General features: G+C 42.6%; 1 protein-coding gene across 3 annotated transcripts; it reads right to left on the bottom strand.

Moving 5' to 3' along the window:
- Window positions 1-44,146: 44,146 nt before the first annotated feature.
- On the bottom strand, window positions 44,147-98,449 carry LOC121303623 (zinc finger protein 618-like). Of its 3 annotated transcripts, XM_041234416.1 has the most exons (13): window positions 98,146-98,449; window positions 61,167-61,403; window positions 60,993-61,070; window positions 57,668-57,712; window positions 57,493-57,582; window positions 56,684-56,764; window positions 56,497-56,586; window positions 54,836-54,928; window positions 54,217-54,294; window positions 53,587-53,631; window positions 52,773-52,850; window positions 51,419-51,562; window positions 44,147-48,064 (listed from the first exon to the last, which is right to left on the bottom strand). In XM_041234416.1, the coding sequence occupies exons 2-13, from the start codon at window positions 61,396-61,398 to the stop codon at window positions 46,569-46,571; spliced, it is 2,550 nt and encodes an 849-aa protein (XP_041090350.1). In that variant the 5' UTR covers window positions 61,399-61,403; window positions 98,146-98,449; the 3' UTR covers window positions 44,147-46,568. The 3 variants fall into 3 exon arrangements, with proteins under 3 accessions (XP_041090350.1, XP_041090352.1, XP_041090351.1); XM_041234418.1 differs by lacking the exon at window positions 54,836-54,928; XM_041234417.1 differs by lacking the exon at window positions 57,493-57,582.
- Window positions 98,450-144,179: the final 45,730 nt, after the last annotated feature.

The raw sequence follows: 144,179 nt of genomic DNA, 5'->3' as shown, positions 1-144,179 counted from the left end.
CACATCTTAGGAACAAAAATGGATTACATTCCGGCCAATTAGTATGACCTGAAAACCCTAAATACTGCACACTGTCTTTGTTATTGTGTCTTACTTATTAGGCTGAAGTGTGTACAGAATCAGACAGTATTATAATTTTCAAACTGACAGATGCATTCCAGAGTCAGAGGGGTTAAGCACCGTGTGTGAGAGATACAGAGCGAGAAGATAACCAGAAAATACAGACCTAACTGAAAAGAAAATCAGTTTAAAAAGCCTGAACCAGGCAACAAGCTTCAGTTTGATGAAGCCCAAAGCATAAACCCTTTCCCTGTGTTGGGCTTGCACAATGCTGCTTCCATTGGGGAAAGAGTCTGTGTTCTTTAAGGATAGCTAGAGCTGACCAATAGGAGAAACCGGATCTAAATACGGACAGCATTCAATAATGAAATAATCAGCTGCCACAGTGGCACACAGGTATACTTGCGGTGTGTTTTTTGCTGGTATGATCATGCTCCATTGTCCATGTGCTGACTGTCAAGCAGCAGGGAGAAGGGGTTTGTGAAACTTCAAGAGTTTCTTTTTATTGTGTGAACTTTCACAAAGGCACAGCCCTCTAAGGGCATGTGTGTTGTTTCAATTAACTGATGGCAATTACCTTATAATCCAGACCTGTTGCATAAACATCCCCACTGCAAAGCTGCAGTAGACTGTTTCTGCTTTACGTTGGTACAGCGTGGAACTGTTAAGCCATGAATCAGTAACACCTGGGCCTGCCGTGAGATGCTGTTCACAGATTCCTTTTTAATGATTGATTTGATGTGACAGACAATTATAATGCCATGGAGTGCAGTCTCTATACATTCACGCTATGTGTCCCATATCTACAAAGTTTCAGAGAAATGTCACATATGCTTGGGGTATACAATGCAAGCAATACCTGCATTGCTGACACCTTACAATTCCTTTAGGGGCTGCTACTAATGGGTCATAAATTACATCTAGTAAATGTTAATGAATATAGAAAACAGTGTGCGTGCGCGTGGTGAGGGGCTTTTAAAAGAATAATACAATTTTTCCCACAACTCTTTCCAATGCTAATGTAAAACCAGTTTTTGTCAGCACCACTCACACCAAAATAAGTTGTTTCAGGATCAGTGTGGTTGACCTACAGCACAGGAAGTTGCAAGCTACCAGGAAGCAGCAATAAACTAAAAAGGGAAAAACAAAAACCAGCATATTAGTGATAATGCTGCTGACGCTCCCAAGAGCAATACAAATGTATTTCAGACTCCTGCCTCCAAGAGCCAATGGGAATGTATTTCAGATTTCTGGCTACCAAGAGCCAATGGGAATGTATTTTAGACTCCTGGCTACCAAGCCTGAGGCTCAGCAATAGTTAACTTCATATCCTTTCTGCTTTTTAAATGGAGAAAGGTTGAACCCCATGTAAAGATGTGGTAGTGATTATACTTGAAAAGGTTGGGAAATTACATTTTTTACAGATGATTCATGTCAAATATGGGGGCTTTCCTGCTCACCACAAAAAGAGGGAAAAGAAAATGAACGCAATGTGACAGCATTAGAGCTGTCCGGTGGGATTTGTAATCAAGACAGTTCATTCAGTGCGTTTAACCCAGATCCTGCAATTATTTGCTCTCTGTTTTCATTCCACCACATTTCCTCGATTTCACATATTCTAATACAGTTCAAACAACCTTCTGTCAAAGAAAGCTTTATGACCCTCAACTTCAAGCCTCTCACTTCTGGTAAGAAAATATTTTAAAACAACTCTTCAAAAAAAAAAAAAAAGTTATCCAAAGCTGAACTTCTGTGAAACAGTAAAGTTTTTTATTTTGTTTGTTTTTTTGAAAAACAAGAGTGTAACGCATACGTAGAAAGCAAAGATACAAAATAAGTATCTAAATCAATAATGAACAGGCGCTGGAAACTGCTGAACTGGTGACCTGGCTGCTGCTACTCTGAGCTACCAGTATCAGTACCAGACAAATGGAAAAATGAACAAAGTACTTATTTTAAAATCGCAAAAATAGAAACTTCAACTACAGCACAGCAATATGGCCACCCCTGTGTGCTGTACATTAACAGCCATCTTTTTGTAGATAGCCACAATACTGTATGTATAGTGGAAGTACTGCCCATTTCCACTGTATCTTTGCAAATTTCCCATGCCTTTCCCATGGTTATACTAGCCATCGACCATACATACCTCTTTATTATACCTCTCTGGACTTTGTTTGCCTATGCCTTAATTGCATTTACAATTTTGAGATAGATAGATAAATAAAACACTTTTTACTTAACCAAATAAAGAATGTGTTAAAAGCCAAGTAAACTGTCTAAAATAATTTAAAACACAAGAAAACAAATCATACATTACTCAGGTGAACCGAAACAAGCAGTCTCCTTCCTGACTCGTTCACCCAACTGAATACCAAATAAAACAACAGAAAAGATAAAAGCATTTAGAAATAGGGCAGATCAGCACACAAATAAACAAAGCGGGAGAGAGATATCTTTATCTTTCCATTCACAGTAGCAGCAGGGAGACCAGAAGCAAACCAACAGCAAACAGCAGTCTTGATTCACTAAATGAAACTGCCGTGTATTATATAGAGGTGCGCAAACTGATACGAACGCCTGGCAATAATTAGATTATTGGTAGTGATTACTAAAATGGTCTCACCGGCTACATATAAATAGAATATATGGACTTGACTAAATTAGCACACAGTAATGTGTCTCAAGTTGGTTTTGAGCCGTAATGCATGAGTGGTGCTGCCACAACTCCGCTGCTAGCTCAAAACCAACCAGAGACATATTATTGTGTGCTAATATATTCTGACCCATAGTGTTAATTTATATATTCTATGTTTCTTTCCTTCGTTCTTAATCTGTTTCTGTTTGGCTGAGATAGATTTTTTGTTTGTTTCTGTAAACTGTGAAGTGCTTCTGTAGAAAATGCTGCATTCACAGTTGTGTCTTTGCAACGCTGTTAAGAACGGTTCAAAGCTTCCCCACATTGTCTAGATGAAGACATTTCTGAGTCAACAAAAACTCCTAGGTCTTTTTCATAGAGTCCTTCTTTAATTTCTGCATCTCCCATATGATATTTATAATGCACATTTTTATTTCCTGCGTGCAGTACCTTATCTCCCAATTTCAGTCGTCTCCAATTTTTTTACACCGGTTTTTTCCCCAATTTAGTTTGTCCAATTCTTACCTGTATCCTCGGCCCACCGCTGGTGTCAGGATTATTGCCCACATTGTCAAACAGGTAACACAGCAGTAACAATCCGTGATGTGGTAATGAACAGAAAAGCCAGAGCACTTGCTGAGTTTGTTAGAGCACTTGTTTTTTGTTTTTGTTTTTTTTTTAATTGCTGTTCCTGCTGTGATTTACAGATCTCAACCTCGCCTGGCCAGAGTGGTTAGTTATGGCCAACCCCCCCCCATGATGAAAGCACAGTCAAAAACATGGCCTTCATTTCCTGGAGGCTGGATTGACGCCAGCCAAGGCAACGGCTGATTAGGCATGAAGGTGAAGGGTGCTTAGAATCACCTTATTACAATTTTAGGGAGCCACAAAACACTGACCCTGGCCACGTACAACTGCAGGTCTCTTTCGGGTGAAGCAAGACTTCAAGAGTTGGAAGAAGAACTTGGAAGATCAAGTGGGACATTGTTGGACTAAGTGAAATGGCAAATAGACAAAGGACTACTAGAACTTAAGAGTTCTTCTCTTCTACTGAGGCACTACAGATGGACAAACAAGAGGCACTGGATTCAATGTCCATAAGAGATTCAACAATTTTGTATGTATAAATGTTATTGTGTGTGTATATATATATATGGACTGGGATTATAATGTCCGTAGCTGCAGGCAGCCCTTTGACCCTATTTGCCCATTATGCTATTCTACTAGCAATTTCACTCTTGTTATAAGGAGGAACACAAATAACAAGACTACTATGGCTCCCAAACACAGCGTTATAATGGAGGAACATGGAAATACAAAGTGCAGTATAAATATTCCTTTAAGACAATTTATGAAACAGTTTGCATTGTCTTAAACTGACAAATAAATACAAAGGGCGTATGTTAATGTATTACTAAAAACAAGAGCAGTTTATGCTGTTATTTTGAGTGATGTTATACAGATCTCATACACAAATAGCAGTTTGCAGGTGTTTTGAAAAGCAAACACACACACACACATCACCCCAATAAAGATTTGCTGTAAAACTTTTAAAGCCTGGTACTTCTTGGTGTAGATTATTACTTAGCCAAAAAATATGTTGAAAACATAAGGCATTTGTTTAACTTGAGCGCCATCTCATGGACAAAGAAACCATTGCGTCCTCGTAGATGCAAAGGCAAAGGCCACACAAGTACAGATAGCAGTAACACAAGGTCTCTTTCCATTTCATTGTATTTCACTGAAACCCTTGAACCCAACACTAGCACTTTTGTATCTGGGGAATGCAATGCTGCATGTCGTAGAATATAAGGTAGCTTCATTACATACTGTAAAAGAAACTTAAATACAATTACACACTTTTTGACGAGACTCTGTTCAAAACTGTAATATCAGCACTGGAATATTGCCTACCAGGGCCTGGCTGTGAACTGGCAATGCTGCTACTGTTAAAACAACATGAATAATATTAATCACTCAACACACAGCTATCCATTGAGTCACTGAAAACAGAAAGCAATGCAACTATTGTAACAGACAGTGTGTGTGTCTGCCGTTATGGATTCAAGAGGCCCTGGCTCTTTTACATAGTGGCTTCCACACTTGCTGGCAGGTTTGCACTCAGTCTCAGTCCTGTTAAACTCGAAACTGCTTATAATGCTTGTGCCCTCCCCAACTGCTAGTAATGTCCACAGCATTGTCATGTAGCTCTTTGTACTCTACGGTGGCAGGGGGCTTAGTAAATTCCACTGGATAGCATCTCAATGTATTTAACTGTAATTTATTGCAACAGTAGACTACACCAAACGTGCTTCAATACTCTGGAACACTTTAAATTAATTCATTAAAATGAGAGCTTTCCCTCATCTCCTGAGGGTGTGATTAATCATCTTCAGCTTTCCTTTTATATTTATCACTCTTGCTCACTTTAATGTTACTTTGCATTCTAGACGCATTTTGCATTTTCTGGCAGCTGGCTTGGAATCTGAAGGAATTCCTTCAGACAATATTGTTTTCTTTGGCATCACAAATGAATATTTAATGCAACACATTTCCATTGTGCAGTCATTACAAAGGCAAATCAGTACCGAGGGGCTTGTGTGGCTTCGATAATAAATAAAAAGCCCAAACATTGTTTTATTTTACAAAATGTTTAAAGATGTCCTGTTTGCTTTGGCATTACAATTTAATACAATGTGTTAAAAAAAACAATGTAAATGAGAAATAAACACTTATGAAAAAATACTATATCAATGGTTTAAAGTCTGGATACCAAACATAATGTTCGGTTCATCTGTATGTCAGTGGTGTAGAAAAATTATTGGAGGTTGTCAAGCAGCACAACAGGAAAATGAAAGGAGATGTCAGGAGTAAGTATAACTAGTATGTCATTTCTACACATTCCCCAGTGATAGGGAAAACAAGATCCCTATCACCTAATCCGATGTATTTAAAATTCAGACAGGCACCCTGATCTAACACCCTTAGCATTTTTGAATAAAGGTTATCAGATAGTTTTTCCTAAAGGATTTGGGGGTGCTGAATCCATTTCTGCTGTCTTAAGCTGTATCTGTCAAGCAAACAAAATGGTCACCAGAAAACAGGACGAGAGCTAATTTTGCATAATACTGTTATGGTAAAACTTTTCAAACACTGTTTTCCCCATGATCTGGGGGCGCTGAATTCATGTTTCATGTCTATTAAATCCTAGGGCAAAGTTTTGACCTTCAAACTGCACCCAGACTAAATGGCCACCAAAAAGGAGGAGCAGCACCATTATTCCAAGATGACAATGCTATGTAATTTGTTGAGAGCTACTTTATTATACGGTACCTTTGATGATTAATCCTTAATAAAGATGCAGTTATACAGGCTTATCTAGAATTTGTTTTTCAAACTTAATGAAGTTATGAAAAGTTAAAGGTTAGCTACAAGGCATTAACAGAAATGACAAAACTTTAGAAGATATATCTAGTTACAGTATCATACTCTTTAATCGACATTAAGAAATTAGACCTTGCTCATAAAAAGAAAAATCCAACTGTTCTCTTCAATACTGCGTTGTCACGAAATATTCTTAACCCTATATGGAGAAAATAAAGTACACATGTCAAGTGGAGGTAACAAGACAGTGAGATCATTTAAGACATTTAACTTCTGTTCAGTCAACATCCAGTACACAGTTCCTCAATCATTGCTGCAAGTGCCACTGGTGGCTCTGCATTTGTAACTGCTGTACATAGGGATTGGAGGTAGAGACATGAGGATGGGCAAAAGTGAGGTCTCTTCCAGTCTCCACCCCATGGTCTCAGGACACGGCAGCTCTGGGTCTTGCATGTGTGCTTGTCCAGCACAGCTTGTTCAAATGGTAGTTGCTCCACCAATGGCATGAATTGAGACATGCTTCCTCTTTTTGGCTGTCCCAGCCTTGAGACAAAGTTTGGAACATGACATCTTGTGAAAATTAGTCAAAAGCAACACCAGGACATCAGTATCCTGTGCAGCTACTACAGTGCTTGTTGCCTGACTCTCTATACAGTGGACAATAATCCTTGCATCAGCCTCCTCATGCCAGGCGTCTAATTTCTCAGTGTCTACAGGTCAGATGATTCCACCCTCTCTTCATTACTGAAACCACCAGCAGCTACAACTGTCTTGTTGTTTGGTGCTTGCAACATCAATTGCTGCGAAAGGAATCTGGCCAAGTCTGTTTTATTTTCTGTATGTGCCAGAAAGTTCCCCCACTTAGATGTCAGAGGAACATCCCTACTCTCAATCAACCTTCTGATTGCCCCTGAGCCCTTACCATGCATTTTAATGGTTCTGCTATTGATTGAAGCCTCATAGTATCTGTAAAATAATACATCAGTATTCCACATTGTAGAACATTCCAACAAACACATCAGCAAGGTCCCCAAACGTAGTAGCTCTCTGGGGCTTCCTAATGGCAAACACTAGTGCCTGCCTATCAATGAAAAGTGATGCTTCCTGAAACAGAATTGCTTTTGACCCTGAGCATGGCTACTTTCTACCTGAGTCTGTGGGACTGGCGAGAGTTCATGTGTCAGTATATCAGAGAGGTTGACATCTCGTCCAGCTTTGCAGGCAGTGATAAGACGCTGCAGGACTTTTCTGTCTGCTTTGATAGACCTCTCAATGTCAGTGCATGGATTTTTATGTCCCTCCTCAAACAATGAAGATAATGTCAGAGGCTTGTTCTTGGGCAGGGGATCTCTAAAGTTGGCCTTTCTCTCAACACAAAGCAGAAGGCTCTTCTCGATGAAAGTGTTCAGCTGCTCCTGACCTTTCTGTTGAGCTTCTAACAGATCCTATTCAATCTGCTTTGTGGCAAGGTCTTTGGTTCCAATGTTTTACAAGTCTTGGGGCACTTCATTGGAGTACAGGTTGTCAGAAGGTTGTCTTCATCTGGCTGTCTTCTTTCTGTCTGCCTTTGGTAGATTCTTTGTGCAGGAAGGCATCATCTGACCCTAGGCCATACACATCATGTTTCATTGGTGAGATGAGACCTAAGATTGTAGGAAAGTGCCCATCCTCTCAGAGCTGAGGATGTCTTTGTAATGGTAATAATGACACCTCCCTACTTTCTAGTACCATTCAACCATTCCTGACTCTGGCCAGGATCTTCACTTCTGGAGGAAGCCTGTGCATCTCATTCACGTAAAGTGTTTCACAACGGGCATGGTTTGTGTGATTGTACCGCATGAAGAAGGGAAGCATGGACTGGAACACGTAAATGGAGTTCCCAAATACCATCTCTCTGATCATGAGTGAACAGGAGAAGAATCTCTACCATTTGCATGTAGTTCCACAGAATTTGAAACTAGCATTGTCATTGGATGCTACAAAAGCTTCCATGACATCTCTGAACTCTTTGGTAGCAAGCAGGCAGAGCATGTCTTCAAGATCATTGCTGTCTGATTTGTCCTCTATCTCTTTCTTCAGGTTGTGGTTCTCATTCTCAATGTGGTTGAGCAGCTGTGGAATAACAATTCTCCACATGAACTGTAGGGGCAGTTTGTGTGCTCCCATTCCTCTGGCATAGAGCTTGGCAGCCATCACCTGTTCTGCTGTTCCAAGCCTAAGACTATTTGAGTAGTTACAAACATCTTTAATAAAATACTTACTTTCCTAACTCACAAACCACAAAAAACACATGTTAAGAATGGTGATGTTTGCTCTATTTATTTATAAAATAATGCAGCCACACATATTCCCCCTGCACATATCCTTTGGTCCATTTATGTCTTTGTTTTATTATATTTATTTACATTATGTAGGGTTTCAATATTAATGTTGTATATATAATATTATGTTTCGCAAAAGTTCTTAGGGTGTATATTTCAATTATACTAAAACAATTTGTGTTATTTATTAAATTATTGATATTAAAGGAACATTGGGTTGTTTTATAAGAGGAACTTAAAATAATGTACTTCAAAACATGAATGAAAACGAAAGTTAAATTAAATTGCCAATTAATATACAGTCTCTTTATTGATTTTGCACTTTTTTTGGCTTGTTTTGATTTTTTTTAATCACTGCTCTTGCAAGAAGTACTTGTTATTTTTTTACAGACTAGCCCCAGGCAGGTTCCCATTCACCAATAGAGAAAAGTGAAGCTCTACTTTATGTAGTGGCCTGAGGCCCATACTGGCCGTGGGTCGGTTTCAGTCATGGTTCAATAGACTACATCACCCAGGAGCGCTGGACCCGACACTCGTGACTCAGTCATGACATTGTTTTTTTTTTTTTTTTTTTTTTTACCTCATTCAGCTGAGACATAATAGCAATACAGTGGAAAGAGAAGATGTAATTATAAAAATCACTCAGAAGCAGGGAAATACAAACATATGGGGAAAGGGAAACCAGAGAGGAAGAAACTAACATTAATAGACAAAGGTTATGACATACAGCATTAAATCAGCATTTACACATGTCTGGGAGTCATGAGAATGGGTTATGTAGTAAACAAAAAGCAGTGGAACATATATTCAGGAAATGCAACACATATAATCAACAAAGAAACAGATTCAACAGGACGTTAGGGATATAGAAGTCAAAGTAGCATCAGTAAATTATATTCTGAAGGTAGAAAGAGAGAAAAACAGAGAAAGAGAAATGTATATTACAATTCATAAAAAGCAAGCGAAATGGGAGAAGCTATAAGGAAAGAACTATAGTAGATACACATATATACAGTTAGAGGATGCGCATCATCTCCATCTCCTTAAACGGAAGAAGACATCTCGTGAGATCGCAGATAAAACTCAAATGTAAAGTTGTTGCTGCTGAAATGATCAGGGGAAAACATTGCTTCGAGAGCCCTGTAGTAATATCAGCTGCTTATTACAACAGAACTCTGCATGCAAATAAGTCGTTTGAACGCAGAGCTATTGCTTGCTGTGTTGTTTGGAGCATAAAAACCATAACAAAGTCAGTACAGTCGGGTGCATATAAATGGCTGCTTTAATCAAGCTTTGCAGAATAAAGCGAAATTTGTTCATGTTAGCAAACGTAAGTTATGATTTGTGTAAAAGCACGTTTGACTGAAAACTGAAGAGCAGCATGTAAAAAGGACTAGATTGTATACATCTAGAACACATATATAAAAAAAAAAAGTTTCCTCTGAGTTCAGTAACTACCACCAGCTCGGAAAGGAACACACGTGCATATTCTAGCAGGTGCTTTCCACATAACTGCACCCTGCACACACCAGTGATGTGTAATGGAATCACAATAACAATCAGCTGGAAACACCACAATTACTACAATTTAACAACCATGAGTAATAGGAACACTTCCAAGGGTTTCTTCACAGGCGTTACAGTGTAAACCCTCCCCGACAACGGACAGGGGTACTAAACTTGCGAGTGTAATGCAACCAGTGTCTGTGTCAACTGCTGTGGTGTAGAACGAGCAGACCTGCACATGTCATAAGAACATAAGAACATAAGAAAGTTTACAAACGAGAGGAGGCCATTCGGCCCATCTTGCTCGATTGGTTGTTAGTAGCTTATTGATCCCAGAATCTCATCAAGCAGCTTCTTGAAGGATCCCAGGGTGTCAGCTTCAACAACATTACTGGGGAGTTGATTCCAGACCCTCACAATTCTCTGTGTAAAAAAGTGCCTCCTATTTTCTGTTCTGAATGCCCCTTTGTCTAATCTCCATTTGTGACCCCTGGTCCTTGTTTCTTTTTTCAGGCTGAAAAAGTCCTTTGGGTCGACACTGTCAATACCTATTAGAAATTTGAATGCTTGAATTAGGTTGCCACGTAGTCTTCTTTGTTCAAGACTGAACAGATGCAATTCTTTTAGCCTGTCTGCATATGACATGCCTTTTAAGACCTGGAATAATTCTGGTCGCTCTTCTTTGCACTCATTCTAGAGCAGCAATATCTTTTTTATAGCGAGGTGACCAGAACTGCACACAATATTCAAGATGAGGTCTTACTAGTGCATTGTACAGTTTTAACATTACTTCCCTTGATTTAAATTCAACACTTTTCACAATGTATCCAAGCATCTTGTTAGCCTTTTTTATACTTCCCCACATTGTCTAGATGAAGACATTTAGACAATGTGGGGAAGCTATAAAAAAGGCTAACAAGATGCTAGGATACATTGTGAAAAGTGCATGTCATATGCAGACAGGCTAAAAGAATTGAATCTGTTCAGTCTTGAACAAAGAAGACTACGTGGCAACCTAATTCAAGCATTCAAATTTCTAATAGGTATTGACAGTGTCGACCCAAAGGACTTTTTCAGCCTGAAAAAAGAAACAAGGACCAGGGGTCACAAATGGAGATTAGACAAAGGGGCATTCAGAACAGAAAATAGGAGGCACTTTTTTACACAGAGAATTGTGAGGGTCTGGAATCAACTCCCCAGTAATGTTGTTGAAGCTGACACCCTGGGATCCTTCAAGAAGCTGCTTGATGAGATTCTGGGATCAATAAGCTACTAACAACCAATCGAGCAAGATGGGCCGAATGGCCTCCTCTCGTTTGTAAACTTTCTTATGTTCTTATGTTCTTATGACATGTGCAGGTCTGCTCGTTCTACATCACAGCAGCTGACACAGACGCTGGTTGCATTACACACGCAAGTTTATTAGCCCTGTGCGTTGTCGGGGAGGGTTTACACTGTAACGCCTGTGAAGAAACCCTTGGAAGTGTTCCTATTACTCATGGTTGTTAAATTGTAGTAATTGTGGTGTTTCCAGCTGATTGTTATTGTGATTCCATTACACATCACTGGTGTGTGCAGGGTGCAGTTATGTGGAAAGCACCCCGAGGAGGTTATAATGGTGTACTGTGCACTTCTTTTGAGGGTGCAGAAAGAGAAGTGGAGTCAGTGGGATGAAAGTCACAGTAGTGTTTGTAGGTTATATAAGACCTCGTTTTATACTAGTCAGAGACGATGCTAGCACAATACACATGATTTACAGATATGTACATGTTATTTATAGATATCTGGAAATGTGTTTACAGCTATCTTAAGATATTTAGAGATATCTCGAAATGTTTTGCTTTCTATTGCTTTCCATGCTCTCTATATCTGCTATTAGCTGCTGTGTTGCTGCTACTATCATATATTATGCACTTCCACTGTATTTAATGTATTCTGCTTTTTCTTTTTAACTGTATATCATGTATTATGCCTTTCTCTGTATTTAAAGTATTATGGATTTTCTTGTTACTGCACCTTGTAAAGCACTTTGTGATGGTGATCCACTATGAAAAGCATTATATAAAATAAAGATTAATTGATTTTTATATATATATATATATATATATATATATATATATATATATATATATATATATATATATATATATATATATATATATGCACACAGCTCTGGAAAAAATTAAGAGACCACTGCAAAATTATCAGTTTCTCTGGTTTTACTATTTATAGGTATGTGTTTGGGTAAAATGAACATTTTTGTTTTATTCTATAAACTACTGACAACATTTCTCCCAAATTCCAAATAAAAATATTGTCATTTAGAGCATTTATTTGCAGAAAATGACAACTGGTCAAAATAACAAAAAGATGCAGTGTTGTCAGACCTCGAATAATGCAAAGAAAATAAGTTCATATTCATTTTTAAACAACACAATATTAATGTTTTAACTTAGGAAGAGTTCAGAAATCAATATTTGGTGGAGTAACCCTGATTTTCAATCACAGCTTTCATGCATCTTGGCATGCTCTCCACCAGTCTTTCACATTGATGATGGGTGACTTTATACCACTCCTGGAGCAAAAATTCAAGCAACTCGGCTTTGTTTGATGGCTTGTGACCACCCATCCTCCTCTTGATCACATTCCAGAGGTTTTCAATGGGGTTCAAGTCTAGAGATTGGGCTGGAAAAACCAATCCTCAGAGTTGGGGAACATTGTCAGAGCAGAAGGAAGCAAGTTTTCTTCCAGGACAACCTTGTACTTGGCTTGATACATGTACCCTTCACAAAGACAAATCTGCCCTATTCCAGCCTTGCTGAAGCACCCCCAGATGAGTCCAATTTTCAGCTTTGCCCAACACCTGGTCGTCTAATGGTTAGACGGAGACCTGGAGAGGCCTACAAGCCACAGTGTCTCGCACCCACTTTGAAATGTGGTGGAGGATCGGTGATGATCTGGGGGTGCTTCAGCAAGGCTGGAATCGAGCAGATTTGGCATGAATCAAGCCAAGTACAAGGTTTCCTAGAAGAAAAAGCATATATATATATATATATATATATATATATATATATATATATATATATATATATATATATATATATATATGTGTCGTCACTGGGTCATGCATGACGATTATTATATTAATATAGATTTCATTGTATAGCTTTGGAGGATTAATTCCCTCTTTGGAGGACAGGAGGGGTATTTCACAGCCACTCTATGACAATAAGATTCAAATAAAATATATTATAATATTAAGACCATAGACATCAGAAATGGTATCAAGGTTTAAAAATTTCACAATAAAAAATAAATAATTAATTACTGCTGGGCTGCGCTTTCTCCTCTCTGCTTGAGATCACCCATAATGCATTGCACACCAACGTTGCCTCAGTTGATTGGCATTTCTGCTGTGTCCTGGTGGAGGGTGCTGTGCTAACTTGTACTGATTATACGAATATATTATTGAGAAATACAACTTTTAGCACTGCTGCAATAGGAGGATGTGTCCACTGAGTCAATTATACCTGTTATTAATGGTAACGGCGTGCTGTTTACTGTAAATGTTTCATAATGCCAGCTTATGTTTGTTTATGTTTACTTGTATGTAATTGACAGTTTGGAAATGTTAGCTTGCATGAAATTGGAAGGTAGTCAAAGTGAGTCATTAAAAATATTAACATCCAATATTGCTTTTTTTGGTATACTGACAGCAGTTTCCCAAATTGGGCCAGTAAATCTCAGGTGTGTCGCAAAGTGTCTCACCACATATTGAATTGGTTGTGATTTTTTGTTTTTTGTTCAGAGTCATTGTTAATTTATGTGAAAATGCAGCCAATTAGAGTTAGTGGATGATGTCATTAACAATCGGTTTTAAACACAACCATTTTAATATGCAGTAAGACACTTTCGCGACACATCTGAGATTGATTGTTGCAGCGGATTTGTTAGTGCAGTGGATCGGAATAGCTTTATGAAGTTCTATTAAGATGCATGCCTCTGTTATGTGGAAGAGGAAACACAAGCATGATCTTAAGTTGTTGAGCAGATGACAAAAATGTGACCCAGATTACATTTTTCTTAGCTTTACTGTTAATGTTTAAAACGGAGAAGAAAGGCCATAATGTGTCATCTGTTTTGTTTTAGCTGCGCAAAGTTTGTTGCCAAACCAATTAAACATTTCAACAAATCAGAAAGACCCTGCAGATAAACCCGGTGATGAACTTGCGTGCGATCACACTGAGTTTTGGCAATCGGTCAAGAGAGAGAGAGAGATAGAGAATATGCACTGCTCATGAAAGTGCTGCTTTCATTTTCAACCACTTATCTTTGTGAGTCTATTTGGCTTTGTAAAACAAAGGGGATAAAAACTGTTTTGGTTCTCGTTTATTACATTCCACATATCCACATATATATGGCTATCTCCGTGTGGAAGGGTGGTTGGTAATTCACTGACACAGGAGACAGACAGGTGGATTTGGCAACACCGCACAGGTGCCCAGTTTTATTTTGGGGTGCTCTTCTTCTTTTAGCCCGCAGATGACGCTGTTGGTCCGTGGTCTGCTTACCAACGATGGTAAACAGAACCACGGGAATACCAAGCGATGGTACACAATACCAACGCACTTGCAGGTGCTTCGAAACAATAATTCAAAACAGAAGATACAAAGAAACTGGGAAAATAAAACAGTAACAAAACTACAAAGAAAAGGTGCTGCACTTGACAGCTATATCCCAGTCGCCACTACCCAAGCGACCCGGATCACCGACCTACACTGCCAGCTAACTAGCCTGCTCCATTACAATACTCTGGGGTCTGCCCAAGGGTTCCCCTCTCTCACTGTCTCGCTGTGAAACTCTGTTTATTTTTCTCTCGGCTGATTCTCGGTCCTGGACCAGAGCTTCTGCACTCTCGGCGCGTCTAAGTGGGCAGACCTGAGGAAACAACAGAGCGTTAACTTATAGTGCTAACAATCTCCCCAAGACCCGCCTCTCAGCCATTCAGAGATTTCCCACCTCCCCGTGTCACTGCCATGACTCACAGGCAGTTGTTGGACAACTGCCGCCCTCTTCCTGCAGCAACCGTGAACACAACAGCAGAGTGAGCACAGATCTCCCCCTGCTACATATCCTTCCCCTCAGAATGACACCACTGGTTCATTCAAAAATCCTACACCCCCATGCCTTCCTGAGAGAAAAAGTCAGCGTTTTGATGCAGCTTTCCTGCTTGGTGGACTACCCTGAAGGCATAGGGCTGCAAGGCCAAGTACCACCGTGTGATTCTGGCGTTGCTATCTTTCATCCGGTGAAGCCATGCTAAGGGGGCATGATCTGTAACCATGGTGAAGTGTCGCCCCAGGAAGTAGTACCGGAGTGACTCGACTGCCCATTTTACTGCGAGACACTCCTTCTCGATGGTGCTATAATTTTTCTCGCGGGGAAGGAGCTTCCTGCTGATGTACAGGACTGGGTGCTCGCTTCCCCGAACCTCCTGAGACAACATTGCCCCAAGACTTGTCTCTGACTCATCCGTCTGCAGGGTGAACCTCTTACCAAAATCCGGGCTGCATAGTACTGGCTTACTACACAGCCTCCGTTTCAAGGCGAGAAAGGCCCTCTGGCACGACTCCTTCCACTGAACTGTATTTGGGGCAGCCTTCCAGGTGAGGTCTGTCAAGGGAGCAGCGAGCGTAGCAAAGTTCGGGATGAACTTTCTATAATAGCCCATTAGTCCCAAGAAAGAGCGCACCTGGGTTTTGGTTGTAGGAACCCGCCAGTCAGCCAAGGCTTTCACCTTAGCTACCAGCGGTCTGATCTGGCCGCCCCCTACTCGATAGCCCAAGTACTCCAACTCACTCTTCCCAATGGCACACTTCCTTGGGTTAGCAGTGAGCCTCGCCTCCCGCAAGGATTGCAGCACCGCTGCCACCTTACACAGATGACTCGGCCAATCCTCATCTATGTAAGCAGCGGCGTACTGCTGATGGGGCCGCAAGATGCGATCCATCATCCGCTGGAAAGTGGCGGTGCTCCGTGCAACCCAAAGGGCATGGTCCTAAATTGGTACAACCCGAAGGGAGTCGAAAACGCTGTCCTCTCTCTAGATTCCGGGGTCAGGGGTATCTGCCAGTACCCCTTCGTTAAATCCAGTGTCGTCATAAAATGAGAAGTGCCTAAATGCTCCAGCAACTCGTCTACCCGGGGCATCGGATAAGCGTCAAATTTCAATTTCTCATTGATTCGTCTGAAATCAATGCAAAATCGAGTTGACCCATCTGGCTTATCAACTAAAACGATTGGACTGTTCCAGTCACTTTGGGACTCTTCTATTACCCCCAGTCTCAGCATATCGTTAATTTCCGCTTTTATTACCTGTCTTTTACGCTCAGGTATATGGTACGGCCTCTGGCGAACTAGCGCCCCCGGCTCAATATCAATGTGATGATGGGCTACTCAAGTCTGCCCCGGGACGGAAGAGAACACGTCAGGAAACTCTACCACCAGACCGTGAGCCTGACATTTCTGCGTTGGTGTCAGAGTCTCAGCAATCTGTACCGATCCTTTTCTTGCCAACACAGAAAGATCAGGTCCCAAGTCTGTGACGTCATAGCAGTGCCTCTGGTTGCAACCAAGGCTTTAAGAGGTTGATATGATAAATATGTTTCTCTCTCCATCGCTCTGGCTGGCAGATCTCATAGGCCACCTTCCCAACCTGGCGTGTAACCTCAAAGGGTCCTTGCCACTTAGTCAGGAGTTTCGACTTGGAACTGGGTAATAAGAGAAGTACCTTATCCCCTGGCTGAAATGTGCGCAACTGGACTCCTCGGTTATACTGTGTCTCCTGTCTGTGCTGTGCCTGCTACAAATTGTCATGCGCCCATTTCCTAACGGACTCAAGACGCTTGCGCAGGTCCAACACATACCGGACGGTATTGGTCGAATTGTCCTGCTGCTCCTCCCACATCTCTCTGACCAGATCGAGCACGTCCCAGGGTCTCCGCCCATACAACAGCTCGAATGGTGAAAACCCCGTGGAAGCCTGGGGTACCTCTCTGATCTCAAAGAGAAGGGGAGGAATCAGCTGGTCCCAGTAACGCACATCACTACAAATAAACCTGCACAACATGCTCTTAAGGGTCTTATTAAAGTGCTCCACCAGACCGTTGGTCTGAGGATGAAACACCAAGGTCCTGATGGTCTTAATTCCCAAAAGCTTACATGTTCCGCAGATTAGCTGGGACATAAAATTGGTGCCTTGGCAACAAACTTAGCGGACATAGATTGGAGGGGAATTGCCTCTGGATAACGCGTAGCGTAATCCAAAATGACAAGTAAGTGGGTGTATCTTGCCGCGCTCCTCTCCAGTGGCCCAACTATGTCCATCCCAATACGCTCAAACGGAGCTTCCACTAGGGGCAAAGGCACCAGTGGGGCTCGCGGAACAGCTCTAGGGCTGGCCTTTTGACATTCCCCACAACGCTCACAAAACTGCTTGACATCGCCATCCAGCCCCAGCCAGAAGAACCGTGACACAAGCCTTGCTTTAGTTTTATCCCTTCCCAAATGACCAGACAGAGGAATAGCATGAGCCAGCTGCAACACATCCTCCTTAAAGGGCTGAGGAATGAACAACTGATGATGCACTTCACCAGTCTGGGGTAATTTATCAACACGGTACAGCAGGTCTCGATCAATTTCAAAGTGGGGGTACGTGGCAGCACGTCTGGGCATGACCACCCGACCATTAACCACCGCTGCTTAGTAAAAGAGCACGTCGTCACGCCCTTCCTCGAGTCGGAAGTCACGGGAGCGAGCTAAGAAATCAGCTCCCATGACTTCCAACTCGGGGGTCAGGTCATTCCCGAGCAGAGGCAGCCGGGCCAGACCTCTCTCCAATTACTTCCTCTTTCTTAGCCAATAAAGAGGACAGGGCTGTCAGGGCAGCCAACCAATCTTTAAACTGCTCACAGTCCCATCCCAGAACTACTGGTACCGGCAATCGAGGACATAATCCTACCTGCACCAATCGTCATACACACATTGATCTTGGGATAGGAGCGGACATCCCCATGAATACATTTAATATGCTCCCGTCCCAATATACGTTTATGCCTCGATGAGATTAGGCTCTCCTGTACTAGAGACTGACCACAGCCTGAATCCAGGAGAGCCTGGGATTTTGTACCATCCACTGTCACAGGAATAACAAAACCTGTGTGCTGAAGTGACTGAGGTAATTGAACGTGCCTACCTGGTCGGCTGAGGTCACACTCCATCACGAGGCAGTCCCAGGCGAGGTGGCCCACCTCCCTGCACGTCCAACACCTCGGTGGGCTGGTTTCTCTCGCCGATAAGGTGTCCGCACGAGACCCCGGTCCGACACTGCAGCAGCCCGTGGGTATCCCCACCCTGCCCCAGTTCCCGGGCCGGGAGCTCCAGCCGACACCCCCCCAACCAAATCCTGGACTACTCCTTCCCCCCAGTCCCTTCGCCCTCTCTGGGGCCAGTTGAGGGGATGATCCAGTAACCGCACTCCTCCCCGGCAGTTTCGCGGGCGTTGGCTCCGCTGCCTGGTACTGCTTGGCCAGTTCAACCCCCCGATCCAGAGTATCTGGTGCCTGTCGCTAGACCCATAGCCGAGGTCCCGGGGACAGACACGCCAGAAACCGTTCCACCACGATCAGCTCCACCAACCTGGCTTTGGTGACCATGTCCGGGTTCAGCCAGCCCATGGCATAATCTTTTAGCCTGTGGGCAATAGCTTGGGGGTGCTCCCCCGCAGCAAACTGCTTCTCCAGGAATTTCTTCCAGTATCCCTCCGGTGTGGTCCCCACGCGATTTAGGATGGCTGCCTTCAGCAGGGTGTAATCCAGCATGTGCTCCGGGGACAGCGTCCTCGCAGCTGCTTGAGCCTCCCCGGTGAGTTGTAGCAACAAACAGTTAGCCCACTGGGCTTGGGGCCACCCGGCCGAGATCGCCATAGCCTCGAACACCTCCAAGTAGGCGTCAGGTCGATCCTTGGTCGTCATTTTGGTGGGTCCCTGCATGGAGTGGTCTGGAGCTGTGGGTCTAGCCGCCCCCTGCACTGCCGCAGTGAGCGTCTGGCGCAGGAGGTCCATCATCGCAGCAAACTGGGTAGCATCCATTGCTAGTCTGCTCCTTCTGTGAATGCACCGCTTGGGGCAATGCCAATGAATCCCACTCTGACATCACGTGTGGAAGGGTGGAGGGTAATTCACTGACACAGGAGACGACAGGTGGATTTGGCAACACCACACAGGTGCCCAGTTTTATTTTAGGGTGCTCTTCTTCTTTTAGCCCACAGATGGCGCTGTTGGTCCGTGGTCTGCTTACCAACGATGGTAAACAAAACCACAGGAATACCAAGCAATGGTACACAATACCAATGCACTTGCAGGTGCTTCAAAACAATAATTCAAAACAGAAGGCACAAAGAAACAGGGAAAATAAAACAGTAACAAAACTACAAAGAAAAGGTGCTGCACTTGACAGCTATATCCCAGTCGCTGCTACCCGTGCAACCCGGATCACCGTCCTACACTGCCAGCTAACTAGCCTGCTCCGTTACAATACTCCGGGGTCTGCCCAAGGGTTCCCCGCTCTCACTGTCAAACTCTGTTTTTCTCCCAGCTGATTCCACCGTGTAACAATTTTTTTTTTGTTTTTGGTTCCTGGGTAGTAAGTGTTATTTCCTAATTGCTTATGCCTCAAAAGTATAGAAAATGGTTATTATTCCCCACAAACTTTACTTTTGTGACCAGGTGTGACGGAAAGATGAGTTCTGGTGATGAATCTTCCTCCCGACCTGTGAGGGCGCTAAAGAACGGGAGGAGAAGTATCTGGAAGGGCTGGCCTGACAGTTCGTTTCCGGGTCAGGGAAGTGGGTCAGCCTGGAAGGAAGCGCGACTCTGTTGTAAGACCGTATTGATTTGAAAGGTAAACGAGAGGCAGCTGCAAGTAATAAGGCAGTTGCAACTAATAGACAGTTAACGCACATCTCCGGAGCTGTCGAAAGGAGAGCACTATCCGGAGCACCACTGCACTGAGCACCTGCACGTTTTCGATCACCCAGGACTGGTGACCGTACCGTTGTTTTTGTTCGGGACTGTGCCCTTGTTTTCATTATCCCCGTGCTTTACACATTGGATTTATTATTTTTGACGGTCGCCAGACCTGGAAAAGAGCAATAAAGCACTTATTCACTGAATCACTGTTGTCTGTTCATCACTCCTGCACCGCATCACCGCGACATCTGTTCCCCTTACCAACCACTTTGTCACACCAGGACAGTGATATTTTGAAATTTACCTATTTTCCAGAACATTCCAGATAGATTCAGCGCTGAGTAAACTTGGAGTAACTTCTAGAACTTGGATTTAGTAAAAGTTTTTAATGTTTTACAATTTAATGAAAAAATATATCATATATGAAAAATGTTGTGAGAATCTCTTACAAATTAGTCATGGGTGAAATAAATGTATTTTTTTAGGATGGTACAGAGGGGAAAAGAGAGCCATGAAGTTCGCTATCCCAAGAATTTGGCGGGAACCCACTGACCACTCAAGCAACTGCTACTTCTGCATGGTGGACCCTTCCAAACGTCGGACTGGCAAGAATGCACCTGCTATCATGTATCCAGACCTTCCTTCATCCATCGTCCCGGTGCCACACTGCCATGAGCTCCCCGTACCCACTCCTCCGGAGAGAGAGCAGCCATCTTTAGAAGAGAGCAGCAAGTCAGAGAGCGAGGAAGACGTTGTAGACCCAGATGACAATTTCAGAGGTGGAGCTGAGGAGAGAAACCCATACTACCCCAACCAAAAAGACCTCAACGACTTGATTAGAGATCTTGGTCTCACCAAGTCCAATGCCGAGCTTTTGACGTCTAGGCTCAAGCAATGGAACTTGTTGGATGTAAGTGTTCAAGTCGCAGATCAGAGGAAGCGTCACCAACCTTTTTCCAGCTTCTTCACCCGTCAAGATGGGCTCTGCTTCTGCCACAATGTGACCAGTCTGTTCGAGGCAATCGGAATCGCTTGTAACCAGAATGAGTTGCGCCTCTTCATTGACACCTCATCCAGGAGCCTCAAAGCTGTGCTGCTCCATAATGGTAACAAGTACCCGTCTCTTCCCCTGGCTCACTCGGTGCACCTCAAAGAGGATTACAACAGCCTCAAGACCTTGCTGAATGCCTTGAAGTATGATGAGTACGGCTGGGAGGTCATAGGAGACTTAAAAATGGTGGCATTCCTGATGGGTCTCCAAGATGGTTTTACCAAGTTTCCCTGCTATCTTTGCCTTTGGGACAGCAGGGACACCAAGGCGCACTACCACAGGCGGGACTGGCCACAGCGGACCGAGTTCACTGTGGGTCAACGTCAAGTGGGAGCCACTGGTGGACCCCCAGAAGGTGCTGATGCCACCACCGCACATCAAATTGGGCCTTATGAAACAATTTGTCAGAGCCGTAGATAAGGAGTCAGCAGCCTTCAAGTACCTTCAAGACTTCTTCCCTAAGCTGTCTGAGGCAAAGGTCAAAGCCGATGTCTTCGTCGGACCACAGATAAAGAAGATCCTGGAGTGCAATGAATTCCCCAAGAAGCTCACTAGTAAGGAGAAAGCGGCTTGGAACAGCTTTGTCGTGGTGGTTCTGGGCTTCCTGTGCAATCACAAGACCGAAAACTATGTGGAGCTGGTTGAGACTCTGGTGAAGAACTATGGCACAATGGGCTGTAGGATGTCCCTCAAAGTTGATATCCTTGATGCTCATCTTGATAAACCGCTACCAAGGACAATATAACGAGAACATAATGGGACACTACATTTGGGGGCTGATTCGTGAAAGTGATTTACAGTATAATTGTAAATCTCTAAAAACTACTCACTTCTAAATCATTTGTAGTCATTTCTGTATTACTTTAGTATAAATACATGTTAATTTGGATTCATATGTTGTTTTTCTGACTTTATGTGAACGAAAAGACACAAATTCGCCTGTTTTCTCATTGGAAATAGGTAAATTTCAAAATATCACTGTCCTGGTCACAAAAACAAAAAAATAGCAATTTTCTATACTTTTGAGGCATAAGCAATTAGGAAATAACAGTTACTACCCAGGAACAAAAATTGTATTACAGAGTGTTCTCGGTCCTGGACCAGAGCTTCCGCACTCTCGGTGCGTCTAAGTGGGCAGACCTGAGGAAACAACAGAGCTTTAACTTATAGTGCTAACAATCTCCCCAAGACCCTCCTCTCAGCAATTCAGAGAGGGGTAAAGTCCACACACCCACTTTCCCACCTCCCCGTGTCACTGCCATGACTCACAGGCAGTTGTTGGACGACTGCCGCCCTCTTCCTGAAGCACCGTGAACATGCCAGCAGAGTCAACGCAGATGACACAGTTTGTTATGTTGCAACCTGAAATCTTGATGCATTTAAATGGGATTTTTTTCCTTTGATTACACAACCTACTCAACACTTTCAATGTGTGAAAAAATTTGGGGCGGGGGGGATAGGTTGAGAAAACAAATCAATTAAAAATAAAAACCTGAAAAGTCTTCATTAGATAATGTCACAAAGACGGCTTGAGTGGGGGATGTCAGACCAGAAACAGGAACCAGGAAATAAATGACAGAGAGGTGGAGTTGAGGGGAACATGCCTTTTAAGACCCAGAATAATGCTGGTCACTCTTCTTTGCACTCTTTCTAGAGCAGCAATATCTTTTTTATAGCGAGGTGACCAGAACTGCACACAATATTCAAGATGAGGTCTTACTAGTGCATTGTTAAATTTGCAGACAACACAAAAATAGGAGGAGTGGTAAACACTGTTGCAGCAGCAAAGGTCATTAAAAATGATCTAGACAAGATTCAGAACTGGGCAGACACATGGTAAATGACATTTAATAGAGAAAAGTGTAAGGTACTGCACGCAGGAAATAAAAATGTGCATTATAAATATCATATGGGAGATATTGAAATTGGAGAAGGAATCTATGAAAAAGAAATGTCTTCATCTAGACAATGTGGGGAAGCTATAAAAAAGGCTAACAAGATGCTCGGATACATTGTGAAAAGTGTTGAATTTAAATCAAGGGAAGTAATGTTAAAACTGTACAATGCACTAGTAAGACTTCATCTTGAATATTGTGTTTAGTTCTGGTCACCTCGCTATAAAAAAGATATTGCTGCTCTAGAAAGAGTGCAAAGAAGATTGACCAGAATTATTCCGGGCTTAAAAGGCATGTCATATGCAGACAGGCTAAAAGAATTGAATCTATTTAGTCTTGAACAAAGAAGACTACTCGGCAACCTAATAAGCTACTAACAACCAAATGAGCAAGATGGGCCGAATGGCCTCCTTCTCGATTCGCAGGAGTCCCTCTCCTCCTCAACCTTTTGTAGCAACTGACGTTCTCTAATTTCAACTCTTACTACTGCAGCTGCAAAGTCGCTCTAGTTTACTGTTTAAATCTGCAGTTGCACTTCTCCAGAGCCTACAATGTTCCAGCCTTCCTCCAATATGCAGATCGTGGCAGCATTCCCACAATCAAGGCTAACGCTAATCCCCATCTAATCAAAATACGGGGCACTTCTTCAGCAATCCTATTCATATCTCCACTCATCCTCCCAAATGTTACAGCATTAATATTTGGTTTGAGATGTGGAACGAGACTGGAAATCTGTCTTGATTATGAGCTAAGGATTTCCACTATTAAGAGAATAACTGGTGTTGCGAAACCCAAATCTCTGAATGTGAGTTTACCTTTTCCATTTCAAGCAGACATGATAGTAGCAAACCGCTGATCAATCCGTATTAACTAACACATAGAAAGGCGACATCTCATCTCTGCCCTCATTTCTAGAATATGGGAAGCAAAGGCGCCGAGCTTCCCCAGTAGCCGATTCATGTTCGTTCAGTCCAGCTGCCACCTCAGCCCTCAGTTCCAGCTCTCCTTCTGCCTCTACTTTCGGTATCCAAGTTCAGTCAGTTGGTTCCATTTACTTCCACAACCCCCATCCAGAATCCTCAGCTTCTCCAGATGCTATTTGACTGAATCCTACTCTCAGTAACCTCCTTCAATCTGTTCAGCATTACATGTCTGCAGCCCTCCACCTTGTTCAAGAGCTCCTATTCTACAGCCTGCTCAGTGTCTTCAATCCTCTGCGCCCAGATTCAAATAATCATAGCCCTTCAATCAAAACCTGGCTCTCATGGTCCGTGCTAGGGATTCTCTCCAACTCTCTCCAGTCTCTCCATATCAGCATTCCGCCTGACCCTCTGTGGGATTCTTAAGAGCTATCCCCTGCCTCACCTTCCTGTCTGTCTATATCAACATATATTCTCCATTTGCTAATTTCCACTCTTCAGAAAAGCCGCTTCTCCCCTTACAATGATTTACCAATGGAGATCAGCTGCCTCTCCGCCACCTTCCATGCCTACTCCATCACTTGGCTGCATACATCAAGACGGATCAATTCAGCGTGGTCGGTCCACTCAACCGGCAAGTATCAAGTCCCCTATCCCCCTTTTCAAGGTATCTCCCCAGCAGGAACCCCCCCGCACCCCCTCCTCAGACCATCTGTTCATTGATTCCTCTCACTCCTATCATCACTCGCCTCACCTTCGAGCAGATCTCCCTCCATTCCTCCACCCTTGCCTCCGAGCAAGCCTCCTGCCTCGACCCCTCCCTCTCCTCCAGAGCAGGCCTCCGTAATCTCCTCCAGCCCCGCCTCCAAACAGATCTCCCTCCTCTCCACCCTCACCTCTGAACAGGCCTCCCTCCTCGACTCCACCCTCACCTCCGAGCAGACCATTTCCTCTCCACCCTCACCTCTGAGCAGGTCTCCCTCCTCTCTTCCAGAGCAGGCCTCCCTCCTCGCCCCCTCGCATGGCTCCCTCCTCTCCACCCTCGCCTCCGAGCAGGTCTCACTCCTCGACTCCCCCCTCCCTCCGAGCAGACCTCCCTCCTCTCCACCCTCGCCTCCAGAGCAGGCCTCCCTCCTCGACTCTCCCCTTCCCCCCAGCCTGATCACGAATGTGGGGGAGCTGGTCCTCCTCTGCAGTGGATTCCTACATTCATTCATCCTTCCCTGATATAGTTGCTGCTCCTCCTAAAAATGCTAGCATGCCCGAAGTGGGGGCTATCTGTCTGCCGGGGCCACTAGAGGTTTTCCACTAATCAGCCTCAAGGGTTTTTTTCCTCTCCACTGAGCAGCAGGTATACACATAGTCATATCCCACTAAATTACTAACCATCCTTCTGTTTGTCCCATTTGTCCTTCTGGTCTTTTGTTTGTTATCCGCTGGCATGTGCTGTCTTTTGTTTGTCTCACAGTGTGGGAGATTTTTTGAGGAGTTGGGGCTCCATCCTTTTGGGGGGTAAGTGATCATCACTTCCCCGACCTCAGGGCAGGCTTCAGCCTCCCTTGACCTTCAGGGGGGTTCTCACCATGTGAGTCAGAGCGGACCCCCGGCCACACTTTGTTCTTTCACAGCTCCTGCGCTTATCTTGCCTCACTCAAGGCTGTTCTATACTCTGTCTCAGTTCGGGACGTGGCTACTCATGCTCGAGTCCCATACTAACCTCTATGCCTTGTTCTTATCTCAGGTCCCAGGCAGCGTGTAGTCTCGGCCAATTGGGGGTCTAACGAGCGCCCCTTTACAGAAGTCTCAGACGCTGGGTACCTCTCCGTCTCTAGCTCCTTTCGTGTCCCAGTCTTCCGGGACCGTCTTCCTCTGAGGGGCGGCTCCGCGTGTCATAACCTTCATATATGTTTTTGGTTGCTAGGTCCTTTGGCCCTGGGCTTGTGTTGGCATCGCCACCCTCAGTCAGTGACCACTTTCTGTATCCTGTCTTCGGTTGCTGGGTCCTTCACCCCTGGGCTTGTGTTGGCATCGCCACCCTCAGTCAATGACCACTTTCTGTATCCTGCCTTCGGTTGCTGGGTCCTTCACCCCTGGGCTCGTGTCGGCATCGCCATCCTCAGTCAGTGACCATCTTCTATCCTAGCTTCCATGTCCGCTTCACTGGTCTGCTACTAGAGTGGGCCTCGCCTGCTCTTCTATCCTAAGTCCGGTCCTTTCTAGCCGGCACACTGTCCTACTTACTGCTCCCTTCTGCTTCTTCTGCCCTATCTCTACCCCCCAGCTCACGCCTCGTGAATTGCATTGAATGTTGGGGGCGAGGGGGGGGGGGGGAGTAGGAGCAGGATTACTAGATATTTTTGTGAATTTTGTCCTGTGTCACAACTTCCAGCTCTGTACGGAAGCGGGATTATTAGATATTCTTATGAATTTTGTTCCAAGTCACACCTAGCTCTGTACTGCAACAGGATTACTAGATATTCTTGTGAATTTTGTCCTGTGTCACCCCTTCTGACTCTGTGCTGAACTGTTTCTTTGTTTTCTGACAGGTTCTTTACTCTGCCCGCAGTGTGGAGCTGATTTTTCCCACAAAGGACATTTGGTACAACCACATTCTGTTTGTCACGAGAAGAACTGACCACATTGTTGTGACATGTGTGATCAACAGTATACCTGACCCTCAGAACTGCAGGGACATACTGAGAAACACCACGCAGGTACAGTGACTTTGTGTTAATTAGTGCAGAGCTAGAAAGTGTATGTGTTTGTTGCACAGCAAGCGCTAGATTACACTATGTAACACAATTTTTGTTCCTGGGTAGTAAGTGTTATTTCCTAATTGCTTATGCCTCAAAAGTATAGAAAATGGCTATTATTCCCCACAAACTTTGCTTTTGTGACCAGGACAGTGATATTTCAAAATATCACTATTTCCAATGGGAAAACTGGCAAATGTGTGTCTTTTCGTTCACATAAAGTCAGAAAAAAACAACATATGAATCCAAATTAACATGTATTTATACTAAAGTAATAAAAAATGACTACAAAAGATTTAGAAGTGAGTAGTTTTTCAAGATTTACGATTATACTGTATACTGACTTCATGTGAATGAAAAGACACACATTTGCCCGTTTTCTCATTGGAAATAGTGATATTTCGAAATATCACTGTCCTGGTCACAAAAGCAAAGTTTGTGGGGAATAATAGCCATGTTCTATACTTTTGAGGCATAAGCAATTAGGAAATAACACTTACTACCCAGAAACAAAAAAAAAAAAATTGTTACACGGTGTTATCTACATGTAACAGAGCCCAATGGTCCTACATATGCCAGTGTTTTACTATGTCCAGTAATCCCTGGACCATATATTTCTTCCACCTGAACCAAACCTAGTAGCCCTGTCTGTGTGTCTGACTATCTATCTGTCTGTCTGTCACTGTGTGTGTGTGTGGCTATCTATCTGTCTGTCTGTCACTGTGTGTATGTGTGTGTGTGTGTGTGACTTTCTGCCTGTCTGTCATTGTGTGAGCTGTGTGAGGTGAACTGTGTGAGGTGAGCCGTGTGTGAGTGAGCTGTGTGAGGTGAGGTGTGTGTGAGGTGAGCTGTGTGTGAGTGAGCTGTGTGAGAGTGAGCAGTGCGTGTGAGCTGTGTGTGAGTGAGCTGTGTGAGAGTGAGCAGTGCATGTGAACTGTGTGAGAGTGAGCTGTGTGAGAGTGAGCTGTGCGAGTGAGCTGTGTGAGAGAGAGCTGTGTGAGGTGAGCTGTGCGAGCGAGCTGTGTGCGAGTGAGCTGTGCGTGTGAGCTGTGTGCAAGTGAGCTGTGCGAGGTGAGATGTGTGTGAGTGAGCTGTGTGAGGTGAGCTGTGCAAGGTGAGCTGTGCGCGTGTGCGCTGTGTGAATGAGCTGTGTGTGAGTGAGCTGTGTGTGTGTGTGAGCTGTGTGTGTGAGCTGTGCACGAGTGAGCTGTGTGTGTGAACTGTGTATGTGAGCTAGCTGTGTGCGAGTGAGCTGTGCATGTGAACTGTGTGTGTGAGCTAGCTGTGTGTGAGGTGAGCTGTTCAAGGTGAGCTGTGTGAGAGTGAGCTGTGTGTGTGTGAACCGTGTGAGAGTGAGCTGTGTGGGTGAGCTGTGTGAGAGTGAGCTGTGTGTGTGAGCTGTGTGAGAGTGAGTTATGTGAGGTGAGCTGTGCGGGTGAGCTGTGTGAGAGTGAGCTGTGTAAGTGAGCTGTGTGAGAGTGAGCTGTGCGAGTGAGCTGTGTGAGAATGAGCTGTGTGAGAGTGAGCTGTGTGTGTGAGCTGTGAGAGTGGGCTGTGCGAGGTGAGCTGTGCAAGTGAGCTGTGTGTAAGTGAGCTGTGCGTGAGTGAGCTGTGCGCGAGTGCTGTGTGAGCTGTGCGCAAGTGCTGTGCGAGGTGAGCTGTGCGTGTGAGCTGTGTGTGAGTGAGCTGTGCGCGAGTGCTGTGTGAGAGTGAGCTGTGTGCGAGTGAGCTATGTGAGGTGAGCTGTGCATGAATGAGCTGTGCCTGTGTTTGAGCTGTGTGTGAGTGAGCTGTGTGAGGTGAGCTGTGTGTGAGAGCTAGCTGTCGCTGTGTGTGTGTGTGAGCTGTGTGAGGTGAGCTGTGTGTGTGTGAGCTCTGTGCGTGAACTAGCTGTGTGTGCGTGAGCTGTGTGTGAGCTGTGTGAGGTGAGCTGTGTGTGAGAGCTAGCTATCTGTGTGAGCTGTGTGTGTGAGCTGTGTGAGTGTGAGCTGTGTGTGTGTGAGTTGTGTGAGGTGAGCTGTGTGCGTGAGCTCTGTGCATGTGAACTCTGTGTTTGAGCTCTGTGTGTGAGCTAGCTGTGTGTGAGGTGAGCTGTGTGCGAGTGAGCTGTGCTGTGCGTGTGTGAGCTGTTTGAGAGTGAGCTGTGTGTGTGTGAGCTGTGTGTGTGTGTGTGTTTTTTAGTCGCTCTTTCTGCAATGGAGGGCGGGGTCTGTTCTGTTGTAGATGGGAATTGGTGATGTGTCTGGTGATGTGTCTTTGCACTTATTTCTTAACATTTTTGGTAATGAATTTTTTCTGTGAACTGTATTTCTAAGTAGTTTGTGTTACAATAAACGTCTTTTGCATAGTAAAATCTAAATATCTATAGCTATCGATCAATCGATAGATAAGGTAATCTATCCATATTTGACTCTAAATATCCCAATAAAATACAACATGTTTAGTAAACCGTGCAGTTGACAGACTGGTGAAAAATTTGCACACATATAAACATGTTGTGTTGAATTCTTCCTTTTAACACAGCTGTTACTGTTTTTAGAGGTGGGGTTGGGAACCAAAGGACGAAGGAAGGTGAGAAAGTCAAACAAGGAAGCAGTAAGTAGATGATGTAGAGCATGGCAGACTGACTGTTAGGACTGCAGGGAAGTACATCTCACTACAGATCTGGTACTGAGCCTACCTCCTGTGTCAATTTGGGAATGAAACGCCGCTAGAAAAATAATGTTGCGAAGCACAGAACTCCAGCTGTGGCTCAAACATTTGCACCTCCTATATAATGAACACATTCTGCTTCACAAAGTCGAATGAACTGCTGAATAATGTTATGTTAGCATATTGAATTACACACTGCTTTGTACTTTTCCATAAACTGACTCAAAATCTAACAAAATACTTGCTACTATTCTGGCGTCTGGTAGACTTTTGCGGTTTCATTTTGTAGTTTCTTTGATTACATGCTATTAAATAAAAGATCTACATTTCATGTTCATATCATTTGTTATTTATCAATCCTAAAATTCTAGGTGATGCAAAACTTGGCCAGAGCTGTATATAAATCACTCCATCCTAAAAAAGAGAAAAAGAACATTTCTAATACAGCCTTGGATGTCTGTCAAAAGTAGCCTGTATGTGACTTTTCTAAGTGTTTTATTGATTCCCTGTGATTAATACGATTAGAACAGCAGACAATCCTATTTGCAATAATAGCCTGATGAAAAGAAGTTAATCTATTAAAAACAATGTCCAATATTTAACTGTTAATATTGCTGTTCCACAGGTATGCCCTGTACAATCTTTGTATTCCGTAAATGTTCCAGCATGTTTTTTTTAATCTCTCATTGAATTTTCATTTTAAACACAAGCCCTTGTGTTCTTACAGACGAGGTTGGAAACCAAAGAAAAACTATGTATGTTTAGAAATAATCTAAAAAATGGCGTGATTAGAAACGGCAGATTTATAAAATGACTAAACTAAAAGTAATAATAATAATCTTTATTTTATATAGCACCTTTCATGTACCTCTCAAAGTGCTGAACAATAATAATTGTTCATATAATAAAAGCCATTGAATAAAAATGTGTTTTCAACATTAATTTAAAAGTGGTTCCAGAGTCGCTGTCCCTTATGATCTTCGGGAGGTCATTCCACAGCCTTGGGGCTAGACATAAAAAGGCTCTGCCCCCATAAAGATCGCCACTTAATTCCTGGTACCTTGAGTAGACCGGAATCAAAGGATCACAGAAGCGCATTGGGGTATATGGAACCAGAAGCTGACAAATATAGTTTGGCGCTAACCCATGCAGAGTCTTGAAAGTCAGCAATAGGTTTTAAATTTTACTCTGAACTCCACTGGGAGCCAATGCAGTAATCTGATCAATGAATTTGGTTTTAGTTAAAATTCTGGCACTGAATTTTGAACATTTTGTAATATTTTTAAATAATTTTAAGAAACCAGCAAGCAAAGCAATACAATAGTCTATACGAGAAAAAACAAAGACATGAATCAGCTTTTCTGCAAAAACGAACAATATTACATAGATGGTAAAAATAAACTTTAGTAATATTATGAATATGCTGATCAAAAGTTGAGTTTTGGTCAAAAATAATACCAAGATTCTTTAGTCTAGTGCTAGGCTGGGTCTGAAGTCCATCTTGAATTGCATCTTGAATTGCTTTAATCAGAAAACACAGGACATTGGGGAAGCACAGCAGCAGCTCAAAGTCAAACAGCCGCGAGTGTTTTTCTGATAACAAACAAGCTGAAACTCAGAGCAGCTGATTCAAATTCAGCGCCGTTCTGAGACACAGGTGAGGGGAGGAGCCAACAGCACAGCAGAACAACGCAGTTAAACGAGGCAGTCTTCCCAGCGACAGCGAGTGGGAGAAGTACAGGCGTGGAAAAGTACAGAGCAGTTTAGAAGCAGTTTGAAAGCAGGTTGACGGCTGCAGAAGAAACTAAACTTCAAAAAAAAAAAACCTCAACATGGTCTTCAAGCCAGTAATCTGTGACACCTGCTTGATGTGGGAAATCCGAGAAAACCCAGCAGAGCCAAGTGTGCGTAAAGTGCCGCGCGATCCAGGATTTGCATAAACTAGTAAGTATGCTAGAAATGGAGCTGGAAGAAGTGAGACAGCAACAGGATCTCGAGGAACTGGCACACCCACAATTCATGGAAGTCTGCATCACCCCTAACAGACTGAAAGCCACCAGGGAGATAGAAGGTCAGAACAGCTGGGTTCAGGTAGGCAGAAGCAGGGAAAAAAAGAAACTTCGTCAAACACAACCACCAGAAATCAAAACAACCAACAAATTTGAGTCACTTCAGAATTTTAATGAACAGAACCAACAAGAGAATGAAAGGAACAACATCCAGGACCCCATTGACAGTGGTGACCAGACAGCAAAAAGAAGGGAGGTCATGATTGTTGGGGACTCCATATTGAGAAACACAGCAAGTTCAATTCGCAGTTTGGACCCCCTTACTACAACAGTGTGCTGCCTTCCGGGAGCCTCGGTCAAGCACATCACTGAGAACATGGACAGGCTCCTAGAACGAATAGGAGACGACCCGGTAGTAGTCGTCCACATCGGTACAAACAACATTGGAAGAGACAGACCAAAATCCCTGCAAAACAAATTCAGAGAGCTAGGAAGGAAATTAAAAGAGAAAAACAAAACTGTGGTATTTTCTGGTATACTACCGGCACCTTGCAAAGGACCATATGGACAGCTGGAAATAATTAATCAAAACGCATGGCTGAAGATGTGATGCACACAGGAAGGCTTCACCTATCTTGATCATTGGACCACATTCTACAATGAGGACTATCTGTATAGACGGGATGGACTGCACTTAAATAACAAGGGAACCAGTCTACTTGGAGAAAAGATCCTCGAGCAGGTTCGGAAGCATTTAAACTAGAAAGGAAGGGGGGAGAAATCAACAAAAAAACAGAAGGGAGACCGCATCAAAACAAGAACAACAACTCAGGTAAGACAACCATTAAATGTATTTATCTAAATGCTAGAAGTATCAGAAACAAAATTCTAGAACTTGAAGCTACTGCACTAACAGCGACCAGAATTATTCTGGGCTTAAAAGGCATGTCATATGCAGACAGGCTAAAAGAATTGAATCTGTTCAGTCTTGAACAAAGACGACTATGTGGCAACCTGATTCAAGCATTCAAAATTCTAAAAGGTATTGACAGTGTCGACCCAAGGGACTTTTTCAGCCTGAAAAAAGAAACAAGGACCAGGGGTCACAAATGGAGATTAGACAAAGGGGCATTCAGAACAGAAAATAGGAGGCACTTTTTTACGCAGAGAATTGTGAGGGGCTGGAATCAACTCCCCAGTAATGTTGTTGAAGCCGACACCCTGGGATCCTTGAAGAAGCTGCTTGATGAGATTCTGGGATCAATAAGCTACTAACAACCAAACAAGCAAGATGGGCCGAATGGCCTCCTCTCGTTTGTAAACTTTCTTATGTTCTTACAACCAGTTTAAAATTTCCACATTTATTTAATTGATGTGAGGAGCTGACCAGCATTACCTCAGTCTTGTCAGGATTCAATTTTAAACAATGTAGTTGCATCCAGTTCTTAATGTCACTTAGACAAAGCGTGAGACACGAGATTGATAACTTCAAGTCTGGAGAAGTGTGCATGTAAACCTGTATGTCGTCTGCAGAACAGTGAAATGTTATGTACAAAGGTCATTGCTATGCACTGAATTTGCAAGGCTTCTTTCTTAGAGCTCCTGTATTGCTCTGCAGTGTTTGACAGTGCCTTTACTACGTGCTTTATTCTTTTGTGCTGTTTTTATTTTACTTTGCTATTGACAGAGAAGAAAATCCAAATCATGCTGCCTAGGAAAAAACCCAACCCCACTGCACCTTCCAGTGAGATTAGGAATGAGAACGCGATGAGCCTGATGAAACCCCATGGAGTTTTACAGAGGAATTTGATGCTCATTGCATGTTTTGATGAAATCTCCAATGAAAATTCAGAGCACATGCTGTCGTCTAATGAAGATTACGATGGCTATTCTGAGCACCTGCAATATTCAAGTGATGCTTGCAATGGGAGTTCTGTGCACAAGCCCTGCAACAATGACATTCTCAATGGAAGTTCTGTGCTCACGTCCTGCAACAATGACATTCTCAATGGAAGTTCTGTGCACACGTCCTGCAACAATGACATTCTCAATGGAAGTTCTGTGCTCACACCCTGCAACAATGACATTCTCAATGGAAGTTCTGTGCACATGTCCTGCAACAATGACATTCTCAATGGAAGTTCTGTGCACATGTCCTGCAACAATGACATTCTCAATGGAAGTTCTGTGCACACGTCCTGCAACAATGACATTCTCAATGGAAGTTCTGTGCTCACACCCTGCAACAATGACATTCTCAATGGAAGTTCTGTGCACACATCCTGCAACAATGACATTCTCAATGGAAGTTCTGTGCACACATCCTGCAACAATGACATTCTCAATGGAAGTTCTGTGCACACGTCCTGCAACAATGACATTCTCAATGGAAGTTCTGTGCACACGTCCTGCAACAATGACATTCTCAATGGGAGTTCTGTGCACACGTCCTGCAACAATGACATTCTCAATGGAAGTTCTGTGCTCACACCCTGCAACAATGACATTCTCAATGGGAGTTCTGTGCTCACGTCCTGCAACAATGACATTCTCAATGGAAGTTCTGTGCACACGTCCTGCAACAATGACATTCTCAATGGGAGTTCTGTGCACACGTCCTGCAACAATGACATTCTCAATGGGAGTTCTGTGCTCACACCCTGCAACAATGACATTCTCAATGGGAGTTCTGTGCACACGTCCTGCAACAATGACATTCTCAATGGGAGTTCTGTGCTCACACCCTGCAACAATGACATTCTCAATGGGAGTTCTGTGCACACGTCCTGCAACAATGACATTCTCAATGGGAGTTCTGTGCTCACACCCTGCAACAATGACATTCTCAATGGGGGCTCAGTGTACACGTCTTATTCCAATGACATTGTGATTGAGAATTCTATCTACATGAATCAACACTCCCAACTTGACGATTCAGGTCAATCTTTCTTTTCTTTTCTTTTTTAATTAGCAGTAGTATGCATGTAGAATGGCCCAATTTCGACAGGATGCATTACGTGCTGTTATTTTCAGATGGTTTGTCAATGATCCAGATCAGTAATGTGACCTGCCTGGTGACTTCTCCAGCGGATTTCCTTCAGACCCCAGGTAAGGGTGTGCTACATTTACTGATGCAGGAGGAACATGATTATCTGAGCATGTTGTTAAACATAATCCTCATAAAAAGGTCCCACCCCTTGTGTTCTCATTTTTAATAGCTCTGTTGGGAGCAGTGCAATTGGATTGTGTGGAATCCTGTGCAAGAGCTGCAAAGCTGGCCTTTACCCTAGTGGCATTCTTACTGTCTGTATATTTGGTCACCAGTCAAATTCCTGAATGCATGCACACACATGCTCCCAAGTAACTTTAGTAACTGTAAAGTATAGGAAACCTCTTTAATCTTCTCTATGAAGCCCAGCTAAACATAGATAACTGTGCAGAAGCCCTGTCTAAAATGAACTGGCACCTCCACAGATACTGATGAAGTCGTTGAAGTGGTCAGCAAGATCTCTGCAGACAAAGCCACATGCAAGTATGCCTTCATTTTCTTGGGTTAGTTAGTGTTTAACACCAGCTTTTAGGACACCTACAAGTTCTGTGCTCATGAAGTACTGTATGCAGCAACCACTTTCACACCCTCATTGCAGCCTTCCCTTCTGACGGCGGTTCTCCTGGGGACTCATGTTATTTCAGAGTAGCAGGTTACAGTTGTGCACGACAGTGGTGTTGTGTGCAATCTATGCATGTTATTGGATATTTGAGCCAGGTAAACTTGTGGTTAAAGGGCTTTGTGCTTTTCATGTAACTGTTTCTTATCCACTTTCTTTCCTCTAGGAAAGTATATCTGTGGCGTATGCGGACAGGAACACAGATTATATTTCAGTCACCTAAAACACAAACGGCAGCACTCAGGTAAGTGTTGAGGTGATCTCTGCACACACAGAGAGTCTCTGGGTGTTTCAGGGTCTCCTCAGACCCAAGCACAATGATCTGCTTTCTCTAGAAGGCCTGAGGAAAGCTGTGCCGAGTTTTAGCACTTGGGGTTCTTCCAGTTACTGCTTGAAGGTTTTCAGTCTTTAGATTTACTAATCCTTCCTCATTCATCTAATCAAGTCTGACAACAGAAATGGCTGAGCATGTAATAAGCCAATAATAGTGACTTTAACACATGGACTGGAAATGGCATCCTTCACCATATTTAAGCATGGTTGACTGGCTTTATTGTTGGCACACAGCTGTTTTCTTGATTCTTGCAGCCAGGTCCCATTCCCGGTGTTTTCCAGTACAACGATATGTTTCATTGGCTCGTTGTTGTGTCCTCTGGCAGTGTCAGTGAGGCGCATGTCCATGTTTCCAAGCTGTTTCATCAGAGGTGCCTTTCTTCTTGCATTGTGTCCTTAGAGATGCTTGGAAGTGTCTGCTCCAACATCAGCGAGCGTGAATCATCTTTATTGTTTTAACTTCATTTAGGAAGAAGGCAAGTTCTTTGTTTACTCTGCAGGAGAAGCTTCTTTCAGCCAAAGGACCTCGACAGGCACATTGCCTGTGTTCACTCTCAAGGCTTCAGGTTTAAATGCACACACTGCGAGATGGGCTTCAAGTGGCATGTGTTGTTTTATAAGCACGTTCTTCTGGCACATTGTGGTGAGTACAGTCTTGTTTTCAGTGTACAGCAGCTGGAATTCACCACATATCTGTTTAGTAAAATGAAGGTTCACACCCATTCAGGGTAAAGAGGCTTTCTCATACAGTTCTATCATGAAGTATCCCAATTATTTTAGTTTTTCTTCCCTTTTTTTGAGGCAGTGGATGGCATTGTGATTGGATCAGGAAAGTGATCAGAAATTAGCAATGTGATGCACATACAGAACAGTATGTATTTAATCAATAAAACAACCCTTTTTAAATAATGTTTGGATTCAAATAGTCAACTCTCATTTAAGGGGATTTCAAGGGACCAGCAAAAAAATGTCAGATCAGTAATTCTTTTTACTAGGAGTTTAAGCCAAATGCATACTTTCAGTTTTTATTGAAATCACAGTAACACTGAAATCAAATTCAATGGAAAGTAATACATATGTAAAGGTACTGTGCATTTTATTGAACACACAGTTGTAAGTGAACTTATAAAAAGTACAGATTGCAAATGAACTGAGCTTGAAACCTGCATGTCCCATTCTGATCACAAGCATTTTTAAACCATGAAAGCAAGGCGACCTCAACATCAGGGTATTGAGCAAATTAGAAACACTTACGACCTGCACCTGCAGTTTTCTGTATTATTGACAAAGTGTTCACAGGAATGTTGAAATCTGCAGATAAACTTTTTTTCTTGTGCTGCTTCATTGATTCGTGAGCACTGTGGCATAGGATCCGTAGTAGATTACAGTACAGAGGTACTGATGGATGCAAGTTAATGCATTATCCAATTTCTTTTGCACTCCGATGTTTTGAACTGGGGCAATTCGTTCAGTTCAAATTTCTTTCTGGGGAGGGGTTCCAAAACAGTAATAGATGACAGACTGTTCCATTTAAGCTTGGTATTCCAACCATGCCCTGATCAAGTACTATGCAGTGGAAGAGCTGAACACAGATCCAGTGTTTCCATCCCTGTGGTTTTACACACAATGCAGTAGAAGCCACTGAAAATAATTAGTTGATAATTATTTACTATGCTTACTAACTAATCCAGCAAGATTTCCCTTTAACTTCTTAGAAAGCAGACTTTTGGAAGTGAGGTGTTGTTTTTTTTGGTTTTTTTTTTTTTTGTCTAACCACTAGGGGGTGTGCAACTAATTTCTGAACCTTCTGAAACTGATTTTCCAATAGCTGCCATAGTTGCTGCTAAAGTGTTCAGTAAATGATTTTAAATAATCATTATCCCACAATTAATCTACCTTTTTTTGTTGTTTTTATTTGCAGATTTAGAAAGCCTGAAGTGTCACATATGCAAAAAGAAATACAGAACTGCATAACACCTTCAGGGTCATATCCAAAAGCATCACAGCGTCTAAGCAACTCTGATTGCATTCTTCTTCAAGGGTCTTGTCACTACCACGTACCCAGCGTCTTCACATTGTTAATGCAATCATTGCACAGGCAGAAGAGACTGGACTGATGTTACCCATGCAAATGTTTGTTTACATTTACATCTATGCAAAACCTACACATGCAAGTATCAGCAGCACAAACTAGGACGATGCTCGAGTCAGGTTTGGAAGTGTAGTATCAGCAGCACAAACTAAGACTATGCTCGAGCTTGGAAGTATAACCTGCGCGTTTTGTAGCGTAGCTCTTTTTTAACCCACAGTGCACACCTGGTGATGTCACATCCACATTCAATCAGTTGGGTCTGTGGCTTTGCCTGTATCACCCCGACACACACTTAGCAATGTATCAAACTCCCAGTCTGCTTTCGTTTGCTCACACCTCACACAGCTGAGCTTCAAACCCTCAGTAAGAATGTGCTGAGTTAACGATTGTTCAGCTGAAAGAGCAGTGTGTAAACAAAGAGGCCTTTGTTGAACTTAGTTGGTTAGCAAAAGGTTTGGATCAGAGTTTATTTCAGAGTTTTGTGTACACCAGTTTTATTTTTAATTACGTACTTTAATTCATGTACTTGAATGTCTTTAAAATATACAAAATAGAAGAAAAGTAACTTCTACACATCTAAACAATAACAGTCTTCCCAGCGACAGCGAGTGGAAGCGACAGCAAGTGGGAGAAGTACAGGCATGGAAAAGTACAGAGCAGTTTCGAAGCAGTTTGAAAGCAGGTTGACGGCTGCAGAAGAAACTAAACTTAAAAAAAAAAAACCTCAACATGGTCTTCAAGCCAGTAATCTGTGACACCTGCTTGATGTGGGAAATCCGAGAAAACCCAGCGGAGCTAAACCAAGTGTACGTAAAGTGCCGCGCGATCCAGGGTTTGCATAAACTAGTAAGTATGCTAGAAATGGAGCGGGAAGAAGTGAGACAGCAACAGGATCTTGAGGAACTGGCACACCCACAATTCATGGAAGTCTGCATCACCCCTAACAGACTGAAAGCCACCAGGGAGATAGAAGGTCAGAACAGCTGGGTTCAGGTAGGCAGAAGCAGGGAAAAAAAGAAACCTCGTCAAACACAACCACCAGAAATCAAAACAACCAACAGATTTGAGTCACTTCAGAATTTTGATGAGCAGAACCAACAACAAGAGAATGAAAGGAATAACATCCAGGACCCTATTGACAGTGGTGACCAGACAGCAAAAAGAAGGGAGGTCATGATTGTTGGGGACTCCATATTGAGAAACACAGCAAGTTCAATTCGCAGTTTGGACCCCCTTACTACAACAGTGTGCTGCCTTCCGGGAGCCTCGGTCAAGCACATCACTGAAAACGTGGACAGGCTCCTAGAACGAACAGGAGACGACCCGGTAGTAGTCGTCCACATCGGTACAAACAACATTGGAAGAGACAGACCAAAATCCCTGCAAAACAAATTCAGAGAGCTAGGAAGGAAATTAAAAGAGAAAACCAAAACTGTGGTATTTTCTGGTATACTACCCGCACCTTGCAAAGGACCATATGGACAGCTGGAAATAATTAATCAAAACGCATGGCTGAAGACGTGGTGCACACGGGAAGGCTTCACCTATCTTGATCATTGGACCACATTCTACAACGAGGACTATCTGTATAGACGGGATGGACTGCATTTAAATAACAAGGGAACTAGTCTACTCGGAGAAAAGATCCTCGAGCAGGTTCGGAAGCATTTAAACTAGAAAGGAAGGGGGGAGAAATCAACAAAAAAACAGAAGGGAGACCGCATCAAAACAAGAACAACAACTCAGGTAAGACAACCATTAAATGTATTTATCTAAATGCTAGAAGTATCAGAAACAAAATTCTAGAACTTGAAGCTACTGCACTAACAGGTAACTATGATGTGATAGGTGTTACAGAAACGTGGTTATCTGAGAGTGATGGGGACGAATATAATATTTGTGGGTATACACTGTATAGGAAAGACAGGCAGGACAGAAGAGGAGGAGGGGTAGCGCTATACATAAGAAACAGTCTTGAAGCCCAGGTGTTAAACCTGGACAAAGAAAATAAAACCGAATCAATATGGGTCAGAATAACAGACAAAAATTCAAAAGGCATAATAATAGGAGCATGCTATAGACCGCCAGATTCAGACGGTGAGCACAATAATCTGTTATACAATGACATTAGAAATGTGTGTAGCAAAGGAGAAGCCATACTAATGGGGGATTTCAACTTCCCCCAAATAAAATGGGAAAACCCGGTGGGTAGCGCGAAGGATGAAATAGAAATGGTGGAAATGACAAATGACTGCTTCCTAACACAATTTGTGAAGGCACCCACTAGAGGGGAGGCATGCCTTGATTTAGTCTTTTCAAATAACGAAGATAGAATAACTAAAACAGAGGTCAGAGAACCACTGGCAAACTCAGACCACAACATGGTCTCATTTGAAGTGTTTTTTAAATCCCCAAAAGTAAAGACTAAAGCTAAGGTTTACAATTTTAGAAAAGCAAACTATGAAGGTATGAAACAGAGACTAACAGAAGTAGATTGGAGTAAAATAGAGAAAACACCCACAGAAGAAGGATGGTTGTTCTTCAAAAATGTAGTACTAGAGGCGCAAAACAATTATATCCCTAAAGTAGACAAATCTAAATGTAAAACTAAATTGCCAAAATGGTTTAATAGATCAATTAAAAAAAATATTCAGCGAAAAAAGGCACTTTACAGAGCATTAAAAAAGGACCAAAAAGAAAGTACGCAGAAAGAGTACACAGAACTGCAAACGCAAGTCAAAAAGGAAGTTAGAAAGGCCAAGAGAGAAATAGAAATAAACATTGCTAAGGGAGCTAAAACCAATTCCAAAATGTTTTTCCAATATTACAACAGCAAGAGAACATTCAAAGAGGAGATTAAATGTTTAAGAGATACAAATGGCAAAATCGTAGAGGAAGAAAAAAAAATAGCAAATATATTAAATGATTACTTTTCACAAGTTTTTACAAAGGAAGATACTGACAACATGCCCCACATGTCATCCAGTTCCTATCCAGTTTTAAATAACTTTAGCATAACTGAGGCAGAAGTGTTAAAGGGACTAGGAGCTCTTAAAATAAACAAATCCCCTGGGCTGGATGAGATCCTCCCAGTAGTACTCAAAGAAATGAAAGAAGTAATTTACAAACTGCTAACCAAGATCATGCAGCAGTCTCTTGACACAGGGGTGGTACCGACAGACTGGAAAATTGCAAACGTAATACCAATCCACAAAAAGGGAAACAAAACTGAACCAGGTAACTACAGACCAGTAAGCCTGACTTCTATTATATGCAAACTTATGGAAACTATAATAAGATCCAAAATGGAAAATTACCTATATGGTAACAGGGTACTGGGAGACAGTCAACATGGTTTTAGGAAAGGGAGATCGTGCCTAACTAACTTGCTTGATTTTTTTGAGGATGCAACATCCATAATGGATAATTGCAAAGCATATGACATGGTTTATTTAGATTTCCAGAAAGCTTTTGACAAAGTCCCGCACAAAAGATTAATTCTCAAACTGAACGCAGTTGGGATTCAAGGAAACACATGTACATGGATTAGGGAGTGGTTAACATGTAGAAAACAGAAAGTACTGATTAGAGGAAAAACCTCAGAATGGAGTGTGGTAACCAGCGGTGTACCACAGGGATCAGTATTAGGTCCTCTGCTATTCCTAATCTACATTAATGATTTAGATTCTGGTATAGTAAGCAAACTTGTTAAATTTGCAGACGACACAAAAGTAGGAGGAGTGGCAAACACTGTTGCAGCAGCAAAGGTCATTCAAAATGATCAAAAAAAGTCAAAAGAATCCATCAAAGAGAAAAAAAGTCTAGGGGACATATCCTAGGCCTCCCGCAATCCTATTAAATCATCAATGCCGCTTCTCAATTAACATCCTATCAAATAATAAACAAATCCTTCACGGCCCCTCCTACTATGCCTCCCCCCCCCCCCTATCTAGTTGGCCCAAAAAAATCTATGGACAACAAGAGCAAGGAAAAAAAGAGGAAGACATAGGATCCTTATTGTATAAAATAAGTATAGAAGAAGACACAATTTTGTTTTTAAAAACCACAAGATTCAGAACTGGGCAGACACATGGCAAATGACATTTAATAGAGAAAAGTGTAAGGTACTGCACACAGGAAATAAAAATGTACATTATAAATATCATATGGGAGATATTGAAATTGGAGAAGGAATCTATGAAAAAGACCTAGGAGTTTTTGTTGACTCAGAAATGTCTTCATCTAGACAATGTGGGGAAGCTATAAAAAAGGCTAACAAGATGCTCGGATACATTGTGAAAAGTGTTGAATTTAAATCAAGGGAAGTAATGTTAAAACTGCACAATGCACTAGTAAGACTTCATCTTGAATATTGTGTTCAGTTCTGGTCACCTCGCTATAAAAAAGATATTGCTGCTCTAGAAAGAGTGCAAAGAAGAGCGACCAGAATTATTCCGGGCTTAAAAGGCATGTCATATGCAGACAGGCTAAAAGAATTGAATCTGTTCAGTCTTGAACAAAGAAGACTACGTGGCGACCTAATTCAAGCATTCAAAATTCTAAAAGGTATTGACAGTGTCGACCCAAGGGACTTTTTCAGCCTGAAAAAAGAAACAAGGACCAGGGGTCACAAATGGAGTTTAGAAAAAGGGGCATTCAGAACAGAAAATAGGAGACACTTTTTTACACAGAGAATTGTGAGGGTCTGGAATCAACTCCCCAGTAATGTTGTTGAAGCTGACACCCTGGGATCCTTCAATAAGCTGCTTGATGAGATTTGGGGATCAATAAGCTACTAACAACCAAACGAGCAAGATGGGCCGAATGGCCTCCTCTCGTTTGTAAACTTTTTTATGTTCTTATGTTCTTAATAGTTTGGATTTGATCAGGTGACAGCGTTTAAGTGGATACGTTTTGAATAATTCTGTTCCTTGTAATCGTTTTATCAGGAGAGTAGAAGACGAATATGCCCAGTTGAAGAATGCTGGTGTGACGGCAGTGGAAATACTATTGCAGTTATTTAGCATCCCTTTGAGGGGATGCTTATGTCTTTGGAAACAAACCACAGCTAATATCTCAAACCATGTGTCCAAATGAGCGTGTTCAGTGTACTCTTCACTTTGACCTGCGATGTAAGACCTGGCTGCCATATTGGGCAATGTAACTTTTTGCTTTCCATTATTCCCATGCGCTGCGAGATCTTTTCTTCATACTCTGTTCACAGTTTGATTGTGGGGATCATACAAGTAGAAGTAAGACTCATTAACCCTATATGACATTTATGACGTGTAGTTGCTGGGATGCAGATGCAGTTTACTTTGAGTTAAGATGGCTGCATTATTTTAACCACTGGCCCAATGATACAGAACACACGCCATGACTGTTCATATCAATGATATAGAACACAAGCCTTGACAGTGTCCATGTCAATGATACAGAACACACACCATGAGTGTCCATCTCAATGATACAGAACACAGACCATGACAGTGTCTGTATCAATGATACAGAACAGACGCTGTGACCGTAAAGACAGCTGTTTTATGTGATGCTTTCCAACACTACACAAGACAATAAGCAAAACTGTTCAGTGACACTGTTTATTATTAGCACAGCACATACAATGCTAGGTAATGTTTATTAAATACACAATACAGCGCTGTGAGGTCCAAGCATTCTGAAACATGACTTTGCTATCATTGGTAATTTAGAAAAATAGTGTGTTGCTACAAAAGTATAAATTAAAACTACTACTGGTAGTTAAGAAATATTAAATACATAAACACATATGAGGAATAAGAAATATCTGGCAAGCCCTGTAGAAAACACTGTCCTAAAGTGTAGCATTTGTTTAGAGATGAACACATGCTAAAGTTTAATCAGGGTTAGATTTGTATTGCCTGTATCTAATATGACAGAATGCAAAAAAAATAGATTGTTCTAAACATAACATGTTAATTGAGTTTCTATTTATTCAGGACAAGAGAGCATATTTCTATAAAACCCACAGCATGTGCGATGGCAGTAGCAAGTGAAGAGCTTGGTTTGCTACAGATAACACTATATACACACTTTTTTTCAAAAAAATGACTATTTGGTTTCTTTTCATCTTAAAATGTTTTTACTACAAAGCAACACCACAGAACATTTAAAACCATGTTTTCTTTGTTTTTGACTTCTCACAGAAACACACACCGTGCTTGAAGTGTCTGCCTTGCAAGTTTACCAAGTGTATAGTATAAAGGTACAGTACTATGCAGAATAGTTCTGAGGAGCCAGTTTGTTTCACAGTAGCGCCCTCTACTGGGAGGAAAATAGAACTGCAGCTTATAGGTACATGACAGTTCAATAGTCAGCACTTGGATATCCATTACCCAAATACACATCAGTGGCGTTTTACCTTCCTTGTATTAAGAATAAAGTCAACCCCCATTATATATACTGTATGTAAAAAATTAATGCAGTCACCCATCACACGCGATTTCCGCCTCAGTCACCAGTTTTCTGATATGAAGCCCATCTCTCCAATTTCACAATTGTTTTAACCGTCACAGCCTGCATTTTTTTGTTTGTTTTCTGTGATGGCAAATCAGTCTGTCTTTATTGTGCACTGCAGCTACACAGCGCTTCCTCCAAAAACAAAGCAAACGAGACATGCTACTGTAAGGTAAAAATTAATCAGTTTTAGATACTGTGATGTATTTTTTTTTTTGTTTGTTTTTAAATCTGTGATCTTTAGTTGTTTTTGTGCATTTTCATTTGCAAGTGAACTGTGACATTAGGGCCCTATCGAGCACTATATTCTGCAATTTTCAATACCGACTTTGGATACTGTTTTAATTCTGGAAACGTTTATTTTTTTTTAATCTTTTGCAAAATTGCATTGTACAGTTCTGTGCATGGGTAACACTTTGATTAAATTTTGCTGTAGGGTCATTAACGGGGAATTTTACATACTGCTACAATACATACTGGATTTAAACGTATACAGTCCACATGTCCAGTCGTCTTTTGGCATGTGATATTTTCAGAATCATATTGTTCTGAATTAAAATATTACTTGTGTTGAAAATACAGTACTGTGCCAACACAACCAACTATAGTACATCCAAATGGAAGCCTACTTTTTTTTAAAACAGTCCTTTCAGCTTTGTATTTTTTTTGTGTTCCTTGAAAAAACATGTTTTTGTCTTTTACTGCCGTGTTATTCCCACTCGTGTGCTAACAAATTTCAATTAAAGAATGTCATATTTGTTCTTTGTACGAAGTGTGTGTGCAGGGCAGGGGGTTGTTTGGGTGGTAGGGGGCAGGTTACACTTCAAATCAGATGAAATAATCAGATATTCGTCACAGTCGTTTAACTGTTGCTGAAGTCAAAATTGTAGTCAGATATGCGATATGCGAGTGCTGACTGTACTGCAATCCTTTCCACATGTCAAATATTGAGACATCCAAGATGTAACAGTGTCAGATATAACTACGTTACGCTTCTGCTTCACTGCAAGGTAAAATACATGCATTTTAATACAAACACTGCTATAATCGTGTCCCCCCCACCCCCCCACAAAGGCTTTGTCTGGCTAATTATTTCTAGATGAACTTGAATCATATTGTCTGCTGTTAGTTTCCCTTTGCAGTTGCCCAGAAGAACAGGCAGAGAAAGTGAACACCTATCCTCCTCTTGGTTTCTTAGGACCTGAGCTTGAAACAGTGACACAAAATATTAAAACTGCTACCCCCCCCCCCCCCCCCCCCGTGAATGCATTGAGGGGTGTCTGTCAACACAGAGCCATGCAGCACACACAAGAGAGTATGTCCAAAAAACAACCCTTTCAACAGGTTTCATTGGAACAGGATTTTTACTGCAATCATGGCACAGTGATTTTGTTCTCTTCAAATGGAAACACTGTCATGAAAATCAATTTCACCATTGCCAGCACAGTGCCAGTCTGGGTGTCCGGGGTGGGTCTACACAGTATATAATCCCCTTCACTCCGATTTTCAGCCTCCTTGTGAATTAGAAGGGAAAAAAATGGTGTTGAAATTTCCTTTGTTTTTGAAATTGTAATCCTCTGGGAGATAAAACATCCACCACCCCTTTAAGAATAAAAATTTAAAAAATGTATTTGCGTCAAAATAAATGTGACCCTCCAGCAGCACTGCAAGGGAGCAGCTGTAATGAGTGTTCTCTGGTAGTTTAGGGATACAGTACTCTACACAGCATGGAGATGCTTACCCTCCTATACATTCAGTGTCTGACATCCAATATGTTCCGTTTCCCTCACAAAAATAGTTCTATATACAATGCATTACAAACCAACGCTGCTTTCCTGCTTACTCTGGGCAGAGCTGCTATCAATACTGATACAGCACTCACAGCAACACCCAAACATACAATGATATTTAAAACAAAACAAACTTACACAAGGGCAAGTTTGAATGCTGCTGTGACATGTGATGCCTGTATGTGCAAATGTTTCAACAATAGGCAACTTATTTTGATTTGAATACTGCTTACGGATTAATGCAATCTGTATTTAAACTCTACCCTGAAGCGAATTTGCCTTTGTTAGATAGATAGCTACTGTGAGCGTTAAACAGGTATTTGGCTGATTTATTATCTATATACAAGTGGCAGATCTCATGACTCAAGCAGGTTTTGTTAGTAAAGCTAGTTTAGGTTGAATTTACACTTCTCGGTTTGCATCTAAACCCATTTTTTTTATTAAAATGCTATGAGCTTGAATGAGCTGGTTAAATATATGTGGCTTTACACATAAACCATTATAACATGCTTTGTTCTCAAAAATAGTGTTGAATGACATTCTACACAATACTGTTCTAAAATACGATGAAATATTAAAATAAAATAAACACATAAGCAAACTGTTTGGGAGAAGATAAAACACACACCAGGGGAACGCTGATCAACTTAATCTAAATAAATCAAAGCATTTCAAATGTTTCAGATGTGTGTAGGATTTCTGATGCTGTTTTCTTGTGATTTATAAAATAGGACAGCAGCCGTGACCCTACCAAGCTTGAAGTGTTTGATCAGTACAATACAGAACTCTGTCCATATGGCCATTTCCTCTAGAAGATATCCACACGTTTGCACTAGTGGTTGCAGGCTGTTCTCACAATGTCCAGCACGAGGCAAGTCGAACATTTCTATTGGAGTGTCTGTCCTTGGCCTTTAGTTAAGATTTAGCACCTCTTAATATTATTTTGAAAACTTCACTTTTCCTAGTGACCTGTTCAAGGCATGTTTGACTTCAAGAAAATAAGTTTATTCATTTCCTCTGGTGTCACCTGTCTCCTCCTCTTCATTGACAGCGCCTGCTCGCACATGCTGACAGACTCGCTCCTCGCACCCACCGCCGGCACGGACAGCAGCCAGAAAGCCAGCCTGGCTAGTCTGGGATACTTCTGGGTGACTGATGACCAGTACTGGAACAGATCTGGAGTTGCTTGGAACAGAGGTTCCGCCAAATAGTCGTAAACTTCTTTTTTGACCTGCTTCTCATCACTTCCCTGAGCTTTACTGTTGCTGCTGGCCAGCCGAGCTTTCTTGGTGCTAGGCTCCATATCAGTGACCTCTCCGCTCATCTCTCGGATCTCTGTAATCATCTCGCACACCTTGCTGATTATCTCCTCATGTTGGTATGCAGGAACCGGCCTCAGCTTCTGCTGGGGGTCCAGAATCATAGCTACTTTGTGTGCTCGCTCCACTTTAAAGTTCTCCTTAAGAGCCTCCAGGAAGAAGTGGCAGAGCTTGCTTACAGCACCAACGTCGTTGGCTTTGGCCGTGAAGAGTTTTTCCAGTCTGACGTAGGTGGGAAGCACCAGCTGCAGCGTGGGCTTCTGTTCGCAGCTCAGCTCCACCACTGCCTGCTTTACTGGGGCCAGGATAGCCACCAGGTTGCTGAGCAGCTGCTTGTTCAGGTTCTGGATGTGGCTCATCTTCTTGGCCCGGCTGTAAAACTCACAGATCTGCTCGTAGCGTTCGTTCACCAGCAGCAGAGACTCGTTGACAGAGTCCCAGCAAGGTGGTGGCGATGCTTCTTCCAGGGAGCCAAAGGTCTCTCTAGAGAAGCCAGCAGATCCAGCCATGTCCTCGCACACGTTCAGAAGGTCTATCACCTCGTGCATGCTGCGGGCCTGCAGAGTTCTCTTGTTCAGCGCGCTTTGCACCACACAGTTTAAGGCACAGGCTGAGCAGCCCAGGCACATCCCAGACTTGAAGAAGGCGGTCAAGCTCACTTTGCAGTCCGTCACGTAAATGGTCCGGATCTCGGACATCACAAACTCCGAGAGGACGTTCTGCACCCAGTGATGGACCTGCTCGCCACACTCCTTTACGTCCACTTCCTTGACCCCCAGGACATAGCGCTTCCTCTGGGTTCCTTCCACCTGATACGCGGTGAGCACATAGCAGGAGTCGGCACCCACCACCTGGGAGTGGCACGTGACGCCGATCCCCAGGCAGGTGCTGCTGCCCAGGGCACAGGTCACCTTTACCTTCACCTGGTTATACATTCTGGGTAAGTGCTTCAAGGCTAGCTTGTTCATGTCACCCAGAACATCTGTGATGGAGAATGCACCATACTGTGCTCCACTGTCAACCAGCGTCTGTGCTAACTTCATGAAGTCTTTTGTGTTCAGGACACTCACTGCTCCCAGATCAGCGTACATCACTTTCAGTAGTCTCTCAGCAATCTGTTGCCGTTCTTTCTCTGGTACAGTGCCGTTGGCTGCAGAGAGAGAATACACAATGATTAGACTATTGCTATGTGAAAACAAAACAGTACAGAGACCCCATAAGGAGATATATAAGAACATAAGGTTTACAAAAGGGAGGAGGCCATTTGGCCCATCTTGCTCGTTTGGTTGTTAGTAGCTTAATGATCCCAGAATCTCATCAAGCAGCTTCTTTAAAGATCCCAAGGTGTCAGCTTCAACAACATTACTGGAGAGTTGGTTCCAAACCCTCACGATTGTATAAAAAGGTGCCTCCTATTTTCTGTTCTGAATGTCCCTTTGTCTAATCTCCATTTGTGACCCCTGGTCCTTGTTTCTTTTTTCAGGTCGAACAAGTCCCTTGAGTCGACATTGTCAATACCTTGAAGAATTTTGAATGCTTGAATTAGGTCGCCGCGTAGTCTTCTTTGTTCAAGACTTAATAGGTTCAATTCTTTTAGCCTGTCTGTATATGACATGCTTTTTAAAACTGGAATAATTCTGGTCGCTCTTCTTTGCACTCTTTCTAGAGCAGTAATATCCTTTTTGTAGTGAAGTGACCAGAACTGAACACAATATTCAAGATGAGGTCTTACTAATGCATTGTACAGTTTTAACATTACTTCCCTAGATTTAAATTCAACACTTTTCACAATGTATCCGAGCATCCTGTTGGCCTTTTTTATAGCTTCCGCACATTGTCTAGATGAAGACATTTGAGTCAACAAAAACTCCTAGGTCTTTTTCATAGATTCCTTCTCCAATTTCAGTATCTCTCATATGATATTTATAATGCACATTTTTATTTCCTGCGTGCAGTAGCTTACACGTTTCTCTATTAAAATGTCATTTGCCATGTGTCTGCCCAGTTCTGAATCTTGTCTAGATCATTTTGAATGACCTTTGCTGCTGCAACAGTGTTTGCCACTCCTCCTATTTTTGTGTCGTCTGCAAATTTAACAAGTTTGCTTACTATACCAGAATCTAAATCATTAATGTAGATTAGGAATAGCAGAGGACCTAATACTGATCCCTGTGGTACTCCACTGGTTACCACACTCCATTCTGAGGTTTCTCCTCTAATCAGTACTTTGCTTTCTACATGTTAATCCATGTACATGAGTTTCCTTGAATCCCAACTGCGTTCAATTTGAGAATTAATCTTTTGTGCGGGACTTTGTCAAAAGCTTTCTGGAAATCTAAATAAACCACGTCATATGCTTCGCAATTATCCATTATCGATGTTGCATCCTCAAAAAAATCAAGCAGGTTAGTCAGACACGATCTCCCTTTCCTAAAACCATGTTGACTGCTTCCCAGGATACTGTTACCATATAGGTAATTTTCCATTTTGGATCTTATTATAGTTTCCATAAGTTTGCATATAATAGAAGTCAGGCTTATTGGTCTGTAGTTACCTGGTTCAGTTTTGTTTACCTTTTTGTGGATCGGTATTACGTTTGCAATTTTCCAGTCTGTCGGTACAACCCCTGTGTCAAGAGACTGTTGCATGATCTTGGTTAGTTGTTAGCAAATAACTTATTTGATTTCTTTGAGTACTATTGGGAGGATCTCATCCAGCCCAGGGGATTTATTTATTTTAAGAGCTCCTAGTCCCTTTAACACTTCTGCCTCAGTAATGCTAAAGTTATTTAAAACTGGATAGGAACTGGATGACATGTGGGGAATGTTCTCCGCATCCTTGTTTGGAAAAAATTGTGAAAAGTAATCATTTAATATAGTTACTTCTTTTTTCTTCTTCGTCTATGATTTTGCCATTTGTACCTCTTAGACATTTAATCTCCTCTTTGAATGTTCTATTGCTGTTGTAATATTAGGAAAACATTTTTGAATTGGTTTTAGCCCCCTTAGCAATGTTCATTTCTATTTCTCTCTTGGCCTTTCTAACTTCCTTTTTGACTTGTGTTTGCAGTTCTGCGTACTTTCTTTTTGGTCCTTTTTTAATGCTCTGTAAAGTGCCTTTTATCGCTGAATATTTTTTTTAATTGATCTATTAAACCATTTTGGCAATTTAGTTGTACATTTAGATTTGTCTACTTTAGGGATGTAATTGTTTTGCGCCTCTAGTACTACATTTTTGAAGAACAGCCATCCTTCTTCTGTGGGTGTTTTCTCTATTTTACTCCAATCTACTTCTGTTAGTCTCTGTTTCATACCTTCATAGTTTGCTTTTCTAAAATTGTAAACTTTAGCTTTTACCATTACTTTTGGGGTTTAAAAAGCACTTCAAATGAGACCATGTTGTGGTCTGAGTTTGCCAGTGGTTCTCTGACCTCTGTTTTAGCTATTCTGTCCGTTATTTGAAAAGACTAAATCAAGCCATGCCTCCCCGCTAGTTGGTGCTTTGACAAATTGCATTAGGAAGCAGTCATTTTTCATTTCCACCATTTCAATTTTGTCCGTCGTGCTACCCACCGGGTTTTCCCATTTTATATGGGGGAAGTTGAAATCCCCCATTAGTATGGCTTCTCCTTTGCTACACGCATTTCTAATGTCATTGTATAACAGATTATTTTGCTCGCCATCTGAATCTGGCGGTCTATAGCATGCACCTATTATTATGTCCGTTATTTTTGTCCGTTATTCTGGTCCATATTGATTCAGCTTTATTTTCTTTGTCCAGGTTTAACACCAGGGCTTCAAGACTGTTTCTTATGTATAGCACCACCCCCCTCCACCTCTTCTGTCCTGCCTATCTTTCCTATACAGTCTATACCCACAAATATTGTATTCATCCCCATCACTTTCAGACAAACAAGTTTCTGTAACACCTATCACATCATAGTTACTTGTAAAAGGGAGCGTAATTTAGAACATTTAAAACGGGACACTTACGAGTGAGAATAATAGACAAACAATGTATAAGGAAGGCATAATGAAGAACAGATTTATTTTTTCATGTGCGATTAATATATAAACCTGTAGTAACACGTTTCCGGTGTAATCATTTTCTGTGAAGTAACTGTGACTCAGTGAGATAAAATGCTGCCTTTGGCTGCTATGTCAATCGGCTCCCAGTTCTTTGATAATAAACTGTGTGCATCTTGTACACAACCCCCCCCCCCCAAAAAAAAAAAAAAAAAAACAACTAAAACAAAAACCTAATATAGTCCAGGGTTTGCCATGTGATAAATTAACCAAATGTACAAGGACCACACTCACATGAAGCACTATCTGCTTTTACAAAGTATGTTCAAGTCCATAGTTTTTAGCATTAACATTTCTCATTTTAAAATACTTTAATGTAAGCAGTTCTGATGCCCTTTCCTTAAATGGAATATTTTCTGAGGTTTGTCAGTCATTCCCCGCTCCTACCTGTAACATGCAAGATAAAGATAATAGCTTACACTTGATGGTGTGGTTTCTTTGGGGTGGGGATTTCCATAGCTGTTCGCTGGTAGCTGGAGCTGGAGCAGGGGCAGGGGCTGGAGCAGGGGCTGGGGCAGGAGATGTTTTGAGCTGCTCAACAACCACACTGTTTTCATTGTCCGCTGTATCGAGAGAGTAAAGAAAAGAGTCCAGTCAGTGGTGATGCGTTTACCAGTCTGCTATGTTAGGATATGCTGGATCTTGCAACATTAATAAATAAATATATGAATAAATAAATAAAAATAGGAATTCCCCAGTCCAATATTTGGGTGGTATATAGAATGGTTAAACAAGAGATACTGTGATGACAACCATTATGTACTAACTGGTTCCTTATTCAACAAGGTTTCTTTTAAAGTGCTTAAAGAGTTTTCTGGCAGCATCATTCAAAAATGAATGCACTGTGTACATGATTTACAAAAAAACAAAAACAGGTTTAACCCTTTGCAGTCCTTTTATTCAGTGCTTGTCAGGTGCGTCAGGTCCAATTTATTTTCACACGCGCTGTTAATTTTACACAAGAAATATATTTTTTTCAGTGAAACAGGTTTAAAATTAATTGAATCGCAAAAGGACACTCAGTACTGTATCTACAGCCAAGCCCCACCCCGGGTGGGTGGGGTGGGCAAGCCGTTCGTAAATACCTCTTTATAGATGTACAAACTGATAAATCCTCTCCTGATCACTCGTTTTATCACCAAACTCCTCAATAATGCGATCCAAGTCATTATTTTATTACATCTCCAAAAAGCTCTGCAAATGTCCATGATATTCTTTGACCATTGGATGCAGAAGCAGCTACTGACTTTGTTATTTCCATATTATCTCTGTAGTGCATAGGCCTATGAGATACGCCCTTTTTTCGGTTTCACTCGGCTCCTATCGGTCTCACTCGACTAGAAAAACGACTAGAAGCCTGTGCTTTACGTCTTTTTGATGATGTTGGACAGGGTCCAACATTGGACGTGAAAGGGAAAATTGTAATGTTGGACCTGGTCTGACATAGGACTGCAAAGGGTTAAGAGGTTTTGAGTTTGTATGCATTCTCTTACCTCATTCTCTTTTTTTTTTTTTTTTAAGTTTAAGTTCTACTTAAACTTCATCTTTTAACATCAGACTTTTAAACGTTATCATTGTATTACAATGCCTGCCACAGGTTTTACTGATCTTCCCGAGGCATCAAAAGGCAGATGCAGACTCCCAGTAACACACGATTAGAGCCCGGCACGGGCCAGCCCAGCCCAGTACAACCCAGCCCGGGCCGGCACAGCACAGCCCAGAGCAGCCCAGTACGACATGGCCCAGCCCAGCGCAGACCCTGCCCAGCCTCACCTGCATGGGACTGCATGTGTTCCAGCAGGTTGTTGTAAAACTGGAACTGAATCCCACAAGCACCACATGTGTATGGCTCTACAAGGCAAAGAGGAGTTTTTTCTTTAATTAAAAGGAGAACATGATTATTTATTTTTCCACACCGACTGCGTTTGAAGCTCCTCAGTAGTCAATGGCTGCTTTTTCAATGATTAACGTGTTTTCAATGTGTCTGGGTTCCTTTGTGATCCCTCCTGAAGCAGAGCGCAGCATTGGAATATCTGCATGGAACTGGTTCATTAGTAGCTTTAAAATAAATACCATTACAAAAATAAAATAAACATTTACCATAATGAGATTGTCTTTTACACTGTATAGGGAAATGAGAGACGTGTGCAATGATGCTATTGCAGTGGTAAGATTTACTGGAATGTATTTGTTAGCTCTATGAAAAGCAGATAGTGAGTAAAGCGTTTCTAACGCTTCTAACACCCTTCTAAATCCAGGACACTGTCCTCAACACACTGAAAGAACATTTCCACAGAAGGTGATCTGGCAGCAGTTGGATGCATTGTGAATAAGAAAGGAATTGAGGGGCTGCTGCTGGTACACCACCTGCTACTGTTTAGAAGTCAACCTGCCATATTTAACTTTCTTACCTCATTACGTAATTTTCTTTCTATTGTCTGAGCAGTTTGTCTAATATGATCTATATAAATTGAGCTTTAAGTGGATGCTCTATGTTGTCTTTACAAAGTATAGTCCTGATGCATTTCTTCGGGTAACTTGCTGTACACAACTGTTTTGTTTTTTTTGTGTAGATGAGATGACTTACTTTGTAGAAGAGGAAAGGGGTTGGAAATCAAGGGGCTAGTTCCTCCTGTGGAAGACAAGAGCAAATAAACAGGCTGGATTCTGCATTGAGCCGGCTGGCATTCTGCATTTAAACACACAGGCTGGATTCTGCATCGGGCCATCTGGCATTCTGCATTTAAACACACAGGCTGGATTCTACATCAAGGTGGCTGGCATTCTGCATTTAAACACACAGGCTGGATTCTGCATCGAGCCATCTACCATTCTGCATTTAAACTGCACAATGGGAGCCGCTGCCTTCATTAGATAATGGGTTTTAATGTACTCTGCGTGGCTGGGAATCATTCCACTAATACCAACATCTGAATCTTTCTCTATCCTTACAATTTAAGAGTATTACTACATTTTACAACAACTGAAGGAAAAAATATATTTTTTATATGTATTTTGAGATCAAGTTGCATGAATTTTAAAAAGGTTAGACCCCAGACATTTATTTGCTTGTCAACCTTGAATGATGACCATGCTAAACAGATTTGACATGCTATTTCAAACCTGATAGTTCAATGCAAGCTGGCAGCGAGGCAGCCGTTGCACTGCAGTGCGGCAGCAATACACAACATACAAAGGCGTGCAGGCTCGCACTCACCACTGGAATTCTGGGAGCTGTTCGTTTCCTCCACGCTGTTTTGTGTTTTGCTTTCGGCTTTCCTGCAAAAAGCACTTTCTGCAAAATAGTTAAGAGAACCAACGGCACAATTAGTTCTCTTTCTTTGGACACAACGTGGGCTGTGAAAAAAGCAGAGGTCCATGTAGAGACATGTCCAGCAGCAAATCTGGATGTGATAAGAGCCCCATTACATGAGGGCTACATGGTAATCACTGCCGATGGCACTTTCACTACCTGCTTTGGAAAACACTATCATCTCAGTAAAGATTACTGGATATACTGAAGTCTTTGTTCAATGAAGATTATTGGATATACTGAAGTCTTAGTTCAATAGGTGAAGATGACAACAGCGGAGAATGTGATGAAATAAAATTTACATGGAGATGGTATACGATTGAGACCTATGTACTCAGACAATGAATTGTGCTGTGCTGCACACTCAATTGGGTTATTATTCCATGCGTTCTGTTGGGTTGTCCTCCTGTGCTGTGCTAATGCTGCCATGTCTGAACAAGCCCAAGCCCAATCAAACCCGTTCAGGTAATATCCATGTGCTGAAGGATTACTGGCCCGTCTCCACATGGCCATGTTGTTTTACCTATTTGGCTGTGTTCTGTTTGTGGGGGGCCACGTTTGCTGCTGCTGGCAGGGCGCAGCCGTGAACGAGGTGCTTGCATCTCAATGGACCAACCTGTTCAAATAACTTCTTGTAAATCAATCATGGCATTGCTTCCCTGAGACACACATGTATACAGTAAGCAGCTGCTAGCAGCCCAGACCAAAAAACACATCAATATTAAATCAAGGCAAATGCCTGTTTGGCTCGTTTCCCAATAATACGCATAATAGTGACTGAGAAATCAAACGAATACAACACATGGTTAACCTGTTTAATTCAAAAATCCTTTGTCAATTACTGCTTGGTTGACACTGACTCCACAAGTCTTTATACGGAGATATAGCATCTCTCTTACATCAAGAAGTTCAAAGACACTCATTTGTGCATATAACAAAAGAGAACCGTAAACTATGAAGACACTGACAGCTGTTGCTAAAGCAAGCCCTCACACATTCAGTATCAGAGTTAACCCTTCCTAAACACACAATGCAGCACACTCATCTCCAAGTCAGACAAGATCATGTTTGATGTAGTGTGGATTAATATGCCTCTAGGTTTGGTATCCAGCTATGCTTTTTAAACAGTCACTGCTTTCCAGAGCACACACAAGGCAGCAGTAAAGATGCTGTTTTTAGGTTACAATACCCATATAAATAATAAGGTGGTCAGCTCTGTTAATGGCCATTGAGGACTAGAGTGGAAAACTGCATTAGTGAGGTCCAAAGAGTAATACAGAAAAACATAATTTAATATAATTTGTATTAATATAAAAATGCAAATCATATGCAAAACTAGTTGGAACCCATACAAGCAGTATAATAATGTGAAAGTACTCCTCCGCATGTCTGTTCAGCTCCTCTCAGCTTCACTCTGCATACCACTGGACTGGACCTCCACAGCACAGGAGGGGCCCACCATAACTAACAGCATGAGCTCCACTGCAGCACAACAGGAATGTAGCACGCAGCTCCGGAGCCATGTACAATAATACAGAATAGAAAGTGGATGAACTCCGAGAAGCAGGTATGCTTGTTACTGATGTTACCATCTGGACAACCTGCAGGTTAAGTGTGAGCAACTTACTTAGCAAGTGAAAAGACGTGCAACGCACGGTGTCCTTGTTCTAATATTGATCACTGTGCATGCAGCAATGAGACAAGTATGATCACCGTTAATGACGAAGGGGAATTCCTGGGTTTCTTCCTCAATGAGGTCAGTTTTTTTCCCCCAGTTTCTTTTTAAAATATGCAGTTAGATGTTAAAGTTCTGACATCATTCCCTTATTAAACCCCAGCTAAACGTACTCAGGCATTTCCAGTTGCAGCATTGTACCAGGTTTATTAATTCAGTCAAACCGTGCAGCTAAAACAGCACGTGTCGTCAACACACCGACAGATACAAGTTTAGTTTAAATAACTCGCACTAGGACCCAATGGAATGAATACCTAAAGCACTAACTTTAAATGTGTGAGAGTCACCTATCCCTAAGCAGGTTTGAAATCAAACCCTTCCATTAAAAAGGGTTACTCCGTAATTAAAACATTAGGTCTTGTATTTTATCAGATGCTCTCAATTGATCTTTGAATCTTCAAAACCAACTAGAGGACATTCCTCTCCAATTAAAACAAGTGTTCACCTACTTATGGGTGCGTGCAAAGCCACATGCTCCTGGTAAGGGTTAAAGTACTTGTACTGTTTTCCACAGAATTCACAAATGTAGTTCCCGGTTTCTGTAACGAGAAAACAGAAGGGGTGAAAGATGTCATAGTCCGAAATTGATCATCTCAGGATTAAAACACAAAATAAAGTGGACGGTAGAATTCCTACTTGGTCCGATTTTTTGGAAAGGTTCAGTCGATTCCTCCTCTTTGGGATCGTCCACTGGAATGACAGCCTGGTCGTAGGGATCTGAAAGAGGAAGGGCAGGATGTCAGGGGTTGACTCTTCAACATGACCAGTCACCAGCCCATAGTATAGTTTAGACACCTTTGAAAAATACACGTGATGCTATCAATTTTATTAATTCTCTTTTAAAAATAGAATGTCTTTGCTTTCCTTCCAAAAATAAAAAATAAAAAAATAAAATTTAAAATAAATGGCAAACAGATATTCTTGTAGTAGTTTTCCCAAGAGTCCTTGATGTTTTGCATAATGTGTACAAACAAGCACTGTACTTCATATGAAGATTTTCATCTGCAAAACCTGCACACAATTCAGCGGTTCTGCGAGTCTCTGCTTGACTGAGGCCAGGACTGAAGAGCAGTTACTGATGTGCTGTGCTGATCCAGAGCAACAGCCCAAAAGTCACAAGCACCACAAATAAATGACATGGTCTCCCTAATATGAAAGGGTTTCCCCATCCACTGCGTGCAGGTCTCTGTGCTCCTGGAAGAACCAGAACACTACATTCACAATTAAAATGACATTGTCTTCACAATGAAAGGCTTTACCATCCACTGCATGCAGGTCCCTGTGCTCCTGGAAGAACCAGAACACTACATTCACAATTAAAATGACATTGTCTTCACAATGAAAGGCTTTACCATCCACTGCGTGCAGGTCCCTGTGCTCCTGGAAGAACCAGAACACTATATTCACAATTAAAATGACATTGTCGTCACAACGAAAGGCTTTACCATCCACTGCATGCAGGTCCCTGTGCTCCTGGAAGCAGCTGTAGTATTTATACTTCTTCCCACAGATGTCGCAGGCATACCGGAAGTTATCTACGAAACAGGAAAGCAAAGAGAGAGACACTTTGTGTTTCTTGGTGTATTTGTTCCTCTGGTAAATTTGAAAGAATGCACTCACTGGTTGCTCCTTGGGAACTCCCCTCTCCTGCTCCCGTTTCTGTTTCTGTAGAAAGAGACAACAAGCAGTTAATACGATATTATTACTATAAATAAGAGTGCTGCTCAGCACGAATGACATGATTTCCTGTCTAAAAATCCATGCATTAATACAATATCAACAAAGTAGTATAAATAAGACTGCTGCTCTGTACATTAGACATGATTTCCTGTCTAAACCCCCATGCGTTTACAGAATCAAACCGTCTAATGCCCCTACTTCTGGCTCAACAGTAGTATCTTGTCCTCTGACTGTGCTGCCAATGTTAATGAACAGAGTCTGGTTAAAAACTGTTGGAAGGCGATTCTACATGATGTTCTATTCTGGAAGTCAGGCATCATGTATATATATATACATTGATTTGAATGCTCTGTTAACCATCAGAACACTAACAACCATATTGCCTATCTGCATCACACATCAAAATAATCCTGACTGTTACTCTTTGCTTAAAGACTTAAATTTGATTGATTACCTGAAAGAAACAGAGGAGAACCCAGTATTAACAATTCATCCCTTACAAGCAAATAGGGCCAAACTGCATTTTAGGCTATTTTCAGATTAAGTGAAAAAATAAATTGCCCAAAGAAAAATCCATAACGTGTTAAAAGGGTGAACCTGACTCTCCGATAATCAAAAGATATGAAGAGGCTAATGGGCACTGAATCTGATAAATCAGGGAGATATTAAGAGGCTAATGGCACTTTGCCTTTCTTGTATTAACAGCTCCGAGAAGTTGCACCCCCCTACAAACAGCACAAACATTGAATTATATACCATCCGTTTGTGCCGTTGAAACAAATGTTTTTGCTATTATTGTTTGAGATATTAACAATATTACGTTTGGAGAGTGATGTCACTCAGCCCCCCTACAGTACCGGAATTGAACCAAACTTGTCTCATTCGTTTGTGCCGTTCAAACGAACGTTTGTGCTATTATTGTTTCTGAGATCAACAATATTATTTTAGGGGAGTGACGTCACTTAGCCCCTTTACTGTAACAGAATTGAAGCAAACTTGTCTCATTCGTTTGTGTTATTTTTATTATGGAATTATTATGGCGTGGAATTTATTGAGTCTTTATTGGCAGTTTGGATTTGATAGTCAGTAATACTTCTACCAATCACAGTGTGGCATACAGTGTGTGATCCCGCCCTCTGATCGACAGGTGGTATGCAGTACAGAAGCGTGTGCTGGGCATGGGAAAAAATGTGTCAGAAACTGAGGCTGTGTATACTGCGCCTGCTACTGTGGTACCTGTAGCTTAAGCAGTTTGGTGTGTTTTGTTGTTTTTTTAATAATTTTTTTATTATTATTTATTTATCACAAAGTCCCTAAACAATGTTAAAATAAATTAGTTCTGCACCATATAAACAAGTAAACTTTGCCAGTGCCTGCTAGTCTATTAACCAGCTTTAAATTTAAAGCGTTTTAGTTTCTGCTTTATTGTTTAAAGTATTCATACATGCAGTACTGTCCTACAATTACTACATGATGCTGTGTTCATTCCACTGTTATACTAATGAAACAAAGCTACGTTTTAAAACTGAGAGTTAGCAAATGCCTATCGTTAGTGTACTGAGTTAGTAATCCTTTCCAATTACTGATATCTTAAAATTGAAGGGCCATATAACACACATTGTAACTCATTTTTAGAAGGCCTTTATTGTTCTCCAAGTTGCTACAGCGACATTGCAGATGGTATAACTAGTTACTGTAAATTAGATACTGTTTTAGCAGACTCATTTCATTAAATAAATATGTTTAAATTAAAAGTAGAAATACAAAACTCGTGTTTGAAAAAGTAACACATGTAAAGTGGTATTTCCTGTTTACAAAACCCTTTGAGCAGCATGGCAGCCTCTATCAGGGTCATTCTCAATAAGATATTATGCTACTTCAGTTTATTTTTTATATTACCATTACAAAAGATATCCTAAGCAGAGGAATGCTGCAGCAAGGTTGTTTTCTGTTTAATAAACAATCCTTTACAGACCAGGAAACTCCATTGTGATCATTAACCTCAAGCAAAAGTTTCTTTAAAAATAATAACATTGCCGCTTCGCCCTTCTGGCAGCACAAAGTAAAAGAAAATAAAATTGACCACAAATACACAAAATGCAATACTGACATTTAAAACAAATGCAGACAGAGTGTGGATTGTTAAATTGCTTTTTTTATGCAAGTTAAATGAATGTATTTATTTTCATTTATGCAAAGTAGTATTTTAGCAGTTTCACTCTATTAGCAAGAAGGGGTGAATTATGCCTAAAATGCCTTATGGGAGACTCTGTTGTACAGCCCCCATCAACTCATATCGCAAAACAGAAACTGCACATGTTTAAAGCCCATTGCAGACCGCGGGACAGCCGCTCAGCTGACCTGGAGTTCATTTTGTTATTTAAACAGGTCAGCTCTTACAATACAATATTAAGATAAGTAACACAAGCAAAGTATCCCCTAGTACAGTGTAATGTGCATTAACTTGCTGTGCCCCCTTGCAATGGGATTTAGAAAGGTGCAAGCTGTGGTTGTTCTGCAGGGATGGTGAATGGTGTGCCCCCTTGCAATGGGATTTAGAAAGGTGCAAGCTGTGGTTGTTCTGCAGGGATGGTGAATGGTGTGCCCCCTTGCAATGGGATTTAGAAAGGTGCAAGCTGTGGTTGTTCTGCAGGGATGGTGAATGGTGTGCCCCCTTGCAATGGGATTTAGAAAGGTGCAAGCTGTGGTTGTTCTGCAGGGATGGTGAATGGTGTGCCCCCTTGCAATGGGATTTAGAAAGGTGCAAGCTGTGGTTGTTCTGCAGGGATGGTGAATGGTGTGCCCCCTTGCAATGGGATTTAGAAAGGTGCAAGCTGTGGTTGTCCTGCAGGGATGGTGAATGGTGTGCCCCCTTGCAATGGGATTTAGAAAGGTGCAAGCTGTGGTTGTTCTGCAGGGATGGTGAATGGTGTGCCCCCTTGCAATGGAATTTAGAAAGGTGCAAGCTGTGGTTGTTCTGCAGGGATGGTGAATGGTGTGCCCCCTTGCAATGGGATTTAGAAAGGTGCAAGCTGTGGTGGTTCTGCAGGGATGGTGAATGGTGTGCCCCCTTGCAATGGGATTTAGAAAGGTGCAAGCTGTGGTTGTTCTGCAGGGATGGTGAATGGTGTGCCCCCTTGCAATGGGATTTAGAAAGGTGCAAGCTGTGGTTGTCCTGCAGGGATGGTGAATGGTGTGCCCCCTTGCAATGGGATTTAGAAAGGTGCAAGCTGTGGTTGTCCTGCAGGGAAGGTGAATGCATTACCTCGGTGAGCCCGCACATGAGTCTGAAAGCAGTTGTAGTACTTGTATTTCTTTCCACAGATTCCACACACGTAGGACCCTGAAAGGAATAGGAAAAGCAAATGCAGAGACATCATTGAGACATACAGCATGACCAGCATTTAGTGGCAGCTCCACCGAGAACCAGATTCCTTACCAAGGGTCTGCGGGCTCCGCGGCCCCCCAATCACCACACAGATCTCAGCTGGCAACTTCCCGTCGCTGTCTTTGTCGTTGTTCTTTCTGTCTTTGTTATCATCTTGCCAGACCACTTCCTGAAGGTCACAGTCCTCGTTGAGCTCAGACTTGAGAGTCATCGGCGAAGACATGGTGCCAGCAGGGCGCTGAGAGGCTGGGCCCCTGGATTTGGGAGTGTTCCTGTTGTCCATTCAGACTGCAACACAGGAGGGCAGCAGGTTATTACTGTGATATACACACTCACTTCGTTGGAATAGCTCAGACAGACTACCCTGGCCAAAGCTTTATGAAAAGGGTAGGTTATGCATGCATCATTTAGGATTAATTGCCACTAACTCTGGCAGTCATTTACTGGCAATAGAGAGTTTCCAGGCCTCCCCTTTGTTATAAAATCAGACTGCTTATTAACTACCGTATTACAATGACATCCTAATGCCAATGCTAAGTATGGTAACAGGTACAGTATGCAGTACCAAATTAAATTGAGGGTTCAAGTAAATACAGGATTAGAAATGTAACACTGCCTCTACTTTATTAACACCTATTACTTCGAAACGTGCATACCAGTGCCTTATGCAAGATTGATAAATCAGGATTTAATAGCGTGCGACAACGCTAACAAATCAAGTCATTTATTTCACATGCCAATGATAAACATCTTAAGAGGGTTTATGTGTTGAAATTGAACTTCTTTACTAAAGCTTTCTAATACAATTAAAATATATTCCATTTGTATTCCTATTGGATGTTCCAGTTTTTTAAACTTTGATTTTAAATGAGATAATAAATATATATGGAGTGGCGTGTCTTTTCACAGCTGCAGCGCAGCTCAGTTTAACGTTGTTTTCATGAACATGCATTGATCTTTTATATCCATTAAAACTGTGAAACAATAAGCAAGGGATCCACCATCATTGTTTGTTTCACGTTACACATTTAAAACAAAGATCTGAAAACTACAGCCAGTGATATTTTACCAAGAAAAAAAAAAAACACACAAGCTTGGCTCTACAGTACATGCATCCTCCTCTATGTCAATGTGCTGCTCTCCTCACCGGTCAAATGAATATTTCACAAGCTGCATTACTGGGCATCTTCAGTGTTACAATGAAACATGTACACCCTATTCCTGCAGAAAACCTTGGTCTGTTTATTTTTTTAAAGGGGCGGTGCTTTAGCCTACTCTGTGCTCAGTTTTCAAAATAAAAATGATTACTATTGGTGTATATTGTATGTTTCATACTTATTCTACCATAAAACTTCTCTTACGTCTTGTACAATAAGTATTCAGCACATCTTTTATTGAAGTGATACTGCCGCTACAGGTACTCCCCCCGTGCTTTGGTATTATACCCTGCTCCAATGCACAGCAGTGGCATTGTTTATAAAGAGGTGCTACGTATAAGATCTGGTAGTGGATTTTAATACAACTTTTAATAGGCCTTATAGAAAATCAATAAGATGACATTTTGCAGTGACATTTCATGTGCAATGTATAGTATTCAAACACTGTCAAACGGTTCGTGCTAGTACGATAGATTAGCATGTTGCTACTATACACACACTTCAGGCCTCTACATTCACGTTGGACAAGCCAAATCAGAAATAGGACTACTGTATTCACGTTTTCTTGATTTAAAAATTAAGGCAATATGTTTGCGTTTGTTTTTTAAACTATTAAATCTACCGATTACCTTCTTTTGTTTCAAAGCATGTGGCGTTTGGATTATATGGCACATTATATAAAAATAAGCAGAATTTAGTACAATAGCGAAATTAGTCAGGATTTGTGAGACTAATTCAAATGCTTTGCTTTTGGACAATGTTAACAGTAATGAACAGACAGAAATGACTTCTACTAAAGCACAGTATTTTTATTATTATTACAATGTTAAAGGGACCTCTGATGCAGACGCACGCATACTCTTCAGTTGTCAAAGTCCTTTGTATTTCTTTTTTATATATATTGGATGTGTTCTAATCCGAATGCAAGTTGTGCCTTTGTTTAACTATTATTAAAGATACGATTTTGTCACAAATCATGAATTTGAACAAAAGTCAGTGAAATCTTGGAAATGGATGTAGAAACACATAAGGTTTGGCACTGCCTTTACTTCCTTTAAAATGCAGTATGCCATGCACTGAAAATACAAATACTGAAGTATCTGTAAATTGTCTGGTTGTGTAGCACACTGCATTTACATGTAGCTATGTAGCTCAGCCAATGAGATTTGTATTTTGTAGTTGTACGAGCATGTATATGAAGAGATTGGATGTTACTGTAAACTCGGTTGAGATCTTCACAAATACAGCGCTTAGGAATTTTTTGAAACAAAGTGCACTTGCTTCTTAAAAAATATTAATATATTTTATTTATTGAACAAGTAGTCTATTCAAAATAAACACTCACTTTCTCTAAAACTAAACATTGCTAAACAGAATACTTCAGACTGCTGCTGAACAACTTTTTTTTTATTATTTCCTGCAAATTGTATATAAAACGAGTTTTACCCGTTTTGCAGTTTGTGTTTTTTTACACTTTTTGGACACGGTGCTGCTGCCTGTGTGATTTGACTAATAGTTTTTTTGATTGTTTTTATTTTTAAAAAGGTACAGTGCTCTACAGGCTACTCAGAAACAACCAATTTAAACGTGTCATTCTTATTATTGAACATGTAAGAAAAACTTATTTGACATGCTGATTTTGTGTGTGTACATATATTATAATACGACTGTTTCCTTACGTCGGTTTCACTACGTGGCCAGTGTGGAAGCCTGCATCGCACACTACTGTTCTAAAGAAAATAAATGCTACGTTGGTGTTCTAAAGTAACATTTAAACTTGTCAGCAGTCAAAAGAAAAAAACAACATCTGCCAGTATGTGAATGTCACCTGACAAACCTTTGAATTCCTGGCTAGAGAACGAACTTTTGAACACAGCACAAACTATTATACAATGCCCTACCTAGACCCCACCTAGAACACTGTGTGCAATTCTGGTCACCTCACTACAAAAAAGACATAATTGCACTGGACAAGTATAGAGAAGGGCAATGAGGCTGACCCCAGGACTGAATGACTTGAACTGTGAGGACAGGTTAAAATAATGGAAGCTCTTCAGCCAAGAACAAAAGAAGGGAAAGAGGGGACGATTAACATCTTGAAATTCACAAATTGTGTAGATAAAGTGAACCCAGGACACGACTTCAAATATAACACAGAGAACAAGAGGAGTAGAAATGGAAGCCGAGAAAGTAAGTTTAAAACGGAAAGTAGGAAGCACTTTTTTCTTTTTTTTTTTTTTTTACTCTGCGAGTTATAAATGCACGGGATAGCCTACCAAGTGAAGCAGTAGCATCTAAAACACAGGGAACATTTACAAAAATACTACCTTTTGTGTTTTTACAGCAGTGGAGAATGGTGTGCTGACAAGGGACAGGCCCTGATTGGCCCAAATGGCCTGTTGTCATTCCCACACGTCTTATGTTCTATCTTGCTAAAATCACTCAGATGAAAGAATGTCTTATTTTGCCCTTTTGCCCCTTTTTTTTTTTTTTTTTTTTTTTTTTTTTTACTTACTGCAATGGAAAAAAAAATCAGAAAGTATTTTTTACAGTTTCTAAACAAATATTGGATAATATTCTCTAGTGTCCTGAACCAGAAAATACCATTTCAAGTCTCTACTATTAAAACAGATTTTTTAATGAATTTTAGAAGATCGAAAGGCAAAAAGTCAGCTAAAAATGTGTACAAATAAATACACAAATAAAATCACTCTAGTGAGACAATGTCTTGTAATTTGAAACTCACATCAGTGTTGAATTTGAAATCCACTCTTAAGACACACAGCTTCTTAGTGATCCTGTCAACTTGTTCTTAAAACTTGTAATGCTTTTGTAATTCTTGTTTTTATGATCTTAGGATTTGTTTTTATTTGTATTGTACCAGTTTTGAATGTACTGCTGAACCGACTGTATTTTGTTTTATTATTATTACTACTATGTTCCTGATGTTTTTTCCATATTGGTGTGAAGGGTGCTATATCAATTTAAAATTATTATTATTATTTTGTCCAAAAAAAAAATATTTTTCAACACCACCTTTCAGGAGGTATTGTGTGGCCCCCCAAGTCGTAGAAAAACAAGTTTGTACACATCCAACTCTTAAAGTACACCAAGTGGAATACATAATATAAAATGCTTAAAAAAAAAAAGTAGAGAAGTTTTTATGGTTTCTGAAGCACTTTGTAATGTTCCCCAGAGTGGTCCAAGATGCTACTGTTTGATTTCTAATGAATTTTTATAGGAAGAGGGTCAAATACAGCCAAAAAAAAACCTGGTCCCAGGGGAGCAGCCCACTGAAAAACCCTGGTCCCGGGGGAGCAGCCCACTGACAACCACTGGTCCCAGGTGGAGCAGCCCACTGAAAAACCCTGGTCCCGGGGGAGCAGCCCACTGAAAAACCCTGGTCCCAGGTGGAGCAGCCCACTGAAAAACACTGATCCCGGGGGAGCAGCCCACTGAAAAACACTTGGTCCTTCAAGGGTTAAAAGAACAGGCCGCAACTGGCACAATTCATGGTGTTACTTTATTGCAAACAAAAAGGAATAATTGAGCAAGGCACTGCGATTAAGATCAGGGCTGTGAAAACCTGTCTAAGCAAATTGTAGTCAATGTGCCGATCCTGTATGTGAGCCTGCACTGACATACAAAAAAAAACACTTCAAAGCCGTGAACTTTCTTGTTTACTGTTCACAACAACATTTTAAATCAGCCTATCAGTGCGTCTGTACTGGCTTTTCTGTGACCTGTACTGTACTGTACAGTAGGAGGCGGGACAAAGTCAGTGTTGCACTGTTATAAGAAAGTAAGAAAGTTTACAAACGAGAGAAGGTTCAAGACCTATGTTAATTTAGGTTACTAAAATCTAGTTTTTAGCATTGATGGTAAAAATGGATGACAAAACACAAAAAAGCAAAGTGTATTTTGAGGAACATGTCAAGAAATTTCCCAAAGAAACTTTTCATGCAGGTGGAAGTAATTGTTTTGCACATCTTGTAATGTGACTTTGAAGAAAATACGATCGATTGCTATTTAGCTTCAGAATCACACATTAAAATGAAAGGCTACTACAGAGGCTGCTGAATGGAACGTAAAACAAACAGCAACTTTCAGAAAACAAACTTGAAAGTCAGCGCAGACAAAAGGTATTCCACTCGGTTGTAGCCAAGTTAAATCAGTACTACAGGTACAATCCAGCACAGCCACCTCGCTTCAAACAAACTGCTGCTTACTTTTTAAACACAGTTAGAATTTTAAACTGGAATAGTTTTGGGAATGTTTCCACATCTGTTTAAAAAGCATTGCTTTACACTTCCAAGCAATTCTGTGGATGCAGAATGTGCAGTCTCAATGTATGGGCAAGACTTTACAATACAAAGACAGAGAATGCAGAAACGGCTGGGGGATGTTGCATGCTTGCCTTCAGCAAATGACAGCACTCTGTTTTAGTGAGGAAGCACAATTATCTTAAGGTTTTTATAGTCCTCTGAAATATTATCTACTTAGGTTTATTTAATGTTAAAACAGGTCTGCAAAATCCTAATTTTATTCCATAACCTCCCTGGAAAATATGTAAATTCTCTGTGATTTAAGTAGACCCTTACTTGTGATATATATGTAGATATAGATATACATACACGCTGATATAGCAAACCACATTGCATCAGAAAGGAACTTGATAGTCCCAAGAAAAGTTAAAAAAAAAATACACTGACAAAAACAACTTGAGCTGCTGGCGCTCCATTGCCTTCTACACTCTGGTACAGCTGGAAACAAAAAACGCACATTAGAGGATAGTTTTCCTCAACCAGAAGTCAAATATCATGAGCTGTGCCAAAAATTACATATATGGTGTCTATACAGTAGACTCTGGCTAAGAGACCCCTCGGGAAGCAAGCAAAGTTCTTTAAAGACCACCACACACAATATGAATGTCATGATGCACATCCAATCCTGCTGCCAGCACAGTTTTGAAAATGCTTTGTAAGCGACCGCCCTCTGTGTATTCGTCGTTGTCAGTAAGGTACAGGTGGGCATTATCTGAAGTGGTTCATTTCAACTCCAATGTGGTGGATAGGCTGAAGTTTCCAGTTCTCCAGGTAACAAAAGTATCTACAGCCGTTATTTTGGATTTTGGATGATCGGCGGCAAGACTGAAAATAAATGTGTGATTTGTAAAATATGCAAATGTAAATCCTACTACCATTGAAATACCACAAACATGAAGGGCCCTCTGGAAAAATACCACCTGGTGGAGTGCAGTGAAATGAGCGGTACAGACGGATCAGGGCTTGCAAAATTTTGGTAATGGTACTTGCACTTCGGGCAGTCCATTGTCGACAGTTGGTTGTCCAAATAAATGTCAAGTTGCCCATAATTGACCTATGGACTGTGATCTGTACAAAGTACACTGTACTCAATATAGGTACAGTATCTCAGGGTATCTCACACCAAGGAAATGCATGTATATGGATTAGGGAGTGGTTAACATGTAGAAAACAGAAAGTACTGAAATTAGAGGAGAAACCTCAGAATGGAGTGAGGTAACCAGTGGAGTACCACAGGATCAGTGTTTGGTCCTCTGCTATTCCTAATCTACATTAATGATTTAGATTCTGGTACAGTAAGCAAACTTGTTAAATTTGCAGATGACACAAAAATAGGAGGAGAAGCAAAGGTCATTCAAAATGATCTAGACAAGATTCAGAACTGGGCAGACACATGGCAAATGACATTTAATAGAGAAAAGTGTAAGGTACTGCACGCAGGAAGTAAAAATGTGCATTATAAAATATCATATGGGATATACTGAAATTGAAGGAATCTATGAAAAAAGCCTGGGAGTTTTTGTTGACTCAAATGTCTTCATCTAGACAATGTGGGGAAGTTTTAAAAAAAAAAGGCTAACAAGATGCTCGGATATATTGTGAAAAGTTGAATTTAAATCAAGGGAAGTAATGTTAAAACTGTACCATGCATTAGTAAGTCTTCATCTTGAATATTGTGTTCAGTTCTGGTCACCTCGCTACAAAAAGGATATTGCTGTTCTAGAAAGAGTGCAAAGAAGAGCAACCAGAATTATTCCGGGTTTAAAAGGCATATGCAGACAGGCTAAAATAATTGAGTCTATAAAGTCTTGAACAAAGATGACTACGCGGCGACCTGATTCAAGCATTCAAAATTCTAAAAGGTATTGACAATGTCGACCCAAGGGACATTTTCGACCTGAAAAAAGAAACAAGGACCAGGGGTCACAAATGGAGATAAGACAAAGGGGCATTCAGAACAGAAAATAGGAGACGCTTTTTTACACACAGAATTGTTAAGGTCTGGAACCAACTCCCCAGTAATGTTGTTGAAGCTGAAACCCTGGGATCCTTCAAGAAGCTGCTTGATGAGATTCTGGGATCAAGAAGCTACTAACAATCAAACGAGCAAGATAGGCCGAATGGCCTCCTCTCATTTGTAAACTTTATGTTCTTATATGCTTTTTCAACATCAAAATTCCATACTTTTTCCAATTTCCATTTTTTTTTTTACCAGACTTGTGTTTTATTTATTTTCTACTAGTTTTTTGATAGTTATCTACATAGGCGGGCAGTCGCAGAGCATTATAGCTTTTTGATCCAGAGCAGAAGTTGCTCCTGGTTTTCTAAAAATATTTGTCAGAATCTGGAGTTGCATATCTCGCAAGAGACAATGCAGACATACAAAAGAGAAGTAAGATACAATCTAATAAATCCAACATTTTAGAACTACGTTGCATTATTTACAAAAAGAATATACAGAGTTGTATACTGCAAGTATACTTGTGCCAAAATAGGACAGTGTAATGGTACCAATAGTATACTAAAACCAGACAATTTTGGCTCAAGTATACTTGCAGTATGTTACTTTTTTGAAAGGGATGATATTGGATTCTGATCCAAACTTCTTTACACCGTCTGTTAAATGCTGAACACAATGGGTGGTGAAAAATAACAGAAATGAAACACATGTGCATGCATTACATATTACAATGTGCAAGTGCTGCCTATTAAACACATAAGTCAAATACTTAATACAGTACACCCTCGCTATAACAACCCTGTTCGGGTCCAAAGCCTTTTGTTCGCTGTAGTAAAAGGACAATCCAAAACGAACAATATAAGCTGCTGGAGTAAGTTAAGGAGGTCACCTTGGATAAAGGCATTCGCTAAACTATTAATTACTAGCACTAAATAATAATAATAATAATAAGATTGTGACTAAAAGTAGAATTACAAGTACAGTATTTATTTGTGGCTGCATCCAGTATTCTGACCATCCTATTCATTGATGAACAGTACACACAACCCCCACCCCCCCAAAAAAGTGCATCAGTAAAGTTTGTATTGTTTCATTGCAAATGTTAATTGAAATCATGGTTCCTTTTTTTTTTTTAAATGTTGCTTTGCCATGCTGGCTACATATTGTTGTACGAGCCAACATCAGCAGCAGATTTTTATTTTTATGATTTTTATTTTTTTTTTAAATCAGTATTTAGTTGCATAATTAAGGCCATATAGCAAGGATGTAAATAGTGTGTGTGTGTGTATACACACAAACACACACTCGAGATGGCAACACGTGCTGACACGACTCTGCGCTGTGACCACCCCTTTTATTGAATTATATACCGCTTTGTAGTTTTACACACAAAAAATGACAAACTGAAAAATGTGACATTTTGAAATCCAAGATGAAATACTGTACTACTATTACGGCTTCCAGTCATCTCGTGCTATTTCATTTTGGAGTTTCTTTGATTAGGCTACATGATGTTAAATAAAATATCTAAATTATGTTTGTATACTTGTTGTTTTTTGTCTCAATCCTAGGTGATGCAATATGTTTGGCCAGAGCTGTACACCTCCCAAAGCAAGCTGGAAATTGGAGTCAATGCCGTCATAAACGGTCTAAGGAAATAAAGGTAGCGAAGGAAGTCAAGCCTGCAGTTGTATCTAGAGAAGGCTGTGTGGTCTGGTGATTAAAGAAAAGGGCTTGTAACCAGCAGGTCCCGGGTTCAAATCCCAGCTCACTCACTGACTCACTGTGTGTGACCTTCAGCAAGTCACTTAACCTGCTTTTGCTCCATCTTTCTGGTGAGACGTTGTTGTAAGTGACTCTGCAGCTGATGCATAGTTCACACACCCGTAAATCGCCCATCATCATAATAATAATAATAATAATAACAACAACAACAACAACAACAACAACAACAACAACAACAACAACAACAACAATGATCTAAGCTTGATGCAAGACAATGCACAGTATACTGCTGTACAAAATGGCATTCTCTTAACACACTACAGGGACAGCTACTGCATCTGGAACATTAAACTGTATCTATCATTTCATCTCGATTCATGCTTGTGTGCCGTGCACTGCATCACTGTCATTATCTGTGTCACTTACTGCTCCTATATTACAGCAGGGCTTTATTGTGGAGCAATAGACGAGTGAAGCAGGTCGTGTAGAAAAGAAAAACATTGCTTAGCAGCCTGCAGAGCAATGAGCTTCATCAACTGCACGTACTCCCACGCTTATGTGCACACACTGAATGGCTCATTAAATTTGACACCCGAACCTACTGTACAAATCAAGACTTTATTGATGCCCTCAAAATGACTGCAGTACAAAATTCAGCACATTGAAAATGTAATTCTGCTTTTGCATTTTCACTTTGAAAATAGAGCCCTTCAAACCCAGAAACATCTGCAGTAAAATAATAAAACTCACACAGAGCCCCAACAAGCAGCACATGAAATCCTTCGCTTTTAATACATAAAGGAAATCAACCTGATATTGAACAGTACAGACTTGAATATTTCTCTGCCAACTGAAGAATTCCATTAAAAAAAAAAAAAAATCAAAGTGTTAATGCACCACATTAAAATGTAATAACTGCGGATATTGAAAAGCAGGTTTGAATTATACGAATATAAATCCTATCAGAAGCCTCTAAAATTAGAAATTCAGGGCAGCCTGAAGGCTGCAGCTAAGCTCTTGTCGCTGCAAGATTAAATTCTCGATAAAATTAACACTGCACACAGATACAAGTCAGTAAATCTTCTAAACTAGGATTAATGGATTCATTAAAACAAAAGGAACAGACTTCCCTTCATAGCACATAAATGTTTCATAAATGTACCTCTTATTTCTGGGCTGCCAGTCCAGGGTCTCAGTGATACTGCAGTGCAAATCAAAATCTTTTTTTAGTGGGGATTTTAAATCTAAGTATTAAATATGTAATGTAGAATTTCTAAAAGGCTCATCAATTCGTTTTCAGAAACACAAATCCTGAGACTGCATGAAACACACAGCGCATGGTTTAATGTGACAGAGACGCTCTGATGCAGACTTTCAAACCCTGCAACTGATTCTTTAACTCGTTTTAGTGACTGGGACATTTTTGAAGACCTCAGGTGGATGAATCTTTAACTCTAAACTGTTGACCTTTTTGTGAAATGATTTCTAGTTGTTTGAATGTTTTTCTGTTATTTGGGACTCAAACCCACACCTTCAGGAAAGACTGCGACAGAATTTAAGACCTCCCGGCCATCTTAACCCACTTCGAGCCAGAACTGTATTCATAGTTTGTGTCGCCCAATGACTATATTGTAGGCCTACAATGAAGGGCACATTCTGACCTTCGGAACACATTACCGAAAGAACCTTCCATGGGACTAATTTGCATAATTTAACTTACTGGTGACGTCACCACAGCTACTTGTTTATATTTGATTGAAATATCCTATTGTTTTACAGGTAATCCAAATAAAATGGAATAAAATATTCACATGTGGCTTAAAAAATGTTACACAGAACAGTAATCATATTTTTATAATTTAAATAAAAACAGACATGGTTTGTGACTGATGCTGCTTGCGATGTATACAGTAAGCATGTCCCAAATCCCAAACAGCAGAGGGTTTATTATTCGTAAGAAAATAGTATTAACCAGGCAAATTATTGTTCAAATGCAGCATCCATGCGCGGTTTGTTACAGAACTGCCTCTGCCTCAGCTCCGTCTCTCTCTCTCTTTTGGCAGCTTGACAAGAAGGGAGGTCATGATTGTTGGGGACTCCATATTGAGAAACACAGCAAGTTCAGTTCGCAGTTTGGACCCCCTTACTACAACAGTGTGCTGCCTTCCGGGAGCCTCGGTCAAGCACATCACTGAAAACGTGGACAGGCTCCTAGAACGAACAGGAGACGACCCGGTAGTAGTCGTCCACATCGGTACAAACAACATTGGAAGAGACAGACCAAAATCCCTGCAAAACAAATTCAGAGAGCTAGGAAGGAAATTAAAAGAGAAAACCAAAACTGTGGTATTTTCTGGTATACTACCCGCACCTTGCAAAGGACCATATGGACAGCTGGAAATAATAAATCAAAACCAATGGTTGAAGACGTGGTGCACACGGGAAGGCTTCACCTATCTTGATCATTGGACCACTTTCTACAACGAGGACTATCTGTATAGACGGGATGGACTGCATTTAAATAACAAGGGAACTAGTCTACTTGGAGAAAAGATCCTCGAGCAGGTTCGGAAGCATTTAAACTAGAAAGGAAGGGGGGAGAAATCAACAAAAAAACAGAAGGGAGACCGCATCAAAACAAGAACAACAACTCAGGTAAGACAACCATTAAATGTATTTATCTAAATGCTAGAAGTATCAGAAACAAAATTCTAGAACTTGAAGCTACTGCACTAACAGGTAACTATGATGTGATAGGTGTTACAGAAACGTGGTTATCTGAGAGTGATGGGGACGAATATAATATTTGTGGGTATACACTGTATAGGAAAGACAGGCAGGACAGAAGAGGAGGAGGGGTAGCGCTATACATAAGAAACAGTCTTGAAGCCCAGGTGTTAAACCTGGACAAAGAAAATAAAACCGAATCAATATGGGTCAGAATAACAGACAAAAATTCAAAAGGCATAATAATAGGAGCATGCTATAGACCGCCAGATTCAGACGGTGAGCAAAATAATCTGTTATACAATGACATTAGAAATGTGTGTAGCAAAGGAGAAGCCATACTAATGGGGGATTTCAACTTCCCCCAAATAAAATGGGAAAACCCGGTGGGTAGCGCGAAGGATGAAATAGAAATGGTGGAAATGACAAATGACTGCTTCCTAACACAATTTGTGAAGGCACCCACTAGAGGGGAGGCATGCCTTGATTTAGTCTTTTCAAATAACGAAGATAGAATAACTAAAACAGAGGTCAGAGAACCACTGGCAAACTCAGACCACAACATGGTCTCATTTGAAGTGTTTTTTAAAACCCCAAAAGTAAAGACTAAAGCTAAGGTTTACAATTTTAGAAAAGCAAACTATGAAGGCATGAAACAGAGACTAACAGAAGTAGATTGGAGTAAAATAGAGAAAACACCCACAGAAGAAGGATGGTTGTTCTTCAAAAATGTAGTACTAGAGGCGCAAAACAATTATATCCCTAAAGTAGACAAATCTAAATGTAAAACTAAATTGCCAAAATGGTTTAATAGATCAATTAAAAAAAAAATATTCAGCGAAAAAAGGCACTTTACAGAGCATTAAAAAAGGACCAAAAAGAAAGTACACAGAAAGAGTACACAGAACTGCAAATGCAAGTCAAAAAGGAAGTTAGAAAGGCCAAGAGAGAAATAGAAATGAACATTGCTAAGGGAGCTAAAACCAATTCCAAAATGTTTTTCCAATATTACAACAGCAAGAGAACATTCAAAGAGGAGATTAAATGTTTAAGAGATACAAATGGCAAAATCGTAGAGGAAGAAAAAAAAATAGCAAATATGTTAAATGATTACTTTTCACAAGTTTTTACAAAGGAAGATACTGACAACATGCCCCACATGTCATCCAGTTCCTATCCAGTTTTAAATAACTTTAGCATAACTGAGGCAGAAGTGTTAAAGGGACTAGGAGCTCTTAAAATAAACAAATCCCCTGGGCCGGATGAGATCCTCCCAGTAGTACTCAAAGAAATGAAAGAAGTAATTTACAAACCGCTAACCAAGATCATGCAGCAGTCTCTTGACACAGGGGTGGTACCGACAGACTGGAAAATTGCAAACGTAATACCGATCCACAAAAAGGGAAACAAAACTGAACCAGGTAACTACAGACCAGTAAGCCTGACTTCTATTATATGCAAACTTATGGAAACTATAATAAGATCCAAAATGGAAAATTACCTATATGGTAACAGGGTACTGGGAGACAGTCAACATGGTTTTAGGAAAGGGAGATCGTGCCTAACTAACTTGCTTGATTTTTTTGAGGATGCAACATCGATAATGGATAATTGCAAAGCATATGACATGGTTTATTTAGATTTCCAGAAAGCTTTTGACAAAGTCCCGCACAAAAGATTAATTCTCAAACTGAACGCAGTTGGGATTCAAGGAAACACATGTACATGGATTAGGGAGTGGTTAACATGTAGAAAACAGAAAGTACTGATTAGAGGAAAAACCTCAGAATGGAGTGTGGTAACCAGCGGTGTACCACAGGGATCAGTATTAGGTCCTCTGCTATTCCTAATCTACATTAATGATTTAGATTCTGGTATAGTAAGCAAACTTGTTAAATTTGCAGACGACACAAAAGTAGGAGGAGTGGCAAACACTGTTGCAGCAGCAAAGGTCATTCAAAATGATCTAGACAAGATTCAGAACTGGGCAGACACATGGCAAATGACATTTAATAGAGAAAAGTGTAAGGTACTGCACGCAGGAAATAAAAATGTACATTATAAATATCATATGGGAGATATTGAAATTGGAGAAGGAATCTATGAAAAAGACCTAGGAGTTTTTGTTGACTCAGAAATGTCTTCATCTAGGCAATGTGGGGAAGCTATAAAAAAGGCTAACAAGATGCTCGGATACATTGTGAAAAGTGTTGAATTTAAATCAAGGGAAGTAATGTTAAAACTGTACAATGCACTTGTAAGACCTCATCTTGAATATTGTGTGCAGTTCTGGTCACCTCGCTATAAAAAAGATATTGCTGCTCTAGAAAGAGTGCAAAGAAGAGCGACCAGAATTATTCCGGGCTTAAAAAGCATGTCATATGCAGACAGGCTAAAAGAATTGAATCTGTTCAGTCTTGAACAAAGAAGACTACGTGGCGACCTAATTCAAGCATTCAAAATTCTAAAAGGTATTGACAGTGTCGACGCAAGGGACTTTTTCAGCCTGAAAAAAGAAACAAGGACCAGGGGTCACAAATGGAGTTTAGAAAAAGGGGCATTCAGAACAGAAAATAGGAGACACTTTTTTACACAGAGAATTGTGAGGGTCTGGAATCAACTCCCCAGTAATGTTGTTGAAGCTGACACCCTGGGATCCTTCAAGAAGCTGCTTGATGAGATTTTGGGATCAATAAGCTACTAACAACCAAACGAGCAAGATGGGCCGAATGGCCTCCTCTCGTTTGTAAACTTTCTTATGTTCTTATGTTCTTATTACCTCAGCTCCTCCTCCATAACTCATTTATCAAATTCTTGAACATAAACAGTTTCACCGAAAAGCACTTTAAAACTAACACTATAGCAGCAATGACAACAACAACAAATCTCCCTACTTCCAAGGAGCTGTGGGCTCTCTAAACATTACGTGGGAATTACCTTTTGTATTTTTTGTTTATCTTAATCTGCACTGGCTTTGGGTGTTTTAGGCAGCATTTTAAAGCTGGACTGGATTACTGTGCCATCTTGTTCAGTAACAAATTAAAGTTTGACTGACGTTTGACATCTTTTTGTTTTTGATTAAGTGAACAATTTAAGCTGGGCTGCATTTTTAAGCAGTGTATTCTTAAAATAAGAATTTAACAAACGTAGTTGACATTCCTTGCAAGCACACAATATAATACTACACTATCCTTTGTATTCATTTTTGAAGTAAATGCAGCAAGTAAACAATACCTGTTAATTTTTGTCATAATACAGGCCCTATGTCTTGCTCTAGTAGTTTAGCTGTACTGTCTACTTATTATCAGTATCAGCCGGTAAGGGTAGATAACCATAAGCTACTGGCCAAAAAAATCTTATCGGTACAGCCCTAATAGAAATCTTATCAGCGCACCCCTAAAGTCTGTAAAGAACTGTGTGATGGTGGTCCACTATGAAAGGCACTATATAAAAATACAGATATTATTATTACTATGAAAAAACATGACAAAAAAAAAAAAATGCTGCATTGCCGTTTTTTTAGTCGAGGTCGCTCACCTAGGAGTTATTACATAACATATCAGGTTGATATCTTTAATTTCATTCTATTACACGCATAAAATATGTTTGATGTGACGCAGTTGTTTACAGCCTATCTTTGGCTTGTACTGTGAAACATCCCCATTGAATTTAAAACAATCTGTGTGTAACTTTGGTTTTCTTTTCAATGAGGATTGATAAAGAAAAGGTTTGCCTTTGATTAGTAGCTGTTTTATTGAGCTGTGCTTCATGAAATCAGCTTTGAAGTAACATCTGAGTCTTTGTCTAAATCTTGTTTTGTTGATGTGACGGTACAGGAAGATGCTTCCTGCTCCGGACTCTGATCACAGGACACCATGACAAATTTTTTATTTTTTTTTTAATCCAGTGGTGTAAACTCAATGTTCAGACGGTAATAATAAACATTAGGAACCACATGTTTTTTGTATATATTTGCTGTGTGTGAAACCTTGCATCTCAGACGACTTGAGTCTGGTTTATTTAGTTTGAGAGAAACTGTTAGGCTAGTGAGTTTGAGCATAGGATTGATCTATTTTACATATTGTTTTAACTCTATACATCTTATTTTTGTAATCCCTGTATTCAGCTTTCTTACATTATAATTTTATATTATATTAGATCTAATTTAATCTTTCTACCATCCCCCAAAATACTTTTATTCATCATTGTATATTTAATCAGATTTTTTTTCCTGATCATTTGATTTCTTTCTTTTTTTGTTGAAATAACAACAATGCTTGTAATTTATTACATTTATTTTTTAAGGTATTAATTTTTCTTCATCTCTTCCCATTTCTCTCTGATTTGACAACAATTTTTTATTTATTTATTCATTTACTTTTTTTTGGGTGGGGGGACTATGTTGATGAGTATTTATTAGGTTGTATGTTTTAAAAAAAAAAAAAATCATAAAATTATATAAATAAATAAATAAATAAATATATATATATATATATATATATATATATAATATATTTTTAATATATATATATATAATTAATTTTAAAAAAAAAAAATATATATATATATATATATATATATATATATATATATATATATATATATATATATATATATATATATATAGTGCCTTGCAAAAGTATTCAGACCCCTGACCAATTCTCTGATATTACCGAATTACAAATGGTACACTGAAATTTCGTTCTGTTTGATATTTTATTTTTAAACACTGAAATTCAAAATCAATTATTGTAAGGTGACATTGGTTTTATGTTGGGAAATATTTTTAATAAATAAAAAATAATAAAAAACTGAAATATCTTGCTTGCTTAAGTATTCAACCCCTGTGCTGTGGAAGCTCCCAGTTTGCACCGATGAAAGAAATTGCCCTAACAAGGACACAATTACCTTACCACTGGCCTCCACCTGTAAACCATTAAAGTTGCTGTCACATTTTCTGGATAAAAACCCCACTGTTGAAGGATCATTGGTAAGGCTGTGAATCTGAAGGAAAATGAAGATCAAAGAGCATTCTACAGAAGTTAGAGATAAAGTAATACATATGCATAGATTAGGGAAAGGGTACAAAATAATATCCAAGTGTTTGGATAGCCCAGTGAGCACAGTTGGATCAATAATCAAGAAGTGGAAGCTGCAACACACCACCCAGGCACTGCCAAGAAAAGGCCGTCCCTCAAAACTCAGCACTCAAACAAGAACGAGACTTGAGACAGAAGCCACAGAGAGGCCAACAATCACTTTGAAGGAGCTACAGAGTTCAGTGGCTGGGAGTGGAGTAATGGTGCACCAGTCAACCATATCAAGAGCTCTGCATAACACTGGCCTGTATGGGAGGGTGGCAAGAAAGAAGCCGTTACTCAAAAAATACCATCTGAAAGCACGTCTGGAGTTTGCCAGAAAGCATGAGAGTGACCCAGCTGCGATGTGGGAAAAGGTTTTGTGGTCAGATGAGACCAAGATAGAGCTTTTTGGCCAAAACTCAAAGCGCTGTGTGTGGCGCAAACCTAACACTGCCCTTGCCTCAAAACACACCATCCCTACAGTGAAGTATGGTGGTGGCAGCATCATGCTGTGGGGATGCTTCTCATCAGCAGACACTGGGCATCTTGTTACAATTGAAGGAGGAATGGATGGAGCAAAATACAGGAAAATACTGCAAGAGAATCTGCTTCAGTCCACTAAAAAACAAGCTTGGGAGGAAATTCACCTTTCAGCAGGACAATGATCCCAAGCACAAGGCCAAAGCAACATTGGAGTGGCTCAAGAACAAAAAGGTGAATGTCCTACAGTGGCCCAGTCAAAGTCCTGATCTCAATCCCATTGAGAATCTGTGGCACTATTTGAAAATTGCGGTCCACAAGCGTCATCCAACCTGGAGCAAATCTGCCAAGAAGAATGGGCCAAAATCACTCTGACACTGTGCAAAGATGGTACATACTTACCTCAAAAGACTTACAGCTGTTATTGCAGCGAAAGGTGTCTCTACCAAATATTAATGTGTGGGGGTTGAATACTTATGCAAGCAAGATTTCAGTTTTTTATATTTCTTAAAAATCTTTCCCAACATAAAACCAATGTCACCTTACAATAATTGATTTTGAGTTTAAGTGTTTTAAAATAAAATATCGAACAGAACAAAATTTCAATGTACCATTTGTAATTCAGTAATATGAGAGAATTGGTCAGGGGTCTGAATACTTTTGCAAGGCACTGTGTGTGTGTGTGTGTGTGTGTGTGTGTGTATATATATATATATATATATATATATATATATATATATATATATATATATATATATATATATATATATATATATATATATATATATATATACACACACACACACACACACACACACACACACACACACACACACACACACACACACAGTGGCTTACGAAAGTATTGACCCCCCCTTGGCATTTTTCCTATTTTGTTGCCTTACAACCTGGAATTAAAATGGATTTGTATTTGGATTTCATGTAATGGACATACACAAAATAGTCCAAATTGGTGAAGTGAAATGAAAAAAATAACTTGTTTCAAAAAATTCTAAAAAATAAATAACGGAAAAGTGGTGCGTGCATATGTATTCAACCGCTTTGCTATTAAGCCTCTAAATAAGATCTGGTGCAACCAACTACCTTGAGAAGTCACATAATTAGTTAAATAAAGTCCACCTGTGTGCAATCTAAGTGTCACATGATCTCAGTATATATACACCTGTTCTGAAAGGCCCCAGAGTCTGCAACACAACTACCATGAAGACCAAGGAGCTCTCCAAACAGGTCAGGGACAAAGTTGTGGAGAAGTACAGATCAGGGTTGGGTTATAAAAAAATATCTGAAACTTTGAACATCCCACGGAGCACCATTAAAGCCATTATTAAAAAATGGAAAGAATACGGCACCACAACAAACCTGGCAAGAGAGGGCTGCCCACCAGGCAAGGAGGGCATTAATCAGAGAGGCAATAAAGAGACCAAAGATAACCCTGAAGGAGCTGCAAAGCTCCATAGCGGAGATTGGAGTATCTGTCCATAGGACCACTTTAAGCCGTACACTCCACAGAGAGGGGCTTTACAGAAGAGTGGCCAGAAGAAAGACATTGCTTAAAGAAAAAAATAAGCAAACACGTTTGGTGTTCGCCAAAAGGCATGTGGGAGACTCCCCAAACATATGGAAGAAGGTACTCTGGTCAGATGAGACTAAAATTGAGCTTTTTGGCCATCAAGGAAAACGCTATGTCTGGCACAAACCCAACACCTCTCATCACCCCGAGAACACCATCCCCACAGTGAAGCATGGTGGTGGCAGCATCAAGCTGTGGGGATGTTTTTCATCGGCAGGGACTGGGAAACTGGTCAGAATTGAAGGAATGATGGATGGCACTAAATACAGGGAAATTCTTGAGGGAAACCTGTTTCAGTCTTCCAGAGATTTGAGACTGGGACGGAGGTTCACCTTTCAGCAGGACAATGACCCTAAGCATACTGCTAAAGCAACACTCGAGTGGTTTAAGGGGAAACATTTAAATGTCTTAGAATGGCCTAGTCAAAGCCCAGACCTCAACCCAATTGAGAATCTGTGGTATGACTTAAAGATTGCTGTACACCAGCGGAACCCATCCAACTTGAAGGAGCTGGAGCAGTTTTGCCTTGAAGAATGGACAAAAATCCCAGTGGCTAGATCTGCCAAGCTTATAGATACATACCCCAAGAGACTTGCAGCTGCAATTGCTGCAAAAGGTGGCTCTACAAAGTATTGACTTTGGGGGGGGTGAATACTTATGCACGCTCAAGTTTTCTGTTTTTTTGTCTTATTTCTTGTTTGTTTCACAATAAAAAATATTTTGCATCTTCAAAGTGGTAGGCATGTTGTGTAAATCAAATGATACAAACCCCCAAAAAATCCATTTTAATTCCAGGTTGTAAGGCAACAAAATAGGAAAAATGCCAAGGGGGGGTCAATACTTTCGCAAGCCACTGTATGTATATATGAGACACATACACACACAGTGGCTCTCAAAAGTATTAACCCCCCTTGGACTTTTCCACATTTTATTGTTGGAACATGGAATCAAAATGGTAATTAGGAGTTTTTGCCACAACACAAAAAAAGTCCATAATGTCAGCGTGAAAAAAAAAAATCTACAAATTGTTCTAAATTAATTACAAATATAAAACAAAAAATAATTGATTGCATAAGTGTTCAACCCCTTTGCTGTGACACACCTAAATAAGCTACGGTGCAACCAATTGTCTTTAGAAGTCACATAATTAGTTGAATGGAGTCCACCTGTGTGCGATTAAGGTGTTTCACATGAATTCAGGTTAAACACAACTGTCTCTGGGAGGTCCCACAGTTGGTTAGTACATTTCCTAAAAGAAACTACATCATGAAGTCGAAGGAACATTCAAAGCAAATCCGGAATAAGGTTCTTCAAAAGCACCAATCAGGGGTAGGATATAAGAACATTTCCAAGGCACTGAATATCCCCCGGAGCACAGTAAAGTCCATTATTAAGAAATGGAGAGAATATGGCACAACTGGGAATCTGCCTAGAACAGGCCAGCCTCAAAAACTGAGTATCCGGGCGAGAAGGGCACTAGTCAGGGAGGCCACCAAGAGGCCTATGGCAACTCTCAAGGAGTTACAGTCTTCCACGGCTGAGCTGAAAGACACTGTGCATACAGCAACAATAGCCTGGGTGCTTCACAAAACTGGCCTTTATGGGAGAGTGGTAAAAAGAAAGCCATTGTTGAAAAAACTCACATCAAATCTCAGCTAGAGTTTGCCAGAAGGCATGTGGGAGACTCTGAGACCAAGTGGAGGAAGATTCTATGGTCTGAGGAGACCAAAATATAGCTTTTTGGCCTCAACGCTAAGTGGTATGTTTGGCGCAATGCTAACACCGCACATCATCCTGAGAAGACCATCCCTACCGTGAAGCATGGTGAGGGCATCATGATCATGCTATGGGGATGTTTCTCTGCGTCAGGGCCTGGAAAGCTCGTGAAGATAGCGGGAAAAATGGATGCAGCAAAGTAAAGAGAAATCCTGGAGGAAAACCTGCTGAAGTCTGCAAGAGACCTGGGACTTGGGAGAATCATCTTCCAGAAGGACAGTGACCCCAAACATACAGCCAAAGCAACACTGGAGTGGCCCAGTCAAAGCCCGAACCTCAATCCAATTGAGAATATGTGGAAAGTGTTGAAAAGTGCTGTTCACCAAAGGTCCCCATCCAACTTGACGGAGCTTGAGGAATTTTGCATAGGAATGGGCAAAAATTGCAGTGTCCAGATGTGCAATGCTGTTATAGAGACTATCAAAAAACTCATGGCTGTAATTGCTGCCAAAGGTGCCTCTACCAAATACTGACTCAAGGGGGTGAATACTTATGCAATCAATTATTTTCAGTTTTGTATTTGTAATTTAGAACAATTTGTAGATTTTATTTTTCACTTTGACATTATGGACTTTTCTTTGTACTGATCAGTAGCAAAAACTCCTAATTAAACTAAATTGCCAAAATGGTTTAACAGATCAATTTAAAAAAAAATAGACAGTCAACATGGTTTTAGGAAAGCGAGATCGTGTCTAACTAACCAGCTCGATTTTTCTGAGGATGCAACATCAATAATGGATAATTGCAAAGCATATGACATGGTTTATTTAGATTTCCAGAAAGCTTTTGACAAAGTCCCGCATAAAAGATTAATTCTCAAACCTAACGCGGTTGAGATTCAAGGGAACGCATGTACATGGATTAGGGAATGGTTGACATGTAGAAAACAAAGTACTGATTAGAGAAGAAACCTCAGAATGGAGTCTGGTAACCAGTGGAGTACCACAGGGATCAGTGTTAGGTCCTCTGCTATTCCTAATCTACATTAATGATTTAGATTCTGGTATAGTAAGCAAACTTGTTAAATTTGCAGATGACACAAAAATAGGAGGCGTGGCAAACACTGTTGCAGCAGCAAAGGTCATTCAAAATGATCTTGACAAGATTCAGAACTGGGCAGACACATGGCAAATGACATTTAATAGAGAAAAGTGTAAGGTACTGCACGCAGGAAATAAAAATGTGCATTATAAATATCATATGGGAGATGCAGAAATTGGAGAAGGAATCTATGAAAAAGACCTAGGAGTTTTTGTTGACTCAGAAATGTCTTCATGTCTTCCCAGCGACAGCGAGTGGGAGAAGTACAGGCGTGGAAAAGTACAGAGCAGTTTAAAAGCAGTAAGGAGAAAATGCATCTTTAATTGCTTTAATCAGAAAACAGAGGACATTGGGGAAACACAGCAGCAGCTCAAAGTCAAACAGCCGTGTGTGTTTTTCTGATAACAAACAAGCTGAAACTCGGAGCAGCTGATTCAAATTCAGTGCCGTTCTGAGACACGTGCGAGGGAAGAAGCCAACAGCACAGCAGAACAACGCAGTTAAACGAGGCAGTCTTCCCAACGACAGCGAGTGGAAGCGACAGCGAGTGGGAGAAGTACAGGCATGGAAAAGTACAGAGCAGTTTCGACGCAGTTTGAAAGCAGGTTGACGGCTGCAGAAGAAAACTAAACTTCAAAAAAAAAAAACCTCAACATGGTCTTCAAGCCAGTAATCTGTGACACCTGCTGGTGGGAAATCCGAGAAAACCCAGCGGAGCTAAACCAAGTGTGCGTAAAGTGCCGCGCGATCCAGGATTTGCATAAACTAGTAAGTATGCTAGAAATGGAGCTGGAAGAAGTGAGACAGCAACAGGATCTCGAGGAACTGGCACACCCACAATTCATGGAAGTCTGCATCACCCCTAACAGACTGAAAGCCACCAGGGAGATAGGTGGTCAGAACAGCTGGGTTCAGGTAGGCAGAAGCAGGGAAAAAAAGAAACTTCGTCAAACACAACCACCAGAAATCAAAACAACCAACAAATGAGTCACTTCAAAATTTTGATGAAAAGAACCAACAACAAGAGAACAAAAGGAACAACATCCAGGACCCCATCGACAGTGGTGACCAGACAGCAAAAAGAAGGGAGGTCATGATTGTTGGGGACTCCATATTGAGAAACACAGCAAGTTCAATTCGCAGTTTGGACCCCCTTACTACAACAGTGTGCTGCCTTCCGGGAGCCTCGGTCAAGCACATCACTGAAAACGTGGACAGGCTCCTAGAACGAACAGGAGACGACCCGGTAGTAGTCGTCCACATCGGTACAAACAACATTGGAAGAGACAGACCAAAATCCCTGCAAAACAAATTCAGAGAGCTAGGAAGGAAATTAAAAGAGAAAACCAAAACTGTGGTATTTTCTGGTATACTACCGGCACCTTGCAAAGGACCATATGGACAGCTGGAAATAATTAATCAAAACGCATGGCTGAAGACGTGGTGCACACGGGAAGGCTTCACCTATCCTGATCACTGGACCACATTCTACAACGAGGACTATCTGTATAGACGGGACGGACTGCATTTAAATAACAAGGGAACTAGTCTACTCGGAGAAAAGATCCTCGAGCAGGTTCGGAAGCATTTAAACTAGAAAGGAAGGGGGGAGAAATCAACAAAAAAACAGAAGGGAGACCGCATCAAAACAAGAACAACAACTCAGGTAAGACAACCATTAAATGTATTTATCTAAATGCTAGAAGTATCAGAAACAAAATTCTAGAACTTGAAGCTACTGCACTAACAGGTAACTATGATGTGATAGGTGTTACAGAAACTTGGTTGTCTGAGAGTGATGGGGATGAATATAATATTTGTGGGTATACACTGTATAGGAAAGACAGGCAGGACAGAAGAGGAGGAGGGGTGGCGCTATATATAAGAAACAGTCTTGAAGCCCAGGTGTTAAACCTGGACAAAGAAAATAAAACCGAATCAATGTGGGTCAGAATAACGGACAAAAATTCAAAGGGCATAATAATAGGTGCATGCTATAGACCGCCAGATTCAGACGGTGAGCAAAATAATCTGTTATACAATGACATTAGAAATGCATGTAGCAAAGGAGAAGCCATACTAATGGGGGATTTCAACTTCCCCCAAATAAAATGGGAAAATCCGGTGGGAAGCATGAAGGATGAAATAGAAATGGTGGAAATGACAAATGACTGCTTCCTAACACAATTTGTCAAGGCACCTACTAGAGGGGAGGCATGCCTTGATTTAGTCTTTTCAAATAACGAAGATAGAATAACTAAAACAGAGGTCAGAGAGCCACTAGCAAACTCAGACCACAACATGGTCTCATTTGAAGTGTTCTTTAAAACCCCAAAAGTAAAGACTAAAGTTAAGGTTTACAATTTTAGAAAAGCAAACTATGAAGGTATGAAACAGAGACTAACAGAAGTAGATTGGAGTAAAATAGAGAAAACACCCAGAGAAGGATGGTTGTTCTTCAAAAATGTAGTACTAGAGGCGCAAAACAATTACATCCCTAAAGTAGACAAATCTAAATGTAAAACTAAATTGCCAAAATGGTTTAATAGATCAATTAAAAGAAATATTCAGCGAAAAATGGCACTTTATAGAGCATCAAAAAAAGGACCAAAAAGAAAGTACGCAGAAAAAGTACACAGAACTGCAAACGCAAGTCAAAAAGGAAGTTAGAAAGGCCAAGAGAGAAATAGAAATAAACATTGGTAAGGGAGCTAAAACCAATTTCAAAATGTTTTTCCAATATTACAACAGCAAGCAAACAGTCAAAAGAGGAGATTAAATGTTTAAGAGATACAAATGGCAAAATCGTAGATGAAGAAAAAAATAGCAAATATATTAAATGATTACTTTTCACAAGTTTTTACAAAGGAAGATACTGACAACATGCCCCACATGTCATCCAGTTCCTATCCAGTTTTAAATAACTTTAGCATAACTGAGGCAGAAGTGTTAAAGGGACTAGGAGCTCTTAAAATAAACAAATCCCCTGGGCCGGATGAGATCCTCCCAGTAGTACTCAAAGAAATGAAAGAAGTAATTTACAAACCGCTAACCAAGATCATGCAGCAGTCTCTTGACACAGGGGTGGTACCGACAGACTGGAAAATTGCAAACGTAATACCGATCCACAAAAAGGGAAACAAAACTGAACCAGGAAACTACAGACCAGTAAGCCTGACTTCTATTATATGCAAACTTATGGAAACTATAATAAGATCCAAAATGGAAAATTACCTATAGGGTAACAGGGTCCTGGTTTTAGGAAATGGAGATTGTGTATAACTAACTTGCTTGATTTTTTTTGAGGATGCAACATCGATAATGGATAATTGCAAAGCATATGACATGGTTTATTTAGATTTCCAGAAAACTTTTGACAAAGTCCCGCACAAAAGATTAATTCTCAAACTGAACGCAGTTGGGATTTAAAGAAACGCATGTAAATGGATTAGGGAGTGGTTAACATGTAGAAAACAGAAAGTACTGATTAGAGGAAAAACCTCAGAATGGAGTGTGGTAACCAGTGGTGTACCACAGGGATCAGTATTAGGTCCTCTGCTATTCCTAATGTACACTAATGATTTAGATTCTGGTATAGTAAGCAAACTTGTTAAATTTGCAGATGACACAAAAGTAGGAGAAGTGGCAAACACTGTTGCAGCAGCAAATGTCATTCAAAATGATCTAGACAAGATTCAGAACTGGGCAGACACATGGCAAATGACATTTAATAGAGAAAAGTGCAAGGTACTGCACGCAGGAAATAAAAATGTACATTATAAATATCATATGGGAGACATTGAAATTGGAGAAGGAATCTCTGAAAAAGACCTAGGAGTTTTTGTTGACTCAGAAATGTCTTCATCTAGACAATGTGGGGAAGCTATAAAAAAGGCTAACAAGATTACGGATACATTGTGAAAAGTGTTGAATTTAAATCAAGGGAAGTAATGTTAAAACTGTACAATACACTAGTAAGACCTCATCTTGAATATTGTGTGCAGTTCTGGTCACCTCGCTACAAAAAAGATATTGCTGCTCTAGAAAGAGTGCAAAGAAGAGCGACCAGAATTATTGCGGGTTTAAAAGGCATGTCATATGCAGACAGGCTAAAAGAATTGAATCTGTTTAGTCTTGAACAAAGAAGACTACGTGGCAACCTAATTCAAGCATTCAAAATTCTAAAACGTATTGACAGTGTCGACCCAAGGGACTTTTTCAGCCCGAAAAAAGAAACAAGGACCAGGGGTCACAAATGGAGATTAGACAAAGGGGCATTCAGAACAGAAAATAGGAGACACTTTTTTACACAGAGAATTGTGAGGGTCTGGAATCAACTCCCCAGTAATGTTGTTGAAGCTGACACCCTGGGATCCTTCAAGAAACTGCTTGATGAAATTCTGGGATCAATATGCTACTAACAACCAAACGAGCAAGATGGGCCGAATGGCCTCCTCTCGTTTGTAAACTTTTTTATGTTCTTATGTTCTAATTAAATCCATTTTGATGCCATGTTGTAACACAATAAAATGTGGAAAAGTCCAAGGGGAGTGAATACTTTTGAAAGCCACTGTGCAGCATCTGACTAGATGCTGGAGCCGTACAATGCTGCTAGGAAGACCATGGCATGGTACAAGAAGCTTGGCATGTACGTGATTTCTTTGTACAACAGTCATGGAGTCTGTTGGAAGGCACGGGTGTGGCTTGTGGACCGGCTCTCTAGCCTGGATTATAAATTGCTCTATTTTGAGGATACCGGAGACGTGAGAGCTTCTGTGGAAAGCTCAGAGCTGTAATGTGCAGTGATTTCAGACAATGTTACAGACCAGCAGCAGCACTGAGAGGCTAGATCTGAGGCCTGTTCTCCAGCATTCTCCCACAGCAGCAGCACTGAGAGGCTGGATCTGAGACCTGTTCTCCAGCACCTTCCACCACAGCAGTACTAAAGATCAAGGCTCTACCCTAATCCAGCAGCAGCTGCAACACCCTGGTCCCTGGCTCCAGGCAGCAGGAAAGCTCTGGTCTCTGAGGCCTGCAGTTTGTGAGCAGAGGACTGCAGCATTCTACTGGAAAAAGGGAGTTTTACTTAATGACAAAGCTATGCAATGTACTTCACATTCTATGTTTACTGTTAGCTGTAATGATTATCTGGATACCTATGTATGTTCAAATTGCAGTATCATTCAGGAATTAAATCTGTAAAATAACAAATCTAGAAGAACAAATTTGCAGCCTCAAATGCATTGCTCAACTCAAACAGTTTATTGATAATTCATTTATCAACACTACCCACAATGAGACTGTCAATATTACAAATAAAGAAGTGAAGGAGGAACATGCCTCAGCAGACTTCATGTCGGACACAGGTGTTCCATCCCCTCCCACCTCTCTACCACCACACTTCCAAGGTCAAGATAAAAGGGTCTATCAAAGAAAAAAGTCAAGAGCTGTGACTTCCACAGCTATGTCTTCAAAAATCAATATATGCAATAGATTTAGCCCCCTCACCACAGAAGATAATTCTGATACCACCTCTAGCGAGGTGCTCTTGATTGGAGACTCTATTGTTAGAGTCTATTGAGAGCATCTCAGGTGCTAGTTCTTGGCATTTCAGCCAAACTAAAAAACTTGGTCAAAAAACATAGCAAGGTTTCAACTATAATTACTCATGTGGGTACAAATGACATTAGATGTACAGAATCTGAAACCCTTAAAAAACACTTTGAAACACTGTCATGAAGCAAAACAGACAGGAAAGAGTATTATATTTTCTGACCCCCTACCTGTTATTAGGAGGCTGCAAACCTATTAGCAGACTATTCTCATTAAACAACTGGCAGCAGATTGTTGTTCCTCTGAGAATTTAGGGTTTGTTAATTATTGGGAAAGCTTCTGGGAAAGACCTGTGTTTTTTAAGAGAGATGGACTGCATCCTAAGAAGAGAGGCTCAATCAGACTAGCAGAGAGTATACAGAACTGTTATAAAAACCTTTGACTCACTAAGCTTCCAGGAGATTTATTGTGAATTCCCAGCAATGCATACAATCTCAACAAACTGGTTGCCCTATCACTGTAGTATCACTTCCTCGTTGTCTATTTCCAGCTTCTTTCCAGGGATCGTATTCAAAAAATGTAATAAAAATTAAATTGACACCTAGTAAAAATTCTATTAATTCAACAGCAACTTCTTTTCGTGTGGCATTGCTGAATTCACGAACTCTGGGTAATAAATCTCTCCAAATTAATGACTATTCTGGAGTTAGAAATAGACATCCTGGCTCTGGTTGAGACATGGCTAAAACAGGACAAGACTGTCCCATGAATAGCGGCCTGTCCATCCGGTTTCTCCTTCTACCAGAAAGCGCATAACCAAAGCCAGGGTGGTGGCATTGCTACCGTTTTTGGTGAAGAACTAGATTTTTACCTGGAGAATACTGACGGTTATACCTCTTTGAACTACTTACTGCTTCTGTAAAAAAAAACTTCAATCTATCTACATCATAGTAATCTACCGACCCCCAGACCAAATTCTCTTTCTCTCTGAATTTGCTTAATTATTATCTACAATGACAGTTAAGCACAACAGAATTTTAATATTGGGTGTTTTTAATATACATATTGATGTGGCTCTAGATCCCTCTGCTAGGACATTTAGGTCACTGGTAGATTAATTTGGGTTTTCCAAACATGTCACTGGTCCCAACCATATTCATGGTCATGCTTTAGATTTAATTCTCACTCGTGGTTTCAATATTCAAAATCTAATAATTACAGATTTTGCACTCTCTGACCACTCAGCCATCCTTTTTGAATTATCACTGCCTAGCTCTATTAAAATAATCAGTGTGCTTTGTCAAAGTTCGCCCTCATTACTCACAAATTACTGATTTATTTCTGGAAGCACTGCCTACTCAAGCACCCATCCAGGCAGAATCAGGGGATAAGATGGTGGATTTATATAATACCACTTTGAGCACTATTTTGATATTACTGCCCCTATTAAAAACACAAGAATTACAGTCACAAGATTTTCTCCATGGTTCAATGAAATTACACATGCGCTTAAACGTACATGCAGAAAACTAGAACGCACATGGAAAGATACCAAACTGCAAGTCTTTCTTCTCACTTGGAAAGATAGTATTCTGAAATACAAGGCAGTCTTGTCTTCAGCAAGATCAGCTTATTACTCTAGAAACAAACAAAATCCCCATTTCCTATTCAAAACAATAGCTAAAGTAACTAATCAACAGAAAGAACACTCTCTGGGTGCACTACCTTCAGCTAGCAGCAATGATTTTATTAACCATTTCAACAAAAAAACTAATGATATAAAAAATCAGATTTCTAATACTACTGACAATTTAAACAGGCTGCTCAGCAGTAAAGACACAGTGATTTGCCCGGGTCCTGCTTTATCAGACCACACCTTTGACTCTTTCACTTTAATCAATCACCCAGATCTTACTGACCTAACTGGTAAGACTAAAACCACCACATGTGATTTGGATCCCATTCCTACTAAATTGCTCAAAGATATTTTTTCTAAAATAAATAACACCACCTTAAATATAATTAATAGCTCTCTCTCATCTGGCACTGTTCCTGAGTCTTTCAAGGTTGCTGTAGTACGACCACTGCTTAAAAAACCTACCCTTGATCCGCAAACACTGAACAATTTTAGGCCTATTTCAAATCTCGTCTTTCTAACTGAAGTCTTACAGAAAGTGGTAGGTAACCAACCAATTTCCTTTTTAGCAGCCCATAACATATGTGAGACATTCCAGTCGGGTTTCCGCCCAGGACACAGTACTGGAACTGCTCTAGTAAGAGTGCTGAACGATGTCCTTATGTCTGCGGACACGGGTTCACCTACAGTCCTTGTTCTCATAGATCGAAGAACTGCTTCTGACACCATTGACCATGCCACCCTGACTGACCATTTCGAGCATCTTGTGAGATTGTCAGGCACTGTACTGTCCTGGTTTAAATCATCTCTCTCAACAATATGTTAAAATTGGGGACGACACCTCCTTACTATCTGAGGTTACTTGTGGCGTTCCAATTAATTGGACCAATTTTATTTTCATTATATATGCTGCCCTTGGGGTGTGGGTCAACTTTCACTGCCAAAAAAGCCAAACCACAAAAAAGGTGCCGTGTGTCTTTCCACAAGGGCTTTCCTACAGAGGGATACATGGTACTACTGTCTCCACTGTCCCTCTCAGCCAGGCCTCTGTTTGAAGTGTTTTGAAAAATACCACACGGTACATGAGTACTAGAAAGACTAAATAAACCCCAGTCTCTTGTTTTTATGTCATGCAGCAACATTACCTTGGGCTACAGAAGGATTATGCCACTTGAAATCAGGGTGGGTACTATGAACCATGGGCTGTGTTTTTCAAAGAGGACAGGTCAAAGTGGCCTAATCTCAGTCTAGGGCCTGTAAACGCTTGAAAAAAAATAAGTATTTTTGAATTCAGGACACTCGGGGCAATTCAAAACCACTGTCCTTATAATAATGGTATAAAAGCTGTCAGATTCACAGGTCTAAACATAAGGAAAAACAACTGACTTTTGCTATATAGTGGCATTACCTCAAATTGCAGAAGGATTACAGGTAACACACCATTGACATGCAATGTCATGTTACCCGTTTCTAAAATCCTTATTTTGTGCAGTTTTTAAAAATGCATACTTATGCCAGGATATCTCATTCTTTAGAGGTGTGCTGGGTACATGAAATTAGGGTGGGTGCTATGGACCGTGGGCTGCATATTTCAAAGTGGAAAAGTCAAACTTGCCTGGTGTCTGTCTAGAGCAAGTAACCCAAGTTTTGTTTGTAATAGCTGTATTTTGCGGTCACATGACCAAGTAAACCAAAAGAACTTGGCACCAATAAAAACTTCAGTCTGGCAAAAAAACAATATATAGTTTGCCAGGGGTATCTAAAAAGGAACATCTAGTAATTTTTATGTAAAACAGACGAGTCCCCAAATCACCAAATGCCTGTAGCACAGGGCGTCACCAGGGCATCAGCAGAGAAGGGGTTAAAAAGTGGTTGAAGTTTACTACATGCATGTCTTTAATCTGTTGTCTCGCATAGTAAGCGTAGGGGGGCAATACTTTCACCTGAGACTGTATACAGAAATCCCACACCAACAGAGCTATTTTTCCACTTGCTAATTTAGAAACTGTGTCACACAAATGGCAAGCTGGTAAATCAGTACAAGGCAAAACACACTGCGATACATTTTTTGAATTTCTATCAGTTGTGTCATTCCTGGCCTTTGAACAGATGCAAAGAAATGTTCGTTCAGACATTTTCCCCAACATTACTTGCAGAACAAAAATAAATAAATAAATCACAGATACTGTATAACCTACTAAGAGTTAACAAAAAACTCGCTAAAACAATTCCTGAACTGCCTTAAAACGCAAGCCAATATTTACTACCATATATTTAGATGCTCAAAATCAAAGAACAAAACTTAAGATCGGACCCTTTCAAAAAACAGATGGATTTCTACCGTGCGCAACAATGCCATCTCAGGAAAAAAAAAAAAAAAAAGAGGAAGCCTTTAAAATCTGTAAAAATATGTGCAAAACGTTTTTCTTCTCAGGAGTTTAGAAATGTCTACAATGCTTACAATGATTTTCTTTCAAGTTTAAAAATTAAAATAAAGATTACTTTAAATAACCAGTTTTTCAATTGCCATCATCCCCTTATTTTAATGTCCTTTTTTTTACCACAACAAACCCAAAACAGTAGGAAATACTATACACTGTATTACACTGTTTATTAAGGACAATAAACCCTATGATGAAGATACGTTTCAGTTTTTTCAGTTGATCCACGAATGCAGCACAGTGACTCAGCATTGCGTATGTTACACGTGGGAATGAGAGTTCAGAGATGTTAGTTTTTCAAGGGTGTACGCACGCAGGGTCTGTCGTGACTCTCAGGTTTGCACTTGCCTGTGCCCCCGGGTCACTCATCTGTGTTTGGTTTTTATAATCATGCAGGAAACACAGCTGCGTTGGGGTGAGTATGGAAGGCCATCTGGGTCAAAAACGCACATGTAGTACACACACTCATTTGGACCAATCAGAATACATAAATATTAAGTGTTCTAAGTAAATGCTAATTAAAACTACACCTTTCTTAGGCAAGGGCTGTTCATTTTACAGGACCTAGTCATGCTAACATAGTTGTTTGTAATGACTTCGTATTCACAGCATAAAAACTGCCAATCACTTTCAGCACAACATCTATCCAGGCATGACACTTTTTTTTTTTTTTTTTTTTTTTTTTTTTAAATCAAGGAGTAAGGAAATTTGATATGGCGGCGAGGTACGTTCTTCTGTGGTGCAAACAGAGACAGAGTGCTGGTGCTGCAGGGTGCCCAGGCGTCTCAGGAACACTGCAGCTGTTAACTGTTCCCAGTTTTGCTACTGTACTTTTTAAGAGTACAATACAAAACTCTAAAGCAGTGTTAACAGCCGAGTAATGTCTTAGGTTGTATAAACACCATTCACAAATTAAATAAACAATCTTGCGGATTCTGTGTTTCACAATCTTTTTAATTTCTTGGACCATGTTTATTTTTTTATTTCTTTTAATTATTTTTTTCTTTGTAGTGCACTGCCACCAGCCAATGTAGTCTTGCAGTGCCAAGGTTTTTCAGTTACTGTGCCCCTCGTCTATGGAATTCTACTTCTCAGACTATCAGATACAATAACTTTTTTAATCTAGGTATAACGATATTTAAAACGGGATTCATTCTCCAACTTTTACAAATCCGCCCTTACTCTGGTCCCACTGCAGTCGGATATGTGACGGATTACTGTATTGTATATGCAGGGTTAGAAACTCCAAGTCCAAACGTCCAAGGAAAATTCAATCTGACGAGGACTAGTTGATGTCTGTGTCTTAGTTGTCTTCTGGGCGAGTGCTTAAAACGAATATTCAGATATACTCTCAGGTTCAGTCTTTCATTTAAAAAAATGCAGGAAGTCAATTTTCTAAAGGGGTGTAGCAGTGGTGAATAAGCATTCATAATGTTTACAAAACAGTCACTCAGATCTGAATGCTCCATTCATCACCCCTGCAATGCCAACCCCATGACATTTGTGTTTGTTCTCCCAATGCAGGGATGTAAAGTTTATTGGGCGTTTGATTTTATGGCAACATGTTGCATCTTTGAAATAACTGTAAAGTCATTTTACATGTGGAGATTTTTACCGGGTTGCGACCCCCCACCACAAAAGAAAAAAGACCGACGATATGATTAGCAAAGGAGCCCTGTTGTACTAATGAGATCAAAAAATAATAAACATTGTAAAACTAATAAATAAACAATTACCACAATGAACATTAACATAGCATGTTGCTTAACACATACACTGAGTGTATAAAACATTAGGAACACCTGCTCTTTCCATGAAATAGACTGACAAGGTGAATCCTGGTGAAAGCTATGATCCCTTATTGATGTAACCTGTTAAATCCACTTTAATCAGTGTAGATGAAGGGGAGACAGGTTAAAGAAGGATTTTTAAGCCTTGCCACAATTGAGACATGGCTTGTGCATGTGTGCCATCCAGGGGGTAAATGGGCAAGACAAAAGATTTAAGTGCCTTTGAACGGGGTATGGTGTGCCGGTTTGAGTGTGTCAAGAACTGCAACGCTGCTGGGTTTTTCACGTGCCAGTTTCCCATGTGAATCAAGGATGGTCCACCACCCAAAGGACATCCAGCCAACGGCAGGCCAGTAGTCGAAAACTGCTCATTGATGAAGAGGCCAAAGGAGGCTGACACGAATTGTGCAGAGCAACAGACGGGCTACAATTAATAAAATGACAGTCCAGTACAACGTTGGTGCCGAAAGACCCATAAAAGAATGCACAACTCGTCGTACCTTGACACGAATGGGGTATGGCAGCCGACGACCTAACAGAGTTCCACTTCTTTCAGTTAAACACAAGAAACTGCAGTTGCAGTGGGTTAAGGAACGAAAACACTGGAGGATTGGAAAAGCATTGCCTGGTCTGATGAATCCCAGTTCCTGCTGATGGGAGGACTGGGGTATGGAGAAAACCGCATGAGTACATGCATCCATCATGCCGCGTGTCAACACTGCAGGCTGGTGGTGGTGATGGTGTAATGGTGTGGGGTGTATTTATATGGCACACATTGGGCCCCTTGATAAAAGTGGAGCAATGTTTGAATGCCACAGGATAGCTGAACATCATTGCCAATCAGGTGCATCCCTTCATGGCAGCAGTGTATCCATCTGCTAATAGATTTTTTCAGCAGGATAATGCCCCATGCCACAAGGCTAGGATTGTCCAGGAATGGTTCCATGAACACGACAGTGAATTCAGCTTACTGCAGTGGCCTGCCCAGTCACCAGATCTCAATCCAACTGAGCATCTGTGGGAGATGGAACAAGCTATTCGGAGTAGAGATCCACTACCAGCCAACTTGACACAACTGTGGGAAGCACTGGAGTCAACATGGGCATCCCTGTGGAACGCTTTCGACACCTTGCAGAGTCCATGCCCTGACGAATTGACGCTGTTCTGAGGGCAAAAGGAGGTGCAACCCAATATTAGGAAGGTCTTCCTATTGTTTTGTACACTCAGTGTATAACACAATGTATTCATAATAAAGCTGGGTTCTTAACTAGAAACAGTAACACATTTAAAGTTTGGAACTTGCTCTCTGTAGCTTAGTGTTGTTTACATTATCATCCGCATATTTTCAGTGATTAGAAGGTGAAGTTACATTTTTAAAACACTATTTTCTTATGCCAATACAGTTAGTACCATTTTTATAGCAAAACGTTAACAGGTGGCTGACAAAGGGGATCTTCAGATCCACTGATACAAAGGGGATCTTAAAAGATCTGCTCTTCCCTTGCTTTTCTTTTGCAGTTTTTATTCTCTTATTAATATCCAGCGTCCATCAGTTCTGGCAGATTGTACTGTATTTGCAGTAAATAAATAAATACAAATATATATTTAACCACCTAGCTAACAATTTCATCCTGAGGGCTCCAGTGAAACGTACTGTCTTTAAATTGGGACTTTAGTGAAGACCGTGTGAGTCCACTAATTATTGCAGGTAGTAATTAAGTTATTTAATCACTCCCAGGCTGTAACCCTCCAACTCCACAAACCAGACGGTACTTCTGTAAATAGCAACACATATTTGTGTCATCGGTGTGAGTTTCAGGCGGAGCTTGGTGGTCGGCAAGGTGACACGCTGACAGAACTGTTTTCCTGTGTCATCCCGTCCTTTGGACTAGTACCACAATGTTGTTAGTTTCTAACCCTGTATATTATAAATACTGGCAGTCTAGTTTGACCTCGGTAGAAAGGCAGCTCTGGTTATGGCACTGCTTGAGATGAGCTTCTAACGCACGCTCTGCTGTGTCCAAATAATAAAACAACCATTGTGATTGCGCATACTGCACGCGCTCTGTGAATCAGGCCAAATAATAAAATAACCATTCTGCACGCGCTCTGTGAATCAGGCCAAATAATAAAATAACCATTCTGCACGCGCTCTGTGAATCAGGCCAAATAATAAAATAACCATTCTGCATGCGCTCTGTGAATCAGACCTGTAACATTCCCAGTCTTGGTGCGACCCAGCACTGCACCATCAAAAGAAACCAATTAGAAGTTGATGGATCATTTGCCACAACCAATTTACAGCAGCTCAAGTCTTCTTCAGTACACCATATATCAATACACAAATAAATACAAAACAATCAATAAATAAATCAATATACACACACATCCATGTTCTGCATTCAGCACTAACCAGGTCAGTAAGAAGTAAATTTGAACTCAAATCCTCACCACCACAAAGATTTTATTTGCAGTATTTCAATCAGTGAGTCCAAAGAGCAATGCTTTAATAGTGAACAGCCAGGGCCCACCCCCACTCCCATCAAATATACATTTAACTTTCTCGATCAAAATTCAGTCCTTAAATTCATGGTTTTACCTCCTGAAATAATGGTTTCACATGAGGTACTGTTCAGGAGTGCTGTCTGGTCAAGCTAGTGCACCCATCACTGTAGAGATGTACATTGCAAATAACAACTGTGCCAAATCAACCAATCCTGGCTGATTTCTAAAAGTGTGGTACAGGAATTCACCAGTCTGCAGGGTGATTTCTAATTGCAATTCTGTATCAGCACTGAAATCACAAAGGCTAAGAGGCAACACTTGCAGCTACAATCATATGAGATTACCAGTGACTACCATGACAAAATTATTTAAATACATGAAAACCACATAAAACGCTGTATAATGCCATTATAAAATCACTGGGTTTACAACCTCAAAAAAACTATTTATAAATTATATATATATATATATATATATATATAATATATATATATATATATATATATATAATGTACTCTCATAGTTTACGTGTATGATATAATTTCCTAAAACGAAAATGCTTTATTTTCACTCTAAAATTTTACCAAAAAAATTATAAATTTGCAAGTAAGAATTAAGAAATAAAAAAATTAAAAAATTCTCATCTCTCCGACAGAGGGCGCTATTCTATAAAATAAATTACTTTTTTTAAATGCAATCCTCCACTAAGACTATTTTATTAACTTAAAGTAGGTAACTGCTGTAAGTGAAAAACGAATGCACAGAGCACAAGCAGATACTTCTTCAATATTTGCCAATTTTCCAGAAATAAGAAATGGTCTTAAAAATAGAGAAAAAAAATCTGCAGCTGAAAATGGCTGCTGTTAATTTGTGGTTTTCTGAACTCGACCACTGCGACTACTTTCACTGTTATACTGAACTAATTATCCGGTTTGACACTAGTTAAGCACACACCCGCGTTTCAACTTCAAATGCACTGTACTGAACAACTGCAAAGTTTTTTTTTTTTTTTCCAAAACTAAAATTTCCACAAGAAATATAACCCAGGAAAACGCTTCCCAAAATTAAAACCGCTTCGACGTTGTTTGTAATTAACTGTTTATTTGTTTTTAATCTATAATTATAAATTACATGTTTTTTTTTTGTTTGTTTGTGTGTTTGTTTGGCTGGTTTGGTTGGTTTTTTTTTTTATTTTTTATTTATTTATTTTTTTTTAATAATAAAGTAGATATGCTGGGTTACCTTCCCAAAGGATGCGGGTCATGCGGTCCGCGCTGTCTGGATCGCGATCAATCTCCCCACGACAGGGTGAAGGCACCGAAAAAAGGCCGATCCCGATAGTTATTCTGGTCACCCAGCAAGGGTAATAAGTGGCTGGGGATCTGCTGTTTTTTCCGGCGGTGGATCAAAAGCAAGGCTGAAAAGCCGCGCTGTGAGGCTGTGTGTGCTTCAGCAAGCCCTGCTTCAGACCCCGGTCCGCCATCACAGACAGGCAGCGCCACAGCTTCAGCACTGTTCACATGAAAAGCAGAGACAAAAGGGCTGAGCGACCATAACATTACCCGGGAATTCTAATTGGATCGCTTGTGGTTTCTCATTCTTTTGTTTTGTTTCGTTTATTTATTTATTTTACATTTTTGTTGAATTTTTTTTTTTTTTTTTTTTTTTTTTTATTTATGTTACTTTGTTGTTCCATTGTGTGCAACCTTCGTCTCAGTGTTCATTAAGTTGGAGTACACCCGTTTTCTATTAGTTAGATGAGAATCAAAGCTTTGCAAGCTAAAACAGTCACACACTTTCTTTACTGTATTGCTGTTATTGTACAAAGTGTTTGAAAAAGTATGTGCCTTAGAGCAATAGAACCTGTCTGTTTGCAGTAGCAGGCCTAGGGGAAAAGGGTGGCTTGGTGCACAGCTTGCATCATAGAGCTGTCTGTAACCACAGCCTTCCATGAGTCATTGTTCAATGCACATACCTCATCCACGGCATAGTTAGGAATATTAACATCTTATATATTGTATTATTATTACAGTACTGCCATATAGTTTCATATTGAATTTCCATAACTTCATAGCACTCAATCACAATGTTGAACTGTGAGAAATGAAGTCAAGCAGATTAAGATTTCTGCTTGTGCTTTATTCAGTGTACTGGGTCTTCATATTGTTTATGGGGGGACAGCTTTTGTTGTGGTTATACCCTTTGCATTGATGTCTGGGTACAATGCAGTGTTCAGGTAGGATTCCTAACCTTGATGTTTAATTTAATCTATTGATTATGGTTGATGAAATACATCTCCTACAAGTGTCATATGAAATAGTTGCAGTGGTTTGTCCCAAAATGTTCATTGAAACAAGAACAGTTATATTTTAATTAGGCTCTAAAACATAATGGCAATGCTGTCTAATATCTCAGTAAATGCGTTGGCACCTGTTTTGTACTGAGGTTTGCTTCACTTTATTTATTTTAACTTGAAAATGTAAATCTAGAGGGATCTCCCAAGTGGCGCATCCGGCCCTATAGCCTGGACGTCGCCTGTTCGAGTCCAGGCTATTCCATTGTCGACCGTGGACGGGAGTTCCCAGGGGGCGGCGCACAATTGGCCGAGCACCGCCCGGGGGGGGCGGGATTAGGTCGGCTAGCGTGTCCTCGGCTCACCGTGCACCAGTGCCCCCTGTAACCTGGTCGGGCACCTGCGGGCTTGCCTGTAAGCTGCTCAGAGCTGCATTGTCCTCCGAAGCTGTAGCTCTGAGGTGGCTGCATGGTGAGTCTGCAGTGTGAAAAGAAGCAATGGCTGACGGCACACACTTTGGAGAACAGCGTGTGTCTGTCTTCACCCGCCTGAGTCAGCGCAAGGGTGGCAGCAGTGAGCTGAGCCTAAATAATAATTGGATACTCTAAATTGGGAGGAAATAATACAAAATAATTGGCAACTACTAAAAATAAATAAATAAATAAAATGTAAACTCAGTTAAATGCTGTCAGCTGGTACTATGTTCACAATAGCAACACATTAAAATTACATATATTGTGCTTGCCTGGGGTCTATGTGCATTATCTGTTCTTTTTCGTACAATTGCTCTCCATACTGGAACAGACCATGGTCTTCTAGGTATATAGGGAAACATAGTTAGCAGCAACATGACTCAGTAACATGCACCCCCCCCCTGCACATTCACATCAGAGCAGCAACATGACTCAGTAACATGCACCCCCCCCCCTGCACATTCACATCAGAGCAGCAACATGACTCAGTAACATGCACCCCCCCCCCCCCCCCCCCCGCACATTCACATCAGAGCAGCAACATGACTCAGTAACATGCACCCCCCCCCCCCCGCACATTCACATCAGAGCAGCAACATGACTCAGTAACATGCACCCCCCCCCCTGCACATTCACATCAGAGCAGCAACATGACTCAGTAACATGCACCCCCCCCCCTGCACATTCACATCAGAGCAGCAACATGACTCAGTAACATGCACCCCCCCCCTGCACATTCACATCAGAGCAGCAACATGACTCAGTAACATGCACCCCCCCCCCTGCACATTCACATCAGAGCAGCAACATGACTCAGTAACATGCACCCCCCCCCCCCCCCCCCGCATTCACATCAGAGCAGCAACATGACTCAGTAACATGCACCCCCCCCCCCCCGCACATTCACATCAGAGCAGCAACATGACTCAGTAACATGCACCCCCCCCCCCCCCCCCCCCCCCCCCCCGCACATCACATCAGAGCAGCAACATGACTCGTAACATGCACCCCCCCCCCCCCCCCCCCCCGCATTCACATCAGAGCAGCAACATGACTCAGTAACATGCACCCCCCCCCTGCACATTCACATCAGAGCAGCAACATGACTCAGTAACATGCACCCCCCCCCCCCCCCCCCACATTCACATCAGAGCAGCAACATGACTCAGTAACATGCACCCCCCCCCTGCACATTCACATCAGAGCAGCAACATGACTCAGTAACATGCACCCCCCCCCCCCGCACATTCACATCAGAGCAGCAACATGACTCAGTAACATGCACCCCCCCCCCCCCGCACATTCACATCAGAGCAGCAACATGACTCAGTAACATGCACCCCCCCCCTGCACATTCACATCAGAGCAGCAACATGACTCAGTAACATGCACCCCCCCCCCCCCCCCGCACATTCACATCAGAGCAGCAACATGACTCAGTAACATGCACCCCCCCCCTGCACATTCACATCAGAGCAGCAACATGACTCAGTAACATGCACCCCCCCCCCTGCACATTCACATCAGAGCAGCAACATGACTCAGTAACATGCACCCCTCCCCCCCCGCACATTCACATCAGAGCAGCAACATGACTCAGTAACATGCACCCCCCCCCCTGCACATTCACATCAGAGCAGCAACATGACTCAGTAACATGCACCCCTCCCCCCCCGCACATTCACATCAGAGCAGCAACATGACTCAGTAACATGCACAATCCCCCACCTCCCGTAAATTCACATCAGAATTCACATCAAATACTGCCTATTTTGACAGTATATCCAGAACAGTATAGAGTACGAATTAGCAATGAAAAGTTTAATCACAAATTGATACTAGATTCAAGGTACATATACCGTTTGCAGTATGACATACAGAAGTTCAGACAGGCATCCTCCTCATGTAACCCCAGATTCTAGTCAATAAATACATAATGTAAGCAGCAGGTTTCCTAACAGTTGTACAAGTGATTCTCCAGAAGTGAAGACTGACATGCGATTCCTTCATGCAACCCCTTCACAGAGGATTTCAACACACATGTGAAGTGTGACATGCGATTCCTCCACTGCATCCCCTTCACAGAGGATTTCAACACACATGTGAAGTGTGACATGCGATTCTTCCACTGCATCCCCTTCACAGAGGATTTCAACACACATGTGAAGTGTGACATGCGATTCCTCCACTGCATCCCCTTCACAGAGGATTTCAACACACATGTGAAGTGTGACCTGCGATTCCTCCACTGCATCCCCTTCACAGAGGATTTCAACACACATGTGAAGTGTGACATGCGATTCCTCCACTGCATCCCCTTCACAGAGGATTTCAACACACATGTGAAGTGTGACATGCGATTCCTCCACTGCATCCCCTTCACAGAGGATTTCAACACACATGTGAAGTGTGACATGCGATTCCTCCACTGCATCCCCTTCACAGAGGATTTCAACACACATGTGAAGTGTGACATGCGATTCCTCCACTGCATCCCCTTCACAGAGGATTTCAACACACATGTGAAGTGTGACATGCGATTCCTCCACTGCATCCCCTTCACAGAGGATTTCAACACACATGTGAAGTGTGACATGCGATTCCTCCACTGCATCCCCTTCACAGAGGATTTCAACACACATGTGAAGTGTGACATGCGATTCCTCCACTGCATCCCCTTCACAGAGGATTTCAACACACATGTGAAGTGTGACATGCGATTCCTCCACTGCATCCCCTTCACAGAGGATTTCAACACACATGTGAAGTGTGACATGCGATTCCTCCACTGCATCCCCTTCACAGAGGATTTCAACACACATGTGAAGTGTGACATGCGATTCCTCCACTGCATCCCCTTCACAGAGGATTTCAACACACATGTGAAGTGTGACATGCGATTCCTCCACTGCATCCCCTTCACAGAGGATTTCAACACACATGTGAAGTGTGACGTGCGATTCCTCCACTGCATCCCCTTCACAGAGGATTTCAACACACATGTGAAGTGTGACGTGCGATTCCTCCACTGCATCCCCTTCACAGAGGATTTCAACACACATGTGAAGTGTGACGTGCGATTCCTTCATGCAACCCCTTCACAGAGGATTTCAACACACATGTGAAGTGTGACGTGCGATTCCTCCACTGCATCCCCTTCACAGAGGATTTCAACACACATGTGAAGTGTGACGTGCGATTCCTCCACTGCATCCCCTTCACAGAGGATTTCAACACACATGTGAAGTGTGACGTGCGATTCCTCCACTGCATCCCCTTCACAGAGGATTTCAACACACATGTGAAGTGTGACGTGCGATTCCTCCACTGCATCCCCTTCACAGAGGATTTCAACACACATGTGAAGTGTGACGTGCGATTCCTCCACTGCATCCCCTTCACAGAGGATTTCAACACACATGTGAAGTGTGACGTGCGATTCCTCCACTGCATCCCCTTCACAGAGGATTTCAACACACATGTGAAGTGTGACGTGCGATTCCTCCACTGCATCCCCTTCACAGAGGATTTCAACACACATGTGAAGTGTGACGTGCGATTCCTCCACTGCATCCCCTTCACAGAGGATTTCAACACACATGTGAAGTGTGACGTGCGATTCCTCCACTGCATCCCCTTCACAGAGGATTTCAACACACATGTGAAGTGTGACGTGCGATTCCTTCATGCAACCCCTTCACAGAGGATTTCAACACACATGTGAAGTGTGACATGCGATTCCTCCACTGCATCCCCTTCACAGAGGATTTCAACACACATGTGAAGTGTGACATGCGATTCCTCCATGCAACCCCTTCACAGAGGATTTCAACACACATGTGAAGTGTGACATCCGATTCCTTCATGCAACCCCTTCACAGAGGATTTCAACACACATGTGAAGTGTGACATGCGATTCCTCCACTGCATCCCCTTCACAGAGGATTTCAACACACATGTGAAGTGTGACATGCGATTCCTCCACTGCATCCCCTTCACAGAGGATTTCAACACACATGTGAAGTGTGACATGCGATTCCTCCACTGCATCCCCTTCACAGAGGATTTCAACACACATGTGAAGTGTGACGTGCGATTCCTCCACTGCATCCCCTTCACAGAGGATTTCAACACACATGTGAAGTGTGACGTGCGATTCCTCCACTGCATCCCCTTCACAGAGGATTTCAACACACATGTGAAGTGTGACGTGCGATTCCTCCACTGCATCCCCTTCACAGAGGATTTCAACACACATGTGAAGTGTGACGTGCGATTCCTCCACTGCATCCCCTTCACAGAGGATTTCAACACACATGTGAAGTGTGACGTGCGATTCCTCCACTGCATCCCCTTCACAGAGGATTTCAACACACATGTGAAGTGTGACGTGCGATTCCTCCACTGCATCCCCTTCACAGAGGATTTCAACACACATGTGAAGTGTGACGTGCGATTCCTCCACTGCATCCCCTTCACAGAGGATTTCAACACACATGTGAAGTGTGACGTGCGATTCCTCCACTGCATCCCCTTCACAGAGGATTTCAACACACATGTGAAGTGTGACGTGCGATTCCTCCACTGCATCCCCTTCACAGAGGATTTCAACACACATGTGAAGTGTGACGTGCGATTCCTCCACTGCATCCCCTTCACAGAGGATTTCAACACACATGTGAAGTGTGACGTGCGATTCCTCCACTGCATCCCCTTCACAGAGGATTTCAACACACATGTGAAGTGTGACGTGCGATTCCTCCACTGCATCCCCTTCACAGAGGATTTCAACACACATGTGAAGTGTGACGTGCGATTCCTCCACTGCATCCCCTTCACAGAGGATTTCAACACACATGTGAAGTGTGACGTGCGATTCCTCCACTGCATCCCCTTCACAGAGGATTTCAACACACATGTGAAGTGTGACGTGCGATTCCTCCACTGCATCCCCTTCACAGAGGATTTCAACACACATGTGAAGTGTGACGTGCGATTCCTCCACTGCATCCCCTTCACAGAGGATTTCAACACACATGTGAAGTGTGACGTGCGATTCCTTCACTGCAACCCCTTCACAGAGGATTTCAACACACATGTTAAGTGTGACATGCGATTCCTCCACTGCATCCCCTTCACAGAGGATTTCAACACACATGTGAAGTGTGACATGCGATTCCTCCACTGCATCCCCTTCACAGAGGATTTCAACACACATGTGAAGTGTGACATGCGATTCCTCCACTGCATCCCCTTCACAGAGGATTTCAACACACATGTGAAGTGTGACATGCGATTCCTCCACTGCATCCCCTTCACAGAGGATTTCAACACACATGTGAAGTGTGACATGCGATTCCTCCACTGCAACCCCTTCACAGAGGATTTCAACACACATGTGAAGTGTGACATGCGATTCCTCCACTGCATCCCCTTCACAGAGGATTTCAACACACATGTGAAGTGTGACATGCGATTCCTTCATGCAACCCCTTCACAGAGGATTTCAACACACATGTGAAGTGTGACATGCGATTCCTTCATGCATCCCCTTCACAGAGGATTTCAACACACATGTGAAGTGTGACATGCGATTCCTTCATGCAACCCCTTCACAGAGGATTTCAACACACATGTGAAGTGTGACATGCGATTCCTCCACTGCATCCCCTTCACAGAGGATTTCAACACACATGTGAAGTGTGACGTGCGATTCCTCCACTGCATCCCCTTCACAGAGGATTTCAACACACATGTGAAGTGTGACGTGCGATTCCTCCACTGCATCCCCTTCACAGAGGATTTCAACACACATGTGAAGTGTGACGTGCGATTCCTCCACTGCATCCCCTTCACAGAGGATTTCAACACACATGTGAAGTGTGACGTGCGATTCCTCCACTGCATCCCCTTCACAGAGGATTTCAACACACATGTGAAGTGTGACGTGCGATTCCTCCACTGCATCCCCTTCACAGAGGATTTCAACACACATGTGAAGTGTGACGTGCGATTCCTCCACTGCATCCCCTTCACAGAGGATTTCAACACACATGTGAAGTGTGACGTGCGATTCCTCCACTGCATCCCCTTCACAGAGGATTTCAACACACATGTGAAGTGTGACGTGCGATTCCTCCACTGCATCCCCTTCACAGAGGATTTCAACACACATGTGAAGTGTGACGTGCGATTCCTCCACTGCATCCCCTTCACAGAGGATTTCAACACACATGTGAAGTGTGACGTGCGATTCCTCCACTGCATCCCCTTCACAGAGGATTTCAACACACATGTGAAGTGTGACGTGCGATTCCTCCACTGCATCCCCTTCACAGAGGATTTCAACACACATGTGAAGTGTGACGTGCGATTCCTCCACTGCATCCCCTTCACAGAGGATTTCAACACACATGTGAAGTGTGACGTGCGATTCCTCCACTGCATCCCCTTCACAGAGGATTTCAACACACATGTGAAGTGTGACATGCGATTCCTCCACTGCATCCCCTTCACAGAGGATTTCAACACACATGTGAAGTGTGACGTGCGATTCCTCCACTGCATCCCCTTCACAGAGGATTTCAACACACATGTGAAGTGTGACGTGCGATTCCTCCACTGCATCCCCTTCACAGAGGATTTCAACACACATGTGAAGTGTGACGTGCGATTCCTCCACTGCATCCCCTTCACAGAGGATTTCAACACACATGTGAAGTGTGACGTGCGATTCCTCCACTGCATCCCCTTCACAGAGGATTTCAACACACATGTGAAGTGTGACGTGCGATTCCTCCACTGCATCCCCTTCACAGAGGATTTCAACACACATGTGAAGTGTGACGTGCGATTCCTCCACTGCATCCCCTTCACAGAGGATTTCAACACACATGTGAAGTGTGACGTGCGATTCCTCCACTGCATCCCCTTCACAGAGGATTTCAACACACATGTGAAGTGTGACGTGCGATTCCTCCACTGCATCCCCTTCACAGAGGATTTCAACACACATGTGAAGTGTGACGTGCGATTCCTCCACTACATCCCCTTTGGAATTTCAATCTCATTGTTTTCTTGAGGAAAGGAAAACCCAGCCGATCCTGAGTCAGCAGTGAATTTACCTGGAAATCTACCTGCAGACCTTTAAACATTATAACCATGAAATAGCACTTCCTGTTAAAAACAGTTTAAAAAACAAATGGAGAAAACATCAAACTCTTCTGGTAAATGAAGGTGTGAAACGTTTGCAGTAACATTTACCTTGCAATACTGAAATGATCTGTCCTTGGTTCACTGCTTATGAAACAAGCCTGCAGTATTTTGGATGCAGACTGAAGCAGTTTGTACAAATGTCCAGAAACCATATGACTATAGCTACTACTGCGACTGCATTCAAAATAATTGTATTTAAAATTCGTAAAACACATGGTGGAAATAATTGTCTAGAATTATAACGTGTGTGTGCATGCCCATTTATAGTGCTTGCTGGGTCAAAAAAGTCCCCACAATTAAGGGAGCCTACCTGAGGAAGGCACTGGCCAAATCCATGTAATGTTTAAATAGGTATTTCAAACTTAAAAATACAGCAGTATTTACTTTAGTCCCTGTAACTCTCCCCCTCAGTCCCTCTGGACTTTAAGATAGTGTATAGAGGTCAATGCAAAGTCTTAAAAAATTACATACAAGCGTGTGTGTATTTTGTTTTTTGTTTTTGAATTGGTTTAACTTAGTGTATGTAGATATATGGCCTACCTACGCAGTTTCTACACTGCAGATCATTGATTTCTTCTGGTAACTTCATAGTTGGCCAGAAAATTCAGACTTTGAAATAAATTTACAAAACGTCTCGCGACAAAAAAAAAAAAAAAAAAAATTCTGACGCTAGGTGAAAATTTATTTTTTTCTCGTGACCTTGAGAATAATTTGAAGTTTCCATTTTTAACCGGGGTATTTTTCGTTTTTATTTTTTTAATGTTCTTTCTGTTGTCAGAGAGCAGAGAGTTGACAGCAGTGCAGAATAAAGAGTGGTGTTCAGACAACAGGATTTAAATCAATGAAATTCGTAAATGTAGACAAATGTTGATGTGATGCAAAAAAATAAAAATAAGTGACCCGTTTCTGTGAACAAAAATAAAGTAACCCCAGGAGCCAGAATGTAAGGGAAATTTTATCTCTGACAGAATGGCTTGTGTACAATGCAAAAGGAATAATGTTTGTAACTTGGAAAAATCTGTTGTTAGCAGTTTATTAAATAATGCAGGAGGTTACGGTGAGAATCATAGAAGACAGCTGTACAGTATCATAATATAAGGTGACTGTGAGAATCATAGAAGACAGCTGTGCAACACATGAAGGCAAAGGGGTGTGCTGTGTATCCTCGTTGCAGTTACAACCATAATGTTAATCAAAATAACATTAAAACAATGAATTCAAGTTAAAACTTGAATACATCTGCACAGTACATAGACAAACACAACAATACATGTGGCTAATGTATGTGGTCAAAAATTTAAATAATGTGTTTACCCACCTTTGTGAGAATATGGGTTTTAAAGTATTTTTTACATGTTTTTTTGTTTGTTTGTTTGTTTTTTTACTTGTAATGAAAATACAAATGACAGTTAGATATGTGCATTCAATAATGCATGAAATACACTTATTTAATTTGAAGGTTATTTTTGCTGATAGATGAAATGGTAGCCGTATTTGTCCAGAGATGACAGACAACGAGAAGGAGATGTGATACCTTTTATTGGACTAACTAAACAATAATTGTTCACAAGCTTTCAAGACCTCAAAGGTCTCTTCTTCAGGTGAAAGTTGGCTTGAAAGCTTGTGAATAATTATGATTTAGTTAGTCCAATAAAAGGTATCACATCTCCTTTTCTTTGAGGGTTTGTGGCAAAGTGCCCCGCCCCTGTGTGTATTTTGTGTTGTATGTTGTGTGTTAATGTTGGTGTATAGTCACTGGTACACGGGATATAAACAGGTCTGTGTAACAAGAGTGTTTAAAATGTATATTTGTATTTAGGTACAAGGATTGCACAGCACTTCACGTGCAAGTAAAATGTAATAATATGTCAGCACGGGGAATTGCACTTTATTAATTCTCATGAGGTTGTACCATGACACCAGTTGAATGATTGATTAGCAATCGAGTCTCGGTACAGCTGCATAAAAGCAGCATGTTTTCACTCACTCGGGGTTGTGTGTTCGGTGAGTGGAGAACGGGATTGGAGATGGAGGTAACAATAATAAGAATAGTTAAAGTATCAGCTCACTGTGTTTGTCTGTGTAGTTCGTTTTTTGTTTGTCTCTTTGTTTTGGCTGCCAGCTCCGTGTCCTGTTTTTTTGTCCTGTTTTATTTTATTATAATAATATGCGCAGCAGCTCATCCATTTATCATTCCATCTCGCAGTACTGTGTGTTTCTTCTGGTTTGACGTCCCCACTACAGCCGTCTTTGTCACATGTGATGTCAGAACCAGGACAACAGCGCCTCCAAAACTCAGGCCAGGAGGAGTACTGCAGAAGAAAAATCTGTATTGAAGGGCAATGGCAGAAGACGCCATCAGGTTGAGGGACTGGATCCAGGACAATGCTGGGCTGGAGGCCCAGTCCATGCCCATAGCCATCCGGGTCCTGTGGCTGATGGACAGGGAGCGATGGGAGGCGTATGAGAGTGAACACACCCCAAACTCCCTGGAGGAAGGTGTGCTGTTGGTCCTCTGCTACCTGGAGGCAGCTATAAACACAACAGCAGCCCAGGTAGCAGGGTCTCCAGCTCCCAGGCAGGGGGACCATGAGAGTCCAGCACCCAGACGGGGGGACCACGAGAGTCCAGCGCCCAGCCAGGGGGACCGCGGGAATCCAAAGCCTGAGAGGGAGCTGTTACCACTTCCACCAGCAGAGGAAGAATGTCTGCTGACCCCATCTCCACCAGCAGCGGAAGAATGCCTGCTGACCCCATCTCCACCAGCAGCGGAAGAATGCCTGCTGTCCCCATCTCCACCAGCAGAGGGTGAGTGCCTGCTGGTATCACTTCCCCCACCGTCACCACCTGGAGGAGAGGAGGTGCTTCCTCTGCCTCCATCACCTTCCCCTGCCAGTGAGGGAGAGCCACACAAGTCCCCTGCAAGTGAGGGAGAGCCGCAACAGTCCCCTGCAAATGAGAGAGAGCTGCACCAGTCCCTTGCAAGTGAGGAAGAGCCACACCAGTCCCCTGTAATAAGGGTAGACTACACACCGCTCCCACCTCCGCCGCCAGGAAACTACATGCCGCTCCCACCTCCGCCACCAGGAGACTACACGCCTCCGCCACCTCCACTGCCAGGAGCAGAGCAGCAGGAGCTGCCTCTGCCTGCGCTATCTCCACCGCGAGGAACAGAGCAGCAGGAGTTGCCTCTGCCTCCGCCCCTCCACCAGCAGAGGATGAATGCCTGCTGGGTCCTTGTCTACCAACAGAGGGTGAATGCCTGCTGGGTCCCTGTCCACCAGCAGAGGGTGAATGCCTGCTGCTGGGTCCCCGTCCACCAGCAGAGGATGAATACCTGCTGGTATCACTTCCCCCACCAGCAGAGAATGAGTGTTTGCTGGTATCACTTCCCCCACCATCACGAGGAGAGGAGCTGGAGCTGCCTCTCCCCTCACCAGAAGGACAAGGACTAGATGCTGGCGGTCCTCAGCAGCCCATGCATAGGCTGCTGAGGGAAGCACTTGGAAGAACCGCCTGGCCACAATGGCCGAGAAGTGGGCTAAAACCAGCACCCCAGCTTGTCCTGACTCCCCACACATCATCGCCCAAGGATGCCTGCCTGACATCGCCTGAGGTTGCCAGCCGCTCCACATCGCCTGGGGTTGCTGGAACTGCTTCGCCAGTGTTTGCCATCAGCTCTGCTTGGCCGCAGGGGTCAGTGTGGCCGGAGCCCCACCAGAGGGAGCTGCCGGCTATGAAAAAGGGGGGAGAGGTCAGGAGACCACCTTTCCCCGCAGCAGTTCCGCTGCCGGAGATCTTGGGGGAGGTCTGGAGACCACCAACCCCAGCAGCTTTTCCGCTGCTGGACTTGCCCCGGCTGAAGGAGTCAGTTTGGGGGCTGTCAGCACTTCTGCTGTTAGCTGCACCATTGGCAGCATTTCCGCTGCCAGTGGTACAGCGGGAGCAGAGATTCACCCCACTGTCAGCACGTCTGCTGACAGCATGGCCAGTAGCAGCCTGGCTACTGGTAACATTGCCGTCCATCAACCCCTTAAAGTCCCTGTTCTTGGCCCAGGACTTTGAGCGAGACTTTGGGGATTTTAAGGGGGGAGGTGGCCATTGAGGCTATGTGTGCTTTGCACAAGGGGGTATATGTGGCAAAGTTCCCCGCCCCTGTGTGTATTTTGTGTTGTATGTTGTGTGTTAAAGTTGGTGTATAGTCATTGGTACACGGGATATAAACGGGTCTGTGTAACAAGAGTGTTTAAAATGTATATTTGTATTTTGTCATGAGGATTGCACAGCACTTCAGATGCAAGTAAAATGTAATAATATGTGAGCACGTGGAATTGCACTTTATTAATTCACATGCAGTTGTACCGCGACTCCAATTGAATGATTGATTAGCAATCGAGTCTCGGTACAGCTGCATAAAAGCAGCATGTTTTCACTCACTCTGGGTTCTGTGTTCGGTGAGTGGAGAATGGGATTGGAGATGGAGGTAATATTAATAATAGCAATAATAAGTAAAATATCAGCTCACCGTGTTTGTTTAGTGTTAGTCCGTTTTGTCTATTTGTTTTGGCTGCCAGCGCCGTGTCCTGTTTTATTCTATAATAATAAACCATGCAGCAGTGCATCCATTTATCATTCCATCTCGCAATTCCACCATCTTCTGGTCTGACATCCCCACTACAGCCGTCTTTGTCACAGGGTTATTTTTAAAATACCTACTTACAGTATGATTTATTGCTCAAATGTAAGTTTTTTAAGTAAAACTGATAACACGTTTAAAAATAATAGCTCACTTCTGTTGCTCTGTACATATGAGTTATTTCCCTTTCAATTACAAAATGTAACCACTACTTCATGGGTATTAATCCTTTGATACCGTCTAACTCAGGGGTTTTCAACACGGGGTATGCGTACCCCGGGAGGCACTTCTAAGGGTCATGGGAAGAAGGCAGGATGACTTAGAAATGCACAAATACAAATGAAAGTAAAGGAAAATAATGATCTTGAATTGTTTGTTTTTAACGGTATTATATATTCTCTAAACCAATGTATTTAAACTTTGTTTAGCAGCTCAAAGTGAACTGCAGATTTAAAAAAAAAAATTAAAAAAAAAAAATCTATCACGTTCACATTTTCCACCTGTACGCATGCGCGATCTCCATTGCGTGGCGTTCCTCTTTGATAGATGAAGCAGGCGTCTGGTGATTGTGCCTGGAGAGCGCTCTGTGCGGCATATGATGTTGTTTTCAGCTGGTCGTATCACAGGGGCGGTGCCACGCTTGGGCCTGAGCCCACCCATTTTGCTCATGGGCATTTAAGCACCAGCTTGTGCAGCTGCTGTTTAGCTATTTACACTGTATAAATGGGTAATTGTATGTACAAAATAACGTGAGATCTTGTAACAATTGTAAGTCGCCCTGCATAAGGGTGTCTGCTAAGAAATATAATACAGAACGTTTAGCCAACTTTGCAGTAAACAGGAGCTATATTTGTGTCTTATGCATTAGCTATGTCCCGACACATTTTGTAAAAGGAAAACGAACCGACGCTCAACAAATGCATCAACTTTTAATTTGATCAATTTTAATTCAGTTGACTGATGCAGCTGAGATGTACTGTATGTTATGCTCAACTCATGCCTCTATTCCTTTTTTGTTTTTGTTCCCATATAACTGACACTTTTCTAAAGCTCAAAAGAGAAGTATTGTCTTTCACTTTTAGTCACTGTATGAGAGCTTTTTAAATTTAAGCTCACTGGGAAGTCGAATACACGTTTGGGAGCTTTTGTCAGAAAAAATCATTTTCTTTGTGTGGTTGTGACTTGTAGCTCGCTAACATTCCGGAATTTCTACAACTATGCCTGTTGGTGGTAAATCAGGTGTAAGACTGTCAAAATGTTTTGGTAGAGTTTGCGTTCTTGGAGAATATGGTGCTATTTTTGACAGTATAGAGCAGTGGTCCTCAAAGTGGTGCCTGCGGCTGCTGTTCTTAAATTAGGGGTCGTGAACACATTTCTGGTGGGTCATAGTGTGGGAAAATAAATAAAGCTTTAAACACGTTTTCCAACAAAAGCGTCAGAGAAAGGCTGTGCCCCTCCTTGACATAAGTGACATTTCCTATCATGATCGCTCATTGAACGTACCTGGGAAGTAAATAATTGTTATAACTTGTTAATGCCGAAGCAGATACTGTGTGTGGTAGCATGTGTTTTCTGGCAATCAATTTCTACAGTCACTCGTATTTGATATCCCTTTCAAACCCCTACTGTATGTTTGTATTGCTAATTCAATCAAAATACGAGGAGGAGGAGTGCGCGTCTGTGTGAGAAATAGAGAGAATGTAGATTACGTTGTTGCATATTTAAACCCATAACAAACTTGCAGTAGCCTGCTATCAAAGTTGTATTCTAGTCTGTTCAAAACACGCGCTCGTAGTACAAAATATTTTTTAGTTTAAAAGTGTTCAAATTATTCATTAGAATTTGATATTCTGATGAAGATCGCTTGACGGCCAATCTTTTAATCTAATAAAAATGTTGTACTACGAGCGTTGCACTTTTTGAACAGATTAGATGTAATTATTTTGGAAGCACCTCGACTCGAGTTGCATCATCAGTCCATACTGGTCACGTCTATTAAGCCAATTGTGTGTCCAAATGGCTCTTCTCCACATTTTCTTCTTTTTTTTTCCTGTGCAAAACAATGCAGACAGAGATCGCATCGTCTCGAGTCCACGATTCTCCCGAATGATGTCTACGATTCTGCAATGAAAATAGGCGCAGTCCGCGGCAAGATATCTCGTGTAGTGTGTGTAGCTTGCAATCCCTGCTCTACAGTGATCGCAGTTCAATGGGTGAAGCGAGGCTTACACTTAATGATTTTTGTAATAGGGAGACGCAGACCCATTCATACTTATCAATTGAACTACGATTTCTCACTGTAGATCTGGGATTGCAAGCTACACATACTACATGGGATAGATATCTTGTCAAACCCCAAAAGTAAAGACTAAAGCTAAGGTTTACAATTTTAGAAAAGCAAACTATGAAGGTATGAAACAGAGACTAACAGAAGTAGATTGGAGTAAAAGAGAAAACACCCACAGAACAAGGATGGTTGTTCTTCAAAAATGTAGTACTAGAGGCGCAAAACAATTACATGCCTAAAGCAAACAAACCTAAATGTAAAACTAAATTGCAAAAAGCATTTAATAGATCAATTAAAAAAAAATATTCAGCAAAAAAAGGCACATTACAGAGCATTAAAAAAAGGACCAAAAAGAAAGTACACAGAAAGAGTACACAGAACTGCAAACGCAAGTCAAAAAGGTGAAACGTAATACCGATCCACAAAAAGGGAAACAAAACTGAACCAGGTAACTACAGACCAGTAAGCCTGACTTTTATTATATGTAAACTTATGGAAAGTATAATAAGATCCAAAATGGAAAATTACCTATATGGTAACAGGGTCCTGGGAGACAGTCAACATGGTTTTAGGAAAGGGAGATCGTGTCTAACTAACTTGCTTGATTTTTTTGAGGATGCAACATCGATAATGGATAATTGCAAAGCATATGACATGGTTTATTTAGATTACCAGAAAGCTTTTGATAAAGTCCCGCACAAAAGATTAATTCTCAAACTGAACGTAGTAGGGATTCAAGGAAACACTTTGCAGATGACACAAAAGTAGGCCTATTTAAATGCCTAAAAGGCAAACGTCACCGTAAATGACGGCTGGAGAAAAAAATACAAATTAGCATCCTCTTAATAGAGGATGCTAAATAGTTAGGCATTTAAGTAAATCAATGAAAACCGGTCAAAAAGTCTGCAAATTAAATGTTCAAAACAAAAGGGGAGGTGGTACAGAGCACGCCCCCTAGGGTCCACTGGTCGACAAACGATGCCATGTCGCCAGCAGACTCCGCGTGGGCGTGCTCTAAATGAATCCGGGAACGGAGGAGGGCCCTGAACATGGCCCCACAGTCAAAGAGACCTTCCCCGCTCATCTTCCGCTTCCTGGTCTTGTAAATGGCCAGTTTAGCAAGAGCCAGGAGCAGATTGACGAGGAGGTCTCTCTTTTTGCTGGAGCCACGAACAGGGTGCCCGAAGATGAGGAGGGTGGGTGAAAAGTGCAGCCAGAACTGCAGCAAGAGGTTCTTCAGCAGCAGGAAGAACGGCTGCAGCCTGGCGCATAAAAAATAAATATGAGCCACCGACTCGGACTGACCGCAGAAAGGGCATGCGGCGTCCGAGTCGGTAAAGTGACGCAGGATCTCTCCTGACGCGAGCGCTCCATGCAGGACCCTCCAGCCCAGGTCCCCAGCTCCCCTGGAGACCAGCGGGGAGTACAGGGCCTCCCACTGGGGACCGACGCCCTCCGGCGGTCGGAGGGTCTCCCGCCAAGCGGTGTCTCGGCGGGAGACGAGGGCGGGGAAATGGAGGGTGTGGAGCGTCATCGCGTACAGGGTCCTCCTCGACGCCGATGGCAAGGGGGTCGAGGAGAACTGCGAGATCCTGCTCAGGTTGTTCTCGAGGGGGGGCCGAGGGGGGGCTCGGGCCTTGGGTTCGATCAGCAGGACCGGAGAGCCGGGGGTCGGGGGGGTGGGGGTAGATGGCTCGCCGGTCCTGAGAACTCCCTCGAGATACCTGACAGAGTCTGGGTGCAACGCTGCTTTGCACTCCCGGATCGCTCGGCCGGCCGTCCGGACGGACACCCGAGCCGCCCTGGCGACGAGCGCCTCGGGCGCCAGCCACGCCGAGCGTTCGCGATCCAGGAGATCCCAGACTCTGGTCACCTTGGCCGAGATCAGCGCGCGCCGCACCGAGGGGGACTCCAACGCCTGCGCACCTAGGTGGGGGTTGTGCAGCAGGGGCTCCAGCAGGAGTCCTTGGCCCTCGGTCGGCACGGCGTCTCGGCCGACGGAAAACATGCTCCGGGTCCTGAGCAGGTCCTGGTAGAAGACCGGCAGCTCGGGGAGACGGATTCCCCGCAGGTCGATCCAGAAGAGCTGCCGGTCGTAGCCCAGGTCGTGCAGCTGGCGCAAAAGGAGGGACGCCAGCGTGCACCACTGCGGGGCCGGGTCTGCGTACAGGTATCTCTGCAGGGTCTGGAGGCGGAAGGTGTGCACCTGGCTCCTGATGCACACCAACCCTTGCCCCCCCTCGGCGAGAGGGAGGCTCAGAACTGCCGCAGAGACCCAGTGCTTTCCGGCCCAGAAGAAGTCCGTCAGCTTCCTCTGGACCCTGGCCACAAACTCAGGGGGCGGGCTCAGGACGGTGAGTCGATGCCAAAGCATCGACGCCACCAGTTGGTTAATGACCAGAGCCCTTCCCCTGAAGGAAAGCAGTTTGAGCAGACCCGACCACGACCTCAGTCGCGCAGCCACCTTGTCCTCCAACTCCGTCCAGTTGGCGGCGACCGAGGCCTCCGCGGGGCTCAGGTGGACTCCCAGGTATTTGAAGCTGTCCGCGCTCCACTGGAACTGCTGGAGCGCGGCAGGGAGGGAGTCCACCCGCCAGGGACACACCAGTAACCCGGAGTATTTGGTCCAGTTGATCCTGGCAGAGGACGCGGCAGAGTAGACGCTCTGGCAGCTCCGCATCCTCTCCAGATCGGCCGGATCCGAGGCCACCAGGAGCACGTCGTCGGCGTAAGCCGACAGGACCACCCTCGTGTCCGGCGCGCCGAGCGCCAACCCCGTGAGCCTCCCGCGAAGGAGGCAGAGGAAGGGCTCGATGCACAGCGCGTACAGTTGTCCGGACAGAGGGCAGCCCTGACGTACTCCTCTCCTGAAAGCGAGGGGCGCGGTCAGGGACCAGTTGACTTTGATCAAGCACTCGGCAGAGGCGTACAGCATCCGGAACAGGCCCACGAAGCGCGGCCCGAATCCGAATGCTCGCAGGGTTCCGAAGAGATATTCGTGATCCACCCGGTCGAACGCCTTCTCCTGATCCAGGGAGAGGAAGGCGACCGACCGACCGGTCCTCCTGCAGTAGTGCAGGAGGTCCCGAACCAGGAAGATGTTGTCGAAAATCGTCCGGTTCGGGACCGTGTAGGACTGGTCGGGGTGGATCACGTCTGCCAGCACGGACTTGAGCCTCAGGGAGGCGGCCTTGGCCACGATTTTGTAGTCCGTGCATAGCAGCGAGACCGGGCGCCAGTTCTTGAGGCTGCGCAGATCCCCTTTCTTGGGCAGGAGCGTGATAACAGCCCGCCTCATCGAAAGGGGCATCTCCCCGGTCTCGTAGGCTTCCGCCAGGACCCGCGCAAAGGCGGGCCCCAGCAAGTCCCAAAACTTCTTGTAGAACTCCACGGTCAGCCCGTCGATGCCCGGCGATTTGTTGTAGGGCATCTGACTGAGGGCGTCGGTGAGCTCGGCCAGGGTCAGGTGGCCCTCGAACTCGTCCCGCACGCCCCCGCTGACCGTGGGAAGCCCGTCCCACAGAACCCTGCACGCGTCGGAGTCGACGGGATCAGGAGAGAAGAGGGCAGAGTAGAAGGCCCTGGCCCTCTCGTTCACGCTCTCCGGATCCGTCAGAAGGGAGCCGTCCTCCGCCAGGAGGCAGGTGATGTTTTTACGGTCTCCCTTCTTTTTCTCCAACGCGTAGAAGAAGTGTGTGCTGCGGTCCATCTCCCGAAGGAACTGGACCCGCGAGCGCACAAACGCCCCCCGGGACCGCTGGAGCCGCAGGTCCCGCAGGGTGCTCTTCTTCTCCTCGTACGCGCTCTGCTCGAGTTGGTCCCCGCGAGCCAGGCGGCTCTCCAGACCGAGCAGCTCCCTTTCCAGCCGCTCGATCCGCGAGTCCCTCCGCCTGCTCGCGCCCCTCGTGTACTCCTGACAGAGGATCTTGATCTGCGCTTTCCCCACGTCCCACCACTGACGCCACGTGGGGAAGCGAGATCGCCTGCCGTGCCAGACCGTCCAAAAGTCCCGGAAAGACCGCTCAAAGCGCTCGTCCTCCAACAGGCTGTTGTTGAAGTGCCAGTAGGCAGCGGCGTGCCTAGCTGGCGCCACGGCCACCGTCACGACCACCAGGTTGTGGTCCGTGAACGGCGCCGGCCTGATGTCGGAGGAGCGAACGCAGTGAGCGTGGTTCCGCGAGACGTAGAACCTGTCGATCCGGGACTGGGACACCCGGGTGTAGGTGAAGGCCGAGGCGTCCGGGTGTTGCCACCGCCAGATGTCCACCAGAGAGAGCCGAGCGATCAGCTCTCTCAGGGCCGCCGACGAGAGCGGGTAGGGTTCCCGCCCCACCCGGTCCGCGGCCTCGAGGGTGCAGTTGAAGTCCCCCCCGAGGACCACGAGCTCGTCGGCGCCGATGGTGTTCAGGTGGGCGGACATCTGGCGGAAGAATTGAACCCTCGCCGGACCCGTGGACGGAGCGTACACGTTCAAGAGGTGAACGGTAGCGTCCCCGTCCCGGATCCGGTGGTGTAAGAGACGGCCCGGCACGACGTTGACCACATCGAGTACCGTCGGAACGAAGGACCCGGAGAAGAGCGTCGCCACCCCACAAGATGACTCGGTGAGGTGGCTAAACGACACTCTCCCCCCCCACTCTAGCAGCCAGTTGGCCTCGGCCTGCGGTGTCAAGTGGGTTTCCTGCAGGAAGCACACAGAGTAACCTCCCTTTTTCAGGTAGGAGATTACCTGGGCCCTGCGGAAATGGTCCTTGCACCCGTTAACATTGACGGTACTGATGGCATACATGGTCCTCTGTCAGGAGCGGCTGGCGACACTCACGGGAGACCCTGAGATCTCCCGAAGTTCACCAGCTGGTCGTGCAGCTTTCGGGCACGAATGTGCACGCACGTGCCCGAAGTCTTGCTGGCGTGGCCGGCCCTGAGGAAGGATCTCACAGAGTTTAGGACTCTCTCGAAATCCCCCCATTTGTCCAGGGCCAGCTGAACCTTATCCCTGCGGTGGGTGGTGGCCTCCAAGAAGTCCAGGAGCTCCGCCGCAGGGATGTTCGGAGAAGAGGCGGACAGAGCCTCCGAGCCCGCGCCGCACGTGGACTTCGACTCCTCCTCCCTCTCCTCCGGTTCTCCACCGCCCCCCTCGCGGTGAAGAAGCACAACGCACTCACGTTGGTGAGTGAGCGCGTTGCGTCTTATTTTGATTTTCACCGAGTCTCCCAGCGTCCCACCCCCGGGGGACGGCGCGGGAGACATCGGCGGAGGGACCCTCGCGGGCGTCGTCTGCACCCTGGATTTAGGGGGCGCAGACGGGCGCTCGACGCGCGCCGCCGAACCCGACGGCTTGGGTCCCTCTTTCGGGGGCCGAGGCACGGTCTCAGGCCCATCCCCGACCCTCGGAGGGAGGGGATCTACCCTCTCGGGTTCTTCCCCACCCTCGGCCGCAGCCACCGGCTCTTTCAGGGGCTCCTCCTGCGCCCCCTCGGTGACCGCGACGGAGACCGGCCCCTCGGCGGTGGGTCGGGGACCGGTCTCGCGGCTCCTTTGCACTTCCGGGAGGGGATCTACCTCGAGGGCGGCGTCTTCTGCCCTCTCCGGTTCTTCCCCTCCTTTCCGCGCTCCGGCAGCCGACACGAGCGCGGGCTCCTCGGAGCCCGCCTCTGCCTCGGCGGGTGTTTCAACGCCCCCCTCCGCGGCGGTGCGAGAGCCGGAGCTCTCGTCCCCGCAAGAGAGGGACACCCGAGGCAGTTTTAATTCTTTCTCTGGGAGGGGCGTTTCCTCGCCCCCCTCCGGCCCCTCGGCGGGGGTCTCTTTCGTGGGCTCCCCGGGGCCCGTTTCCACCTCGGGGCCCGAGTCCATCTCCTCGCCGGAGACGCGGGAGTCCATCTCCCCCGGAGACGCGGGAGAACCCTCCTTCGCCCCCCACCTCGGGGCCCGCTGGCCCCTCGACAATGGAGTCGGGGCCGATGTCCGCGGTCTCTTGCGGCGCGGGGAGGGGAACCGCCTCGAGGGCTTCTTCCGGTCTCTCGGCGGTGGCTTCCTCCATGGGCTCCGCTTCTTCGGCGGAGCCCCGGACCGCCTCGGCAGGTCGATGTTTCTCCCCCTCTTTGGCATGACGAGGGCCGAGGCCCCCGTTGCCGGTGGAGGGGGGACGCCGAGGCGGGCGTTTGGGTTTCGGGGGGCTTTCTTTCGTCCCCCCGGGGACCCTCGCCAAGAGACCGGTTTTAGTGCACTTATGTGCACAGGTGGGGAAGAGGGCTTGTGCTTTCCTCTTCCCCCTTATGCCACCAGAGAAGGTCCCCCGCCCCGTCGCGGCAGCGGGGAGCTCGCCTTCGGTGGCGTTTCTTTCCACCCGCTCGGGAAGGAGATGTTTTATTTTACGGGCGGCTTTGCCGCCCTGCCTCGCAGGGGGTTCCGGCGAGGGAGTCTCCTTTTCAGGAGCGCCCCCTGACCCGCCGCCAGACGACGAGGCGGCGGGTTTCGTCTCCCCCCGCTTGGCCTCCCCGGCGGACCCGGCCGCCGCCGCCTTCTTTTTGCTGCGGCCGGCGACCACGGTCCACCCGGCGGCTTTCTCCCCCGGCGCGCTTACGGTAGGCGCGGAGGGTCCGGCCGCCTCGGGGGCCTCCTCCCCCTTCCCCCCCTTTGATGTTACCGGGAGGGGGGCGGGTGTTGTCTTGCCCCCCTCCGTGGGCCTCTTTGAGGGCCCCGGGGGCGAGGTGGACTCGGAGGGGCGCGGTGCGGGCGCGGGTGGCTTTGCGCCCTGCTGGAGCTTGGGGCACCTCTTCTTCTGGTGCCCCAGCTCCTTGCAGTGGTAGCACCGCACCTCCTCCGATGAGTAAAAAATGACATAATTGGTCCCCTCGAAGGGGACCACGAAGCTGCCCTCCGCCACGTCCTGACCCGCCAGTTGAATGGTCACCTGGCGGCGGAAAGATAATATGTGGCGGAGGTGCTGGTCTTTGCAGCCTAGGGGGAGGGGGTGGATAGATGTTTTTATCTCCCCCAAGGCTTGCAAATGGGGCCTGAGCAGGTCGTCCTTCAAGAAAGGTGGCACGTTTGAAAGGACGACCCTAGTGCCCAGGCCCGCGAGCGGTTCGACGGGGATAAAAATCCCCGCCACCGCGAGACCCCTCTCGATTGCCGTGTTCGCGGCGGCCTCCGATTTTAAGAAAAATACGGCTTTCCCGTACATTTTAGAGGCCGCCACGATCGCCGATGGCCCCACCACCTTGGCCATGGCCTTGACAAAGCCCTCAATCGAGAGGGAGTCCTTCAGGAGGCACCTTACTCCGTGCCTCCTGGTGATGTTTTTAAAAGGTGCTGCACCTTCCGCTGCAGCCACCTTTGCCCACTTTATCGGGGCTTCCTGAGCTTGCCCGCTCATTTTTTTAAATTTTTTATTTTTATTTATTTATTTAAACAAAAACAAAAACGAAACAGACAGACTCACCCCTGCACTCCAATAGTGCAGGGGTGCGCAAAACAAAATAGGAAAAAAGGACTAAAATTTTTTTTATTTATTTATTTATTTTTTTCAAAAAAAATGATTTTTTTTTTTTTTTTTAATAAACAAACAAACACACACATGCACCCCTGCGCTCCAATAGCACAGGGGCACAAACAAAAATGAAAAATCAAAAAAAAAACAAAGAAAGGATTTTTTTTTTTTTTTTTTTTTTTTTTTTTTTATCCTGTTTTATTCCCCACCCAAGAAAATAAAACGAGATAAAATGAAAACAATATAAATAATCAAAATAAATAAATCCAGTTAAAGGTTTTCTTTTTTTAAAAAATAAAAACCTTCAACTAAAAAATATAATAAAAATAAGAAACAGGGCAGACAAAAGTGCCTGCCCTTCCCCTACTCTGCCCAAGGGAAGAGCAGGGGATTTTTAAAACAAAACGATTTTTAAAACAAAGTCAAAAACAGTTTTTTTAAAACAAAAATAATTTTAAAATAAACGAGATAATGTGCTCTTAATTAAAAAATCAAAAAGCACCTAAAATAAAAGTAAGAAACCAAAGTTAAAATTGAAAGAAGGAAAAATAAAAATCAATCAAAAAGAAAAAATCCAAAATGGCCGCCCCCCTGCACTTACAATGCAAGTGCAGGGAGACAAACAAACCAAAACAAACAAACACTTATTTTAAAGAAAAGAACCGTTCAAAAATTAAAATTCTTCAACCAAAAGGTGCACCACTACTTTAGAAAAATGAAAAGATCCAAAAGATTTCCAAAATAAAACTTTAAACCACTGTTTTTTAAACTTTTTCAGAAGGAGAAGCAGGAGCTCCACTCGTGGGTGACCTGCTCCAAACGACACAAAAGTAGGAAGAGTGGCAAACACATTCAAAATGATCTAGACAAGATTAAGAACTGGGCAGACACATGGCAAATTACATTTAATAGAGAAAAGTGCACGCAGGAAATAAAAATGTACATTATAAATATCATATGGGAGATACTGAAATTGGAGAAAAAAAATCTATGAAAAAGACATAGGAGTTTTTGTTGACTCAAATGTCTTCATCTAGACAATGTGGGGAAGCTATAAAAAAAGGCCAACAAGATGCTCGTATACATTGTGAAAAGTGTTGAATTTAAATCAAGGGAAGTAATGTTAAAACTGTACAATGCACTAGTAAGACCTCATCTTGAATATTGTGTGCAGTTCTGGTCACCTTGCTATAAAAAAACATATTGCTGCTCTAGAAAGAGTGCAAAGAAGAGCGACCAGAATTATTCCGGGCTTAAAAGGCATGTCATATGCAGACAGGCTAAAAGAATTGAATCTATTCAGTCTTGAACAAAGAAGACTATGCGGCGACCTAATTCAAGCATTCAAAATTCTAAAAGGTATTGACAGTGTCAACCCAAGGGGCTTTTCTTGACCTGAAAAAAGAAACAAGGACCAGGGGTCACAAATGGAGATTAGACAAAGGGGCATTCAGAACAGAAAATAGGAGGCAGTTTTTTACACAGAGAATTGTGAGGGTCTGGAATCAACTCCCCAGTAATGTTGTTGAAGCTGACACCCTGAGATCCTTCAAGAAGCTGCTTGAGATTCTGGGATCAATAAGCTACTAAACAACCAAACGAGCAAGATGGGCCAAATGGCTTCCTCTCGTTTGTAAACTTTATGTTCTAATAAAAACGACAATAAAACTCAAAACTACTAATTACATGCAAAAAATAAACAATCCATTCCACACCCGTTACAACTCTCCCCTGGAAATTAAAAATGTGTCCACACGTTTGCTCAACCAGAACAAAGAGATATCTCCATCCTTACTGGTATTCTTGCAGCAAAGAGTGCATAGAAAAAAATCTCAGTTCCAGTTTCTTTTTGATTTATAATCCTGGATAGCAAAAATTAAAAGACATCATCCCTATAACAGAGGGGCTTAATTCCTCTGGTAGTCCTTGAAGGCCTAACATTGCTTAATCCAAATTCAGGTTATATAGCGGTGTCGTCACTGGCTGCTGGTCCGATTGAAACAACTGGAGTAGAAGGGATAGCAACAGTCTCAATGACATCGGAGGCCCTGAAATCAGCAGGCAACGTTCCCTCAGAAGCATCAATAGCCTCAGGAACAGCAGCCCCTGTAGACACAGTAGGGGCAGGAACCTCTCCTCCAGGAATCTCACGCTCATGGCTGCAATACCCTAGGAAAACACAAACCCACCATGGGATACCCCCACAGAGATGGCCCTCCCTGGACATGGGATGGTTCCCCTTCCACTATGGGTTTGACTGGAGGAAAAAGACAAGGAGTTAATAAGTTATGATGGAGCACCTTCTCATCACCTACCCCATCTTCCCTTTTAAACAGGCAAACCTGAATTCGACTCTTTTACAATATAGTATGGGTCTACCTCCCATCTATCTGCTAATTTATCTTTTCCCCGGTACCGTCTGTTTCTGACCAACACACACTGCCCTGGTATTAATCGGCTGCCCCGAGCTTTCTTATCAAAGTGGTGCTTCTGGCACTAGCAGCTTGTTCTGACAGTTCCCCAGCCTTAACATATCTCATAAGCATAACACATCCTTTTATGATGCTGCTGTACCCACCTATCCACGGTATGTCCCTCCCCAGACCATTCAAGGGTCAGATCAATAGGTAAACGAACAGATCTTCCATACATCAAGTAAAAAGGAGCAAAACCTGTGGAAGCATTAACTGTTATAAGCATGTACCATTTCCAAAACAGTCAGACCACCTATACCTTTTCTCCCTCCCCAATGTGGCCAACATGTTCAACAAGGTACAATTAAAATGCTCACATTGTCCATTCCCAGCAGGATAACACGGTGTCGTATGCGATTTCTTTATGCCATACAGACCACAAATCTCCCTCAACCTGTGATTCAAAGTTTGGACCTTGATCAGAATGAAATTGCAAGGGGCAGCCATAATGTAATATAAAGTTCTGCCATAGGGCCCTAGCCGGTGTAACTGCAGTCTAATCTCTGGTAGGTACTGCTATTGCATATCTAGTAAAATGATCACCAAGATGTGTTCATGGCCACTAGCTGCTTTTTCTAAAGTAAGGAAGTCCATAGAATATCAGCCTGCATATTAGTCCAGTAAAGTGTCCTCACTAACTCATGGAGTTGTTCCAGTACAAAAGGCTTAGTTGGCAGGTACCACCACTTGCTGTACTACTTCAAGGGTTCGTGGGTCCTTATACTCTCAACATAGTAATCCACTCCTTATGTGCAACTTCCGCCATTGCTTCAATAACTGGATGGCTCCAAGACTGCTCATTTCTCTCGCCAGTTAGGGAACCTTCCTTTTACTTTCAATTGTAACACTACACTCACCCGTGGGTCCTCTTGCTGAGTCTGCTTCCATTCACCTTCTGGGAAGACTTCAAGTACTGCTCCCTGGGCCATCTGCGTGGAAGCAACCCCCAGACTCCACTGCTGGAAGCGCTTGTAAACAGGCTTGAACCACCTGTTGGGAAATACAGACCTGCACTGGTGCAACTGCAAAATCTTCTTCAGTGTCGCTGGAATCTTGCACCTGAGGCCAACAAGACAGCGCGTCCGCATTGCCTTTTGTCTTCCCAGCTCAGTATTTAATCTCAAATTGATAGTTGGACAGTTGAGCAACCCACCTCTGCTCCAATGCTCCCAACCTGGCCATATTCAAATGTGCAAGAGGGTTATTACATTGTATACTACAAAGGGTGAGACAGCCAAATACTCCTTAAACTTTTCTGTAATGGCCCATTTTAGAGCCAAAAACTCAAGCTAAAAGGAGCTGTAGTTCGCATCAGTACGTTCCGCAGGGCATAAACTTTGACTGGCATATGCTATTACCCTCTTTCCCTTCTTGTACCTGGGATAGAACAGCTCCCACTCCAACTTTACTGGCATCTGTATAAAAGAACAAATGGTTGCCCATAATCAGCATAAGCCAACACAGGGGCTACCAATAACTGACCTTTAAGCATCTGAAAGGCCTGCTCTTGTTCCGCCTCCCACATCCAGCTGGCAGGTGATTTTTTGGAGCTGGACAGCCTGTATTTTGACATCCCGCAAAATGGCATGTAAGGGAGGTGCAATCTTGGCAAAATCAGAAATGAAACAGTGGTAGTACCCAACCATTCCAAGAAAAGAGCTTAGTTCTTTTACATTGGAGGGTGCTTTCCATTCTTTGACAGCTTATATCTCCTCAGGGTCTGGTTCAATCCCTTGTTCAGAACCACTTGTCCCAAGCAGCTCACCTTTTCCTACAACAGGTGACACTTGGATGGCTTTAGCTTTAAGCCATGTTTCTGCAAATGTTCATACCCACAAAATGGTATCGTTAACCCATTACCAGCTACAATGGTTAACCACCCTGACTGATCCCGAAGTGGTTTCGCTTTACCAAAATGGCTGCGAAAATAGCTCTCCTTTAAAAGATGATCACTTGATACCTAGTGTCTCTAAGACAAGGCATATCCACACTCCATCGATACAATAAGTATGGGACAATCTCCAATTACATTACCAGTTTCCACCTCTGAAGGACCTTGTAGCAGGGGGAGATCTGTGCTGACTCTGCTGGCGTGTTCACAGTGCTGCAGGAAGAGGGCAGTAGTCATCCAACAATCACTTGCGAGTCATGGCAGTGACACGGAGAGGTGGGAAAGTGGGTGTGTGGACTTCCCCCATCTCCACATGGCTGGGAGGCGAGTCTTGGGGAGATTGTTAGCCCTATAAGTTAACGCTCTGCTGTTTCCTCAGGTCTGCCCTTATAGCCACGCCGAGAGTGTGGAAGCGCTGGTCCAGGATCGAGAACCAGTCGGGAGAGAAAGAAACAAAACGTTTCACAGCAAGACAGTGAGGGCGGGGAACCCCTGGGCAGACCCCGGAAAAAAAAAAAAAAAACTAAGCAGGCTAGTTAGCCGGCAGTGTAGGCCGGTGATTCGGGTCGCACGGATAGCGGCGGCCGGGATATAGCTGTCAAGTGGAGCACCTTTTCTTTGTAGTTTTGTTACCGTTTTATTTTCCCTGTTTCTTTGTGCCTTCTGTTTTGAATTATTGTTTCGAAGCACCTGCAAGTGCGCCGGTATTGTGTACCATCGCTTGGTATTCCCGTGGTTCTGTTTACCATCGTTGGTAAGCAGACCACGGACCAACAGCACCCTCTGCGGGCTAAAACAAAAGAGCACCCCAAAATAAAACTGGGCACTTGTGTGGTGTTGCCAAATCCACCTATCCATCTCCTGTGTCAGTGAATTACCCACCACCCTTCCACAGACCTGTAATCTCTATACCCAGTGTCTGGTCCACAACCTTGGGTGAAATTAAAGTCGGTCTAACTTGGTTTCTATCTGGACATTTCAAAATATGACCACTGCGCTGACAACCTCGACAAATTGGCTGACCCCCTTCATCATACTGATCAAACCGATGACCCTGAATCCTAAATGGATACCAGGAACCTTTACCCCGCCCTCTGAAAAAACACATCTCATCTTCCAGACAGATCCCCTCCGACCTCTTCAACCAACCGAGTCGTTAACCATTTTAAATCAACTCCAATTGATTTTAAAATCTGCTCTGTAAAGTTTCTGTTAATTCTGACAGTAGACCCCCATCGCCAACAGTTAAAGGGGATGCCCCTCCTACAGAAATGCTTCACTCAGATGTAAATGACCTAGTTACAGCACCAGCCTGCAGAAACACCTCTTTCCCCTCATTTACCCAATCCAATGCCTGTTTCTTTATTGCAACAAACAAAATATCGTTATCAAGCCTAATTTGAGACCGAAGTTCCCTTTAAGCCAACCTCCATTAAACCAGCCACAAAATGATCTCTCAGAACTTTATCCAGCTCAGCTAAGCTCTTTGGATCACGTTTCTAAACGGTTCATCATCTCCTGCAAGTTATGTGCAAACTCCCGAACACTTCCCACTAAGCTGTTGTCGGGAGAAAAACTGTGCCCCAATGGCAGACAAAAGCAATGTGTCACCATACAGTTCCTTGAACTTGTCAAACTTACTGTACTATAGATTGCTCCAGAAGCTAAGATTTCTCGTTTCACCTCACCTTAAACTACCCAACAGCATTTCCACTTTCTGTATCTCAGAAGAAGGTTGCCCTCCAATGTACGATTTAATATTATTCTTCCACTCAGCAAAAGAAATCCCATCCTTTTTACCAGAAAATTTAGGAATCCATGGAGCACCAAACATGTATGTGAAAACCATTGTACACACCAGAGATGCAACTTGATCACTACCCGACTGCATATTGGCCAATTTATCTCACTCCATTCTATAATTTCCACAAGCACAATTCCAAACAATAAAATATGAAACACTTAAATAACACTGTAACAGGGCAAGCAGCCCTGTACAGTGTTTATTTAGAACGGGGTCTCCCCCTCCACCCCTCTTATTTTGTATTTGTTTGTTTTATATTTGATTATAGATGTCAGCGAATGCAGTGTGTTGTTGTTTTGTGGCGTGGATGAGGGCCCCCATCCACATTGAAAGCCTTGTGTTAATGTGTGGCTGTCGGCTAGTGCATTGTTAAACTAACTGGCAGTCACACAAATTAATGAACTCGTGCAGATTGTGGCCGAGGGGTAATAGAATAATTACAAACTAGTTAAACCTCTCGGCCACGGTATTTAAGCCTGCCTCTGTCTCCAACCCCGCTAGAAGGAGAGAAGCAGGAACTGCTTCTCCCTTCAGCATTGGAGGGACCAGGGCAGGATGCTGCCGGACTTCCGCAGCCCCTGCATAGGTTGCTGAGGGGAGCACGGGGGAAAAACGTCTGGCCACAGTGGTTGTGAAGAGGGCCAAACCCCGCACCATAGCTAGACGTGGCTCTCATCCCGCCAGATCCCCCCCCCCCCCACCCCGAGGGTCCGCTGCTGCCCTGCCTCACACCGCCCAAGGATGCCACGTCCGCATCGCCTGGGGCTGCTTCTCTTTCTCTTATCCCCTGGGGTCGCAGAGGGTCCCGCGTCGCCTGGGGTTGCTTGTCTCTCCTCTGCTTCGCCTGGGGCTGCTGCCGGCACTGCTTTGCCTGGGGCCCACTGTCTGGCTAGCGCTGCCTGGAGCTGGTACTAGTCCTGCAGGACCACAGGAAGCACTGGGGCCGGCGCCTCAGAAAAGGGGGCAGTCGGCTACAAAGTAGGGGGGGGGAAATCAGGAGACCAGCTCCCCCAGCCACACTTTCGCTGTAGGAACAGTGGCTGAAGCCCCAGAAGAGGGAGCTACCAGCCAGGAAGACATGGGGGGAGGAGGACCTCCCACCATGGCCACCCACGTGGATTACTCCAGACCCCTCTTCCAGGACATTGAGACTGAGGGGGGAGGTGGCCACTGGGGCCATGTTTGCTTTGCACAAGGGGGGGGATATGTAACAGGGTGAGCAGCCTTGCACAGTGTTTATTTTAGAATGGGGTCTCCCCCTTCGCCCCTGTGTTATTTTGTATTTGTTTATTGTTTTATATTTGTTTATAGAGGTCAGCAAATGCCGTGTATTGTTTTTTGTGGCATTGATGGGGGGGGACCCCCATCCACATTGAAAGCCTCGTGTTAATGTGTTGCTGTCAGCCAGTGTGTTGTTAAACTAGCCGGCAGTCACACAAATTAATGAACTCGTGCAGATTGTGGCTGAGAGGTAATAGAATAATTACAAACTAGTTAAACCCCTCAGCCACGGTATTTAAGCCTGCAGCTCTCCCTGCTCGTGGTGGAGGTTCAGAGGAGGAATGAGAGCAAGCGAGGAGTGAGAGGAGAAACTAAATTTAAAAGAATATAAGGATCTGTGAAGGCTACTGCCCAGCCAGACCTGTATGTGTAATTTATTTTGTGTTTGTGACTTGTTTTAATTGTTTTATTTCTGCTCTGCCAGCAAGTGTTTATTTTTGTTTAAATATTGTATTTATTTTTGTTTGCTTTAAATAAAACTGTGCAGGAGCCACTGTACCATACCTTTGTTTTTGTTGTTCCTCCTTCTGGTGTGGGTCACTGCAACGCCATTTCCTCACTTTAAAAACTAGTAATAGACAGTGATTTTCATAATAAAAGAACAGAAAGCTTCATGCAACCTAAAAATGTCTAACCACTCCAATAGCCGCTATTTTAGTTAATACACAGGTTGATAAAGTGCAAGGGTGCAATTAACAGGCCGCTTGTAAATATATATTGTAAACACACAGTTACAGTTATAATAAATCAGGACAAAGATGCTACTCAAAAAGTCAAAAACAACCACTAACACAGGAAAGGAATTCGTATACAGCGTTATTACACCGAAATTCACACGATCGTAATTAAAAACTCTGGATACAGGCAGTGCACATTCTCTTTCGGAATCAAACCCATGCAATTGCTCCCGAAGTCTGAGAGCACGAGGGATACTTCTCCGAAACCATTCTGATATAGAGCGGACCAAACTATTCAATATGAATATTAGTAGTTTACCATTAACTTCTAGCGCTACAGCCAATTCACAGTGCATCAGTATTACACTTCAAAAGTTAGAATCCTTACCAAACAGTAGCTCCCTAGCCCATGCTCTCAGCTCACAAATGTCTCAGAACCTGATAGCTTTCTGTTTATTTAACCCCACCTGTTTTTATACAGCTGGCCCCATTACAAATTAGCACTGCAGATACCATGGAGACCATTAGTTTCCCTGGGGTTTAAAGGGACAGTGCAACATTAAGAAATAATAAACAGCACACAATAAAACTCAATCTAATTACATGAAAAAAATAAACAATCCATTGCACATCCGTTACATGCAATTAAACAATCCATTGCACATCCCTTACATGCAATTAAACAATCCATTGCACATCCCTTACATGCAATTAAACAATCCATTGCACATCCCTTACATGCAATTAAACAATCCATTGCACATCCCTTACATGCAATTAAACAATCCATTGCACATCCCTTACATGCAATTAAACAATCCATTGCACATCCCTTACATGCAATTAAACAATCCATTGCACATCCCTTACATGCAATTAAACAATCCATTGCACATCCCTTACATGCAATTAAACAATCCATTGCACATCCCTTACATGCAATTAAACAATCCATTGCACATCCCTTACATGCAATTAAACAATCCATTGCACATCCCTTACATGCAATTAAACAATCCATTGCACATCCCTTACATGCAATTAAACAATCCATTGCACATCCCTTACATGCAATTAAACAATCCATTGCACATCCCTTACATGCAATTAAACAATCCATTGCACATCCCTTACATGCAATTAAACAATCCATTGCACATCCCTTACATGCAATTAAACAATCCATTGTACATCCCTTACACATTTTCATTGCAGAATCTTAGACATCATTTGGGAGAATCGTCGACTCAAGCGAGGAGGCGATCGCTGTTGTCTGTTGTCTGTTGTTTTGCACAGAAAAAAAGAAGAAAATGCGATGAAGATCCATTTGGACGCGCAATTGGCTTAATAGACGTGGCCAGTATGAACTGATGATGCAACTCGAGTCGAGGTGCATCCAAAATAATTAGAACATAAGAACATAAGAAAGTTTACAAACGAGAGGAGGCCATTCGGCCCATCTTGCTCGTTTGGTTGTTAGTAGCTTATTGATCCCAAAATCTCATCTAGCAGCTTCTTGAAGGATCCCAGGGTGTCAGCTTCAACAACATTACTGGGGAGTTGATTCCAGACCCTCACAATTCTCTGTGTAAAAAAGTGTCTCCTATTTTCTGTTCTGAATTCCCCTTTTTCTAAACTCCATTTGTGACCCCTGGTCCTTGTTTCTTTTTTCAGGCTGAAAAAGTCCCTTGGGTCGACACTGTCAATACCTTTTAGAATTTTGAATGCTTGAATTAGGTCGCCACGTAGTCTTCTTTGTTCAAGACTGAACAGATTCAATTCTTTTAGCCTGTCTGCATATGACATGCCTTTTAAGCCCGGAATAATTCTGGTCGCTCTTCTTTGCACTCTTTCTAGAGCAGCAATATCTTTTTTATAGCGAGGTGACCAGAACTGAACACAATATTCAAGATGAGGTCTTACTAGTGCATTGTGCAGTTTTAACATTACTTCCCTTGATTTAAATTCAACACTTTTCACAATGTATCCGAGCATTTTGTTAGCCTTTTTTATAGCTTCCCCACATTGTCTAGATGAAGACATTTCTGAGTCAACAAAAACTCCTAGGTCTTTTTCATAGATTCCTTCTCCAATTTCAATATCTCCCATATGATATTTATAATGTACATTTTTATTTCCTGCGTGCAGTACCTTACACTTTTCTCTATTAAATGTCATTTGCCATGTGTCTGCCCAGTTCTGAATCTTGTCTAGATCATTTTGAATGACCTTTGCTGCTGCAACAGTGTTTGCCACTGCTCCTGTTTTTGTGTCGTCTGCAAATTTAAGAAGTCTGCTTACTATACCAGAATCTAAATCATTAATGTAGATTAGGAATAGCAGAGGACCTAATACTGATCCCTGTGGTACACCGCTGGTTACCACACTCCATTCTGAGGTTTTTCCTCTAATCAGTACTTTCTGTTTTCTACATGTTAACCACTCCCTAATCCATGTACATGTGTTTCCTTGAATCCCAACTGCGTTCAGTTTGAGAATTAATCTTTTGTGCGGGACTTTGTCAAAAGCTTTCTGGAAATCTAAATAAACCATGTCATATGCTTTGCAATTATCCATTATCGATGTTGCATCCTCAAAAAAATCAAGCAAGTTAGTTAGGCACGATCTCCCTTTCCTAAAACCATGCTGACTGTCTCCCAGTACCCTGTTACCATATAGGTAATTTTCCATTTTGGATCTTATTATAGTTTCCATAAGTTTGCATATAATAGAAGTCAGGCTTACTGGTCTGTAGTTACCTGGTTCAGTTTTGTTTCCCTTTTTGTGGATCAGTATTACGTTTGCAATTTTCCAGTCTGTCGGTACCACCCCTGTGTCAAGAGACTGCTGCATGATCTTGGTTAGCGGTTTGTAAATTACTTCTTTCATTTCTTTGAGTACTACTGGGAGGATCTCATCCGGCCCAGGGGATTTGTTTATTTTAAGAGCTCTAGTCCCTTTAACACTTCTGCCTCGGTTATGCTAAAGTTATTTAAAACTGGATAGGAACTGGATGACGTGTGGGGCATGTTGTCAGTATCTTCCTTTGTAAAAACTTGTGAAAAGTAATCATTTAACATATTTGCTATTTTTTTTTCTTCATCTACGATTTTGCCATTTGTATCTCTTAAACATTTAATCTCCTCTTTGAATGTTCTCTTGCTGTTGTAATATTGGAAAAACATTTTGGAATTGGTTTTAGCTCCCTTAGCAATGTTCATTTCTATTTCTCTCTTGGCCTTTCTAACTTCCTTTTTGACTTGCGTTTGCAGTTCTGTGTACTCTTTCTGCGTACTTTCTTTTTGGTCCTTTTTTAATGCTCTGTAAAGTGCCTTTTTTCGCTGAATATTTTTTTTTAATTGATCTATTAAACCATTTTGGCAATTTAGTTTTACATTTAGATTTGTCTACTTTAGGGATATAATTGTTTTGTGCCTCTAGTACTACATTTTTGAAGAACAACCATCCTTCTTCTGTGGGTGTTTTCTCTATTTTACTCCAATCTACTTCTGTTAGTCTCTGTTTCATACCTTCATAGTTTGGTTTTCTAAAATTGTAAACCTTAGCTTTAGTCATTTCTTTTGGGGATTTAAAAAACACTTCAAATGAGACCATGTTGTGGTCTGAGTTTGCCAGTGGTTCTCTGACCTCTGTTTTAGTTATTCTATCTTCGTTATTTGAAAAGACTAAATCAAGGCATGCCTCCCCTCTAGTGGGTGCCTTCACAAATTGTGTTAGGAAGCAGTCATTTGTCATTTCCACCATTTCTATTTCATCCTTCGCGCTACCCACCGGGTTTTCCCATTTTATTTGGGGGAAGTTGAAATCCCCCATTAGTATGGCTTCTCTTTTGCTACACACATTTCTAATGTCATTGTATAACAAAAATGTAGATTACAATCTACGTTGTGATGGTGAGTGCAGCAAATTCGTTTATAAATAATCTAAAGTTGTCTAGGAGCATCCCTGTACCGGCAGTTCTTCAGAAGTAGAAAGATACTTTGATACTTTAGAAAATGATCTTCATCAGAATACCAAATTCTAATGAATACTATGAAGACTTTTAAACTAATAAATATTTTGTACTACGAGCAAGTGTTGCGCTTTTGAACAGACTAGAATACAACTTTGATAGTAGGCTACTGCAAGTTTGTTATAGGTGTAAATATGCAACAACATAATCTACATTCTCTCTTTCTCACACAGACGCGCACTCCTCCTCCTCGTATTTTGATTGAATTAGCAATACAAGCATACAGTGGGGGTTTGAAAGGGATATCAAATACGAGTGACTGTAGAAATTGATTGCCAGGAAAGCACACGCTACCACACACAGTATCTGCTTCGGCACTAACGGGTTATAATAATTATTTACTTACCAGGTTCCTTCAGTGAGAGATCATGATAGGAAATGTCACTTATGTCAAAAAGGGGCACAACCTTTCTCTTCGTCGCTATTGTTGCTAGTTTGTCCTTTTGGCTGCTGGCAGCATTTGTCAAAGTTTTCTGACACGTTAGAAATTTGTCGGGACATCGTAAGTGTCGGGAGATCGCAGAAGCTATTAACGGGGCATCGTAGACCCTCTCTCAGTTATCGACCATTTTGTCCCGAACAACCTCAATTTGTCCCATATTTTAAGAAATTCATCGCCGACTCGTCAGCGATCAGCAACAATCGTGCAGTGTGAGTAGCGCTGCGTCTCCCGATTGCAAAAATCATGCAGTGTAAACCCGGCTTATTAGGTCTTGTGATCGAAGCGTTAGTTTCTGTTTTCTTTTAACGAATAAAAAAAGTGAGATTTGACAAAATACAGTGTGCGAGAGTGTTTTATTTTTTATTTTATTTTTTTAATTTGGTCTCCTATGCATCTGTGATGAGACTAATCAGGACTAATCAGAAAAAAATATGTATTAAATAAACGGGGGGGGGGGGGGGGGGGGGGGGGGGTGGGTTAACTAGATTAATCTGCCTTTTATTGCAACTATGGTACCATTCAGTGAGCGAAAATTGTAAAGGGCACTGAAACAAAAACCTCCCGACAGAAGGGGTACAGTTTAAAAAAACGAATCGATTTTCCAAAGCTGCACGTAGTGACAGTGACGCAATCGTGCCTGCCCCCGAAGACTCAAATTAATGAACTCGTGCAGATTGTGGCTGAGAGGTAATAGAATAATTACAAACTAGTTAAACCCCTCAGCCACGGTATTTAAGCCTGCAGCTCTCCCTGCTCGTGGTGGAGGTTCAGAGGAGGAATGAGAGCAAGCGAGGAGCGAGAGGAGAAACTAAATTTAAAAGAATATAAGGATCTGTGAAGGCTACTGCCCAGACAGACCTGTATGTGTAATTTATTTTGTGTTCGTGACTTGTTAATTGTTTTATTTCTGCTCTGCCAGCAAGTGTTTATTTTTGTTTAAATATTGTATTTATTTTTGTTTGCTTTAAATAAAACTGCAGGAGCCACTGTACCATACCTTTGTTTTTGTTGTTCCTCCTTCTGGTGTGGGTCACTGCAACGCCATTTCCTCACTTTAAAAACTAGTAATAGACAGTGATTTTCATAATAAAAGAACAGAAAGCTTCATGCAACCTAAAAATGTCTAACCACTCCAATAGCCGCTATTTTAGTTAATACACAGGTTGATAAAGTGCAAGGGTGCAATTAACAGGCCGCATGTAAATATATATTGTAAACACACAGTTACAGTTATAATAAATCAGGACAAAGATGCTACTCAAAAAGTCAAAAACAACCACTAACACAGGAAAGGAATTCGTATACAGCGTTATTACACTGAAATTCACACGATCGTAATTAAAAACTCTGGATACAGGCAGTGCACATTCTCTTTCGGAATCAAACCCATGCAATTGCTCCCGAAGTCTGAGAGCACGAGGGATACTTCTCCGAAACCATTCTGATATAGAGACTGCAGTCACTCAAAATGTCATACTTTTTACTTTCACCGACCTGAGGGGGAGAGAGAGAGAGAGATGTCTACGAACAGATAAGTACACAGTGACATATCACTTGGGATTATTTTACGTGTTTTACAAAAATTTTCTTCACGTACTGTTAGGGTGACCACCAGTCCTGAATTGGGCGGGACAGTCCCGAATTGCAAACACCAAGTCCCGGTCCCAGGCTGCATGACTGCGGGAAGGATGACTGCATGCATGACACCAAGTCCCGGATTCCCTCGACACAGTTCAAATTTACTGCTTAGCCAACGTTCAACCTTAAGGGATACCGGGGTTGGTTGTCACAATTTTTTATTTCTTATTTCAGCATAACTTTATTCCAAATATGACATTTACACAGTTGAAAATGCACCAGTCACCTGTGACAACCTGCCACATACCAGAATGAAATACCTGCTAACCTTTATGTTTGTTGGAATTTACCTAAAATTACAAGATGGTCGAGTTCCAGACAATAAAACACATTTCAGTGTTAGGATCGCCAGCCTGCGCCGGTTATGAGCACTGTGACAACCAACCTCGGTCTCCTTTAGCAACCACACCGGAGTCCAAAGTCCCACCCCTACAGCATCATTCACAATGCTTTACACGGCCATAGAATGATTGACATATTGTGTAGCCAATCTAAGAATGTATTGTCCCTGTATCATGTGACTATATCATCCTCCATGTTCCCCAACGGCTCACACTGCTTTGGCGTGCAGACAGAAAACACAACATAATTCGTACACAGCCGTATATTATTATTTAATTTCAAAGCAGATACTTTTTTTAAATGCGAAATACCCGACTCCATAAGTGGAAGAGACACTGATACCGATAGTGAAACATCAGACACGGAGAAAGAAGGACCCTCAGCCTTAGCCTCCTACATAACGCCACCAAAGAAAAAAGTAAGCGCCTGTGTAAATTCAGAGAGGAGTGGGTTAGGTCATACATGTGGATTCGGAAAAATCCAAAAAATTCAACAAAAGATTTTTGTACGTTATATAAAAGAGAGTTTGGAATTGGACACTGAGGTGAAAACGATATCAAGAAGCATTCAAAGTCAGACGGACACAAAGCGAATGTTGTTTCTGATACCAGACAGACGCTGATGACTGCGTTTGCTGTGAAAGCAAATGATGTAGCCTGGCTAAAGAAATGTACAGCAGCGGAGATAACCATGGCTTACCACGCAAACCAGCATCAGCATTCTTACCGACCTTTAGACTGCACAAACAAGCTAGTTAGCAGTGTGTTTAGCGATTCAGACACAGCAGCGAAAATATTGTGTAGATACACAAAAGCTGTGGCCATAACTGAAAATGTACTTGTCCCATACAGCATAGAGATTATGCTAAACGAATTAAAGAAGCCCTACATGTTTTACAGTGTGTCTTCTGATGCATCAAATAAAGGAAACACTAAGCTCTTCCCTGTTGCTCTGAGGTATTTTGTACCAACACAGGATATTCAGACAGGTCTGTTGGATTTTTACAGTGACCACGATGAGACAGCAGTTGCGATTTCAGAGACGCTAAAGTGTGTACTATATTCTAACAGGCTTGACTTATCCCTCATGTCTGCCTACTGCGCTGACAATGCCAGTGTGAATTATGGAAAACACCATTCACTATATCATTTGCTTAAAAAAGAAAACATTTGGCTTGTAGCTGCCAACTGCCCAGCACAAATAACATACAACTGTGCAATGTTTGCTGCTGATAAACTGGAATATGATGTGGAGATAGTGATCATTGAAATTTTCAGCCACCTTTCAGTTTCAGCGAAGAGAGCAGAGAACAAGGGAGACTTCTGAATTTGTTGAGATAGAGTGGGTCGAGATAGTAAGACACGTACCAACTTGATGGCTTTCCTTGCACCAGCTGTAGACAAGATGTTGAAGCCCTGGCCAGCAATCAAATCATATTTCCAGTCACTGGGAAAGGAAGAGTGCCCATACACTCTATGGAAGTTCATAGCAGATGAAACTGGTGAGCAAGCTACTTCAAGCTACTACCCTACTAAAGGGAAAGAAAACTGAACCAGGTAACTACAGACCAATAAGCCTGACTTCTATTATATGCAAACTTATGGAAACTATAATAAGATCCACAATGGAAAATTACCTATATGGTAACAGGGTCCGGGGAGACAGTCAACATGGTTTTAGGAAAGGGAGATCTTGTCTAACTAACTTGCTTGATTTTTTTGAGGATGCAACATCGATAATGAATAATTGCAAAGCATATGACATGGTTTATTTAGATTTCCAGAAAGCTGTTGACAAAGTCCCACACAAAAGATTAATTCTCAAACTGAACGCAGTAGGGATTCAAGGAAACACATGTACATGGATTAGGGAGTGGTTAACTTGTAGAAAACAGAAAGTACTGATTAGACGAGAAACCTCAGAATGGAGTGTGGTAACCAGTGGTGTACCACAGGGATCAGTATTAGGTCCTCTGCTATTCCTAATCTACATTAATGATTTAGATTCTGGTATAGTAAGCAAACTTGTTAAATTTGCAGACGACACAAAAGTAGGAGGAGTGGCAAACACTGTTGCAGCAGCAAAGATCATTCAAAATGATCTAGACAAGATTCAGAACTGGGCAGACACATGGCAAATGACATTTAATAGAGAAAAGTGTAAGGTACTGCATGCAGGAAATAAAAAGGTGCATTATAAATATCATATGGGAGATACTGAAATTGGAGAAAGAATCTATGAAAAATACCTAGGAGTTTTTGTTGACTTAGAAATGTCTTCATCTAGAAAATGTGGGGAAGCTGTAAAAAAAGGCCAACAAGATGCTCGGATACATTGTGAAAACTGTTGAATTTAAATCTAGGGAAGTAATGTTAAAACTGTACAATGCACTAGTAAGACCTCGTCTTGAATATTGTGTTCAGTTTCGGTCACCTCGCTACAAATAGGATATTGCTGCTCTAAAGAGTGCAAAGAAGAGCGACCAGAATTATTCCAGGCTTAAAAGGCATGTCATATGCAGACAGGCTAAAAGAATTGAATCGGTTCAGTCTTGAACAAAGAAGACTACGTGGCGACCAAATTCAAGCATTCAAAATTCTTAAAGGTATTGACAGTGTCGACCCAAGGGACTTTTTCAGCCTGAAAAAAGAAACAAGGACCAGGGGTCACAAATGGAGATTAGACAAAGGGGCATTCAGAACAGAAAATAGGACAGTTTTTTACACAGAGAATTGTGAGGGTCTGGAATCAACTCCCCAGTAATGTTGTTGAAGCTGACACCCTGGGATCCTTCAAGAAGCTGCTTGATGAGATTCTGGGATCAATAAGCTACTAACAACCAAACAAGCAAGATGGGCCGAATGGCCTCCTCTCGTTTGTAACCTTTCTTATGTTCTTATGTTCTACATCCATTCCCGAGCTCTACATGCTGTTTTTGCATAATTTGTTGCAAATGTTCCAAGAAACAGTTCTTAAACTTGAAGAACAGAATCTGCCCATCACTAGTTTGTACCGTATAATGCTGTCATTAAGAAACAAACTATAGAGAAGGAAAGAAGACAAATTCTTTGGCTATTTGGTGAATACAGGTCTGAAAAACCTGACGATGCAAAAAAGACGGAACAGGATCTGCTCTGTTTTTACAACAGAGCGCTATACTATCTTGAAAAGTGGTTTGACTTCTCAGATGCCAATCTTTTAAAAACGTTTGAAGTGCTGTCACTGGAAAATGACTGCCCGTTGAGCTGGGAAGGCTTGTGCAAAGTTGCAGAGACCCTGAATTTGGCAAATTCATTAAAGATTGATTTTGATGAACTGTACAAAGAATTTTCATGCATTGCTCCGACACTTAGCTGTGTTACAGAGACTAGTATGACCACTGATCAAAACTGGAAGAATATGTTTGACAAAGCAGGCCCTGCTGCTGAGCAGAATTTGAAACATCTTTTGAAAATTGTTTCGTTTGTGCTCAGGATACCTTGCTCTAATGCCTACGCTGAGAGGGCATCAGCTTGATGAATATGGTATGGAGGGATCAAAGAGACCGGTGTTCTGTGGTAAAAGCTGAACTGCAAGTAGAATTAAACTACCGGTTCTCTTGCCTTGAGTTCTTCAATTGCCAAACTCTTGGAATCTGCAAATCCAAACTCTTGGAATCTTTCTAAAGAACTGTACCTTTTATATATGGCAAAAAAAAAAAAAAAAAAAAAAAACACAAACTTTTGAAAAGGATTAAAGTCCAGGGAAGAAAGACACATTTGGTAAGTGGACATATTTTTTAATTACCTTTATTAAATATAAAATGTGTACGTATACAATACCCTACCCCCCCTCATTTGTTTTTTTTATTATTTTAAATGCCAGGTGTCCCGTTTTTGCATTTTGAAAAGGTGGTCACCCTACGTACTGTCCACTTGTACTGTGGTTGTTCGTTAGCTCCTCAGCGGTCTTGTGTCCCACGCGAAGCCGGCAGCTGGTACTCTCTCATAAGCTGCTAGCTTCGGTTGACGAAGTGTAAAATAAAAATTGTGTTTTTAATTATAAAAAATATATTAAATAACAGAAACTGTTTGTTTACTTTTTTGTGTGAGAACAAATTGTTTCTTCTGTTGTATTTTCGGATTTCTTTCACAGAAATGCTAACGCAGCCGCTGGGCTCAGCTGTCTGACCTTTGACAGAGATGCGCTCACTGGGTCAGAACGAGGTTACCTTTCCGATTCACTAGCAGTCACTAGGCTCAGCTTTGTTTCGGGTCTGATAGCTTGCAGTCCTTCCCGCAGTGTTGAAGTCGTGACAGCCATGGTCATTGATGTACGTGTCCTTAAATTCAACGCTGTTTGCTGCCTGTAATTTACACAAACCGGCAAATTTATTTAAAGCCAGTTCTTCCTTGGCAACATAATAGGCAGTGCAAGAAAGCCGTGTCATTATGTCAAAATGTGACATGCCCATTTTAGCAATATTTGTCTGTCTATCTGCGATCTGACTGAATTTCCGGCAAACCTGGCAGAACATGTCCTTCTTCTGCTTGTCATATGTGAGCCAAAAATATTCTTTCATCCACGATAGCACAAGAGCGCTTTCTCTTTTTCATTTTTTTTCTACCTCCTCATGCTGTGAGAGAGTCCATTTATCTCCAGCTCCACTGCAAGTAAAATACTTCCTCAGATCAGTCGTATTTTAAAAGAAAATGTGGGTGATGTGTTGCTGGGGGACACTTGGAAATAGCGTATGCGCGTTAAGTCAAAGGTGAATCTGTGACGTTTGTGTACGTCACCCCAAAAATCACTCAAGCATTACCAATGAAAAAACATTGATCCCTCTAAATGTGTTTTACCAGGATGATCTATGAGTGGAATCTCAGTTGAGAAACCGTTGTTTGATTAAAGCACAGAACGTTATTTTTGAGAGTCTGTGCACTGTACCATACTTTTGCACTGTACTGTACTGTGCTTGTGCACTATAGATATGTTCTGTGTGTACCGTACATTGTACTATAGTTAGAAGTCTACTTAAATCGCACAAAATTTTTCATGGGTAGGTTATGGAATAAAATTAGGATTTCATGAACATTTTGCAGACCTGTTTTAAACATTAAATAAACCTAAATATACAATATTTCAGAGCACTATAAAAGCCTACAAATAGTGGTACTTGCTTCTTCACTAAAACAGAGTGCTGTCATTTGTTAAAGGCAAGCATGCAATATCCCCCAGCAGTTGCAGCCCACATTCTCTGTCTGGTGTGGACTTGCCCATACATTTAGACTGCATGCCTGCATCCGCTGAATTGGTTGGAAGTGTACACCAAGGCATTGCCAAGTTATACATATGTGGAAATCTATTAGAAACATTCCCAAAACTCGGATACCCAAGGGCATCTGGCGTACTTTAATAAAGGCAATGTATGCAACACGTTCATTCTCATGTTATTTGTCCCATCCAATAATTTATTTTATTAGTACCGAGTCAAAACAAAGAAAATGTTCTGTACCAGGGCGAGCAGCCCTGTATGTACAGTGGTTATTTTTAGAACGGGGTCTCCCCTCCGTCCCTTGTTATTTTTTATTTGTGTATTATGATTTATTTATTGTATTTGTTATTGTTTTGATGGCATAGCCATGTTACAATTTATTTATGTATTTAAATATGACGGCATAGCTATGCGTTTGTTTTGTTATTGTTTTGTTTTTATTTAGACCTGTTCTGGCAGAGGCGAGATTAGTAAACTTATCCTCTGCCAAGAATGATTTAAAAACCTTGTGCAGAAGGTGGCCATCTCCCTGTGATGAAGTGCCCGCCCCTGTGTATGTTTTCTGTTATATGTTTGTTAATGTTGGTGTATAGTCATTGGTACACAGGATATAAACGGCTCTGTGTAACACGAGGGTTTAAAATGTATATTTGTATTTAGGCACAAGGATTGCACAGCACTTCACGTGCAAGTAAAAAGTAATATGTGAGCATGGGGAATTGCACTTTATTAATTCACGTGCAGTTGTACCGAGACTCCAGTTGAATGATTGATTAGCAATCGAGTCTTGGTACAGCTGCATAAAAACAGCATGTTTTCACCCACTCGGGGTTGGGTGTTCGGTGAGTGGAGAACGGGATTGGAGACGGAGGAAATAATAAGTATAATAATAATAATAACGTAAAGTATCTGCTCATCGTGTTTTTGTTTAGTATTAGTCCATTTTTGTTTGTCTTTTTATTTTGGCATACAGTGCCGTGTCCTGTTGTTTTCTATTTGTTTAAAGACTTTTATATTCAATAAACCGGCGCAAGCAAGCGCCATCATCATTTCACATTTATCTGTTCTGTCTTTGTGTATTTCATTCCTTCCTGGTTCTGACGCCGCCCACTTCGGCCATCTCTGTGACACGTGGTGTCCTGCGTGGGATAACAGCGCCTCCAAGTGTCAGACCAGGAGAAGTGTTTTGTCAAAAAAAAAATTAAAAAAAAACCCCAACAAAAAAAACATATAATTAAATAAAAAATAATAAAACATGGAAGGCTGGAACTGGAGAGATGGCTACCAGGACCTGGAGGAGTTCCTCGGGGGTCTAGAGGACCAAGGTGGGTGCCTTGCCTGTGGGGAGTTCGGTCACCCGGTGGTGTGCTGCCCTTACCAAGAGGGCGAGGAGGAACTGGCGCAGGAGAGGAAGGTGAGGAGGAGGCAGAGAAGGGGAAAGGGGAAGAGCCACACCAGTCCCCTGCAAGTGAGGGAGAGCCGCACTAGTCCCCTGCAAGTGAGGGAGAGCCGCACCAGTCCCCTGTAACAAGGTAGACTACACGTCACTCCCACCTCCGTCGCCAGGAGACTACATGCCGCTCCCACCACCACCGCCAGGAGACTACACGCCTCCGCCACCTCCACCGGCAGGCGCAGAGCAGCAGGAGCTGTCTCTGCCTCCGCCACCTCCACCAGCAGGAGACTATATGCCTCCGCCACCTCCACCGCCAGGAGCAGAGCAGCAGGACCTGCTGGTATCACTTCCCCCACCAGCAGAGGATGAATGCCTGCTGGTATCACTTCCTTCACCATCACGAGGAGAGGATCTGGAGCTGCCTCTGCCTCCATCATCATCAGGGGGAGAGGAGCAGGAGCTGCCTCTCCCTTCATCAGAAGGACCAGGACTGGATGCTTGCGGTCCTCAGCAGCCCTTGCATAGGCTGCTGAGGGAAGCATAGGGAAGAACCGCCCGGCCGCAGTGGCCGAGAAGAGGGCCAACACCTGCACCCCAGCTTGTGCTGACTCCCTGCCTCGCTTCGCCCAAGGGTGCCTGCCACGATTCGCCCAAGGATGCCTGCCTGGCATCGCCTGGGGTTGCCTGTCGCTCCACATCGCCTGGGGTCGCTGGGACTGCTTTGCCTGGGGTTGCCCGCTGCTCAGCATCGCCTGGGGTTGCCCACCGTTCAACATCACCTGGGGTCGCTGGGACTGCTTCGCCTGGGGTTGCCAGCCACTCCGCATCGCCTGGGGCTGCCTGTTGCTCCGCATCGCAGCAGGAAGTACTGTGGCCGGAACCCCACCAAGGGGAGCTGCAGGCTACGAAGAAGGGAGAGGAGGTCTGGAGACCACCAACCCCAGCAGCAGTTTCGCTGCCGGAGATCGTGGGGGAGGTCAGGAGACCTGCTCACACTGCAGCAGTTTCGCTGCCGGAGATCATGGGGGAGGTCCGGAGACCTGATCCCACTGCAGTTTCTTCGCTGCCGGAAGTACTGTGGTTGGAGCCCCACCAAGGGGAGCTGCCAGCTCCGAAGAAGGGGGGAGGTCAGGAGTCCACCCCCCAAGCAGCCTTTCCGCTGCCAGGACTACCCTGGCAGGAGTATGCCACCCTGCTGTCAGCATTGCTGCTGACAGCCTTACGACCTGTGGGCCCCCTGAAGCCTCCGGTCCTGGCCCAGGACTTTGTGCTGGACTTTTGGGCTTTTAAGGGGGGAGGTGGCCATTGAGGCCATGTGTGCTTTGCACAGGGGGTGGTATATGTGACGAAGTGCCCACCCCAGTAAAAAGATAAATAATAATAATAATAATAAAAATAATAATAATAACGTAAAGTATCTGCTCACCGTATTTTTGTTTGGAATTAGTCCGTTTTTGTTTGTCTTTTTATTTTGGCATAGAGTGCTGTGTCCTGTTGCTTTCTGTTTGTTTAAACCCTTTTATTTTCAATAAACCGGCGCAAGCAAGCGCCATCATCATTTCACATTCATCTGTTCTGTCTTTGTGTATTTCATTCCTTCCTGGTTCTGATGCCGCCCACTTCGGCCATCTCTTTGACGCTTCCAAAT

This window comes from Polyodon spathula, chromosome 34 (genome assembly GCF_017654505.1).
Source record: "Polyodon spathula isolate WHYD16114869_AA chromosome 34, ASM1765450v1, whole genome shotgun sequence".
Taxonomy (NCBI): domain Eukaryota; kingdom Metazoa; phylum Chordata; class Actinopteri; order Acipenseriformes; family Polyodontidae; genus Polyodon; species Polyodon spathula.
Note: the sequence above shows the minus strand (reverse complement) of the source record. Positions and strands in the feature narration are given on the sequence as shown.

What these genes read in the sequence shown, in the direction of transcription:
- LOC121303623 (XM_041234416.1), bottom strand. Translation starts at nt 61,398, where the DNA reads ATGGACAACAGGAACACTCCCAAATCCAGGGGCCCAGCCTCTCAGCGC. An exon ending in GAGTTCCCAAGGAGCAACCA is followed by an intron (nt 57,583 to 57,667) that starts GTGAGTGCATTC and finishes CCTGTTTCGTAG; the next exon opens with ATAACTTCCGGTATGCCTGC. An exon ending in CAGCTCCCAGAATTCCAGTG is followed by an intron (nt 53,632 to 54,216) that starts GTGAGTGCGAGC and finishes TGTCTTCCACAG; the next exon opens with GAGGAACTAGCCCCTTGATT.